Source organism: Bos grunniens, chromosome 10 (genome assembly GCF_055505025.1).
Source record: "Bos grunniens cultivar Pamir isolate PY7600 chromosome 10, Bosgru_T2T1.0, whole genome shotgun sequence".
In the NCBI taxonomy this organism is placed as follows: Eukaryota; Metazoa; Chordata; class Mammalia; order Artiodactyla; family Bovidae; genus Bos; species Bos grunniens.
This window is the reverse complement of record NC_141174.1, coordinates 75162425-75306603: the sequence shown is the minus strand read 5'-3', so window position 1 is coordinate 75306603 and position 144179 is coordinate 75162425. Positions and strand designations below refer to the sequence as shown.

Below are 144179 nucleotides of genomic sequence, written 5' to 3'. Positions count from 1 at the left end.
GGATAATATACATTTTATCTCTGAAAACTTTTCCCATCTGTGGAATGTAAAAAACTAGTGTTTAAGAGATGTTATACTGTGAGAGCCTGGAGAAGGAAATGGCAACCCACTCCAGTATTCTTGCCTGGAGAATCCCATGGACAGAGGAACCTGCCAGGCTACCGTCCATGGGGTCACAAACAGTCGAACACAACTGAGTGACTAACAACAACAACAACAACAAAACTACTGTGAGAGAATATTTGTCATCATATCCAGTTAAGTCCTTCTCTTTAATGCCCCTGGTAATGGAAATAATGAGGTCCACAATGAAGTCACATATAAGTAAATTATTATAAATTAATACAAGAAATGAGTTATTTGGAAAGGAAACTGAATTAATCAGATTTATAATTGTTATCATTTTTTATCTCAAAAGTATTAAAAACATCAAATTATAAAATAATACATTCAAAATTATATAATTTTGTGACTTCAAAAACACTCAGTAATTATTAAAATATTAAATATATACAAGAAATATTTTTATGTATGTATATATATTTATATTAGAAGCGTAAAAGCTTGAAGAAAAAGCCTATCAACAACTTCAGAATAATGTTTTTTCTGGGGATGGAAAAATAGGAATTTTACAGGATGAGTGAATTCAATTTTATTTGTAATAATTCACTATCAAAAAAGTCTGATAGTGAAATAACAAATGTCCCTTGTTAATTCTGCATTGAATAATGCCAAACATACAGTTTTTAGCACTTATTAAATGAGCGAAATATGTCACAATTTCCTTCTTAATTGAATGCATCTGACATAAATCTGTGCCTTTCTCTTCCCTCTGCCCCTACCTTTCATCAGTTCTCACTAGTACTGTGAAACCTCATCAGGATCCTCTCCTTCAACTGTTTTTGCAATTCCAACAGAAATCCAGCAACTTTCAAAACAGACTGAATCATAGTGTTAATGGTTTAATGAGTCCTTTTTTGCTTCCAGATGAACCCCAAACTCCTAACAGATCAAGCAAAGCCTGCTTGAATCTGGTACTTTTCAACCCTATTTCATATCTCACTTTTCTTACATCCTTTCTTGAACCTCATGATCCAACATCACTTGTTTATCTGACAAGGACACATACTATCCTATTTCCATCTCCTCTTCACAGTCTAAGCCGATTCATGCCTTTTTTGTTCCTATTCATAGCACTTTATCCATGCCCCAAAGTATCACTTACCATGTTATTAATACATTATATTAATACTTATAAACATACGTGGATTAGGGGAGAAATTGTGCTTATCCTTTTTTGTAATCTTAACTGTTAACACATGCTTAGAATAGAAAGGAAGTTGGAAGACACTAAAAACATTGCCTCCATGAAATACAGGCTAAAGGTTTCAGTGAGGTAGAAATTATGATCTAAATATAACAAAGGTAACCTTCAACATGGGAAAATCAGATTGCAATTCATATAGTAATAGATTCAGCAAATTATATATTTATAATTTAACAATTCAACAAAGATATAAAAGGATCTAACTGAGTGATTGAAAAACAAGAAAATATGGATGATAATATAACTAAGAAGATGGATTAAAAAAAATAAAAGACTGAGAAAAGTTCTAAAGAGACCAAAAAAAAAAAAAAAAGCCCATTAAATAGATATTATAAAAATGAAAAATAATTAAGGGAAAACAAGTAAATTGTGTCAAAATGAAAACTAATAAGGAAGAGGAGATAAGGAAAGTATGTGTATAATGAAAAAGAGAAGAAAAACAAGGCCTACTTTAAATTAAGTGAGAGGTAATTTATGGGATGTGATTTTCATTACTTTCTGGATCCACTCTTTAGAAATTTTATAATCACAAACAACTTATAAATAATACTACGTCTTCAGGTATCTTTTAACCACTCAGTCTCTTGGAAGACTTTCTCCATAATCTATATTAGGTGTACGGGCTTCCCTCATGGCTCAGTTGGTAAAGAATCTGCCTGCAATGTGGGAGACCTGGGTTTGACCGCTGGGTTGGGAAGATTCCCCTGGAATTCTCCAGGCCAGAATGCTGGAGTGGGTGGCCTTTCCCTTCTCCAGGGGAATCTTCCCAACCCAGCCTTGAGCTCAGGGATTCTAGATGGAGACACCAGGATATGATGTCTATTCACCTAGAAGTCATCAAATACCTACAATCAATCTCCTGATTGATTCTGAAACCACATTCTCTTACAAGTTGGTTTCATGCAAAAGAATAAGCTGTTAGGCTATTTTTGCTCAACACTTAATTATAATCATTTGTTAATTAAGTGTTCATGATATGAAAGAAGAGGTCTAGCTCTTTGCCTTTTATGGTAATTAATTCATTGTCTTGGCCCATATAGAACTGATCAATCTTCCAGAAACAGATTCCCAGACATTTAACTTTATAGATGAGAAAAATATTGGTATCTGGGGTTCCAAGCAATAGAATTATTCATCTGAATGAGGCCTATAGACATATCTTGGTTTTGAAAATCTAAACTGTCATCTCTATAAACTTCCTTCTCAATCTAAAAATATTGAGACATTGTAACTTCCATCAGCTAAAATGTCCAGAAATTTATCTTTCAAACTGCCATAAATTCTCCACATCCAAATAAAAATCTACCTTCCCTAATTTAAGACTTCTTTTACTTTTTATGACTACATGCCATATAAATAATTTTTGCATCCTTTTGAATTAACGTTCTCCATACATAAATCCAGCAAACTATATCACCACTTATATTTCTAAGACTCAAAAACTCAATCCCTTTTATATTTCCTCTTAGGATCACTTTACCCCTTATCTTTCACTTCCCCCAAAAAAATCACTCTAGTCAGCTTTCTCTAAAATTTTCTGCTTTCTATCTATAGTTTAGAGACAACACTAAAAAATTATAAAATATTAAAGCACATATGAGAGCAGGAGAACCAATTTGCTCTCTTGGTAGTTTTCATATCACTTGTATATTTTCCACACCATAACTTAAAGTGACATAGTTGGAAATAGTGTATTCAGCTTTGGGGCTTTGGGTTTCTCTTATATTCATGTATCAGTTATACTCTTTTCCAGCTTGAAAATTTTGCATGTACTAAATGAATTTGTTCCTCTTTTCACAGAAGAGAATCAGTTTATACTTTATCTCTTTTGAAAAATGAATGGAGATAATAAGAACCCTTGGTTTCTTAGTTTCATGTGTCACCAGTTTTCCTTACCTGTTTATCAAATTGCAGAGGTTGAGAATCAATCATGTAATTATCACTAACAACAGAATCCTGACCCCCAACATTATAAAGTCATTTCACTTTTCCTAATGTCTTTCACTGTACTCTAGCACTGTGTGATAATTCAAGGTCAGTTTACCTTATTCAATATGCCAATACCCTTTTCACAATTATGCTTCACTAATGGTCAATTAGGACTGATGCTAAAGCTGAAGCTCCAATACTTTGGCCACCTGATGCAAAGAACTGATTCACTGGAAAAGACCCTGATGCTGAGAAAGACTCAGAGAAGGCAATGGCACCCCACTCCAGTACTCTTGCCTAGAAAATCCCATGGATGGAGGAGCCTGGTAGGCTGCAGTCCACGGGGTCGCTAAGAGTCGGACATGACTGAAGCGACTTAGCCACAGCAGCTGGGAAAGATTGAAGGCAGAAGGAGAAGGGGATGACTGAGGATGAGATGGTTGGATGGCATCACCGACTTGATAGATAAGAGTTTGAGCCAGCTCCGGGGCTTGGTGATGGACAGGAAAGCCTGGCATGCTGCAGTTCATGGGGTCGCAGAGAATCGGACATGATGGAGCAACTCAACTGAACTGAATGGTCAATTTGTTACCCCCAGACACTAGCTATCCTGCTTTATGATACCACTCAGGAACCTAAAGATGTGGCTCATGTCCATAGCAGTTCCAAAACAATATCATGTATAACATTATAGCTACTTGCCTTAATGTTAAATTTATTCTCAGTCTTCTATTTTACCTGTACAAAGAAAAGAGAGTCCTCATAGAGTCTTAGATTTTCTTGTGCTAACAAAAAATTCCATACAATCTTGCCACATGTGGTAAACGAAGGCTATTAACAGCTCTAGGGGACAATAACCAAGTGATACTGCAAAGATCAGAATTTAGAAGGAGTTCATGGATCAAGGGACCTTACCCCTAAGGGACCTATTTGGTTGGACCAGAACAAAGGTCCTAAAGACTCATAATAAGACACTAGAGGAAATTCCCTGGTGGTCCAGGGAATTGGCATTCAGTTCAGTCACTCAGTCGTGTCGGCATTTTCATTGCTGTGGCCACAGGTTCAGTCCCTGGTCAGGGAACTAAGATCCCACAAGCCATGCAGTGCAGCCAAAAAAAGACACTAGAGACAAAGAGGAAACAACATATTTACGTTTATCAATGCTGAAGGATAGAACACACTGCACTCAAGATTGTGTTTCTTTGATTTGTAATCTTCAAATGTTACAATAAATAGCTTATGAGCTTTCATTTTTAGTGTTTCCCTAGTTCCCACAACTGTCAGAGGCAAGCCCTTTTCCATTTGCTGATTCAGCGATATGAAGAGCTCAAAGTTGTCAGAGGCCAGTCTTAGCTATGTTCCCTTTGGAATATTCTTCCCTGGGGCACTAGGACCTCTGAACCTACCAAACCAAAGTTCACAATAATAAAAAGCATCTTCATCTTCGGTTGCTCAGTTGTGTCTGACTCTTTGCGACCCCATGGACTTAGTCTACCAGGCTCCTCTGTCCATGGGATTTCCCAGGCAAGAATACTAGAGTGGGTTGCCATTTCCTTCTCCAATAAAAAACATAAATTCCCATAATAAATAGTTCGGTCCTATTGTTAAAGTGACTTTTTACCCCTGGGATTCATATACACTACCTATCAGGCAGAGGACAATATAGCAGCCACTGGTTTAAGTTATTTTCTGCATCAAATAGGCAGCCTTGTAAACTTTCAAGTTGTTCACCTCCCAGTTGACAAAAAAATCTGACCATCCATCATGCCATTTCTCCACTATATCCATGAGATGTTTCTTGGTTATTGAGTGCGAGTAAGTCTAATGAATTCTAGGGGCATAAGCCTGTTGTGACACTTCACTTTTTATAAAAACGTCTCCAGAGCCAAAGTTGCATAGGAATAGATAAGGCCAAAAATGCTCTGTTAGCCCATAATGGTAGTACTAGCAGAAGCACTATGGTTGGGGAAGAAAAATCAGTACCTAGAGCAAATTTATATCCCTATGTAGACAAGTCCTTAATCCTTCCAGAACAGGTGGATGGCGAGTATACTGAGAACATGGTGAGGTGTGGCACCATCCATTGTGCTCAGGCTTTACTTCTGCATTACAAACTTGCACAGTCAGTCATGATGGTAGCCAGATCACCCGTAGTAAGGGGAAACTCGTGTTGTTGTGTCTATGTAGAGACTTCAACTATGTTTCTATGGCCACACTTTTTTTTTTTTCTGAATAAATTCTTATTTTTTTTTTAATTTTATTTTATTTTTAAACTTTACGTAATTGTATTAGTTTTGCCAAACATCAAAATGAATCCATCACAGGTATACATGTGCTCCCCCTCCTGAACCCTCCTCCCTCCTCCCTCCCCATACCATCCCTCCGGGTCGTCCCAGTGCACCAGCCCCAAGCATCCAGTATCATGCATTGAACCTGGACTGGCATCTCGTTTCATACATGATATTTTACATGTTTCAATGCCATTCTCCCAAATCTTCCCACCCTCTCCCTCTCCCACAGAGTCCATAAGACTATTCCCAGTATAAGGCTCACACTCCAGCCTAATGGCCAAAGCCCCAAGACACACACTGTCAACTCAAAGTATCCTCCTACAAAAGGTCACTCTAAAGACCAGGCTTAGTGTTAGTGTTAGTCACTCAGTTGTGTCTGACTTTTTGCAACCCCATATACCATAGCCCACCAGGTCTCTCTGTCCATGGGATTCTCCAGGCAAGAATACCAGAGTGGGTTGCCTTTCCTTCTCCAGGGGATCTTCCCAACCCAGGAATCAAACCCGTGTCTCCTGCACTGCAGGCAAATTCTTTACTCTCTTAGCCACCAGGGAGAGGTAGCTATTTCACCTATCACAGAAGCAAGAATCATTGGTGAAACCAAATGAGAAGACCAGGGGGATATGTTCCAAACAAAAGAATGAAATGAAAGAATATAAAAACCCCTAATGAAATGGAGGTAAGTAACTCATCTGAAAAAAAAGAGTTTTTTAAAAATAGTTATAAACATGTTTATCAATCTCAAAAAAACCAAGGAAGAACTCAGTGAGAATGTCATCATTCTCATCAGTAGTTAGATGTCATCATTAGGATGTCATCATTAGAATTTCATCATTAGTTTTCATAAGAAAACTAATCACAACTGAGGAATTCAGTAACTGAAACAAAACGTAATGAGAGGGAATCAACAGGACACCAGATAGTACAGAACAGATAAGCAATCTGTGAGATGGAAGAGTGAAAGGCACCCAATCAGAACAATTTTTTAATAAGAGTTTAAAGGAACTCTGGGACAACATCAAGTGAGTACTATTCATAGTATAGGGATCTGAGAAGGAGAAGAGAGAGGAGACAGAGAATTTCTCTGAAAAGATAATGAATAAAAACTTTCCTACTCTGGGAAAAGAAATAGACATCAAGATGCGGGAAGCAGAGACGGTCCCAAACAAGACAAACCCAAAGAGAACCACATCATGACATATTATAATTAAAATGACAAAATTAAAAATAAAGAGAATTTTAAAGGGAGCAAGAGAGGAACAACTAATCACATAAAAGGAAGCCCCATAAGAATATAAGCTCAGCAGAAGCTTTACATGACCAGGAGTGGAGGGATATATTTAAAGTGCTGGAAAAAAGTGTGCAACACTATTTGCCATAAGTCATAGCAATACTGTCTTGAATCTGACCCCTAAGGAAAAGGAAATTAAAGCAAAAATAAAAAAATGGGACCTAATTAATCTTAAAAGCTTTAAAAAAAAAAAAGGAAACCATCAATAAAACAAGAAGACAACCTACTGTAGGGGAGAAAATATTTGCAAATGATATGACCAATAAGAGGTTAATACTATATATATATATATATATATATATATATATATATAATATCTCATTCAAGACATCAATAAAAACAAACAATCTGACTTAAAAATGGGTATAAAACCTGAACAGACATTTTTGCAAAGAAGACATACAGATGGCCAAAGAGCACATGAAAAGATGCTCAACATCTTTAATTGTCAGAGAAATGAAAGTTAAAACTACAATGAGATATCACCTAACAACACCTGTCAGAGTGGCTATCATCAAATGTTGATGAGCAAAACTAGTTCTCAAAGGAAATTTCATGGCCATACAAGCCTACCTCAAAAAATAAGTTTAATATTAGAGTAACAAACAAAATCCAAGTTAGTAGAAAGATAGAAATCATAAAGATCAGAAATAAATAGAAACTAAAAAAAAACTACTAGAAAGATCAATGAAACTAAAAGTTCATTCTTTGAAATGATAAACAAGTGATAAACTTTTAGCCAGATTTATCAAGAAAAAAAAAAGGAAAGGGCCAAAATCAGTAAAATCAGAAATGAACAAGAAGTTATAACTAACACCACCAAAATATGAAGGATCATAAGAGATTACTATTTGCCAATAAAATGGACAACCTAGAAGAAATAGACAAATTCTTAGAGTGGTACAATCTCTCAAGGCTGGATCAGGAAGAGAAAATAGGAAACTGAATCAGTATTTTTAAAAATCCGAACAAAAAAGTTCAGGACCAAAAGGGTTCACAGGTGAATTCTACCAAACATTTAGCAAAGAGTTAACACTTACTCTTTCCAAACTACTTCAAAATATTGCTAAGGAAGGAATGCTCACAAATCCATTCAATGAGGCCAAGGTCACCTTGACACCAAAACCAGACAAAAATAACACACACACAAAAAAAAAGAAAATTAAAGCCAATGTCACTGTTGAGTGTAGATGCAAAAAGTCCTCAACAAAATACTAGCAAACCCAATTCAATAGTACATTATAAGTATCACATGCCATAACCAGGTGAAATTTATCTGAGGGATGGAAGGATGGTTCAATATTTGAAAATCAGTGTGATATACCATATTAACAAATTAATGAATAAAAACCATACAATCATCTCAATAGATTCAGGAAAAAATTTTGATCAAAGTCAACATCTAAGATTAAAAAAAAAAAAAAAAAAAACCTCTCCAGAAAGTGTGCCTCAATACAATAAAGGCCGTATATTGACAAATCCACAGTTAACATCATAGTCAACAGTGGAAAACTGAAAGCATTCTTCCTAAGAACAGGAGCAAGTCAAGGATGCCCACTCTTGCCACTGTTATGCAACATAGTTTTGGAAGTCCTAGCCACAGCAATCGAAGAAAAAGAGATAAAAGGAATAAAAATCAGAAAAGAAGAAGTAAAATAGTCATTGTTTGCAGATGACATGATACCATACATAGAAAATCCCAAAGATATCACCAGAAAACTACAGGAGCTCATCAATGAATTTGATAAAGTTTCAAGATACAAAATTAATATACAGAAATCTGTTACATTTCTATGCACTAAAACTGAACTACCAGAAAACAAAATTAAGGAAACAATTCCACTTACTATCACATCAAAGGGAATAAAATACCTAGGATAAACCTACCCAAGAAGACAAAAGACCTGTTCTCCAGAAACTATAAACTGATGAAAGGGAGAAGGAAACGGCAACCCACTCCAGTGTTCTTGCCTGGAGAATCTCAGGGACTGGGGAGCCTGGTGGACTGCCGTCTATGGGGTCGCACCGAGTCGGACGTGATTGAAGCGACTTAGCAACAGCAGCAGCAACCTTCACTAGGGGCTTCCCCCATGGCTCAGCGGTAGAGAATCTGCCTGTCAATGCCAGAGACACAGGAGTCATGGGTTCGACCCCTGGGTTGGAAAGATCCCTTGGAGGAGGACATGGCAACCCACCCCAGGATTCTTGCCTGGAGAATCCCATGGACAGAGGAGTCTGGTGGGCTAGGGTCCATGGGGTTGCAAAGAGTTGGACAAGACTGAAGAGACTGATTAGGCATGCAGGCTTCACTGAGGAGACGAGGACTCTGAAGTTAAAAACAAAAACAAAAACAAGAAATGCAAATCGAAACCACTATGAGGTACCATTTCACACCAGTCAGAATGGCTGCGATCCAAAAGTCTACAAATAATAAATGCTGGAGAGGGTGTGGAGAAAAGGGAACCCTCCTACACTGTTGGTGGGAATGCAAACTAGTACAGCCACTATGGAGAACAGTGTGGAGATTCCTTAAAAAACTGGAAATAGAACTGCCTTATGATCCAGCAATCCCACTGCTGGGCATTCACACTAAGGAAACCAGAAGGGAAAGAGACACGTGTACCCCAATGTTCATCGCAGCACTGTTTATAATAGCCAGGACGTGGAAGCAACCTAGATGTCCATCAGCAGATGAATGGATAAGAAAGCAGTGGTGCATATACACAATGGAGTATTACTCAGCCATTAAAAAGAATACATTTGAATCAGTTCTAATGAGGTGGATGAAACTGGAGCCTATTATACAGAGTGAAGTAAGCCAGAAGGAAAAACATAAATACAGTTTACTAACGCATATATATGGAATTTAGAAAGATGGTAACAATAACCCAGTGTACGAGACAGCAAAAGAGACACTGATGTATAGAACAGTCTTATGGACTCTGTGGGAGAGGGAGAGGGTGGGAAGATTTGGGAGAATGACATTGAAACATGTAAAATATCATGTAAGATACGAGTTGCCAGTCCAGGTTCAATGCACGATACTGGATGCTTGGGGCTAGTGCACTGGGACGACCCAGAGGGATGGTATGGGGAGGGAGGAGGGAGGAGGGTTCAGGATGGGGAACACATGTATACCTGTGGCGGATTCATTTTGATATTTGGCAAAACTAATACAATTATGTAAAGTTTAAAAATAAAATAAAATTTAAAAAAAAAAAGGAAGAAACTGATGAAAGAAATCAAAGATGACACAAACAGATGGAAATATATACAGTGCTCTTACACTGGAATTGGCAGTGTTAAAATGACCATACTACCCAAGGCAATCTACAGAGTCAATGTAATCTTATCAAGTTACAAATGGCATTTTTCACAGAACTGGAAAAAAAAACATTTTAAATTTGTATAGAAACAAAAATGACCCTGAATAGCCAAGACAGTCTTGAGAAAGAAGTATGTAACTGGGGGTTGGGGGATAAATTAGACATCTACACTCAACAGTGACATTGGCTTTAATTTTCTTTTGTGTGTGTGTGTGTTATTTTTGTCTGGTTTTGGTGTCAGGGTGACCTTGGCCTCATTGAATGGATTTGTGAGCATTCCTTCCTTAGCAATATTTTGGACTAACAGATACACACTACTAAAAATAAAATAGATAACCAACAAGAACCTGCAGAGTAGAACTGTAACTATATTCGATATCCTATAATAGCCTATAGTGGAAAAGAATCTGAAAAAGAATAGATAGATAGATGATATGTAGATAGAACTGAACCACTTTGCCGTACACCAGAAACACTGTAAATTAACTATACTTCAGTGATTTTTTTAAAGAGTAATATTTTAAGAATAATGTCCTTTCTTTAACCCCTTGGTAAGCAAGTCCACATTCTATTACTTGCTTCAGTTCAGTTCATTTCAGTTCAGTCACTCAGTTGAGTCCGACTCTTTGTGACTCCATGAATCGCAGCATGCCAGTCCTCCCTGTCCATCACCAACTCCCGGAGTTCACCCAGACTCACATCCACCGAGTCAGTGATGCCATCCAGCCATCTCATCCTCTGTCATCCCCTTCTCCTCCCGCCCCCAATCCCTCCCAGCATCAGAGTCTTTTCCAATGAGTCAACTCTTCCCAGGAGGTGGCCAAAGTACTGGAGTTTCAGCTTCAGCATCATTCCCTCCAAAGAAAACCCAGGGCTGACCTCCTTCAGAATGGAGTGGTTGGATCTCCTTGCAGTCCAAGGGACTCTCAAGAGTCTTCTCCAACACCACAGTTCAAAAGCATCAATTCTTTGGCACTCAGCCTTCTTCACAGTCCAACTCTGACATCCATACATGACCACAAGAAAAACCATAGCCTTGACTAGACAGACCTTTGTTGGCAAAGTAATGTCTCTGCTTTTGAGTATGCTATCTAGGTTGGTCATAACTTTCCTTCCAAGGAGTAAGCGTCTTTTAATTTCATGGCTGCAGTCACCATCTGTAGTGATTTTGGAGCCCAGAAAAATAAAGTCTGACAAGGTTTCCACTGTTTCCCCATCTATTTCCCATGAAGTGATGGGATCGGATGCCATGATCTTCGTTTTCTGAATGTTGAGCTTTAAGCCAACTTTTTCACTCTCCACTTTCACTTTCATCAAGAGGCTTTTTCGTTCCTCTTCACTTTCTGCCATAAGGGTGGTGTCATCTGCATATCTGAGGTTATTGATATTTCTGCCAGCAATCTTGATTCCAGCTTGCGTTTCTTCCAGTCAAGCGTTTCTCATGATGTACTCTGCATATAAGTTAAACAAGCAGGGTAATAATATACAGCCTTGACATATTCCTTTTCCTATTTGGAACCAGTCTGTTGTTCCATGTCCAGTTCTAACTGTTGCTTCCTGACCTGCATACAGATTTCTCAAGAGGCAGGTCAGGTGGTCTGGTATTCCCATGTCTTTCAGAATTTTCCACAGTTTCTTGTGATCCACACAGTCAAAGGCTTTGGCATAGTTAATAAAGCAGAAATAGATGTTTTCCTGGAGCTCTCTTGCTTTTTCCATGATCCAGCAAATGTTGGCAATTTGATCTCTGGTTCCTCTGCCTTTTCTAAAACCAGCTTGAGCATCTGGAAGTTCACAGTTCACGTATTGCTGAAGCCTGGCTTGGAGAATTTTGAGCATTACTTTACTAGCGTGTGAGATGAGTGCAATTGTGTGGTAGTTTGAGCATTCTTTGGCATTGCCTTTCTTTGGGATTGGAATGAAAACTGACATTTTCCAGTCTTGTGGCCACTGCTGAGTTTTCCAAATTTGCTGGTATATTGAGTGCAGCACTTTCACAGCATCATCTTTCAGGATTTGGAATAGCTCAACTGGAATTCCATCACCTCCACTAGCTTTGTTCGTAGTGGTGCTTTCTAAGGCCCACTTGACTTCCCATTCCAGGATGTCTGGCTCTAGGTCAGTGATCACACCATCATGATTATCTGGGTCATGAAGATCTTTTTTGTACAATTCTTCTGTGTATTCTTGTCACCTCTTCTTAATATCTTCTGCTTCTGTTAGGTCCATACCATTTCTGTCCTTTATCAAGCCCATCTTTGCATGAAGTGTTCCCTTGGTATCTCTAATTTTCTTGAAGAGATCTCTAGTCTTTCCCATTCTGTTGTTTTCCTCTATTTCTTTACATTGATCACTGAGGAAGGCTTTCTTATCTCTTCTTGCTATTCTTTGGAACTCTGCATTCAGATGCTTATATCTTTCCTTTTCTCCTTTGCTTTTCGCTTCTCTTCTTTTCACAGCTATTTGTAAGGCCTCCCCAGACAGTCATTTTGCTTTTTTGCATTTCTTTTCCATGGGGATGGTCTTGATCCCTGTCTCCTGTACAATGTCACGAACCTCATTCCATAGTACATCAGGCACTCTATCTATCAGATCTAGGCCCTTAAGTCTATTTCTCACTTCCACTGTGTATAATCATAAGGGATTTGATTTAGGTCATACCTGAATGGTCTCGTGGTTTTCCATACTTTCTTCAATTTAAGTCTGAATATGGCAATAAGGAGTTCATGATCTGAGCCACGGTCAGCTCCTGGTCTTGTTTTTGTTGACTGTATAGAGCTTCTCTACCTTTGGCTGCAAAGAATATAATCAATCTGATTTCGGTGTTGACCATCTGGTGATGTCCATGTGTAGAGTCTTCTCTTGTGTTGTTGGAAGAGGGTGTTTGTTATGACCAGTGCATTTTCTTGGCAAAACTCTATTAGTCTTGGCCCTGCTTCATTCTGTATTCCAAGGCCAAATTTGCCTGTTACTCCAGGTGTTTCTTGACTTCCTACTTTTGCATTCCATCCCCCTATCATGAAAAGGACATCTTTTTTGGGTGTTAGTTCTAAAAGGTCTTGTAGGTCTTCATAGAACCATTCAACTCCAGCTTCTTCAGCATTACTGGTTGGGACATAGACTTGGGTTACTGTGATATTGAAGGGTTTGCCTTGGAAACGAACAGAGATCATTCTGTCGTTTTTGAGATTGCATCCAAGTACTGCATTTCGGACTCTTTTGTTGACCATGATGGCTACTGCATTTCTTCTGAGGGATTCCTGCCTGCAGTAGTAGATATAATGGTCATCTGGGCTAAATTCACCCATTCCAGTCCATTTCAGTTCACTGGTTCCTAGAATGTCGACATTCACTCTTGCCATCTCTTGTTTGACCACTTCCAATTTGCCTTGATTCATGGACCTGACATTACTTGCTTAGTCAGTAGTATTTTGGGGCCATGTTAAATTCTAGTAGAGTCACAGTCACCCATATTAACCAACATAACTAGTTTCTATTCCACTGAGTGTTGCTGAAGGTGAATAACTGATAGCAGTCTATCATATTGAGTCATTTTAGTAAACCAGAAAAGTTTATATTTAATATATAACCCTAAACAGCCACACACATTCTACTCACACTTTTTACCGGCAGTAAATGTTATTCTTAAAGTAGCAAAAATGAACATATTTGCTATTTGATTAAAAAAAAGATATAGATGCTCTATAAATAAATAAGTCACATACCCAAACATACACACATACGTACACACACAATGACCAATGTTTTGATATTCAAAATTATTTTTATTTATTTTTTAAATTTAAATGTATTTATTTTAATTAGAGACTAATTACTTTACAATATTGTATTGGTTTTGCCATACAGACTATCCACTAATTACTATATTTGACAGTAAGATAAGGTCTTAAAATTCCTAAGGACATTAAATGTTAAGTTTAAGTGGACACACTGTAGTCTTAGAAGTATAACTCAAATTGATTGAACACATAATTTTATCCTTTTTCTAATTTTAAATGCTTGTGTTTGCTCTCTACCAGTAAGATCAAGGAGAACATCAATTTTTACTTTAAAAAAAGTATTAAATAAGTCTGAATTATTCAAGAATTTGTTTTGATTATATGAATTTGGATAATGTAAAAAGCTTTTGAGCTAATAATTTGTATGAGAACTTTTTTTCTGTAAAAGCTAGCACATTTAAAGCAGTAGAAGTCAGTTAAAAGACTTTGGAACATGAGTTTCATTAGATTACATAAGCACTTAGTAATCTCTATAAACCAACTCTTATAGAGCCTTTTTACTTTTAAAAAATGTACAAAAGTTGTCAATATCTCATTGATGTAGGAAAATACTTCACATTCACACAGTGAGAGTAAAGAATGTCTTAAATAGAGAAACATGGCTACACATAAAGCTCTTAGATTCAGTTTTACAACCTCACCTATAGGTCAAAAGTATAATTAGATTTACCAAGATATCAAAACACCCATTGATGTGATTGGGGCATTTAATTCCCCTACTATTATTATGTTGCTATCTAACTGAAGTATCTGCATAGACTTAACAACATTAATTTCCTCTCACAATGGGTAACCTGGCTATCATTATGGCCAACTGCCCAAGTTGCCAATGCAAAAGTAAAGCCTCTGTACACTCCATGGTGCCACAGCTCACTAAACTGTCAGTAGACTCAGTGTCTATATTTTCTGGAAGGATTTAAGACTTGTCTTCATAATGATATAATTTTTTTCTGGGTACTTATTTTCCCAACCATAGTGCTTCTGTTAGCACACTACGCTTTATGGATTTATACAGTGTTTTTTCTACCTTATCTATTCCTATGGTGTCCCATGCAATTTTGGATCTGGACACATGTTTATAGAAAATGAAGTGTGACAACAGTCTCACACCTGTAGAATTTACTACACTTACTATGTTTCATATTCCAGAAAAAAAAAAATCACTCATAGAGTGATGGAATGGCCTGGTGAATGCTCAATTTTATATCAGCTGGGGAATGAACACCTTGCAAGTTTAGAAAGCTGTCTATCTGATGCAGTATATATCTTAAAGCCAATGGCCACCATATATTACCATCTGTCCTTTAGCCAGAATGTATGTACCCAAGGGAGAAAAAGCCTCTTTAACAATGAAAGTGAAAGTGAACTCGCTCAGTTGTGTCCGACTCTTTGCGACCCCATGGACTGTGGCCTACCAGGCTCCTCCGTCCATGGGATTCTCCAGGCAAGAATACTGAAGTGGGTGGTTTACCATTTCCTTCTCCAGGGGATCTTCCCTACCCAGGGATTGAACCCGGGTCTCCCGCATTGGAGGCAGACACTTTAACCTCTGAGCCACCATGAACCAAACAATTTACTATCAATATTTATGCTTTCTATTCTTGTGAACTTTGGTTTAATAGATTCAGAGGTCCTGGTGCCCCCAGAAAAGAATGTTCCAAAGGGAACACAACTACAACTAGCCTCTGACCGTTTGAAGCACTTTACGTCACCAAACCAGCCAATAGAAAATTTCTTTCCTCTGACAATTGTGGAAACAAGATCAAGTGTGAAAATGGAAGTCCATTAACCATGTACTGAAATATTTAAAAGTTATACATCAAGGTAACAAATCATGAGTACAATGTGTGCTATCCTTCTACGTTCACAAATATATTGTTTCTTCTTGTCTCGTATCTTATTATGAGTATTATGAGTCTTTTGGACCTTTGTTCTGGTCAAACCAAATAGGTCCCTAGAGGTAAAGTCCCTTGATTCATGAAGTCCTTCTAAACTCCTATCTAGGCAATCACTTGATCACTATCCTCTGCTGCTGCTAAGTCGCTTCATTTGTGTTCGACTCTGTGCGACCCCATAGAAGGCAGCCCACCAGGCTCCGCCGTCCCTGGGATTCTCCAGGCAAGAACACTGGAGTGGGTTGCCACTTCCTTCTCCAATGCATGAAAGTGAAAAGTGAAAGTGAAGTCACTCAGTCGTGTCCAACTCCTAGCGACCCCAAGGACTGTAGCCCACCAGGCTCCTCCGTCCATGGGATTTTCCAGGCAAGAGTACTGGAGTGGGGTGCCATTGCCTTCTCCATGATCACTGTCCTCTAGAGCTGTTAATTACCTTTATTTCCACAATGGCAAGATTTATGGCACTTTTTGTTAGAAAACACAGGAAAATCTAAGACTTAATGAAAATGTTTTTCTCTTATACAGGTGAAATAGAAGAATATGGATAAATTTAATGATAAGCAGAGTAACTCTAGTGTCAGACATGATTCTATTGTTGAAACTGCTATGGAGATGACTGAATGAGTGTTATCCTAAAGCAAGGTAACATCTGGAGTAACAAACCAACTAGTAGTGAAGAATAACTGTGAAAAGTTTATTGGCATTTGGAAAAGGTAAATAGACCTTTAGTTTAACCAGATTCACACAGTGTTAGAGTAATGTGAAAGATATTAGGAAAAGTCAACTGGCTTTATAATTTTGGGAGTCAGCATTCTGTTGCCAGTGATGATTATATGAAAGATCCTCATCTTCTGCAATTTGATAAACAGGTAAGAAAAACTGATGACACATAAATCTGAGAAAACATGGGTTCTTATAATCTCATTAGCTTCTGAAAAGAGATAAAGTATAAACTGATTCTCAGTGGTAATGGAAGGAAATTTACTAGATACTTGTAAAATTTTCAAGAAGGAAATCTTACAGATGCTCGAAAAGAAGACACACCTGAAAACCCAAATCCGAGTAAATTGTTTCCAGTGTAAATTCTAACTTAAAATATGATGTGCAAAACTTACCCCAAAAAATGAAAACTACCAGATCAATTGATTCTCCTGAATTCTTATAGGCTGTACAATTTTACAGTGTTTTTTATTAATTTTACCTATAAACAATAACTAGAATGCAGAAGAGTTTAGATAAAGTTGACAAATGTGATATTTTTTTCCAGAAGTGAAAGATATATTTCCTCCTAAAAGGAATATAAAAGGGGTTTAGTTTTTGAATCTTGAAAACAGAAAGCTAAAGGGTGACTTAGGTTGTTGAGTTTATGTACATAAAAAGTTAATAAAACAGACACTGAAAATTATTTATATTGCATACAGTTATAAAAAGTAAAAAAGGGGAGGTCTTAAAATAGGGGAAGCAAACTTTTACTTACATGTGAAGAAGGATTTTATGACAATTTAAAGGACAAAATGCAGTCCAGTTTAGCTGAGGCAGGTTCTAGCCTCTCAATATTTTGAGATTGAGGATGGTTTAGAGTTTCAAAACTATGAGATGTATGTAGGTCCCTTTCATTTTGATAATTCTATTATTTGGAATCCTAAATACCAATATTTCCTTTGTCTATAGAAGATAAAATGTTTAGGAATCTGTTTCTGGAAGATAATCAATTCTATATGGGTGAAGAAAAAGGATTAATCACAATAAAAGGAAAACATCTGGACCTTTTATTTGATAACATGTATATTTAATTAGATAATTATAATTAATGTGTCTGAGAAAAACAATTTTAAAACCTCTTTTCTGAGCACAACAATGGTGGTTTCAGAACCTAATCAACCAGAAGTTTGATTATAGACATTCAATGACTTTCAGGTAAATAAACATCATACCCTGGTATCTCCATCTAGAATCCTATCTATGACTACCTCTTGGGGCATAAATAGAATCCTGACTATGCCTCAGGCGGATTTAAAACTTTGATATGTGAATTTCACACATCAGACTGTGGGTTTCTATATTTTCTAATATTTGGTTTTATATTTCTTTTCTTGTTAGTATATCTAGGGAAAATTTATTTTTGACATCTCTAACTTTCTTTTTCCAGTACTCACTTCAGTGTAACTAAGAGCAATCAGTATTATTCTATTAGGTTTCATATTGTAGCTCCTCCCCTTTGAGCTCATTCTTTCAAATTCTTCATTCTCAGGTAGCTGAAGGATGTTGGAGAGCAAAAAAGCAAATAAATTCACATCTAGGAGTGTATAACTGATAAAAGCTTATGGAAAAAATCTTTCAAGACACAGTGCTTTAGAACATACTCAAAGTTGTTTATGATTATAGAGTTTCTGAAGAGTGTACCCAGAATGTAATGAAAATAAGTATCCATAAACAACCTCTTACTTAAAGTGAACCTTCTTTCTGTTCTTTATCATTTTACACATACTTTTCTTAGTTTCTCTTCATTTTTGATGTAGTTTATTTCTTTTTCCTTAATTCTTCTTCACTTGTATAATCTCTATTTTCTGGGATAGGTTTTCAGGGCGGGGGGGGCGGGGTTTGAGGTTTTTTTTGCTTCTTCAGAGCTCCTCTCAAGTCTTTTTATTCATTTTCTTACATAATCATCCATACTTTCCTGTTTTTCAATCACCTGTTGGTCCCCCTTTTCTGTTTTTCAGTCACCCTGTTGATTCCCCTATTTGTTGAATTGTTATATCACAAATACATAATTTACTATATCTGTTACTATATTAGTTGCAATCTGATTTTCCCATGTTTCCTTCCTTATATTTAGGTATTAATTTCTATATTACTGAAACTTTTAGCTTATATTTGATGGGGCAATGTTTCTAGTGTCTTCTTCCTTTTTTATTCTAAGCATCTGTTAGAACTTGAGGTTACAAAAAAGGATAAACGCAACTCCTCCCCTCAATCCACTTATGTATATAACTACCTATAATGTAACATGGTAAATGATGCTTTCGGGCATGAATAAAGTGAATAGGAACATGGACAAGGAAGGTATAAATCTGCTCAGACTGTGAAGAGATGGTAGGAAAGGAAGTCTAAACGTTATAGCATGTGTTTATGCTGAGGTATGAATTATCCTTCTCTTCCAGAGAGAAGAGTAGTGGGTGGAGATGGTGGAATGGTGAAAGGGGCACTGGGGAAGAAGAACCAGTATATTTAAAGGCATGTAGTCTGTAGCATTGTCAGATAATAAACAGGTGATGTCAGATCGTGAGGTGCAAGAAAGGAAGTAAGAAAAAGAAATAGAAAATGAGATTATAAAAACAAGATTCCAAAAGGTTTGAATGCTCTAGTGGAACTTTGAAAGTCATCTGGAAACAAACAAAAAGAGACATATTAAACTATTGAACTATGACTAGTTATGTTTTGAGAATTGTTGGATTTTTGTTGAAATAGCAAAAACACTTGAAGGAAAGGGTCCTAATAAACTCTCTCAGTAGGTGTAGTATGAACTGATGAAAGTAGGGGCATTGAGAAGGGAAAGGAGCACATATGTGGCAGATGCTTTCAGTTAGAAAATAACTGTGACATAGTTTATCCATTTAAAAGGTACTCAAAACTGTATGAACAGTACTGTATATTTAACGTCAATATTTAATAATGAACATTTGTCATGTTTATCAGACTTTTTGGTAATAAATCCATTACAAATAAAATTGAAACCATTCACCTATCAGATTCCTATCTTTCCTTCCCCAAATTGAATAACAATTCTGAAGTGTTTGGATAGTCTTTGTGCAAACCTAAATATTTTTTGCTACTTATTTAAATATTTATATTTAATATTATTTAAATCACCAAGTGTTTTTGACATTTATAAATATTGTTACTTTATATACATTCTTTTATAATTTGATGTTTCTCAGTCAACATATATTTTTGAGATTTTTTTCATGACAAAAAATCTAGTTCATTCTGTTTCCTTCCTAAATAATTTATTACATTGTATTAATACATAGTAAGTTACTTGTATTTGACTTCCAGCACCCCACTCCAGTACTCTTGCCTGGAAAGTCCCATGGGCAGAGGAGCCTGGTGGGCTGCAGTCCATGGGGTCGCTAAGAGTCAGACACGACTGAGCGACTTAGCTTTCACTTTTCACTTTCATGCATTGGAGAAGGCAATGGCAACCCACTCCAGTGTTCTTGCCTGGAGAATCCCAGGGGCGGGGGAGCCTGGTGGGCTGCCGTTTATGGGGTCGCACAGAGTTGGACACGACTGAAGCGACTTAGCAGCAGCAGCAGCAGGAACATTAAAGAGGAAGAATTAACTGGATTGGGTGACAAATATTATCTCTTACTCTCAGTTCAGTAAAATATTCATTTTCTCCATTTTACAGATGTGAAAAGGGCCCAGAGGTAAAAGGTATGTTACCATGCTGCTGCTGCTAAGTCGCTTCAGTCGTGTCCGACTCTGTGCGACCCCATAGACGGCAGCCCATCAGGCTCCCCCGTCCCTGGGATTCTCCAGGCAAGAACACTGGAGTGGGTTGCCATTGCCTTCTCCGATGTTACCATATTCAACAGATAATTAAGTGACAGAATGTGAAATGTGGTTTTTCAGATACTGAAGCCTATATTCATTTCATTATCCTATGAAGCTTTTAACAGTAATAGGAATAACTGCTGTAAGATTTTGTAAAAGCTTAAGTAGAGACAGATTTGAATGATGTAGTCATACACACAGCCTATTTTTAATAAGTCCTAGAAGGAATCTAGATTCCCTGCATCGACGCTGAGGTTGGTGATTGACCTCAATGTACTTTGACTTGAATCGGGCACTCAAGCTTTTTACTGATGACCTGTTACATTCTCTAGCACTCTTCCAAGCTTATAAAGAAATATGAAAGGTAAAATTGTCTTATACTCCATTCAGAGAGGTTAAATGAAAGACTGGAATCAGAAAACTACTCAGGTTGAGAGTCCCTTGGACTGCAAGGAGATCCAACCAGTCCATTCTGAAGGAGATCAGCCCTGGGATTTCTTTGGAAGGACTGATGTTGAAGCTGAAACTCCAGTACTTTGGCCACCTCATGCGAAGAGTTGACTCATTGGAAAAGACTCTGATTCTGGGAGGGGTTGGGGCAGGAGGAGAAGGGGACGGCAGAGGATGAGATGGCTGGATGGCATCACTGACTTGATGGACGTGAGTCTGGGTGAACTCCGGGGGTTGGTGATGGACAGGGAGGCCTGGCGTGCTGCGATTCATGGGGTCGCAAAGAGTCGGACACGACTGAGCGACTGAACTGAACTGAACTGGAGGAATCAAGAGTGATTTCATAAAGGAGGTAGAACTGGGATACAGGCAACTTTATGGAGTCTTTTAAGTAGTCAGCTCATCTTGGACCCCGTTCAGGGGTTTTACAAACCTACGAAGAAAGAAAGATTGAGTAGAACTGATTAAACTGGAATTTTATATTGTCAGTCCATCCAAAAAGACTTCTGTTCCAAATAAAGCATTTGCTTGAACAAATACAGTACAAACAAATGTTTCAGCAAGCTGCCACGTTTTCCAAGACACTGAGGTACATAAATTAGATAACAGTTCATTGTCATGGATGAATAATCATGATCACCAAGGTAGCGGCTACCAGTATGTTAGTAAATGGCAGTCATCAGCCATGAGAGGGGCTTATTTTCCCCAACAGTTTCTACCATTACCCTATCACATGTTTTTATTCAGATAGTCATGAGCAATGAAAAGAAAATAGGGAATTGGACACAGACAAGATCTTGGAGTCAGTTGATTGGGGTTTTAATATAAACTCTAAGTAAATTTATGGTTTGGGTCAGGTTATTTAACATATTTGGATATGTATTTATTAATTTATAATGACTTCAAAATTTCTAAATTATGGATATTGATTTTATCTGTAGGTCCCAAAGCTGACCTCATTGATTTCAGTACTTCTGACTATACTGAAGATTCCTTTTAGTCCTATTCCTACTTTTGGTTTTCTTTAAAATTTTTCAGTTTTTTGAATTCCACACACTCTTGACCTTTCCTTTTTCCTTCACATGGTCAGTCTCTAATGCAAGCAAATACATTTTATTCACTCTTTCAGCACATATTTATTTGTGATCTAAATTTTTGCTACATTGGATTGAAGAAGACAGATGTGATCCTTAACTCTACGGAGCTTGCAGCCTCGTTGGTAAGGAGAAATTGAACAAATGACAAATTATACTTGTGGATGGTAAAGAATCTGCCTGCAATGCAAGAGACCTGGATTTTGATCCCTGGGTCAGGAAGATCTCCTGAAGAAGGAAATAGCAACCCGCTCCAGTATTCTTGTCTGGGAAATCCCATAGATAGAGGATCCTGATGGGCTATAGTTCATGGGGTCACAAAGAGTCAGACACCACTGAGCAACTAACACTTTCACTTTCTTGCACTTTGAGAGCAAATCAATTAAGTGTATACAAGATAGTTTAAATCTACCACTGAGAAAATGTGATATTGTATTCATCACAGTTCTTTACTGAAATATATTTTCTGATATGAAAGTCTGATACTCCCTGCTGGTCAACAGTATTTTATTTCCTTATTTATTTATTATTTCTCACATGTTGAGAGCTTTAAGGGCAACTGAAATAGAGAATTAGACTGATGGGCAAGTGAAATATAGAGAAGGAAACATGATGTTTACTGAATACTTAATATAGCCATATGATTAAGATGTATCAGTTATTTTACCATTTACAATTTCATAGATAAACTGAGGCTCAAAGAGTTTAAGCAACTTGTCTAACATCAAGTTGTCAGTGGTTGGACATTAGTATAAATCTTGTAATTTAAATCCAACACTCACATTCCTCTTGCTAAGACATGCATGCCTGCATGCTAAGTCACTTCAGTCATGTCTGACTCTTTGTGACTCCATGGACTGCAGCCTGCCAGGCTCCTCTCTCCAAGGGATTCGCCAGGCAAGAACACTGGAGTGGGTTGCCATGTCTTCCTCTAGGGGATCTTCTGACCCAGGGATCGAACCCACATCTCTTTACGTCTCCTGCATTGGCAGGCGGGTTCTTTAGAACCACCTGGGAGGCCTTAAATCAGAGTAAATAATTACAGGATAATATGATTAGTCCTTATATGCAGATTTGTATACAATCATTTCCACTGCATTATGCATTTCATAGTTTTGAGATTTTCAGATCATGCGCTAAGTAACCTAAAGCAGTGTTTCTCAAAGTATCTGTGTTTTAGGATAAGATTTTTCCTTTAATTTCTAGTCTTTCATGGGCTATTACTTTTGTGAAAAACAAAATCAGCAACTTGGGATCACTGTACATCAAACTGCTAGAAAAGTTTTTAAGTACTCACTCACAAACTCTGTACCTAATATACAAACCGGTAACAGACAGTTCATGGATCTACACTTCTCTGTGTGGATTGCTTTTTATTTGCTTCAGGGAGTCCAAATAGGAATGAGTCAAATCTCTGCCTTCAAAAATCTTAGAGTCTACTTGATGATTTAGAATAGCAATCAACCCATTATAATAAAACTATAATAAAATAAATGCTAGTAATAATAAAGCAAAACATTGTAGATGTGGTAAACATTTAATACTGAAGATGAATATATTCCCACAGGTGTGGCCAGAGGAAAGTTCATAGGCTTGGAAGGGATCACAATACTGATCAGTTCTATGTGACTGGAGCCAGAACTCCAGTTATATGTGACTAGATCATATTGGTTTTAAACTCAAAAGGTTTGGGCTTGAATTCCTGTTACTCTTGCTAACCATTTTGTACCTCATGCATAATATAATGCCATCCACCCTGAATGGAAGTAGAGGATGTTAAATGCAGAGAAAACTTGATGATAGAAAAACAACAGCACATGAGAGCCACCAATTTTTGTGTGTGATCACATTGCAAAGGCTGGAAGGTCATTTTAATGCTAAAGTAGAAATAGCCATTCATAACTTTAACCTCTCTTCTAATTTATTAAAATAATTATTATATTTTAAATTTTCATCTCTTAACTTCCTTCAGGTAGCAAAGTGTACAAAGCAAATGTATGGAGCAAATCACTCTGTGGTGTTAGAGTTTGTGTTCCTGGGAATCACCAACTCCTGGGAAATACAGCTTCTTCTCTTTGTGTTCTCCTCCATATTTTTCATGGCAAGCATAATGGGAAATTCCCTCATTATCCTCACTGTGACTTCTGACCCTCACTTACACTCCCCCATGTACTTTCTATTGGCCAACCTCTCCTTCATTGACATGGGAGTTTCTTCCGTCAGTTCCCCCAAGATGATTTATGATCTTTTCAGAAAACATAAAGTCATCTCCTTTAGTGGCTGCATTGCTCAAATCTTCTTCATCCATGTCATCGGTGGTGTGGAGATGGTGCTGCTCATTGCCATGGCTTTTGACAGATACATTGCCATATGTAAGCCTCTCCACTATCTGACTATCATGAGCCCAAGAATGTGTGTTTTCTTTTTAGTGTCTGCCTGGATGATTGGCCTTATGCACTCCATGGTTCAACTGGCTTTTGTTGTAAACTTACCCTTCTGTGGCCCTAATGTGTTGGACAGCTTTTACTGTGATCTTCCACGGTTCATCAAACTTGCCTGCATAGACACATACCAGCTAGAATTCATGGTCACAGCCAACAGTGGATTCATCTCTGTTGGCTCCTTCTTCATTCTGATCATTTCCTATATTGTCATCATTCTCACTGTTCAGAAACACTCTTCAGGTGGTTCATCCAAGGCTCTGTCCACACTTTCAGCTCACATCACTGTAGTAGTCTTGTTCTTTGGTCCTTTGATATTTTTCTATGTATGGCCATTTCCCTCCACACATCTGGATAAGTTTCTGGCATTCTTTGATGCAGTTCTTACTCCTTTCCTGAATCCTGTTATTTACACATTCAGAAATCAAGAAATGAAGATGGCAATGAGGAGAGTATGCCAACAGCTAGTAAATAACAAGAGATCTCTTGAGTGATGAATGTATTATAAGAGCCCTTAGTGATTACTGATGATCACTGTTGATGGTCAAACTCAGAGAAAAGCCATTGTTTGTCCTACCTTGACTTGATTATATACTTATATTGAATTCACTTTGTCTTTTGATTCAGTTCAGTTCAGTTCAGTCACTCAGTCATGTCCGACTCTTTGCAACCCCATGAAGCACAGCATGCCAGGCCTCCCTGTCCATCACCAACTCCTGGAGTTCACTCAGTCTCGTGCCCATCAAGTCAGTGATGTCATCCAGCCATATCTCATCCTCTGTCATCAACTTATTTTGATTAGGAGGGAGAAAAAATCACTTTTGATAGCTACAGATAAGGTATTTGTAAGCCAAAGATTATAATAATCTTGAGTCTAAATTCCTAAGGAACAAGAATATGAAGTAATTCTTAGAAATACCTACCAGGGAAGGTTTCTTTAAGGCCTTCAGAACAGGGAGAAGTTTTTCCCAGTCCCCCTAGTTTAAGATGACTGAACTTGAACTTCACTACATCTAAAATACCTATTTCCAAGTATGATCACATCCACAGATATTGAGGCTTAAGATTTCAAGATGTCTGGTGGACAAAAGTCAATCTACATCAGTAGTGCAGGTAGTGTAGGTATCTGAAAACAAGAATGACTGTAGGTTACCTCTTAATAAGTGTGAAACCAGATTTAAAATAAATAAAAGAAGGAACTTTAGCTCTTTCATAGGCAATTAACTATATTTTTAAGTAATGGAACATATAGAGTCAGCATAAGCCACAAAAAGTTATTCATATGAGCTAAAGCATCTATGCTAACTAGGAATATTACGCCTACATAAAGGACAACATTTACTGCTTTTAGTCAAGAACAACACAAATACACAAAAATAAATTTGTTATGTCATCCTAACAGGGAAAACCAAATTTTTGTCTTCCTTCAATATAGTATGTGGTGGCAAAGCATTACTAAATTTTAAAATATAAACCCATAAAATCTGAGCTATATAAACTTTGCCAAAATATTTACTATATCATTTATATGTATTTATATTCACATATTTGTATTTATTCATAGTTGGCTTAAATCTCAACATTCAGAAAACTAAGATCATGGCATCTGGTCCAATCACTTCATAGCAAATAGATGGGGAAACAGTGACAGACTTTTATTTTTTTTTTTTTTGGACTCCAAAATGACTGCAGATGGTGACTGCAGCCATGAAATTAAAAGACACTTGCTCCTTGGAAGAAAAGTTATGAGCAACCTGACAGCATATTAAAAAGCAGAGACATTACTTTGCCAACAAAGGTCCATCTAGTCAAAGCTATGGTTTTTCCAGTAGTCATGTATGGATGTGAGAGCTGGACTATAAAGAAAGCTGAGCGCCAAAGAATTGATGCTTTTGAACTGTGGTGTTGGAGAAGATGCTTGAGAATCCCTTGGGCTGAAAGGAGATCCAACCAGTCCATCCTAAAGGATTTCAGTCCTGAATATTCTTTGGAAGGACTGACGCTGAAGCTGAATTCCAATCCTTTGGCCACCTGATGTGAAGAGCTGACTCATTTGACAAGACCCTGATGCTGGGAAAGATTGAAGGCAGGAGGAGGAGGGGACGACAGAGGATGAGATGGTTGGATGGCATCACTAACTCAATGGACATGAGTTTGAAAAAACTCCGGGAATTGGTGATGGACAGGGGAGGCCTGGGGTGCTGCAGTCCATGGGATCTCAAAGAATCAAACACAACTAAGCAACTGAACTGAACTGACATATAAATTTATTCATATTCATATATATATTTTAAAAATCAAGGCAAAAAGAATTGATTTCTCGAACTTTTTACAACTTTCAATCTCCATTCTGTTTTGTCTTTTCAGACAAATCTGTCCTCTTTCTGATTTTGGAATAAGTATACATTTTATCATAGGACAAATTTATTCTTTTTTCCCACTGACAAATAAAAACAAATATATATCTTATTACCTTGCGCTGCTAATTTTTTTTTGGCTATAACACTTCTAATACAGTTTCAATCACCCATTTAATGACCAAAATAACTAAATTTATTTCAAAAATAGAACTCTTTTTAGGAAAGAAAAAAACAAAGCCAGACAGTAGTTTAAGGGACAAAATATTATTTTAGTTGGGAACTATTGCTTATGGGGAAAGTGATGGATTTAATTAAATTTATGTGATAACCATTTTGCAATATATACATATGTCAAATGATGTTGTATCAGTTCAGTTCAGTTCAGTCGCTCAGTTGTGTCCAACTCTTTGCGACCCCATGCAGCATGCCAGGCTTTCCTGTCCATCACCAACTCCTGAAGCTTGCTCAGACTCATGTCTATTGAGTCTGTGATACAATCCAACCATCTCATCCCTTGTTATCCCCTTCTCCTCCTGCCTGCAATCTTTCCCAGCATCAGGGGCTTTTCCAGTGAGTCAGTTCTTCGCATCACATGGCCAAAGGATTGGAGGTCAGCTTCAACATCAGTCCTCCCAATGAATATTCAGGACTGATTTCCTTTAGGATGGACTGGTTGGATCTCCTTGGAGTCCAAGGGACTCTCAAGAGTCTTCTCCAACACCACAGCTCAAAATCAATTCTTTGGCGCTCAGCTTTCTTTACAGTTCAACTCTCACATCCATACATGACTACTGGAAAAACCATAGCTTTGACTAGATGAATCTTTGATGGCAAAGTAATGTCTCTGCTTTTTAATATGCTGTCTAGGTTGGTCATAGCTTTTCTTCCAAGGAGCAAATGTCTTTGAATGTCATGGCTGCAGTCACCATCTGCAGTGATTCTGGAGCCCAAGAAAATAAAGTCTGACACTGTTTCCATTGTTTCCCCATCTATTTGCCATGGTGTATACCTTAAACAAATGTGATATGTATATACATTAAAAATATATACAATGTTATATGTCAATTGCATCTCAATAAAACAGGTAAACAGATGTTTTGCCATGCATCTAGCCATTTATCAATACATTTTTAATACATTTCAAAGTGAATTATGAAAATTGTTTCCTGTATTTTAATAAATATCATCACTAATTCATATCAACATTTATGCTGAACATTGTTTCATATGTACTGGAAGATTCCCTTTTGAAAAGAGCATTTTCAAAGGAATCATTCCTTTTTTAGGTAAATCTTTCATTGATTTTATTTTTATGCACACTTTCTTACTAAGTTCTTTTGAATGAAGATCCTAAAGGTGCCAGAAAGACATGGAATAATCAATACATTGCTGGGAATCAATCCTGGTAGGACTGTGGAACTGGAGAACTTTGAGCAGGTTTTGAAGAATAGAAGAGACACAGCTCTTGCCTGAATCTAGGACTTGTCTGCTGTTTCTTCTGTTAAGAAATACTGTCAATGCATCAGCGTCTCCCTTGCTGACTCTTCCCCATCCTTTAGGCCCCAAGTCCTTTGACCACCCAATATGAACCTATTATTCTTTCTGATGCCATTTTTTAATGTGAAGGAGGTTGGAGTATTTTCTCTTGCTTATTCAGCATTGTGGATGCTTAGATTGATTGAAATTTATGGTGAAATCCAGATGATTTTGATTAAATGTCTTCACACTCCATAGATTTTGATTAAATGTCTTCACACTCCACTCATTTCTACCTCCTTTTAAACTACCAGTGAGTGAGTAAGAATTGACAGATAAAATTCCCAGAGATGATGCTCTAAAAATATCCAGTCCAGATAACAAGAAGAAAAAATTGAACTTGATCTATTAAATTCAGTTTCAGAAAAATAGTCTTAGTGACAGAATCTTCATTTGCAGATATCAAATAATTTTTTGGTTGTGGTTAAATAGTCTATAATGTAGGAAAGAAGGAACAAATCGTATTAGAGAATAAATAAGGGGCTATAGATTATGGACAAAGGCAAATAACTGACTTTGACTTTTATCTGGTCATGGACATGTCTTGGGCTTCCAGAGTAAAATCAAAGCCATAATAGAAAGTCAGGGTCAGCACAACACAGTGTCTTTAGCAGAGGCAAGGCACTTGGGGGTTCAAGTGATAAATTAGAACAGAGTTTAGTTACTTTTTATCTCATTAATCTTTCTGATAGGAGTAAAATGGAAATTAATAACCCACAGAAGTTAGAAGTTAAGACCACTTATGTTGTTCAATTTCTGTATTTACAGGGAAGTTAAAAAAGGAATAAATCTGGAGTTGAGCTGTAGGAGTTGCTTGTATATTTATGATCCAGCAATCCCACTGCTGGGCATACACACTAAGGAAACCAGAAGGGAAAGCGACACGTGTACCCCAATGTTCATCGCAGCACTGTTTATAATAGCCAGGACATGGAAGCAACCTAGATGTCCATCAGCAGATGAATGGATAAGAAAGCTGTGGTACATATACACAATGGAGTATTACTCAGCCATTAAAAAGAATACATTTGAATCAGTTCTAATGAGGTGGATGAAACTGGAGCCTATTATACAGAGTGAAGTAAGCCAGAAGGAAAAACATAAATACAGTATACTAACACATATATATGGAATTTAGAAAGATGGTAACAATAACCCGGTGTACGAGACAGCAAAAGAGACACTGATGTATAGAGCAGTCTTATGGACTCTGTGGGAGAGGGAGAGGGTGGGAAGATTTGGGAGAATGGCATTGAAACATGTAAAATATCATGTAAGATACGAGTTGCCAGTCCAGGTTCGATGCACGATACTGGATGCTTGGGACTGGTGCACTGGGACGACCCAGAGGAATGGTATGGGGAGGGAGGAGGGAGGAGGGTTCAGGATGGGGAACACATGTATACCTGTGGCGGATTCATTTTGATATTTGGCAGAACTAATACAATTATGTAAAGTTTAAAAATAAAATAAAATTAGAAAAAAAAAATTCAAAGCAAACCAAAAAAAAAAAAAAGGAATAAATCCTCTAGAAAGTGGTTCTCTATGGTATTTCTTAGGACTAAAACCAAATGGTGCACACAGAATTTGGAGAAGGACAGACTGGTAAATTCTCTTCCTGAGAACAAACCTGGCCCTATCTGCATGTCTCATTACTAATCTATCGTTGTTTTCAACTGTGATTATAGAAAAACTGCTCTAATGGTATTAAAGGGAAATTAATCCTTTTGCTATGTTCTATGCATGTTGGGAATTTACTTGTTTCTTTCTCCCTAATTTTGGTCATCGGTTTGTCAAATAGATGTAGATAAGGTTGAGAGAAAAATAACATATTTAGGAACCCAGGGATATGAAAATTGATCTTAAGGGGAAAGTAGAAAGGAAGGGACAAGTTAATTTTGTTGCTTACTTCAAGGACAGTAAGGATACATATAGAACAGTCCTTGACAACATCTGTATCTTACTTTCACAGAGTAACAGACAAGTGGACCTAAGCTGAAAATAAAGAACTAGAAAGTTCCTTTGGAAGCAGAGAAGTCAAATTGATAAAGCATGGGCATAGACAAACTAGGGAGATGTTGAATTCTCAAAAGTATGTCTTTGATTATTTGAATATTCACTGATGTATCATGTGGGCTGGACCAGAAATTCACTTTATATAGTTACTGGTTTATTTCTATGGGTTTATTAGTAGGACATTCATCCTATTTTCTTCAACTACAACCTTCAAATGCATGAAAATCTCTTCTAGAAGACCAAATCTATGTAAATCTTTGAAACAAATGATTTCAAAGAGAGAGCAAATGTTAAAAAGTCACTGAAACTTTAATGATATTATTTATTTACTTTTGGCTATGCAGGTCTTTATTACTGCATGACATTTGCACTAATTTGCTTGTGTATCCAATGTACAGATCCCTTATTGTTATATTTCCTTTGATTACATTATCTAGTTTGTTGACACTCCAGTGTGCTTTCTCTTATATTTTAGATATATTCTTTCAGCTTTTGGAGAGTATTGATGAAATGTCATGGTTCTTCATGTGTCTTTAATTCGAACATCCATGGAATCATCCAAATACTGTTTTAAGTGCTTTCACCTTCTCACTCAGTCCTATGAAACTCTGAGTATGTATAGGAATTCTTTATCTGTTGGTCATGGGTGGAACTGGGAATCATTTGCAATTTCTTTTTGGTGAAGTTTCTGATAATTTATAGATTTCAGTGGCAGCAGAGTTGCTTGGGAATAGTGTTGACAATTATACAGAATTAACTGTACTTTCAGAGCTACTTATTTCTGACTGTTTAATTCACCCTGGCTATATACCTATAAAGAGAGGCTAGGGAGCAGTAACTTTACATTTCTTAAACAGAAGTACTACTGATACTTGACTGTAATATTACACTGTTCACCTCTGGGGTCTTCAGTTAAGTACACGTTTCTACTATAGCTCTAGATGTCTTGGCAGAATAAATGCATATAACTCCAAAAAAGCATGATTTCCTTACACTATTTGCCATTTATTGTAGTATAAGTGGCCAGTATATGCCTTATGATATATATCATATGTCAAACAAATTACTACTGGGTATTTATAACATTTTCAGCATGTATCCCTATTTGTGATATTGAGTTCTGTAGCTTTAAGGATTATGTCTTTTCCTCCCTCAGATTCCCTCCTTGAAGTTTCCAGTGCCTCTTTATTCAAGAGTCCTTATTAAATTTGGTGACTAAATGTATCTCTATCACCAATTTTCATAATTTTGGAGATTGAGTCTTTTGTTTACTTTTATATAAAAATTTCACTATTTCACAATCTCCAAATAGACAGGGTTATTAGCAGTGCTGGACACTTCACTATGCATCCTGTCAGTATATCCAGACTATAAGCAGCTCTCACTACCTCTATGTTTATAAGCTTGATCTAAGTCACCATCATCTTTTGTCTGGCTTACTGTAATAGCTTCTAATCATCTTCCTAATTCCATCCTTGAAACTCTGAAGTGTTTTTACAGCAGCAGCCAGAGTAATCCTGTAATGATGTTAAGTCTGAAGACCAGGAGAGTGAAGTATGCAAATGGATACAGGCCTGAAGGGCCACAGCATAAGTCCCACTGTCCACCAGAGCCAAGCAATCTAGAGGTGTCAGTTGCAAAAACGGGGGTTCCAGATGGGTGTATAACCTCCAGAAAGACACCCTGTATTTGCCTAGGTTTCCGGAAGGCAAGTCCATCACAGCCGCCCCCGGGAACCAAACCTGAAGCTTCCCCTAAGGCTGAAACTCCAGGACAAGATCATCACAGAAAGACTAGGGTTTGTCAATCCTCTGTCTGTCCAGTTCCCTGAAGGTGGTAGCCAGCCAGTCAAGAACTGTCTCTCCAGTTGTTAAAGGTCCTGCGAAACCCAGGAACACAAGGCTCTCGGCCCTTAGACCCAGGTGATCTCTTGGTGACCCTTGGGCAGCAGCCACAGAGACCAGGACAGCAGCATCAGGTGAAAGCTCCCAGGGAAATCGCGGCTTCTGGAGCGCAGCCAGAGATGAAGATGACGCCGCCAGTCTTGCTCCAGGAGGACGCCCCACAGGCCTGCACACCCCTGTCAGACCAGCTGCCTGACCCTCAGGCCTCCCTTCAGGACAAGCACAACGCGAATGAGCTTCTATTGCACCTTCTGGGTGGCCCTGGATCTGCTGCTTCTGAGCTGAGACCTGGGCAGGTGAGTTCATGCTGGTGCTCTTTAAGGGTCGATTCTCAGGTGTTCTGTGGAAATGGCTCTGTGGTTTGCAAAACTAGACATGTTGGAAGTGTGCCATTCAGGTGCTGCAGAGCTTAAAATATAGTGGTGCCTGGTGTGAGGTTCAAACCCTTTGCTCCTTAGACATAAGTTCTGGGTTTTGAGTTCCCTCCTGACAGTGTGCGTCGCTGTGCCGGTGGTAGGGGAGGGGATTTATGGCCAGATTGTGCCCCAGCCTCTCCTACCTGCTGTCTGGTGGCTTTTCTCCCCTTGGCCTGACACATAGGAGTTCCTCAGCCAGTTTTTAGGCTGTTTTCGGAGGAAGTTGTTCCACATGTAGCTGTAGACAGAATATGTCCACGGAAGGAGGGGAGTCCAAAACCCGCAAGCCACCATCTTGAACCAAAACAGGGACCATCGTAATACTGAGGACAAAAATAATCAGTGAACAGTCTGTGACAGGAATAGAATCTATTTTAATTGTCCTAAATGAAGATTATAGCCCAGAAGATACACTTGAATTCAAAAACATTTTCCAAAAAAACCAATTCAAAAAACACTTGAGTTGTGTTCCATGAATTACAAATAGGGGAGGCTTATAAAGCCTTTTAAAAACTGCAAAATAAACTAAATTTTTGTCATAATTTAGGGTTGTAACTGGCAAGAAGTAAGATGCTTGCTAAGCAAGGGTTGATTGGGGTCCAAAATGGTTGCAGAGTTACAAGGAGACAATTTGAGACTATGAGGCTGCAGTTGGTAGCTGCAATGGCACCCCACTCCAGTACTCTTGCCTGGAAAATCCCATGGATGGAGGAGCCTGGTAGGCTGCAGTCCATGGGGTGGCTAGGAGTCAGACACGACTGAGCGACTTCATTTTCACTTTTCACTTTCATGCATTGGAGAAGGAAATGGCAACCCACTCCAGTGTTCTTGCCTGGAGAATCCCAGGGACGGGGGAGCCTGGTGGGCTGCCATCTATGGGGTTGCACAGAGTCAGACGCAACTAAAGTGACTTAGCATTAGCATAGAAGATATTGTATGGAAAATAGCTGCTGATATCCTTGAGTTTGATACAATTCACAAAATTCAAGTTGTTAGTATTACAGGAATGTGCCTGAAACTATATCCACAATGATCACCCATGTGCATTTTGAATGCCTGATCCATAGTTACTCCGTTTTGATTTTCTCTTTAATGGTTCAAGCAAATGTACCATGCATGTTTCACAGGCTTCAAACAGGCTGTTTTGGTTTGCCTAAAGTTCCACTTAAATCATGCATAAGCCAGAGTGATTTCCTGCACCTCAACATGTGAAAATTTCTTCCCATCATTATTATACATCACTGAGTGTTCACACTCAGTGTGAACGGACCTTCCCACACAGATGGTGGGTCTATTTTGTTCTCACTGACACACTTCTCTGAAAAGAAAGAGGAACTTTTATATTAAATATTAAAGTTATGTAAATCAAAGATTATATCAGCCCTTACTTTTCCATTCCCAAATAAGAGCACAAATCAGACATTTTGTATAATGATATGATTGTTTTCTCACGATGAGTATACAACAGTTTTCAAGCTATTCTGCCCTGTATAATCAGTACATTTGTTCACATCATGCTTCTTTATCTGTTTGTATCCCAGATCTACCTTTTCACTTGTTCTGCTTTGGTATTTCAGTTTTTCAGCAATGAGTAAAAAGCAGCAATTAGCTTTCAGATCTGTGGTTACTTACACATTCTAATTCACAAATATTGTTTTCATGCTTTGTTCCATATGTTGAAGGGTGCTCTTGACTTTATGTTTAGCCAACTAGAGCAGGTGTTGGCAAACTTTTTCTACAAAGGGCCAGATTATAAATAGTTTTGGATTTGTGGATTATAAGATCTCTGTTGCAACCAATCAGTTCTGCTGTTGTAGCAATCAAATATCTATACGATCAGTTCAGTTCAGTCTCTTAGCCGTGTCTGACCCCATGCAGTGCAACCCCATGGGCTGCAGCACACCAGGCTTTCCTGTCCATCACCAACTCCCAGAGTCTGCTCAAACTCATGTCCATCGAGTCAGCGATGCCATCCAACCATCTCATCCTCTGTTGTCCCCTTCTCCTCCTGCCTTCAGTCTTTCCCACTGTTGGGGTCTTTTCTACTCAGTCAGTTCTTCATATCAGGTAACCAAAGTATTAGAGTTTCAACTTCAGCATCAGTTTTTCTAATGAATATTCACGACTGACTTCCTTTAGAGTTGACTGGCTGGATCTCCTTTCAGTCCAAGGGACTCTCAAGAGTCATCTCCAACACCACAGTTCAAAAGCATCAATTCTTTGGCACTAAGCTTTCTTTATCATCCAATTCTCACATCTATAGAAAACCACAGCTTTGACTGGATGGACCTTTGTCAGCAAAGTAATGTCTCTGCTTTTTTTTTTTTTTTTAATTTCTACTCAAGTGCTCTTATTTTCTGATTCCTCGTCCTTTTCTTTTATTTTTTTTAAATTTTTTTATTGAAGGATAATTTCTTTACAAAATGTTGTTGTTGTTTGTAAAACCTCAACATGAATCAGCCATAAGTATACATATATCCCCTCCTTTTTGAACCTGCCTCCCATCTCCTGCCCCATCCCACCACTCTAGATTGATATGGAGCCCCTATTTGAGTTTCCTAAACCATACAGTAAATTCCCATTGACTATCTATTTTACATATGGTAATGTAAGTTTCCATGTTACTGTTTCCACACATCTCACCCTCTCCTCCCCTCTCCCCCTCTCCTCCCCTCTCCCCATGTCCGTAAGTCAATTCTCTATGTCTGTTTCTCCATTGCTGCCCTGTAAATAAATTATTCAGTACCATTTTTCTAGATTCCATATAAATGTGTTAGAATACAACATTTATCTTTCTCTTTCTGACTTACTTCACTCTGTATAATAGGTTCTAGGTTCATCCACCTCATCAGAACTTCCTCAAATGTGTTCTTTTTATGGCTGAGTAATATTCCATTGTGTATATGTACCACTACTTCTTTATCCATTCATCTGTCAATGGACATCTAGGTTGCTTCCATGTTCTAGCTACTGTAAATAGTGCTGCCAAGAACAATGGGATACATGCGTCTTTTTCAACCCTGGCTTCCTCAGGGTATATGCCTAAGACTGGGATGCTGGGTTATATGGTGGTTTATTACTAGTTTTTTAAGGAATCTCCATGCCATCTTCCATAGTGGCTGTATCAATTTACATTCCCATCAACAATGCAAGAGTGTTCCCTTTTCTGCACACCCTCTCTCCAGTAGTTATTGTTTGTAGACGCTTTACTGATGGCCCTTCTGACTGGTGCGAGGTGATATCTCACTGTAGTTTTGATTTGCATTTCTCTAATAATGAGCGATGCTGAGCATCTTTTCATGTGTTTGTTAGCCATCTGTATGTCTTCTTTGGAGAGCTGTCTTTTCCCCACCTTTTGATTGGGTTGTTTGTTTTTCTGGCATTGAGTTGTATGAGCTGCTTGTATATTTTGGAAATAAATCCTTTGTCAGTCGTTTCATTTGCTATTATTTTCTCCCATTCTGAGGGTTGTCTTTTCACCTTGCTTATAGTTTCCTTGGCTGTGCAAAAGCTTTTAAGTTTAATCAGGTCCCACTTGTTTACTTTTGTTTTTCTTTCCATTACTCTAGGAGGTGGGTCATAGAGAATTTTTCTTTGATCTGTGTCATCGAGTGTTCTGCCTATGTTTTCCTCTAATTGTTTTATAGTTTCTGGTCTTACATTTAGGTCTTTAATCCATTTTGAGTTTATCTTTGTGTATAGTGTTAGCAAGTGTTCTAATTTCATTCTTTTACATGTAGCTGTCCAGTTTTCCAGCACCATTTATTGAAGAAGTTATCTTTGCCCCATTGTATATTCTTGTCTCCTTTGTCAAAAATAAGGTACCCATGGGTGCATGGGTTTATTTTTGGGCTTTCTCTCTTGTTCCATGGGTCTATATTTCTGTTTTTGTGCCAGTCCCATACTGTCTTGATGACTGTAACTTTGTAGTATTATCTAAAGTCAGGAAGGTTGATTCCTCCACTCCATTTTTGTTTCTCAAGAGTTCTTTGGCTATTTGGGGTCTTTTGAGTTTCCATATGAAATGGGAAATTTTTTGTTCTAGTTCTGTGAAAAATGCCATTGGTAATTTGATAGGGATCACATTGAACCTGTAGATTGCATTTGGTAGTATAGTCATTTTCACAATATTGATTCTTCCTACCCAGGAACATGGAATATCTCCATCTGTTTATCTCATCTTTGATGTCATTAGTGTCTTATAATTTTCTGTGTAAGTTATTTTGTTTCCTTAGGTAAGTTTATTCCTAGATATTTAATTATTTTTGTTGCAACAGTGAATGGGTTTGATTCCTTAATTTCTCTTCCTGATTTTTCATTGTTAGCATATAGAAATTTAAATGATTTCTTTGTATTGATTTTGTATCCTGCAACTTTGCTAAATTCACTGATTAGTTCTAGTAATTTTCTGATACTATCTTTAGGGTTTTCTATGTACAGTATCATGTCATCTGCAAACAGTGCTTTACTACTTCATTTCTGATCTGATTCCTTTTATTTCTTTTTCTTCTCTGATTGCTGTAGCTAGGACTGCCAGAACTATGTTGAATAATAGTGGCAAAAATGGACACGCTTGTCTTGTTCCTGATCTTAAGGGGAATGCTTTCACTTTTTCACCATTGAGAATAATGTTTTCTATAGGCTTATCATATATGGCCTTTACTATGTTGAGGTAGGTTCCTTCTATGCCCATTTTTTGAAGTTTTAATCATAAATGGGTGCTGAATTTTGTCAAAGGATTTTTCTGAATCTATTGAGATTATCATATGGTTTTTATTTTTCAATTTTTAACATGATATATCACATTGATTGATTTGCATATATTGAAGAATTTTTGCACTCCTGGAATAAACCTAATTTGATCTTGGTGTAGGAGCATTTTGATGTGTTGCTGAATTCTGTTTGCTAAAATTTTGTTGAGGATTTTTGCGTCTATGTTCATCAGTGCTACTGGCCTGTAGTTTTCTTTTCTTGCATTGTCTTTGGTTTTGGTATCAGGGTGATGGTGGCCTCATAGAATGAGTTTGGAAGTGTTCCTTCCTCTGCAATTTTCTGAAAGACTTTTAGAAGCATAGGCTTCTCTAAATGTTTGATAGAATTCTCCTGGGAAGCCATCTGGTCCTGGGCTTTTGTTTTGGGCTAGATTTTTGATCACAGCTTCAATTTCAGTGCTTGTAATTAGGTTGTTCATAATTTCTGTTTCTTCCTGTTTCAGTCTTGGAAGATTAAACTTTTCTAAGAATCTGTCCATTTCTTCCAGGTTATCCATTTTATTGCCATATAGTTGTTCATAATAGTCTCTAATAATCCTTTGTATTTCTGCATTGTCTGTTGTAACCTCTCCTTTTTGATCTAATTTTGTTTATTTGATTCTTATCTCTTTTTTTCTTGATGAGTCTGGCTAAAGGTTTGTCAATTTTGTTTATCTCCTCAAAGAACCAGCTTTTAGTTTTATTAATCTTTACTATTGTTTCTTTCATTTCTTTTTCATTTATTTCTGCTTGGATCTTTATGATTTCTCTCCTTCTACTAATTTTGGGGGTTTTTGTTCTTTTTCCAGTTGTTTTAGGTATAAACTTAGGTTATCTATTTGATGTTTTTCTTGTTTCTTGAAGTAGGATTGTATTGCTCTAAACTTCCCTCGTAGAACTGCTCTTGCTGCATCCCATAGGTTTTGAGTTGTCACGTTTTCATTGTCATTTGTTTCTAGAAATTTTCTTATTTCCCTTTTGATTTCTTCAGTAGCCTGTTGGTTATTTAGGAATGTGTTGTTTAATCTCCATGTGTTTATTTCTTTTTTTAATTTATATATATACATTTTTTACTTTACAATATTTCTTACAGTTTTTTTTTTTTCTTGTAGTTGATATCTAGTCTCATAGCATTGTGGTAGGAGAAGATACTTGATACAATTTCATTTTCTTAAATTTACTGGAGTTTGATTTGTGACCCAAGATATGGTCTATCCTGAAGAATGTTCCATGTGCACTTGAGAAGGTATATTCTTCTGCATTTCGATGGAATGTCCTGAAGATATTAATGAGATCCATCTCATCTAATGTATCATTTAAGATGTATGTTTCCTTTTTAATTTTCTATTTTGATGATCTGTCCATTGGTGTGAGTGGGGTGTTAAAGTCTCCTACTATTATTGTGTTACTGTCAGTTTCTCATTTTATGTCTGTTAGTGTTGGTCTAATGTATTGAGGGGCTCCTATGTTGGGTGCATAGATATTTACAATTGTTATGTCTTCCTCTTGGATTGAGCCCTTGATCATTATGTAGTGTCCTTCCTTATCTCTTGTAAATTCTTTATTTTAAGATCTATTTTGTCTGATATGAGGATTACTACTGCAGCTTTCTTTTGCTTCCCATTTGCATGGAGTATGTTTTTCCATCCTCTCACTTTCAGTCTATATGTGTCTTTTGGTCTAAAGTGGGTTTCTTGTAGACAGCATATATATGAGTCTTGGTTTTGTATCCATTCCGCCAGTCTCTGTCTTTCGGTTGGAGCACTCAATCCACTTACATTTAAAGTAATTATTGATATATATGTTCCTATTGCCATTTTCTTAATTGTTTGGGGTTGATTTTATAGGTCTTTTTTCTTCTCTTGTATTTCTTGACTATATAAGTCCCTTTAACATTTGTTGTAAAGTTGGTTTGGTGGTACTGAATTCTCTTAACTTTTGCTTGTCTGAAAAACTTTTTATTTCTCCATCAATTTTGAATGAGATCCTTGCCAGGTACTGTAATCTTGGCTGTATATTTTTTCCCTTTCAGTACTTTAAATATATCCTGCCATTCCCCTCTAGCCTGCAAAGTTTCTGCTGGAAGATCAGCTGTTAAGCATATGGGATTTCCCTTGTGTGGTACTTGTTGCTTCTCCCTTGATGCTATTAATATTCTTTCTTTGTGTTTAGTCTTTGTTAGTTTCATAGTATGTGTCTTGGCATGTTTCTCCTTGGGTTTATCCTGTATGGGACTCTTTGTGCCTGTTGGACTTGAAATCATTTCCTTTTCCATGTTGTGGAAATTTTCAACCATAGTCTCTTCAAAAATTTTCTCATACCCTGTATTTTTCTCTTCTTCTTCTGGGACCTGTATAATTCAAATGTTGGTGTGTTTGATATAGTCCCAGAGGTCTCTGAGACTATCCTCAGTTCTTTTCATTCTTTTTACTTTATTCTGCTCTTCAGAAGTTATTTCCACTATTTTATCTTCCAGCTCACGGATTTGTTCTTCTGCTTCAGATATTCTGCTATTGATTCCTTCCAGAGTATTTTTAATTTCAGTAATTGCATTTTTTGTCTCTGTATGTTTATTCTTTAATTCTAGGTCTTTGTTAATTGATTCTTGCATTTTCTCCATTTCGTTTTCAAGGATTTTGAACCTCTTTACTATCATTATTCTGAATTCTTTTTCAGGTAGTTTGCCTATTTCCTCTTCATTTACTTAGACTTCTGTGTTTCTAGTTTGTTCCTTCATTTGTATAGTATTTCTCTGCCTTTTCATTATGCTTTTTTAGCTTATTGTGTTTGAGGTCTCCTTTTCCCAGGCTTCAAGGTTGAATTCTTTCTTCCTTTTGGTTTCTGCCCTCCTAATGTTGGTGCAGTGGTTTGTGTAAGCTTTGTATAGAGTGAGATTTGTGCTGAGTTTTTGTTTGTCTCTGCTTTTTAATATGCTGTCTAAGTTGGTCATAGCTTTTCTTCCAAGGAGCAAGCGTCTTTTAATTTCATTGCCACAGTCACCATCTCCAGTGATTTGGGAGCCCAAGAAAATAAAATCTGTCACTATTTCCATGGTTTCCCCATCTATTTGCCAGGAAGTCATGGGACCAGATGCCACGATCTTCATTTTTTGAATGAGTTTCAAGCCAGCTTTTTCACTCTCCACTTCACTTTCATCAAGAGGCTCTTCAGTTCCTCTTCGCTTTCTGCCTTAAGGGTGGTGTCATCTGCATACGTGAGGTTATTGATATTTCTCTCAGCACACTTGATCCCAGCTTCTGCTTCATCCAGCCCAGCATTTCACATGATGTACTCTGCATATAAGCTAAATAAACAGAGTGACAATATACAGCCTTGACATATTCCTTTTCCAGTTTTAGAACCAGGCTGTTGTTCGTGTCCACTTCTAACTGTTGCTTCTTGACCTGCATACAGGTTTCTCAGGAGGCAGATAAGGTGGTCTGGTATTCCCACCTCTTTAAGAATTTTCCACAGTTTGTTGTGATCCACACAGTCAAAGGCTTTAGCATAATCAATGAAGCAGAAGTAGATGTTTTCTGGAAATCTCTTGCTTTTTCTATGATCCATTAGATGTTGGCAATTTGATCCATAGACAACATACAAATGAATAAGCATTGCTGAGTTCTGATAAAATGTTATTTACAAAAGCAGAAGGCAGGCCAGTTTTGGGGTGCCCATCATATAGATTTGGCTATTCCCCCAACTATCAATCTTTATCTTAGAAGAAGAGTCTAAAATGAAAGACCATATAGTATCACACAAAATTTGGGGCTGGTGCAATGGGACGACCCAGAGGGATGGTATGGGGAGGGAGGAGGGAGGAGGGTTCAGGATGGGGAACACAGGTATACCTGTGGCGGGTTCCTTTCGATATTTGGCAAAACTAATACAATATTGTAAAGTTTAAAAATAAAATAAAATTTTAAAAAATTTGAAAGCCACCAGGGAAGCCCAATTAATATGTATATAAAATCTCAAAAAACTTTTTATATAAAAAAAAATTCAGAGATTTTTGATCCCAGCAGCACCAACACATTTGCTGTATTATCATTCAAAGCCACTTAACCTCTTGAATTTTTTTCTTCAAAGACTACAACGGGATTCACATGTTTATGGCTATGACTAAGTGAGATGATATCTGAAAAGACTTTATCAATTTAAAAATTAACCTGAATTCATTTCTGGGATTATAAGTATTTGCTAGGAGTCTATCAGCTTAAAATTTACTTTATTTTGTAATGTACATTAAACTTACCTTCTACTTTGTATTTCCTTTTCTTTCTCTCTCTCTCACACACACACATCTTGTGATTATATCTCCATTATCTTGTCTTTTTATAGGACTGTGTTATATACTTCGTGACATTGTACTGGAGACAGGGATCAAGACGATCCCCAAGAAAAAGAAATGCAAAAAGCAAACTGGCTGTCTGAGGAGGACTTACAAATAACTGTGAAAAGAAGAGAAGTGAAAAGCAAAGGAAAAAAGGAAAGATATACGTATTTGAATGCAGAGTTCCAAAGAATAGCAAGAAGAGATAAGAAAGCCTTCCTCAGTGATAAATGCAGAGAAACAAAGGAAAACAATAGAATTGGAAAAACTAGAGATCTCTTCAAGAAAATTAGAGATACCAAGAGAACATTTCATACAAAGATGAGCTCAATAAAGGACAAAAATTGTATGGACCTAACAGAAGCAGAATATATTAAGAAGAGGTGGCAAGAATACACAGAAGAACTGTACAAAAAAGATCTTCATGACCCAGATGATCACAATGGTGTGATCACTCACCTAGAGCCAGACATCCTGGAATGTGAAGTCAAGTGGGCCTTAGAAAACATCACTACGAACAAAGCTAGTGGAGGTGATGGAATTACAGTTGAGCTATTCCAAATCCTGAAAGATGATGCTGTGAAAGTGCTGCACTCAATATGCCAGCAAATTTGGAAAACTCAGCAGTGGCCACAGGACTGGAAAATGTCAGTTTTCATTCCAATCCCAAAGAAAGGCAATGCCAAAGAATGCTCAAACTACCACACAATTGCACTCATCTCACCCACTAGTAAAGCAATGCTCAAAATTTTTCAAGCCAGGCTTCAGCAATATATGAACCATGAACTTCCAGATGTTCAAGCTGGTTTTAGAAAAGGCAGAGGAACCAGAGATCAAATTGCCAACATCCACTGGATCATTGAAAAAGCAAGAGAGTTCCAGAAAAACATCCATTTCTGCTTTATTGACTATGCCAAAGCCTTTGACTGTGTGGATCACAATAGACTGTGGAAAATTCTGAAGAGATTGGAATACCAGACCACCTGATCTGCCTCTTGAGAAATCTGTATGCAGGTCAGGAAGCAACAGTTAGAACTGGACATGGAACAACAGATGGTTCCAAATAGGAAAAGGAGTACATCAAGGCTCTATATTGTCACCCTGCTTATTTAACTTATATGCAGAGTACATCATGAGAAACACTGGGCTGGATGAAGCACAGGCTGGAATCAATATTGCCAGGAGAAATATCAATAATCTCAGATATGCAGATGACACCACCCTTACGACAGAAAGTGAAGAGGAACTAAAAAGCCTCTTGATGAAAGAGGAGAGTGAAAAGGTTGGTTTAAAGCTCAACATTCAGAAAACTAAGATCATGGCATCCGGTCCCATCACTTCATGGGAAATAGATGGGGAAACAGTGGAAACAGTGGCTGACTTTATTTTGGGGGGCTCCAAAATCACTGCAGATGGTGACTGCAGCCATGAAATTAGAAGACGCTTACTCCTTGGAAGAAAAGTTATGACCAACCTAGATAGCATATTTAAAAGCAGAGACATTACTTTGTCAACAAAGGTTCACCTAGTCAAGGCTCTGGTTTTTCCAGTGGTCATGTATGGATGTGAGAGTTGGACTGTAAAGAAAGCTGAGTGTCAAAGAATTGATGCTTTTGAACTGTGGTGTTGGAGAAAACTCTTGAGAGTCCCTTGGACTGCAAGGAGATCCAAGCAGTCCATCCTAAAGGAGATCAGTCCTGGGTGTTCATTGGAAGGACTGATGTTGAAGCTGAAACTCAAATACTTTGGCCACCTGATGCAAAGAGCTGACTCGTTTGAAAAGACCCTGATGCTGGGAAAGATTGAGGGCAGGGGGAGAAGGGGATGACAGAGGATGAGATGGTTGGATGACATCACCAACTCAATGAACATGAATTTGGGTAAACTCTGGGAGTTGGTAATGGACAGGGAGGCCTGGAGTGCTGCAATTCATGGGTCGTTCATGAGTGAGTGACTGAACTGAACTGTTATACTTAACATTCCTTTTTGTCCCCTGCAAAATTAAATATTTAATACTTCACTTTATTTTTCAGTTTATTGGAAAAATAATATTGGGAAATATTTACAGAGCACATACTATGTGTCAGGCACTGCTCTTAGCTTTAACTATATTGACTTATTTAATCCTCACAGTAATCCTTGAGGTAGATACTTTTAATATCCCCATTTTATGGATTAGGACAAGAAGGCACAGAGAGGTTAAATAACATCTAATGTTGATAAATAGTAGATGTGAGTTTAAAGGCAGGCAGTGTACTTCCTGAGACTGGATTTTCTAATCATTATGATTTTTTTTATTATTTAATAGGTTTAATATTGATCCCTGAGAATCCTAGCTAACTTTTCTTCATTTAGGGCCAATTTGCCTACATTATTTTCCCCTATATTTATACCAGTTCCTTGTTGATGGTAAAACAACTCTAAATTAAATAAATTATAACAGTGGAATTCTGGTATATACAGATGCCGGGAGCCACCACGGGAGATCCCACCCATGACAAAGGTCATTTGGAAGAGATCTGATGAGCAAGGCGGGTCAGAACTCAAGGGACCCCCTGAATCTGCTCGAGCATCTACCCCCAAACCAGAATCTGTCTGTCTTACTATTTTGTGCCTTTCACCAACTCTTCTGACATTAACAGGGGGCTATCCCCGACCACCTTTCTCTGGAAAAAGTCAGCTTAGGGCTTTAGTTAATAAGTCTCCTGGGCATGAAAGGAATATTTCTATTTTAACCCCTCTGTTGGCATTCTAGCTTGCCCAACAGGTTTATCCATACTCTTGCAATTAACACACATGACTGTTCACAACTCCCCAACCTTGAAAGGCACGGGAAGCCAAAACATTCTAAAAGTCCTAATGAGCATAGAGTCCTTTAAGGGATGAAAAATTATTAGAATAGATAGTTCTGGTAAAGGGCTTCATTATTGGGCCAATGCTTGCTGCCAAGTGCCCATATCCCTTATCCATTGTGCACCTGGGAGTGCATTAGTTAACATGGTTGGAATGTAGGAAAAACAAGCAGCAGCCTCGGAATTAACCACATCAGACCTTTGAGCTAATTGGGTCTTTCTTTGTTGTGACCCGCTGCACCTTTGCTCCGTGAGAATGTAACTCTGTTTAGCACTTTCTGAGGCTGACATAGATTAGAAATATAAAGAAAAAACACTTCAAGGGAAAATAAGTTTTCTGGCTGATCAGCCTTTATCAAAAAATGGTCATAAAATGTCCACAGGCCTCCAAGGCCAGAAGATATTGTACACAACATTGTTTATGGGAAAGGTATGCAGAAAAAATCCTGGTTTTGGTAAAGACAAAACAGATGTAATGTTTGGGCTGACTCTGTATGACTTTGCATCTTTCATTTCCCTCTGTGTACAAGTCAAAGTATAAAAGTTCCTTTTGAAAATAAAGTTATGGGCCTTGCTCACCAAAGCTTGGTCTCCCCATGTCGTTCTTTTTTTTCCTTTTCTCTCCTTTTCTCTCTCTGTTCTTCTTTCAGGATGACTCCTTGGAACACAGGAGCTTTATTGGCTTTCTGTGTAAACCAAGGAAGATCAAGCCTCTTTCTCTTCCCTTTTTACTTTCCTTATTGCCTATGCCGTCATCCTGAGGGTACCCCTGGATCCTGCTGAGGCTGGACCCCAGCATATATACAGTTCAACTATCAAGTAATGAATATTTAATAACATGAAAAGTTGCTCAAGATATATTCATGAGGGGAAAAAGCAGTAACAAATGAAGATTTAAAGCTTGATCTATTTTCAAAATAGTGTGCGTATATAAGTTAACGTGTTAATAGTGATATAAGATATAATAGTGATATTAAGACATAGGTGGTCTTTGTTATTTTTTTATAATTTTAATATCTTTATAACACATTATAATAATGAAATAAACTACTAAAATCATCAAATACAGAAATAGGCTTTTAAACTATGATCTTTTTCACAGATTTTTTATTTTGAACCTTGACAAAGACATTTTGCTAGCCTATGTAAATAATAATCACCAGTGTCTATTTATTTGCCCTTCAAAATTGCCCTGTAAAAGAATTCTAATAATCATAATTTTTGTCTTGAAAATTCATTGTCTTTCTCCAAGTATGAGATTTTTCTTGTTTCTCAAGGTAAATTTATATTGCTATAAACTTCCCTCTTAGAATTGCTTTTGCTGTGTCCCATAGAGTTTGGAACATTGTGTTTTCTTTTGTGTCTCCAATATTTTAGGATATTTTTCTTTGATCTCTTCACTGTTCCATTGGCTGTTTGGTAGTATATTAAATTGTCTCTGCATGTTTGTGTTTTATGCACTTTTTTATTCTTGTTGTTAGTTTCTAGCCTCATAACGTTGTGGTCAGAAAAGATGCTTGATATGATTTCAGTTTTATTTAAATATATTGAGACTAGTTTTGTGGCCTAACATAATCTATTCTGGAGAATGTTCTGTGCACTTAAAAGGAATGCTTATTCTGCTGCTTTTCAATGGAATGTTTTAGATACAGAGAGCGAGACAGACAAACATATACATCCACTTGATATGATGTGTCATTTAAGGCCAGGGTTTCCTTATTGATTCTTTGTCTCTGTGATCTGTCCATATATATCATTAGATTTTAAAGTTCTCTATTATTATTTTGTTACTGTCAATTTCTTCCTTGATGTTTGTTAGTACTTGCTTTATATAATAAAGTGCTCCTATGTTGCGTGTCTACATATTTACCATCGTTATATGTTCTTGTTTGACTGATCCCTTGATTATCACATAATGTCCTTTCTTTGTCTCTCTTTTTACAATCTTTGTTTAATCTTTTTTTTTCTGATATAGATATTGTACCCAGCTTTCTTGTCATCTGTATTTGCATAAAATACCTTTTTCCATCATTTTACTTTCAGTCCGTGTATGTCTTTTTTTTTTTTTTCCTCTTCAACATCCTGCTTTCATTTTATTTGGATTTATACCTGAGTAGAACGGCTAGATCATATAGTAACTTTATTTATTTATTTTTTTTTTACTTTACAATATTGTATTGGTTTTGCCATACATCAACATGCATCCGCGGCAGATGCATGTATGTCTTTTATCTGTAGTATGCCTCCTGTAGATAGGTTCTGTATTTTATTCATTCAGCTACTCTATGTCTTTTAATTGGAGCCTTTGGTCCATTTACATTTTCAAAACTTTTCATTAGAGGATAATTGCTTTGCAATATTGTGCTGGTTTCTGCCATACATCAACATGAATCAGTCACAGGTATACTATGTCCCCTCCCTCTTGAACCTCCCTCCCATCTCCCACCCCATCCCGCCCCTCTACGTTGTCACAAAGCACTAGGTTGAGCTCTCTGTGTCGCATAGCAATTCCCATTGGCTATCTGTTTTACATATGGTAACGTATATGTTTCCATGCTACTCTCTCAATTCTTTCCACCCTGTCCTTCCCACGCTGTGTCCACAAGTCTGTCTATGTCTCAATTGCTGTCCTGCAAATTGGTTCATCAGTACCATCTTTCTAGATTCCATACACATGTGTTAATATGCAATATTTGTCTTTCTCTTTCTGACCTACTTCACTCTGTACAATAAGCTCTAAGTTCATCCACCTCATTAGGACTAATTCAAATGTGTTCTTTTTTATGGCTGAGCAAGGTCAATTTACATTTAAAATAATTATTGCAAAACACTCTCCGACATACATCACAGCAGGATCCTCTATGACCCACCTCCCAGAATATTGGAAATAAAAGCAAAAATAAACAAATGGGATCTAATTAAAATTAAAAGCTTCTGCACAACAAAAGAAACTATAAGCAAGGTGAAAAGACAGCCTTCAGAATGGGAGAAAATAATAGCAAATGAAGCAACTGACAAACAACTAATCTCAAAAATATACAAGCAACTCCTGCAACTCAATTCCAGAAAAATAAACGACCCAATCAAAAAATGGGCCAAAGAACTAAACAGACATTTCTCCAAAGAAGACATACAGATGGCTAACAAACATATGAAAAGATGCTCAACATCACTCATTATCAGAGAAATGCAAATCAAAACCACAATGAGGTACCATTTCATGCCAGTCAGAATGGCTGCGATCCAAAAGTCTACAAGCAATAAATGCTGGAGAGGATGTGGAGAAAAGGGAACCCTCTTACACTGTTGGTGGGAATGCAAACTAGTACAGCCAGTATGGAGAACAGTGTGGAGATTCCTTAAAAAACTGGAAATAGAACTGCCATACGATCCAGCAATCCCACTGCTGGGCATACACACCGAGGAAACCAGAATGGAAAGAGACACGTGCACCCCACTGTTCATCACAGCACTGTTTATAATAGCCAGGACATGGAAGCAACCTAGATGTCCATCAGCAGATGAATGGATAAGAAAGCTGTGGTATATATACACAATGGAGTATTACTCAGCCATTAAAAAGAATACATTTGAATCAGTTCTAATGAGGTGGATGAAACTGGAGCCTATTATACAGAGTGAAGTAAGCCAGAAAGAAAAACACCAATTTAGTATACTAACACATATATATGGAATTTAGAAAGATGGTAATGACAACCCTGTATGTGAGACAGCGAAAGAGACACAGATGTATAGAACAGTCTTTGGACTCTGTGGGAGAGGGAGGCGGAGGATGATTTGGGAGAATAGCATTAAAACATGTATAATATCATATAAGAAACGAATCGCCAGTCCAGGTTCAATGCAGGATACAGGAAGCTTGGGGCTGGTGCACTGGGATGACCCAGAGGGATAGTATGGGGGGTGGGAGGGGCGTTCAGGATGGGGAACACGTGTGCAGATGCATGTTGATGTATGGCAAAACCAATACAATATTGTAAAGTAAAAAAATATTAATAATAAAATAATTTTAAAAAATAATAATTATTATTGCTAGATATATACTGTTGCCATTTTGTTGTTTTTAGGTTGTGTTTGCAGTTATTTTTTTTTCCTTTCTTCTTCTTTTGCTTAGTTCATTTGTCATTTGATGACTGTTAATTTTTGAATATTTTTGGCTGTTAGGTCTTAGTTGTGGCAGGCAGGATCTTTTCCATTGAGATGTGTGGGTTAATTATTCTATATTTTTTTAAATGCTGTCCTCAATTCTTTTGGTTGGTTTTCTATTGTTTCTCCAAGAAATAAAGGGTATATGCACACATCTCTCCATCACCATCTCTGCTTCCACCTTGTCTCTTTTCTACTCTGTTTCTATTCCAGGCATTCTCATACTTTTTCATTAGTCTTTAGTATTTACTCATGCTTGCTACTCCTAAGTATTGTTGGATCTTCGAACACACAGAAAGATTTAGTTTACTAAATGTGTCAAGAGATCTAAGTTCTGTTTTTCAGGAAACTATTGGACTTTTTTTCCATTTAAAAATTAGAAAATAACATATCCCTTTCATTAAGGATCCCCTGAGTCATATAATAAAATGAAGATTAAAAATGTATAAAACCAAAATGATAAATATTTTCCATTTAAGAAAATTATGCACTCCATTACCCCTCCCTCACAATCCTATGGGACAATTCTTTTGGCTTGATGAGCTCAGTCTGGGCATCCCAGAACTCTAATGCATCACTTGGTCACCACCTTCTCCTAAAGCTAATTAGTTACATCTCTTAAAATAGCGTCTCTTCTTATCCTGGGGTGGGTGGGTGGAAGGATGTGGGTAATGCTCATGCACAAGAGAAAATTTAGTCTGTGGAACTTCTCCAACTCCCTGACCATGATGCCATCTGAGAACTTTTGATAGACTAGGTAGGTGGGATAGAGGGGTTGGTGGACTGTAGTCCACCACAAGAAGAATCTCCTTCTCAGGTTCCCAGGCTTCCAGAGAGGAAGGCTGTAACAGAATGAGCAGGAGCAGAAATTGTACAGGAAGGAAGAGCCAGTGAAATTGTATAGAGAAAGACACAGGAATGAAAATGAGGTTGTTTTCTTTTTCTTAGTTTTATTGAGAAATAATTGACATATACCACTATACAAGTTTAAGATGTGCAGCATGATGGTTTGATTTACGTATATTGTGAAATGATTATCACAATAGGTTTTATTTAGCATCCATCATTTCATGTAGATACAATAAAAGGAAAAGAGAAAAAAATATATTTTTGATGAGAACTCTTAGAATCTATTCCCTTAACAGCTTTCCTAGATATCATGTAGGAATGTTAACTATAATCATCACATTGTAGTGTTGTTAATTTTTTTATTAGTTTATTTTTTAATTGAAGTATAGTTGATGTACAGTAATATTATATGTTACAGGTGTACAATAAAGTGATTCACAATTTTTAAAGGTTATACTCCAAATGGCTGCCCACTCCAGTATTCTTGCCTGGAGAATTCCATGGACAGAGGAACCTGGCAGGCTACAGTCCATGGAATCGCAGAGTTAGACACGACTATAGTGTGGTTAATTTTTAATGAGAATTTAGACTTGAGAATCAAGATAGGAGAGAAAGAGAAGTTACCATAAGCTTACAATTGCTGCCCCTGCTTTTAAATTCTCTGATTCTGTTTTCTCTGTATATCGAGTCATCTTTGGCATCACTTGCTGTATTGTTCAGAATGTAATTTGGTCAGATAATTTCAACCTGACCTCTAGCTCCCAAAGATCTCTGTCTTTTTTGATACTCCATTCTGCGTATTATGCTCAACAAATGTGCTACTCAAAAATGCTAAGTATTGAGTTCCTGAGTGTTTCTGAATGGTGTTACAAAAATATTTTTGTAATATTTTTTGTCCAAGTTCATGATTCCCATCTTCAACAAGATTGTCACAGCTGCTTGGAAATTTATTTATCTTTAACTGTTTATAGATTTCTGCCTTCTACAAATTTTGTGCACATAGCATATTGCCTGATTTTCCACATTTCCAAGAAAACCTTTTGTCCTATATTATCAAAACTAGTCATCATTTTTGATTTTGCTTTCTCTACTTTGTCACCATTTGTTACCTCCCTACAATCTAAATTCTCTCTTTCCTGTTTGATTTCATCTGATCTCTTTTATGGCACCAAAGAAATCTCAGCCCTAAATCCATGCTTGCTTAGTCTTTTTGATCTCTTTGTAACATGGGAACATGACAACCATTACTTAGCTCTTTGACACTCCTTTCTCCCTTGATTTTTGTTGTTGGGCACAGAAACAGGGTGTTTTAAAGGCAGATACTGGGACTTCCCTGGTGGTCCTGTGGCTTAGATTCTTGATCCCTAGTTGAAGAACTAAGATCCTATATATGCCACACAGTACAAAAATAAAATAAATAATAAAGGCAGATACTATATAAAAATAGTGGTGATAGTATTATAATAAAGATCACGACAGATACAAAGTATATGTTCATTTGAGGCCATGTATATTTTTCCATTAATTTTCTTTTATCTCTTTATATGTTATCTTTCAAACAAATCCTTTTTCTCTTGATTTCATATTTTAGATAATTTCCACATTTTTGTCTCTAGCTGAGATCTTTCTGGCCTGTCAGTTATTATGGTTTTTTATTAATAGATTTCCCCCTGACTTTGATGAATCTTTTACTGGGACCAAAACCTTAGTGTAGTTTGCTATTTTCCCAGTCAAATCAGCAGCCACCTTTCTCCATTCCCCTTAAGTTATAGCAATAATGTGTGAATTTAACTCTCATTTCTGCCACTAGTAGTTGTGAAATCTTGGGAGTTAAGTATGTATGTGTTAAATGTTTACATATGTAGGATGGAATATTCTTCTGAGTTAAACTGAATTCTTCTTCTCCAGCTTAATGGAGATTTAATTGACATATAGCATTGTGTAAGGTATACATTTTACATTTTTTAATTCTTGTTTAAAATTCATAATAAAATAACTCTTTTAGATCCTGAACAGACATATTTGCATAATATACTCAAAGAGTAATGGACTTGAAATCAGATGACTTTATTTTTGGTTTTAAACTCAGTAAATCTATGTTTTGGGACAACTTCTAACTTCTCTGAACTTGAATTCCCTTGTCTACAAATGAAAATAATTCTATTATGGAAACAGCCACCCAAAAGGTAATCAAAAGCCTCAAATATGTGAAAATACTTAGTAAATATGTGCCACACAGATAATGTATGCTTTTCTAGCTCTAAAATTCCAGCATTAACTATTTCAGAAACTTTAAAATATGGATTTAATTTATCTCTATTTTATTCTATGACTTTAAGAATAGCATTGAGGATGACTACTAATTGTATCATAAAACCTAGATAGACACTGTATATGTTCCCTGCTGTACTGGCTGCTGTTAGAACTATTGCTTCTCTTTCAATCCCTCTCTTTCCCTCCATCTCCTGCCTCTCTCTTTTCTGTTTACTTGCTTCTTACTGATTTCTGAAACTTCAGAAGTTTAGCCATGAACCACTGTAAGCCTGAGATAAAGCTTCCCTACTAGACAGTTGGAAATTTTTAGCAAGAATATCAGGCATTCTCTTGGGAGTGGTTGGGAAATGTGTTAATTCTCAGTTTTAATTTTGGAAACTTCCTTTATACCTGCTGGAGTTAATGAGTAAAGATATTGGACTAGGAAAATAGGAAATATGGAACATTATAGACCTGAAAAAATGGCCTTACTTCAGAGAAGTGTTATTGACTAAATAATCAAATAAATATTTGCTACTTATTACATTTGTTATTTTAAAAAATAAAAGAGCCAGAAGAAATTATCTTTATCCTCCTCAAACTTACAATATATTTGGGGAGAGAGACTCTACAGATTAAAAATTAAAACCACTGAAAAACTAAGATAAATAGCCAAGGATTTGCTCTAAATAAGGAATGTTATTATCTTTTCTCAGAATACATTCCCCTCTCCTCCCAGCTTATTAAACTCCTACTGATTCTTTAAAACTCCCAAGTTCTTTCTCTTTTGTAAAGCTCTTTCTGAATTTTGCAATGGACTCTTCTGTGTCCTTCCAGGCTACCAACAAACACCTAGAAGCTTCTACTATGATGCCATATACTGGTTTATTTTTTATGTAGGGAACTATTCAATTCAGTTCAGTTCAGTAGCTCAGTCGTGTCTGACTCTTTGGAACCCAAAGACTGCAGCACTCCAGGCCTCCCTGTCCTTCACTAACATCACTAACACCCAGAGCTTGCTCAAACCGATGTCCATCGAGTCGGTGATGCCATCCAACCATCTCACCTCTGTTGTCCCCTTCTCCTTCTGCTGTCAATCTTTCCCAGCATCAGGGTCGTTTCCAGTGTCAGTTCTTCACATCAGGTGGCCAAAGTATTGGAGCTTCAGCATCAGTCCTTCCAATGAATATTCAGGACTGATTTCCTTTATTTATTTATTTATTTATTTATTTTGTCATATCCTAAGGTCACTTCTCGTTTCATGGTCTCTTGATACTTGTCTTTTTTTTTTTTTTTTTTACTTTACAATATTGTATTGGTTTTGCCATACATCAACATGCATCCACCATGGGTGTACACATGTTCCCCGTCCTGAACCCCCCTCCCACATCCCTCTCCATACCATCCCTCTGGATCATCCCAGTGCACCAGCCCCAAGCTTGGGGCTGATTTCCTTTAGAATTGACTGGTTGGATCTCCTTGCAGTCGAAGGGACTCTCAAGAGTTTTCTCCAACACCACAGTTCAAAAGCATCAATTCTTCAGTTCTCAGCTTTCTTTACGGTCCAACTCTCATGTCCATACATGACTAATGGAAAAACCAAGCTTCAACTAGGGTTTTGCCAGATCTTTGGATTTTCCAGACCTTTGTCAATAATGTCTCTGTTTTTTAATATGCTGTCTAGGTTGGTCGTACCTTTTCTTCCAAGGAGCAAGCTTCTTTTAATTTCATGGCTGCAGTCACCATCTCCAGTGATTTGGGGGCCCAAGAAAATAAAATCTGTCACTATTTCAATTGTTGCCCATCTATTTGCCAGGAAGTGATGGGACCAGATGCCATGATCTTCGTTTTTTCAATGCTGAGTTTTGAGACAGCTTTCTCACTCTCCTCTTTCACTTTCATCAAGAAGCTCTTTAGTTCCTCTTCACTTTCTGCCATAAGGGTGGTGTCATCTGCGTACCTGAGATTATTGATGTTTCTCCTGGAACTCTTGATTCCAGCTTGTGCTTCTTCCAGCCCAGCATTTCACATGATGTACTCTGCATATAAGTTAAATAAGCAGGGTGACAATATACAGCTTTGATGTACTCCTTTTCCAATTTGGAACCAGTCTGTTGTTCCATGTCTGGTTCTAACTGTTGCTTCTTGACCTGCATACAGGTTTCTCAGGAAGCAGGTAAGGTGGTCTGGTATTCCCATCTTATTAAGAATTTTCCACAGTTTATTGTGATCCACACAGTCAAAGGCTTTGCCATAATCAATGAAGCAGATGTTTTTCTGAAATTCTCTTGCTTTTTCCATGATCCAGTGGACGTTGGCAATTTGATCTCTGGTTCCTCTGCCTTTTCTCAATACAGCTTGAACATCTGGAAGTTCACAGTTCATGTACTATTGAACCTTAGCTTGGAAAATTGTGAGCATTGCTTTCCTAGCGTGTGAGATGAGTGCAATCATGCAGTAGTTTGAACATTCTTTGGCATTACCTTTCTTTGGGATTGGAATGAAAATTGACCTTTTCCAGTCCTGTGGCCACTGATGAGTTTTCCAAATTTGCTGGCCTATTGAGTACAGCACTTTCACAGCATCACCATTTGTTTGAAATACCTCAACTGGAATTCCATCACCTCCGCTAGCTTTGGCTGTAGTGATGCTTCTTCCTAAGGCCCACTTGGCTTTGGACTCCAAGATGTCTGGCTCTAGGTGAGTGATCACACCCTCGTGGTTATCCAGGTCACTAAGATCTTTTTTTTGTATAGTTCTTCTGTGCATTCTCGCCACCTCTTCTTAATCTTCCCTGCTTCTCTGAGGTCCATACCATTTCTGTCCTTTATTGTGTCCATCTTTGCATGAAATATTCACTTGATATCTCTTATTTCCTTGAATGGATATCTGGGCTTTCCCATTCTGTTGTTTTCCTCTATATCTTTGCATTGTTCACTTAGGAAGGCGTTCTTGTCTTTCCTTGCTATTCCTTGAAACTCTGTATTCCTATGGATACCTCTTTCCTTTTCTCCTTTGCCTTTAGCTTCTCTTCTATTCTCAGCTATTTTTAAGGCCTCCTCAGACAACCATTTTGTCTTTTTACATTTCTTCTTCTTGGGGATGGCTTTGATCACCACCTCCTGCACAGTGTCATGAACCTCCGTCCATAGTTCTTCAGGCACTTTGTCTATCAGATCTAATCCCTTGAATCTACTTGCCATTTCCAATGTATAATCGTAAGGGATTTGACTTAGTTCATACCTGAATGGTTTAGTGGTTTTCCTTACTTTCTTAAACTTAAGTCTGAATTTTTCAATAAGGAGTTCATGATCTGAGCCACAGTCAGCTCCCAGTCTTGTTTTTGCTAACTGTATAGAACTTTTCCATCTTTGCCTACAAAGAATATACTCAGTTTGATTTCGATTTGACCATCTGGTGATGTCCACATGTAGAGTCATCTCTTGTGTTGTTGGAAAAGGGTGTTTGCTATGACCAGTACAATCTCTTGGCAAAACTCTGTTAGCCTTTGCCTTGCTTCGTTTTGTACTCCAAGGCCAAACTTGCCTGTTACTCCAAGTGTCTCTTTATTTCCTACTTCTGCATTCCAGTCACCTATGATGAAAAGGACATATTTTTTGGTTTTAGTTCTAGAAGATCTTGTGGGTCCTAATAGAACCATTCAACTTCAGCTTCTTCAGCATTACTGGTCGGCACATAGACTTGGATTACTGTGGTACTGAGTGATATTGTAAACGATTCAGTTCAGTTAAGTTCAGTTCAGTTGCTTAGTTGTATCCGACTCTTTGCAACCCCATGAATCGCATCATGCCAGGCCTCCCTGTCCATCACCAACTCCCGGAGTTCACCCAGACTCATGTGCATCAAGTCGATGATGCCATCCAGCCATCTCATCCTCTGTTGTCCCCTTCTCCTTCTGCCCCCAATCCCTCCCAGCATCAGGATCTTTTCCAATGAGTCAACTCTTTGCATGAGATGGCCAAAGTATTGGAGTCAGCTTCAGCATCAGTCCTTCCAATGAACACCCAGGACTGATCTCCTTTAGGATGGACTGGTTGGACCTCCTTGCAGTCCAAGGGACTCTCAAGAGTCTTCTCCAACACCAATACTTTGGGCTTAAAAAATCATTACTGATGCTTTGGGATAATAGTTTTATGACCAGTTTCACTAATTATGAATACTGAGGTGTGTGTATATATAAATGCGCACATTAAAAGCAAAACATTGAGATCCATTTTTTATATTGTTGGATTTCCATTGCCCCTTCTGTTCCAGGTCTGAGACTTTTTGTGTATTCATGCACCTTTATTTTATAAGTCTTTTACAATTTATGCTCCTGTCTCCCCTCTTTTCCACTTACTCCAGATTTTAGCTGCATGTGTACATATTATGGGAACAGGAGGGCTTGACACAGAGATGCACAGTCAAGAAGAATATGTGTTCCATGTGGTAACAGTGTATTCCCTGCAAAAATGGTTAAGACCTGGAGAGGTTATGTGCTGTGCTTAGTTGCTCACTCTGACTCTTTGCGACTCCAGGGACTGTAGTCCACCAGTCTCCTCTATCCATAGGGATTCTCAGGCAAGAATACCGGAGTGGGTTGCTATATCCTTCTCCAGGGGATCTTCCCAACCCAGGGGTTGAACCCAGGTCTCCCGCATTGCAGGCAGATTCTTTACTGTCTGAGCCACCAGGAAAGCCAGACAATACTACATAACCCCATATTATTGTCAGGAAAGAGTTGGCCATAGCACCAGATCACAGACATAGGAGGTTTGAAGCAAAGAGATAAGAACTATAAAAGGGGCTACGGGAGAGGGAGGGACAGGAGAGGGTTAGTTATTCTAGGACAACTATGCCATGAGTGTGCATTCTTCATCCCCAGCAAATTCTAAAAGTAGGATTCCAATAGCTATAACCAAGCTATATCATGAGCCTCAGAAATTGAGAACAGTCTGGAGCAGTAAATCAAATTGACTTCCTTAAGTTCCTTGACTTCCCTTATCAAAACCTGCCCCCCACACCAATCCCACCTTGCACATCTTGGCCATGTTCTGGCTGCTAACCACACTACTTTGTATTTCACCTATTTTTCTAAGTGCCCATGCGGATACCCTGTGCTGTTACCCATTCTACCCTTTCCTTGGATCTATCATACTCTAGAGTCAGCCCTATGCCCCATGCCTGGTTCTCTCATGCTCACGTCCACTCCATGGGCTTTGTGTGAATTGCAAATATGATTGTAGATAGTAATATAAAATGATTCAGGACACATACTATGCGCCTAAGATGAAGTGAGGTCAAGAAATGACACAACTTGAAAGGCTGAAGAATTGTTTTATGAACAATAAAAATAGAACCAGTGTGTTCTGGCAAATCCATCTCCCCCTCCTTTCTTTTTCTCTTTGTTGCACACTATACCACCTTCCCTTTCCCTCTCAATCTTTGCCATGTACATCTACTATGTTACCATGTTTGTTTCATTCTCTTATTTGTAGGTGAGTAGTCCTGGGGGCTGTGGTAAAAGGGATATTGCATGTGGAAGTGACTCAACTGCTTTAGGTGGCCACAGGTAAAATACTTATTTAATGATAATATGGCCCTGAGAGGAAAATGAGAAGATCTAAAGTCTTAACAGTTTGACTATCCTTCAATAATTAATCATTATAATATGGAGAATTATTAATATTCTTATGTTAGTTTCCTTTTGCTTTATCCGGAAACATTATAGCTGGTAAATCAACTGACAGAATGAATCACTCTGTGGTGTCAAAGTTTGTGTTCCTGGGACTCACCAACTCCTGGGAGATCCAACTTCTCCTCTTTGTGTTCTCTTCTGTTTTTTATATGGCAAGTATGTTGGGAAACTCCCTCATTTTGCTCACTGTTACAATGAACCCTCATTTACACTCCCCTATGTACTTTCTATTGGCCAACCTCTCCTTCATTGACCTGGGAGTTTCTTCTGTCATCTCTCCGAAGATGATTTATGACCTTTTCAGAAAACATAAAGTCATCTCCTTTGGAGGCTGCATCACTCAAATCTTCTTCATCCATATCATTGGTGGTGTGGAGATGGTGCTGCTTATAGCCATGGCCTTTGACAGATATATTGCCATATGTAAGCCTCTCCACTATTTCACTATTATGAGTCGAAAAAAGTGTATTTTGCTCATGGTTGCTGCATGGATAATTGGCTTGATTCACTCTATTGTTCAACTGGTTTTTGTTGCAAAATTGCCGTTCTGTGGTCCTAATATAATAGACAGCTTTTACTGTGATTTTCCTCGATTTATCAAACTTGCCTGCACAGATACCTACAGGCTGGAGTTCATGGTCACAGCCAACAGTGGATTCATATCCCTGGGATCATTCTTCATATTGATTGTCTCCTACATTTTTATCGTCATCACTGTTTGGAAACACTCTTCAGGTAGCTCATCTAAGGCCCTCTCCACTTTGTCAACTCATGTCATGGTGGTGATTTTGTTCTTCGGTCCTTGCATCTTTGTTTACATCTGGCCTCACCCCACATCACACCTAGACAAATTCCTTGCTGTTTTTGATGCAGTTCTCACTCCTTTTTTCAATTCAATCATTTATACATTCAGAAACAAAGAAATGAAAATGGCAATGAGGAAACTATGCAGTCACTTTATTATTTATAGAAGAATTTCTTAAATGCCAAAAGTATTATGAAGTATCTTTACTGACTTGAAGTAAAATTTAATTTCTATCATTTTAATATCAGATGTTTCCAAGTTTTTTATTTACATTTAAGTGTCTCAGATTAAAATGGCATTATTCTTTTAAAAATGTTAACTGAGAAATTGTGTTGCTGCCTCTGGTTGGAGGAAGCATGTGGTATGGTAGTGTCTCCTGGAGAAGGCCAAATGCTTGTCTCTGAGGAGACATTACCTTGATGAATTTACCATGGTTTAGACTTCAAAATTGAGTCTCTTCAGTATCAGAGTGGGTTACATAAGGGAATGCTGATTGACACTAAGTAAATCGATAATAGATGAAACTGTATACCTCTAAAGGCCCATTTATTAGTTTGCCACACACACACACAAAAATCAGTCAAGTGGCCTGAATTTCCACTTAGGTGTAACTCATTTTTACACTGTAGGAAAATTTTGGGGAAGTCGAATGATGATAGGAACATTAATAAACAGGCAATCAGAGTAAGAACTGTTGACTGATTATTTTGATACTTAATGCCTATATCTCCATGCTACAATATGCCTATCATCACATTTGGAAAAATATAATCCTTACACCAGGCTTTTTTTCTGGATGCTGGCTAGTCATCACAAGACTTATTTTTGACTCTTGTTCATACACTGTTTCAGGCTGTGTAGCCTCTATATATTTACAGATGCAGTATTCTTTCCACATGTAATTATCCAGGCTCTTCCTTTCCTTTCTGTTGGCATGAGTATTCTGTTGCATTTGAATGACTTGAGTCATTCTTTGCAAGCTAAATTTTAGTTTGGGAAGTGTTTTATATATGACTATATTTTCTTCTATAGAAATGAAGGATTTCCATCAAAGACTTATAATTTTCTATTCATACACATTTTTACAAAGAACAAAAACTAATTTTTTTTAAAAAAAGTATTGGAAATAACTCTGACTTTTATACATTCTTATACTTACTCAATACATCTTTACCAATTTATCAGTACTTCTTTGATCTTACATGTGGTCCTGATTTGTATGTATTTGCTCACTCAGTTGTATCCGACCCTTTCCAACCCATGAACACCAGGCTCCTCTGTTCATGGAATTTTCCAGGCAAAAATACGATAGTGGGTTACCATTTCCTACTCCAGGGTATCTTTCTATCCCAGAGATTGAAGCCACATCTCTTACATCTCCTGCACTGGCAGGCAGATTCTGTACCACTGTGCCACCTGGGAAGCCCAATCCTTATTTAATTCATAACTTACTCTAGTTGATAATTTGTTTGCCTTTTCTTTTTATATCCATTGCCTTTATATCATTTATTCATTTTTTAGTCCATTTTTAGACCCTTGGGAAACCAATACCTATTATCAGTTTACTAGCCAGCACTAATTTAAGTCTCCCTATAATGTTTTGAATTGGTACTTTAGAAATGGAAGTTTTACTAAGTTTTATCTTCCATTGATTAAATAATGTTCAGTAGATCCAGCAAGGACTCCCATATTCCTCACTGTTTACGTGTGTTGTATACAAAAATGCCTGCTTCTGCCAATCCTGTCTCTTTAGGCCTTGTGTCAGGTGTGTATCTATGACAAGATAGATTCCCCACCTACATAATGAATAGTTTCTGTATCATCTAAAGTAAAACTTTGTTAATATCATTATTTTTTATACACCATTTTTGTGTTTCCTGTCTAGAAAATAGCCTTTAGTATTTGTTGGAGAGCTGGTTAGGTGGTGCAGAATTCTCTCAGCTTTTGCTTGTCTGAAAAGCTTTTGATTTCTCCTTCATACTTGAATGAGATCCTTGCTGGGTACAATAATCTGGGCTGTAGGTTATTTTCTTTCATCATTTTAAGTATGTCTTTCCATTCCCTCCTGGCTTGAAGAATTTCTATTGAAAGATCAGCTGTTATCCTTATGGGAATTCCCTTGTGTGTTATTTGTTGTTTTTCCCTTGCTGCTTTTAATATTTGTTCTTTGTGTTTGATCTTTGTTAATTTGATTAATATGTGTCTTGGGGTGTTTCGCCTTGGGTTTATCCTATTTGGGACTCTCTGGGTTTCTTGGACTTGGGTGATTATTTCCTTCCCCATTTTAGGGAAGTTTTCAACTATTACCTCCTCAAGTATTTTCTCATGGTCTTTCTTTTTGTCTTCTTCTTCTGGGACCCCTATGATTCGAATGTTGTAGCGTTTGATATTTCCTGGAGGTCTCTGAGATTGTCCTCATTTCTTTTAATTCGTTTTTCTTTTATCCTCTCTGATTCATTTATTTCTACCATTCTATCTTCTAATTCACTAATCCTATCTTCTGCCTCTGTTATTCTACTATTTGTTGCCTCCAGAGTGTTTTTAATTTCATTTATTGTATTATTCATTATATATTGACTCTTTTTTATTTCTTCTAGGTCCTTGTTAAACCTTTCTTGCATCTTCTCAATCCTTGTCTCCAGGCTATTTATCTGTGACTCCATTTTGATTTCAAGATTTTGGATCAATTTCACTATCATTATTCGGAATTCTTTATCAGGTAGATTCCCTATCTCTTCCTCTTTTGTTTGGTTTGGTGGGCATTTATCCTGTTCCTTTATCTGCTGGGTATTTCTCTGTCTCTTCATCTTGTTTAAATTGCTGAGTTTGGGGTGTCCTTTCTGTATTCTGGCAGTTTGTGGAGTTCTCTTTATTGTGGCGTTTCCTTGCTGTGTGTGGGTTTGTACAGGTGGCTTGTCAAGGTTTCCTGGTTAGGAAGGCTTAAAGATCTCAACGTAAGACCAGAAACTATAAAACTCCTAGAGGAGAACATAGGCAAAACACTTTCTGACATACATCACAGCAGGATTCTCTATGACCCACCTCCCAGAATATTGGAAATAAAAGCAAAAATAAACAAATGGGACCTAATTAACCTTAAAAGCTTCTGCACATCAAAGGAAACTATTAGCAAGGTGAAAAGGCAGCCTTCAGAATGGGAGAAAATAATAGCAAATGAAGCAACTGACAAACAACTAATCTCAAAAATATACAAGCAACACCTACAGCTCAACTCCAGAAAAATAAATGACCCAATCAAAAAATGGGCCAAAGAACTAAACAGACATTTCTCCAAAGAAGACATACAGATGGCTAACAAACACATGAAAAGATGCTCAACATCACTCATTATCAGAGAAGTGCAAATCAAAACCACTATGAAGTACCATTTCACGCCAGTCAGAATGGCTGCGATCCAAAAGTCTACAAGCAGTAAATGCTGGAGAGGGCGTGGAGAAAAGGGAACCCTCTTACACTGTTGGTGGGAATGCAAACTAGTACAGCCACTATGGAGAACAGTGTGGAGATTCCTTAAAAAACTGGAAATAGAACTGCCTTATGATCCAGCAATCCCACTGCTGGGCATACACACTGAGGAAACCAGAAGGGAAAGAGACACGTGTACCCCAATGTTCATCGCAGCACTGTTTATAATAGCCAGGACATGGAAGCAACCTAGATGCCCATCAGCAGATGAATGGATAAGAAAGCTGTGGTACATATACACAATGGAGTATTACTCAGCCATTAAAACGAATACATTTGAATCAGTTCTAATGAGGTGGATGAGACTGGAACTTATTATACAGAGTGAAGTAAGCCAGAAAGAAAAACACCAATACAGTATACTAACGCATATATATGGAATTTAGAAAGATGGTAACAATAATCCTGTATATGAGACAGCAAAAGAGACACTGATGTATAGAACAGTCTTATGGACTCTGTTGGAGAGGGAGAGGGTGGGAAGATTTGGGAGAATGACATTGAAACATGTATAATATCATGTATGAAACGAGTTGCCAGTCCAGGTTCAATGCACGATACTGGATGCTTGGGGCTAGTGCACTGGGACGACCCAGAGGGATGGTATGGGGAGGGAGGAGGGAGGAGGGTTCAGGATGGGGAACACATGTATACCTGTGGCGGATTCATTTTGATATTTGGCAAAACTAATACAATTATGTAAAGTTTAAAAATAAAATAAAATTTAAAAAATATATATATCATTATTTTGTATTCTAAAGAAAGTATGTCTTTTCAGTTCAGTTCAGTTCAGTCACTCAGTCATATCCGACTCTTTGCGACCCCATGAATTGCAGCATGCCAGGCCTCCTTGTCCATCACCAACTCCCGGAGTTCACTCAAACTCATGTCCATCGAGTCAGTGATGCCATCCAGCCATCTCATCCTCTGTCGTCCCCTTCTCCTCTTGCCCCCAATCCCTCCCAGCATCAGAGCCTTTTCCAATGAGTCAACTCTTCGCATCAGGTGGCCAAAGTATTGGAGTTTCAGCTTCAGCATCAGTCCTTCCAAAGTACACCCAGGACTGATCTCCTTCAGAATGGACTGGTTGGATCTCCTTGCAGTCCAAGGGACTCTCAAGAGTCTTCTCCAACACCACAGTTCAAAAACATCAATTCTTCGGCGTTCAGCCTTCTTCACAGTCCAACTCTCACATTCATACATGACCACAGGAAAGACCATAGCCTTGACTAGATGAACCTTTTTTGGCAAAGTAATGTCTCTACTTTTGAATATGCTATCTAGGTTGGTCATAACTTTCCTTCCAAGGAGTAAGCCTGTTTTTATTTCATGGCTGAAGTCACCATCTGCAGTGATTTTGGAGCCCAGAAAAATAAAGTCTGACACTGTTTCCACTGTTTCCCCATCTATTTCCCATGAAGTGATGGGACCAGATGCCATGATCTTCGTTTTCTGAATGTTGAGCTTTAAGCCAACTTTTTCACTCTCCTCTTTCACTTTCATGTCTTTTAGTGGATGTCTACTCTGCTGTTTTCCCAGATCAGCAACCTCCTTCTTTTGGTAAATGTATCTTTCTCTTGGAGTAACCACGTGATATGATTAGAAGATGACATGTAGATCCCACCTCTCTGACCACTACTGTCTGGTCAAAGGTTGAGCTTTCTGACCTAAGTCATAATGACATATCTCCAGTTCACAGTTGAATGGTGCAAGTATGGGTCTCTGACCATGATGGGCCAAATCTGAGATTTTCCTTGAGATGTTAGACGAGAATAGAGAGAAAGCAAGCCCCAGTACCTTTTGGAGTATGTTGTGCATAAACTGCTGTCAATCATATTTCCTGCTGTCAGAAATTGAATCTGGGATACTTTTTTAAAGATACCTGAGAGAAGAAGATGTGAGATTTAAAGACAGGAGTTTACAAGTATTCAATTCTTGGTTTCATGTGCCTAAGGAAGGCATTTAGCTTCATTCTCAGCCTGCATTCATCTTGGTCACTAGCTGAGCCAATGAATGCCCAATATATCTGTCCCCTCCCCTATATTTGTTTAATTTGTGGTTCTATCATCTAAAAAGGATATTGACAGGGACGGCCCTGGTGGTCCAGTGGTTAAGAATCCACCTTCCAATGCAGGGATTGATCTCTGGTCTGATAAGATCGCACATGCCACAGAGTAACTAAGCTTGTGAGCCACACCTGCTGAAGCCCACATCCTCTAGAGCCAATGTTCCTCAACAAGTGAAGCCACTGCAATGAGAAGCCTGTGCACCACAATTAGAGAGTAGTTCCCACTCACTGCAAGTAGAGAAACCCTATGCATTGCAATGAAGACCCCACAGAGTCAAAATGTTTTTATTTTTTAAAAAGGGATATTGACAATCACAGCTCTGATTCTAAGAACCCTGAATATTCAGTTAATTCTAATGTGAAATCCTTCATTGTTTTATTTCTTTAAGAAAATATTGTTTTTCTTCTTATAAAAAAGAAAATACATTTATCATGTAAGATTTATTTGGAAATTAGAGATTAAAAATTAAAAATCACCATATGGAGATAATTAAGAGTAATATCTTGGTATATCTCTTTCTAATGTTCTTTTCCAGTGAGTCTGCTCTTCATATCAAGTGGCAAAAATATTAGAGCTTTGGCCTAAGCATCAGTCCTTCCAATGAATACTCAGGGTTGATTTCCTTTAGGGTTGACTGGTTTGATCTCCTTGCTGTCCAAGGGACTCAAGAGTCTTCTCCAGCACCACAATTCAAAAACACCAATTCTTGGGCATTCAGCCTTCTTTATGGTCCAACTCTTATATCTATACATGACTACTGGCAAAACCACAGATCTGAATATATGGACCTTTGTCATCAAAGTGATGTCTCTGCTTTTTGATACACTGTCTAGGTTTGTCATAGTTTTTCTTCCAAGTAGCATACATCTTTTAATTTCATGGCAGCAGTCACCATCCACAGAGATTTTGTAGCCCAGGAAAATAAATTCTGTCACTGTTTCCACTTTTACCCTTCTATTTGCCATGAAGTGATGGGACCAGATACCATGATCTTCATTTTTTGAATGTTGGGTTTTAAACCAGCTTTTTCACTCTCTTATTTATTGTAGTATTCTCCCTGCTTCCTCATAGGTGGAATATTATTTTTTTATTAATTTATCAGTCCCACATATATGTTAAAGATATTAACTATTATATTTATGTTCAAAATGTCCCTCTCAAATTCTTGTTTCCTTTTTAATTTTACTTATCATATTCTACAACATTAAAGTACTTTTTGTAGACCAACTCCACAGAGCTATTGAATTGCACCTTAATAGTTTTACTCTCTAGTTCTTTTCCTTTCCAGCTGGTACCTAATCAATGTTCATAAATATGTATTTTTATTGAAATATAGTTAATAGAGTTACATATAGTTAATTTAATGTGTTAGTGTCAAGTATACAGCAAAGTGATTCAGTTTTATATATATATATATATAATTTTTACAAGATATTAAGTAAGTTCCCTGTGCTATATAGTAAGTTTTTGTTATCTATTTTGTATATAGTAGTATGTCTTTGTTAATCCCAAACTCCTAATTTATCTCTCCTCCCCACCCCCTGCTACCTGCTTTGGTAACTCTGTTTGTTTTCTATGTCTGTGAGTCTGTTTCTGTCTTGTAAATAAGTTCATTTGTATCATTATTTTAGATTCCACATATAAGTTATATCATATGATATTTCTCTTTCTGTGATTTATTTCACTTAATGTAATTTCTAGGTTCATCCATGTTGCTGCAAATGGCATTATTTCACTCTTTTTTGTAAGTGAGTAATATTCCATTGTATATGTATACCACATCTTCTTTATCCATTCATCTACTGATGGACCTTTAGGTTGCTTCCATGTCCTAGCTACTGTTAATATTGCCGCAGTGAACATTGGGTGTACATGTGTCTTTTTTGAATTATGGTTTTCTCAGGGTATATGCCCAATAGTGGGATTGCTAGGTCATATAGTAGTTCTATTTTTAGTTTTATAAGGACCCTCCATCTCAGATGGTAAAGCATCTGTCTGCAATTCAGGAGGCCCGTGTTCGATCCCTGGGTTGGGAAGATCCCCTGGAGAAGGAAATGGCAGCCCAATCCGGTATTCTTGCCTGGAAAATCCCATGGACCTGGAGCCTGGTAGGCTATTGTCCATGGGGTCGCAAAGAGTTGGACACGACTGAGCGACTTCACTTATACTGTTCTCCATAGTGGTTGTATCAATTTATATTCCCACCAACAGTGCATGAAGGTCCCCTTTTCTCCACACCCTCACCAGCACTTACTGTTTGTAGATTTTTTTAATAATGGCCATTCTAACTGGTCTGAGGTGATATCTCATTATGGTTTTGACATGCATTTCTCCAATTATGAGAGATGTCAAGCATCTTTTCTTGTTTGTTGACTTTCTGTATGTCTTCTTTGAAGAAATGTCTGTTTAGGCCTTCTGCCTATTTTTGATCAGATGGGTTTTGTTTTTTTTTTTTTTTATTGAGCTGCTTGTATATTTTGGAGATTAATCCTTTGTCAGTTGCTTCATTTGCAAATATTTTCTACCATTATAAAAGTTGTCTTTTTGTTTTACTTAGGGTTTCCTTTGCTGTGTAAAAGCTCTTAAGTTTTAATTAGGTCTCATTTGTTTGCTTTTGTTTTTATTTTCATCATTCTAAGATGTAGGTCAAAAGGATATTTTGTGATTTATGTCAGAGTGTTAATTAATACAGACCCACCCATCGGTAGACAGGCTGTTTAAAGTCTTATGAATTAATGATTTTAAAGTCAAAAACAAAATAAGAAGAAAAATGAATGTAAAAGAGTAAAACAACTTCCTAAAAGAACTACTGACACCTATCAGTAGTTTAAGAAAAGGAATTCATTAAAAAATTCTACCCAAAATTGCTAACCTACATTTTTTAAGAATCTTTAAAATAAGTAGCCATTAGAATGATTTTATCATAATCATTACTTTCTATATCAATAGCTTAGTTTATTTGTATAGATTAGAAAGATTTTTGTCTCTGGCCTATATTATCTTTGGGTCTCAAAAGCTTGAAATTGCCATGGCTGTCTAGTTATGAAAACCATGATCCACTAATAGAAACAGATCAAGGAATGCTGTAATATTCATATATGAAATTCTTGAAGCTCATTTAAAATAACTGTGAAATCTTGGTAACAATAAGAAAAGTTATGGTGAATACCCTTTAAAGTATTGACTAAAGGAAAAAATCAACATAGAATAATACTATTTTATAGTATGTTTCTAATAAGTGACATAAATAAAAGCCATGTGAGTGATAACATTATCACCCAGTTATAAAATACCCAGGACCCTGTTGAAGAAATTTCTTTTTGAGCTGCAGAAAAAGAACTTCAAAACAGCAAATAATCATGTGAAATTGATACCAATGAAAAGAGTAATGATCTTACAGTGTCAGTTCTGCTATCACTGGGGTCAGCGATAGAAAGCCAGTGAATACTCTGTTAGTTAGAATACAAACTAAAAAGTTGGCCTGGATTTTTTTTCCAATTTTTTAATCTAAAGTGAGAAGAAAGGAATTAACTGTGTCAGGTGATGGATGTATTAATTATCTTGATATTGGCAATCACTCCACAATGTACATGTATATCAAATCATCACATTGTACACTTTAAACATATACAATTATATTTGTCAATTTTCCCCCAGAAAATTGGGGCAGGGATGGAGAGCTGAGATCTGATTGTTATCCTAGATTTCTCACTTCACATATCTCTGCCTGAGCATTACCATTGATAAAATAAAGGGGTTAGAACACACGATCTTTCAAAGTTCAGTTATAATAGTCAAAAAGCCTATTATAAAGTCAACAGTTATCTAGGTTATCTATTGGAAAAAACAGTTATCTATAGGAAAAACAGTTATCTATCGGGAAAAAACCAATCACATATTACGGCAGTTTGGTAGGTAGTTTGAGAAATGAACATTAACCAATTCCAAACAGGGAAAGAATAACAACGAAAAGGAATAATATTCTAATTTCCAACACTGAATTATTGAACACCTTCTCTGTTTGGCACCTTTTGAGAGATAAGACAATTGGATATGGTGGATTAAGATGATAATCAGCTTTCATTTGAAGTATTTAACATAGTAATTATACAAAGAATGAGCTAAGAATTTCTTAATTATTAAAAAGACAAGATGAAATACTCACCACCCAGAGTTATCATGAATAGTAAATAAAATAATTCATATAAAACATCCAGCAAAAGCTGGAAACATAGAAAACTACAATGTAAGCTCTCTTTATCCTTATTAAGTGTATGGCAACATGAATATCCCTAAATGTAACCTAGTACATAAAATTAGTAGAGGCCTGAAATGACATTTTTTTCTGTTGTCATTAAGGGTAGAGTTAACTATCTTTTATCTTTAGAGTATTTAGGACATCTTGCTGTAACTCACAAGCTGATGGCAGAGTTTCTTCATTGCTGCTTTCATCTCCTTGTTCCTGAATGTGTAGATGACTGGATTCAGAAAAGGAGTGAGCACTGCATCAAAGATAGCAAGGAACTTGTCCAAGTGTGATGAAGGGAAGGGCCAGGTGTAGAAGAAGATTAATGGCCCAAAGAATAAGACCACCACAGTGACGTGAGCTGACAAGGTGGAGAGGGCCTTGGATACACTACCTGAGGAGTGTTTCCAAACAGTGACCAGAATGAAGATGTAGGAAATAATCAATATGAAGAAGGAACCCACGGAGATGAGTCCACTGTTGGCAGTGACCATGAACTCTAGTCTATAGGTCTCTGCGCAAGCAAGTTTAATGAGTTGGGGGAGATCACAATAAAAGCTGTCCAGTACATTAGGACCACAGAAGGGCAAGTCTACAACAAAAGCCAATTGGGCCACTGAGTGAATGAGGCCAAGGACCCAGGCAGCAGCCAAAATCAAAACGCACATTCGTGGGTTCATGATGGTCAGATAGTGGAGAGGCTTGCATATGGCTACATATCTGTCAAAGGCCATGGCAATGAGCAGCACCATTTCTGTGCCCCCAATGGCATGAATAAAGAAGATCTGAGTGAGACAACCCCCAAAAGAGATGGCTTTGTGTTTTCTGAAAAGGTCATAAATCATTTTGGGAGCAGCAATAGAGCAAACCCCCACATCAAGAAAGGAGAGGTTGGCTAGCAGGAAATACATGGGGGAGTGCAAGCTAGCGTCAGCACTCACAGAGAACACAATGAGGAGGTTTCCCATCAGGCTTGCCATGTAGAACACAGAGAAAAAAAGGAAAAGAAGAAGCTGGATCTCCCAGGAACTGGAGAGCCCCAGGAACACAAACTCAGATACCATGGAGTGGTTGGCTGCACCCATTTCCTCTGCAAACAGAGGTGACTCAATTTTACCTAAAAAAGAGAATAAAAATGAAATCAACCTTGTGAAGAGTTACTGACCACATAAAAATACTGCCATAATTCACGCAGCCAAAACACATATAATATAACCTTACAACTGAACTGAAATGAACTGAATATTGTAAAGCAATTATCCTTCAATTAAAAATAGTTTTTTTAAAAAATGCAGTTTCAGAAGATATGCAGTAACTATTTGCCAAAAAGCACTGCTTCTGACTCCCTAGTCTCTCTAGAATTCTCTAAGTTTTGATAAAAGAAATAAATATTCTGCTGAATCAAAAGGGTTGTGCAAAGCAGATAGGAGTGCCCTGGAATACCATGAGGGAGGAAAAGTGGAAATAGAAATGAACTTATTGATTTTTCTCACTGTTTGTTACTCCCATGCATGGATTTCCCCAAACTTCAGACAATTCTGATGACCTTCATTTTCTTTACCCTCTGACTACCTCTGAAAGTGCTGCACTCAATATGCCAGCAAATTTGGAAAACTCAGCAGTGGCTACAGGACTGAAGGTCAGTTTCCATTCCAATCTCAAAGAAAGGCAATGCCAAAGAATGCTCAAACTACCACACAATTGCACTCATCTCACACACTAGTAAAGTAATGCTCAAAATTCTCCAAGGCAGACTTCAGCAATATGTGAACCGTGAACTTCCAGATGTTCAAGCTGGTTTTAGAAAAGGCAGAGGAACCAGAGATAAAATTGTCAACATTCCCTGGATCATGGAAAAAGGAAGAGAGTTCCAGAAAAACATCTATTTCTGCTTTATTGACTATGCCAAAGCCTTTGCCTGTGTGGATCACAATAAACTGTGGAAAATTCTGAAAGAGATGGGAATACCAGACCACCTTACCTGCCTCTTGAGAAATCAGTATGCAGGTCAGAAAGCAACAGTTAGAACTGGACATGGAACAGACTGGTTCCAAATACGAAAAGGAGTATGTCGAGGCTGTATATTGTCACCTTGCTTATTTAACTTATATGCAGAGTACATCATGAGAAACGCTGGACTGAAAGAAGCATAAGCTGGAATCAAGATTGCCGGGAGAAATATCAATAACCTCAGATATGCAGATGACACCACCCTTATGGCAGAAAGTGAAGAGGAACTCAAAAGCCTCTTGATGAAAGTGAAAGTGGAGAGTGGAAAAGTTGGCTTAAAGCTCAACATTCAGAAAACAAAGATCATGGCGTCTGATCCCATCACTTCATGGGAAATAGATGGGGAAACAGTGGAAACAGTGTCAGACTTTATTTTTCTGGGCTCCAAAGTCACTGCAGATGGTGAGTGCAGCCATGAAATTAAAAGACGCTTACTCCTTAGAAGAAAGTTATGACCAACCTAGATAGCATATTGAAAAGCAGAGACATCACTTTGCCAACAAAGGTCCATCTAGTCAAGGATATGGTCTTTCCTGTGGTCATGTATGGATGTGAGAGTTGGACTGTGAAGAAGGCTGAACGCCGAAGAATTGATGCTTTTGAACTGTGGTGTTGGAGAAGACTCTTGAGAGTCCCTTGGACTGCAAGGAGATCCAACCAGTCCCTTCTGAAGGAGATCGGCCCTGGGATTTCTTTGGAAGGAATGATGCTAAAGCTGAAACTCCAGTACTTTGGCCACCTGATGCAAAGAGTTGACTCATTGGAAAAGACTCTGATGCTGGGAGGGATTGGGGGCAGGAGGAGAAGGGGACGACAGAGGATGAGATGGCTGGATGTCATCACCGACTCGATGGACGTGAATTTGAGAGAACTCTGGGAGTTGGTGATGGACAGGAAGGCCTGGCGTGCTGCAATTCATGGGGTCGCAAAGAGTCAGACACGACTGAGCAACTGAACTCAACTGACTGACCTCCGATATGAAATGCTATCAGTTTCATTGATACTCTCTTATGTTTAAAGCTAAACACATTGTGGTTTTATCAAATCATAGTCATCTTTTCCCCACAAAGAGAGAAGATAATGTAGAAACCTTAAAAATGTATCCAACTTCTGTAGCTCAGCTCAAGGAAAGCTTGAGCTGTGAGAGCATATGACAGAGTTAGGACAAGCCAGAAAAGAAATCTGTGCTGCAGACTCTAAACATGGATGAGCCAATCCAATGTAGCAAACAAAATTCTGTTATATTAGGAAATCATTGTCCATGCCATGTTCACTTTTCATGGTTCATGGAATGTTGGAAAGATTGAAAAGAACACTGCACTTGTAATTGGGAAAGTTGTGATCAAGCACAAGCCCTAAGTTCATGGGAAGTTAGAATAAGTTCTTTCTCTCATCCCTTCCACACTCAACTCACTTCTTGAACTCAGTTGCATCATCTGGAAAATGAAGGGGACTGAGTAGGTGATCCTAAGTAGTCCTTTCAAGTCTTACATTTCTATGACTTTATAACACAATGCCAGCCCAGTAGGTAATGAACCTCACTGTAATGATGGTATTCCCTGCATTGGAGTGCTACCATATTCACTACCTTTTCCCTCATCTGCAGTTGATTATAAGTCCTGTATCCCATAAAAACCCTATCCCTGTATTAGTCTCCCTCTTCTCTAATTGTTTTTGTTCCACTTACATTGATTAGCACATTATTGTAAATTTTCTATATCATTCATTTTTCCCTTTATCATAACAGTCTGTAATCAATCAGCAAACATTTTCTAGATATCTACTAAGCCCAATGCATTGTTCCAGGACTCTATGGACTTCCTGAAGTATTAAAATATTCACTGCCATTAAGCCATTTACATTTTAGCACATACTAAAATATAAACAATAAAAAATTCTTGCATAGAGAATGTCAAATAAGTAGTATGAGCATAGAATTTGTGAAGCAGAAAAGATACACATGAGCCAGAGTGATCAGGGCTGTCTTCAGAAAGAAATCAAGACCTATGATGCAGTTTAAGATATGGATATAGGTTATTTGGATATACAGCTTCATATCTGACTCTGAAAGAGTTGTTGAAACATAATGAGGGAAGAGCTCCCAGTCTGAAGCAGTGTTTGATAAGCTATCAATGAAAACAATGAGAACAAGCCAAAGTAAAACAAAAACAGTGACCACCATGGGCAAGACACTACGATAACACCTTTACCGACACTATCTTGTTTGATACTTACAAAAACCATAAAAATTATCAGCTCCTTTTCACAGTGGAGGAAATCGAGACCATGAGAGGGAAAACCATAGATTAGAACAGTAAGTGGTAGAACTGATATTGATTCCCCGATCTGCCTCTTAACCAGTATATAGAGAAGACTTTTCTCATGACTTTCTGATTATTTAACATAACACAGCCATGATTCTTCCTGGCTATTGAAGTAAGGGCAAATCTGTGTAATACCTGCATCTCAGAGCTCCTGGTTGGGTTCCCAGACTGCCATTGCTTTAACTCCCATGAAGGCCTTTAGATTCCCATAGAAGAGGCTCTGCTCCTAGTGCTGTCTCATTAACAGAGGAAGCGAAAGTGCTCGGTCTCCACATCAAGGAATAAAATTAAGCCCAGCACTACACTAATTCGAATTCTGTTCCCACTTACAAAACTGTCTCCTGCCTTTTGTAATTCTCTTTCTTGGATTTCAATCTTAGAGAACAATGGATAAATGGGGGGGAAATTAATAATAAAATCAGTTTCTGACTGTATGTGCTCTTTCTCATTTGTGTTAATTCTTACTCATTAAGCTCAGCTGAAGCTGCTTCTATTGTACAAGGTAACAATTAACTGATTTCTTTACAAAATGACCCTGTCACCAGAAACATCTATTGAGTCTTGGTCTTTAGGGACTTCAACATGGTACACCAATATCCTCAAGCTATTTCTGAATTTGTCACCAACCTACTCATATAAAGACCTGACATGTGACTGTTACCAAAGAGTTAACCATATTCAACTTTTATTGGTTAAAAGTAGCATTGCTTCATATACAAATAGCTGTAAAAATGCTATTCTTGGGAAAGATCTGGCTAATTGGCACACAGGAGAGTACTGACCAAATGATACTGCAGAGACTTAGGATTGCCAATATGATTTCATTTATCCAAGGGAATTGTCACCCAGAATGCTGTCACACCAACAGAGGAAGTCATGGATTAGCCACAAGCAGGAAGAAAAAGAGATCAGAAAACATTTTAAACACCACTTTGTTTACTTAGTTTGAAATATTTATTTCCTGAGTAAGGTTAAAGAATCTCCAAGAAACACATAAATATACTTTTGTTATATTCATATCAAATCAACTTCACCCAAGAAACTTACCAGAAAATAGGGAACTTCATAGAAATCCCTAGTGTGTGTGTTTGTGTGAATTATCTATAAGGCTATTATTCTGTTTTACATTCAAAAACTGGCATATTTATAATCTACATGGAACACTGTTTAACTATTAATTCAATTATATGGCCTATAATTTCACATCAAAAAGAATACTTTTAACTCAGAAATAACTACTATGTTGGACTTCATTGTAGATTGTGAATCAGAAAACTTAAATTCTATTCATGTTTGGTCAGTAACGCACTCTGCAACTTCAGATGTTTCACTTCATATCTCTATAGTAATATTTCCCCATCTGTAAAATGAGGTTATAGAAAATAATTTCTACAGTATCTTACAGTTCCTAAGCTTCCTATGTTATGAACAATTACATATTCTCATTGATTCATGGGGAGAGGAAAGGAATAAAATGTAAGACCAATTATTGAATATATGGCTTAGCAAACATAGAAATATAAAACTCAGCAGATAAATGAAATTCAATCTTGACAATTTTTTTTACTAATTATCACAGTAGTAAATATAAATTGTAAGTAATAGTATATATGTTTAGTGTGAAGAGTAGAGCGGAAAGAAAACCTTTCTGCAATATGTACAGCCCTATAGTGGCCTGACCAACTCTGATGGCTCACAAAGTAAAGGGGGAAAAAGTTTACAAAGAAAGAAATTAGCTGATTAAAAAAAAAAAATCTGCTAAGCTAGAACACAACTTCATTCATTCATTGACATGAAGTTGCTACAAAGAGTTGGTGCAGGAAAAGATATACCACATTTTTTAAAGAGCCAGCAGCTATAAGAATAGATTTTTAAAGTACTCATCACAAAAGAAAGAAAGAGAGGAAACAGAGAAAGAAAAATAAAGGAAGTGGATAAGAAAGGAAGAAGGGAGGGAGAAAGAAAGGAAGAGAGGAGGGAGGGAGGAGAAGGGAGGGAAGCAGAGGGGAGAAGAGGAACGGAGAGAGGAGGGGAGGAGACAGAAACACTATATGCCCATGGAGGCTAGGAACATGAGGGAAAGAGCTTGGAGAGAGGGTCAGTCTGTAGGGGCCAGGGCAATATTCCTTTGTGTATGGAACATCATTCTGTCTTCTCTTTACCTATCTCCACCCCAGGCTCAGAGACAGAACTTTCAACCACAAACAATGATGGACCCAAAATAAAGAGTAAACCCCAAGCTAGGGAAACAAGAAAAATGACTCATTTGGAACTCTCATACTAAATTTTTATCCTGAAGAAATGCCTAAGAAAGAGAAAAGAGAAAGGAGGGATTAGGAGAGAGAGAGAGGGTAAAAGGATACATAAAACAAGATACTGGAGCAAAATATAATTTTGTAAAAGGAAAGAGTGTAAGATTACCACAAGCAACTATGCTTTCTAAACTGTAAAATGCTAAATAAATGTGAAGAAATTTGAAAAAGAAAAAAGTTTTGATTTAAATTCAGAACCTTATAGATAAAAACAGCAAACACAAAATCTACACAATTAGAAAGAACAAAATAAACATGGAAACAAATGGCAGGAAAAAGAGTACAGAAAAAATATTTCCACAGAGCAGATGAAAATTGGGACCAAATATTTCACCATGAATTTTTTAAATTTACAGGATTTATCTTTACACACACACACACAAAGGACATAGAGATTTAAAAGCTCAAAATGATATGACATGGTTGTTGCATCTATGTTCATCAGTGATCAGATCAGATCAGATCAGTCGCTCAGTCGTGTCTGACTCTGTGACCCCATGAATCACAGCACGCCAGTCCTCCCTGTCCATCACCAACTCCCGGAGTTCACTCAGACTCATGTCCATCGAGTCAGTGATGCCATCCAGCCATCTCATCCTCTGTCGTCCCCTTCTCCTCCTGCCCCCAATCCCTCCCAGCATCAGAGCCTTTTCCAATGAGTCAACTCTTCGCATCAGGTGGCCAAAGTACTGGAGTTTCAGCTTTAGCATCATTCCTTCCAAAGAAATCCCAGGGCTGATCTCCTTCAGAATGGACTGACTGGATCTCCTTGCAGTCCAAGGGACTCTCAAGAGTCTTCTCCAACACCACAGTTCAAAAGCATCAATTCTTTGGCACTCAGCCTTCTTCACAGTCCAACTCTCACATCCATACATGACCACAGGAAAAACCATAGCCTTGACTAGACGAAACTTTGTTGGCAAGGTAATGTCTCTGCTTTTGAATATGCTATCTAGGTTGGTCATAACTTTCCTTCCAAGGAGAAAGCGTCTTTTAATTTCATGGCTGCAGTCACTATCTGCAGTGATTTTGGAGCCCCCAAAAATAAAGTCAGCCACTGTTTCCCCATCTATTTCCCATGAAGTGATGGGACCGGATGGCATGATCATTTTCTGAACGTTGAGCTTTAAGCCAACTTTTTCACTCTCCACTTTCACTTTCATCAAGAGGCTTTTTCGTTCCTCTTCACTTTCTGCCATAAGGGTGGTGTCATCTGCATATCTGAGGTTATTGATATTTCTCCCAGCAATCTTGATTCCAGCTTGTGTTTCTTCCAGTCCAGCGTTTCTCATGATGTACTCTGCATAGAAGTTAAATAAACAGGGTAACAGTATACAGCCTTGATGAACTCCTTTTCCTATTTGGAACCAGTCTGTTGTTCCATGTCCAGTTCTAACTGTTGCTTCCTGACCTGCATACAAATTTCTCAAGAGGCAGATCAGGGGGTCTCTGGCCAGTAATTTTCTTTCTTTGTGTTATCTTTGTCTGGCTTCGGTATCAGGGTAATGGTGGTCTCATAAAATGAGCTTAGGAGTGCCCCTTCCTCAACAATGTTTTGGAAGACTTTCAGAAGCATACATGTTAACTCTTCTCTAAATTTTTGATAGAATTTGCCTGTGAAGCAGTCTGGTCCTGGACTTTTGATTGTTGGAAGATTTTTAATCACAGTTTCAATTTCCATACTTGTGATTGGTCTGTTCATCTTTTCTATTTCTTCCTGGTTGATCCACAAATCAATCAGAGTGATACACCACAACAACACATTGAAAATATAAATGCTTGATTATCTCAAGAGAAGCAGAAAAAGCTTTTGACAATATTTAACACTGATTTATGATTTAAAAACACTCTCCAGAAAGTAGGCATAGAGGGGACCACTTCAACATAATAAGGCCACATATAACAAACCCACAGCAAACATCATTGTCAATGGTGAAAAACTGAAAGTATTTCTTCTAAGACAAGAAACAAGAAAAAGATGTCACTCTTGCCATTATTATTCAACTTAGTTTTGAAAGTCCTAGCCCAGCAATCACAGAAAAAAAAAAGGAAATAAAAGGAATCCAAACTGGAAAAGTAAAACTGTCACGGTTTGCAAATGACATGATACTATACATAGAAAATCCTGAAGATACTACCAGAAAACTGCTAAAACTCATAAATGAATTTGGTAAAGTTATAGGACACAAAATTAATACACAAAAATCCTTTCCATTCCTATGCACTGAAAAAAAAGATCAGAAAAAGAAATCAAGGAAATAATCCCATTTACTGTTGCATCAAAAAGAATAAAATACTTGGGAATAAGCCCACCTAAGGAGGCAAAAACCTATACTCAGAAACTGTAAGATGATGATAAAAGAAATCAAAGATGGCACAAACAGAGGGAGAAATATACCATGTTCTTGGATTGGAAGAATCAATATTGTGAAAATGACTATACTATCCAAAGCAATGTACAGATTCAATACAATCTCTATCAAATTACTAATGGCATTGTTCACAGAATTAGAACAAAAAAAATTGTGCGATTTGTATGGAAACACAAAAAACCATTTAGGGCTGAAGCAATTTTGAGAAAGAAAAATAGAGCTGAAAGAATCAGGCTCCCTGACTTCAGACTATACTATAAAGTTATAGTAATCAAAACAGTATAGTACTGGCATAGAAACAGAAATATAGATCAATGGGATATAATAGAAAACCTAGAGATAAACCCATGCACCTATGGTCATCTAATCTATGACAACAAAGGTGAGAATACAGAATGGAGAAAAAACAGTCTCTTCAATAAGTGGTGCTGGGAAAACTGTACAGCTACATGTAAATAAATGAAATTAAAACACTCCCTAACACCCTACACAAAAATAAACTCAAAATGGATTAAAGACCTAAGTATAAGGACAAATAGTATAAAACTCTTAGAGGAAAACATAGGCAGAACACTCTTTGACATAAATCACAGCAAGATGTTTTTTGATCCATCTCCTTGGGTAATGAAAATAAAAGCAAAAATAAGCAAACAGGACCTAATTAAACTAAAAAGCTTTTATACAGCAAAGGAAACAAAGACAACCAAATGAAAGAAGACAACCTTCAGAATGGGAGAAAATATTTGCAAAAGAAGCAGCAAGGGATTAACCTCTGAAATATACAAACAACTCATGCAGCTCAGTATCAAAAAGCAAACAACCCAATCAAATAATGGGCAGAAGATCTAAATAGACTTTTCTCCAAAGAAGACATGCAGGTGTCTAAAAAGCATATGAAAAGATACTCTATGTCAATGATTATTAGAAAATTGCAAATCAAAACTATGATGAGGTATCATCTCACACCAGTCAGAGTGGCTCACATCAAAATACCTACAAACAATAAATGCTAGAGAGGGTGTGGAGAAAAGGGAAAACTTCTACACTGTTGGTGGGAATGTAAATTGCTATAGCCACAAGAAGAGTCTGTAGGATCCTTAAAAAACTAAAAATGGAACTACTGGATGATCCAGCAATTCCACTCCTGAATATATATCCAGAAAAAATGAAAACTCTTAATTCAAAAAGATACATGCATCCCATGAAGTGAAGTGAAGTGAAGTGAAGTGAAGTGAAGTGAAAGTCGTTCAGTCATGTCCGGCTCTGTGACCCCAAATTCTCCAGACCAGAATACCAGAGTGGGTAGCCTTTCCCTTCTCCAGCGGATCTTCGCAACCCAGGGATCAAACCCAGGTCTCCCACACTGCAGGCAGATTCTTTACCAGCTGAGCCACAAGGGAAGCAAAATTGTTAACTAAAGTATAGATTTTACTTAAATTTAACAAAATTTTATACTAGTGTTCAACATTTGTTTTCACACTTTATTCAAGACTCCACATTGTACTTAATTGCACTGCGCAGCTTCAGGTGCTTGCAACAAATTCTGATAAATTCTCTTTTCATTTTTATTCTATTACAAATATTTTCTAATTTTCCTTGTTATGGCTTTCTTAGATACACCCATCATTTAAAGAGGACATTTAATTTCCAAATACATGAGATTTGTTAAAGCACCTTTGATAATAATTTCTCATTTCAATATTAATTTCTCATTTAAATGCTTTCCTCTCTGAAAACACTCTCTGTGTTTTTTCAGTCTTCTAACTTTACTGAGGCTAAGTCACACTGCACTTGAAAATATATGAGTTATTTTCAAATATCTTTTGATATTTCTCACATAATTCCACAGTGATAAGAGAACAGACTCTGTATGATTTCAATACCTTTAGACTATGAAATTTTTGCACTTTGTTTTATGTCCCTGTATATGTTTCAGAGTCCCCTAGTTATAGCCTACGGGAATTTGAATAGAATTTGTATCCTACTGTTGTGTGAAAATTGTATAAATCTTAATCACTCGGATTGGTTCATGATGCTATTCAGGTCTACTATATCCTTCTACTTCTCTCTATATTCATTCTATTAATTTTTGAGAGTTTGTTATTGGAACTGCAACTAAAATCTTAATCAATCTACTTAAAAAATAATTATATATGGAACTGTTTTTTAAAAAAAAGATACACATATCCCAATGTTCATAGCAGCCTTATTTACAAAAGGCAATCATGAAAGCAGCCCACAGTGCCCAAGAACAGATGATTGACTAAGGAAAATGTGATATATTTATATGCTGTGGAATATTACTCAGCCATAAAAAAGAATGAAATCTTGCCATTTGAAGCAACATGGATAGACTTAGAGAATATATGCTTTTGAAATGTCAGAGAAAGATAAATACAACATGATATCACTTACATGTGATATAAAAATAATACAAATGAATCTGTAAACAGAAATAGACTCATAAATGTAGAAAACAAATTTATGGTTACCAAGGGGGAGGGGAAGACCAAATTAAGATTATGGTATTAAGAGATACAAAAACTACTATACACAAAATAGATAAGCAATAAGGATTTACTGTGTAGCACAGGGAATTATACCCAATGTCTTATAATAATTTATAATGGAATATAACCTGAAAAAAATAACTATGCTATACACCTTAAACTAATACAACATCATAAATCAACTACACTCCAATTAAATAAATAAATAATAAAAACTATAAAGAAAGCTGAGCCTGAAGAATTGATGCTTTTGAACTGTGGTGTTGGAGAAGACTCTTGAGAGTCCCTTGGACTGCAAGGAGATCCAACCAGTCCATCCTAAAGGAAATCAGTCCTGAATATTCATTGGGAGGACTGATGCTGAAGCTGAAACTCCAATAGTTTGGCCACCTGATGTGAAGAACTGACTCATTTGAAAAGAACCTGATGCTGGGAAAGATTGAAGGTGGGAGGAGAAGGGGACAACAGAGGATGAGATGGTTGGATGGCATCACTTGACGGACATGAGTTTGAGTAAATTCCAGGAGTTGGTGATGGACAGGGAAGCCTGGTGTGCTGCGATCCATGGGGTCACAAAGAGTTGAACGTGACTGAGTGACTGAACTGAACTGAACTGACACTTTGTTTTATTTTTTTTTCTGTGTTAAAAGAAAATTTATTATATTATTCAATAACTGAACAAAAAATAGAAACCAAATCAGTAGTAAGACATTCACAAGAGTCAAGCTAATGACACTGAGAGACTGAAGCAAAAAGGATATAAAGATCTACCAGGGATGGCAAAGGCTCTTGATTACCTACCCAGCAGGCATTCTAGATGCCCTTCTTAGCCCTTTATTCTTAATGGCAGAGTGCTTATCTCACTCTAGAGGATGAAACTACAAGATTTCCAGGCAACTAGTTTCATTGGAAACCAGCATAGCCCTGTGCAAATCTCCTGGTTTTTGTATATTTAACTCCTGACTAGATCATTTGGGACCCTCATCCATTCTCACATTCTGAGACCTCCCTCCACTCCACCCACCCCCATTTTAAAAGATGGAGGTCTGTGTTAATTATATAATTTTATTATAGAAATTTAGCATCCATTTTTAAACTGTACCACTTGTTTCAGTTCATTATTGTCTTCATTAATATTCTGGTTGCATATACTTTCTATTAGATAAAACTTCCAGGAAAGCTATTGTTTTCCTGATGTAAAGGCACAGATTGATCAGGGAAAACTACTTCCTGTTTGGAACACAAATGCCTGTAAGGTGGCGAGGGGGTCACTATTTTGCAGTTATGTGGATTAAAACCAAATGCTAAGGACAGTTTTATTTAGTTATTACCTTGGTTCTCATAATATATAAATATTTTGCATTTTCATTCAGTATTATCTCTTTTATCTACAAAATATTCAACCCATTTAAAATCATTTAGTTTCACATCATTATCTTTGCCATATAAAAATAGTGACTAAGTTTACGAAATAACAGGAAACAGGCATACACACTGAGGCATATAGGAATTTATAACACCTGGTCTCAAAACATTTGATTAATTAAAAATATTAATATAAAAAAATTAATATCTTCTGAGTTGTCACTCTTTGAGTTAGCCAAATATCACCTTCCAATCCTGCTGCTACTGCTGCTGCTGCTAAGTTGCTTCAGTCATGTCTGACTCTGTGTAACCCCATAGACAGCAGCCCACCAAAATGCCCCATCCTTGGGATTCTCCAGGCAAGAACACTGGAGTGGGTTGCCATTTCCTTCTCCAATGCATGAAAGTGAAAAGTGAAAGTGAAGTCGCTCAGTTGTGTCCAACTCTTCATGAACCCATGGACTGCAGCCTACCAGGCTCCTCCATCCATGGGATTTTCCAGACGAGAGTACTGGAGTGGGGTGCCATCGCCTTCTCCACCTTCCAATCCTAACTAAATTTAAAAACCTTGTAACTAATTAAATCTTGAGTATGGATGGCTAAATTCAGACATTAGAAGCCCCAAAATCTCAAAGCTATCTAGACAATAGTCTTTGTTTCATTTTTTTTCCTTCAGGTGTATAGACACTGAGAAACACAAAGGGCTTGAATATTGGTACATACGTGTATTAGAAGAGATACATCTTTGAGAATTTCTATCAAAGAGAAGAGTATCCAACATTTTGTTTTAACAGGAAACATCCCCAGTATGTGAGATTTCAGCCTTTACCAACACCTGTAAGTTTTTAATAACATTATATTCCAGTGCTAAATTCACTCCTGTCTAGTATTTTTAGTTTCCTTAGAGCAAGGGTCCCTATGGAAAAAATGACCAGCTAGGAACAGAATTCTTGAGGAGAGATTTCACAGTGAATATTGAAAATCATTAAGTACACTGAAAATATATATGAAAAAGGTAGTTAAAGAGGTTAATTTCCAAGAAGAGTCAAGATCAATCTGAATTTCTTGGATTGTGCATGAGAACATTTCCTGAAACTTAAAACCTTACCAAACAGTCTCCTCATTGTCATCTTCATCTCCTTATTTCTAAGTATGTAGATAATAGGATTCATAAAAGGAGTAATAAGAGCATCAAAGATGGCTAAAAATTTATCTATGGGTAAGGTAGGGAATGGCCACACATAGACAATAATGCAAGGGCCAAAGAAAAAAACTACCACAGTGATGTGAGCTGAGAGGGTAGAAAGGGCCTTGGATGAACCACCTGAAGAGTGTTTGCGAACCGTGACCAGGATGAAGATGTAAGACACAATCAGGATAAAGAAGGTGCCCATGGAGATGAAACCACTGTTGGCAGTGACCAGAAACTCCAATCTATACGTGTCTGTACATGCAAGCTTGATGAACCGAGGAAAATCACAGTAAAAGCTATCCATTTCATTGGGGCCACAAAAGGGTAAGTTGACAACAAAAGCCAGCTGGGCCACAGAGTGGATGAGTCCAATGGTCCAAGCAACAGCCAGAAGAGAAGTGCACATTCTTAGGCTCATGATGGTCGGGTAGTGGAGCGGCTTACAGATGGCAACGTACCGGTCATAGGCCATGACTGTGAGCAGCACCATCTCTGCACCCCCAACAGTGTGAATAAAGAACATCTGAGTGATGCAGCCTCTGAAGGAGATGACTTTGTGTCTTCTGAAAAGGTCAGAAATCATCTTTAGGGTTGCAATGCTGGAAACACCTGTGTCAATGAAGGAGAGATTTGCCAACAAAAAGTACATGGGGGAATGTAAATGGTGGTCTGAGAAAATTGTGAGCACAATGAGAAGGTTTCCCAACATACTCGCTATATAAAATAATGTGAACAATAGAAAAAGAAAAATCTGGACCTCCCAAGAACTGGTGAGTCCCTGCAGCAAAAATTCAGACACCACTGAGCGATTTCCTCCATCCATCAACTTCATGCACAAGGCTGACCCTGAGGTTAACTGAAGAGCATAAGAGGGAGACAGGCATAATTAGTAAGTTGGAAAGAAAGTCCTTGCAAAAATTTCAAAAACTAAAGATCATCTTGCCATTGTACAGAGTTACTTAGAGTTTACACAGTACAAGTAGAACAAAGAACCAGAATCAGAAGTGTTCCCTGCATGAATCTTTGGTATCATTTAATCATGTACCTCAAATTTAGTTTGGGCTTTAGTGTCTAATCAAGAAGGGGAAATGTAGACAAAAGCACCTAAGAATTTAAAAAGAAGTGAATCATGGGACTTCTCTGGTGGTCCAGCGGTTAAGACATTGTGCTTCTACTGCAGAGAGTATGGGTTCAATCCTTAGTCAGGAAACAAAGATCCTGCAAGCTGCATGGTGCAGCTAAAATAATAATAATAATTTTTAGATAAAGAAAGTTGACTCAGAAAATCTAGATTTGTACTTCCAAGTTTCTCTACTGAAATATGCCAGAGAATGAAAACATGTACATAAAGGTACAGAAAATTGTTCTTTTTAATGCTGCCTGATTCAGTGTGGATAGACCACAATTTATTTACTAATTTCCCTATTAATAAGCATTTACCCAGTTTGCAATTCTGGGGGCCCAACAAACAATGCTGCAAATATCTTTGTTTGCATCCTTTATGTCTTTGCATCCTCTGTATCTTTACGTATCATCCTTTTGTACTGTTTTCCTTTCATGGTATGAATTCTCAGGATGTGATTACTGACACAAAGTACTTATATTTTTAATTTGTGTACGTTTGCCTGATTGCCTTCCCAAAAGGCTGTCATATCAGATCAGATCAGATCAGTCGCTCAGTCGTGTCTGACTCTTTGCGACCCCATGAATCGCAGCAGCCAGGCCTCCCTGTCCATCACCAACTCCCGGAGTTCACTGAGACTCACGTCCATCGAGTCGGTGATGCCATCCAGCCATCTCATCCTCTGTCGTCCCCTTCTCCTCCCGCCCCCAATCCCTCCCAGCATCAGAGACTTTTCCAATGAGTCATGAGGTGGCCAAAGTACTGGAGTTTCAGCTTTAGCATCATTCCTTCCAAAGAAATCCCAGGGCTGATCTCCTTCAGAATGGACTGGTTGGATCTCCTTGCAGTCCAAGGGACTTTCGAGAGTCTTCTCCAATACCACAGTTCAAAAGCATCAATTCTTTGGTGCTCAGCCTTCTTCACAGTCCAACTCTCACATCCATACATGACCACAGGAAAAACCATAGCCTTGACCAGATGGTCTTTTGTTGGAAAAGTGATGTCTCTGCTTTTGAATATGCTATCTAGGTTGGTCATAACTTTCCTTCCAAGGAGTAAGCATCTTTCAATTTCATGGCTGCAGTCACCATCTGCAGTGATTTTGGAGCCCAAAAAAATAAAGTCTGACACTGTTTCCACTGTTTCCCCATCTATTTCCCATGAAGTGGTGGGACCGGATGCCATGATCTTAGTTTTCTGAATGTTGAGCTTTAAGCCAACTTTTTCACTCTCCACTTTCACTTTCATCAAGAGGCTTTTTAGTTCCTCTTCACTTTCTGCCATAAGGGTGGTGTCATCTGCATTTCTGAGGTTATTGATATTTCTCCCGGCAATCTTGATTCCAGCTTGTGTTTCTTCCAGTCCAGTGTTTCTCATGATGTACTCTGCATAGAAGTTAAATAAACAGGGTGACAATATACAGCCTCGACATACTCCTTTTCCTATTTGGAACCAGTCTGTTGTTCCATGTCCAGTTCTAACTGTTGCTTCCTGACCTGCATACAAATTTCTCAAGAGGCAGATCAGGTGGTCTGGTATTCCCATCTCTTTCAGAATTTTCCACAGTTTATTGTGATCCACACAGTCAAAGACTTTGGCATAGTCAATAAAGCAGAAATAGATGCTTTTCTGGAACTCTCTTGCTTTTTCCATGATCCAGCGGATGTTGGCAATTTGATCTCTGGTTCCTCTGCCTTTTCTAAAATCAGCTTGAACATCAGGAAGTTCACGGTTCACATATTGCTCAAGCCTGGCTTGGAGAATTTTGAGCATTACTTTACTAGCATGTGAGATGAGTGCAATTGTGTGGTAGTTTGAGCATTCTTTGGCATTGCCTTTCTTTGGGATTGGAATGAAAACTGACCTTTTCCAGTCCTGTGGCCACTGCTGCGTTGTCCAAATTTGCTGCCATATTGAGTGCAGCACTTTCACACCATCATCTTTCAGGATTTGGAATAGCTCAACTGGAATTCCATCACCTCCACTAGCTTTGTTCATAGTGATGCTTTCTAAGGCCCACTTGACTTCACGTTCCAGGATGTCTGGCTCTAGGTCAGTGATCACACCATCGTGATTATCTGGGTCGTGAAGATCTCCAGAAAAATAAATGTTAACGCTTTTTAAATTGTTGCCAGTATACTGGGTATAAAATGATAGTTTTTGTTACTTTAATTTTCATTCCCTGACAACCAATAAATTGGAACATGTTTTCTTGCAATTTAGATTTGGTCTTTTGTGAATTAACTTTCCATGTATTTTCCTATTTCTTATTGTGCTTTTTCTTGTCATTTATAAGAGCTCTTTTTATATTGTAGGTGTTAAGTTTTTGTCACTTATTATATTTTTAAGTCAATTATCTATTATTCTGTTTATAATTTCCTTGGCTATTCCCAAGTTTTTAGTTGTTATATGATTAAATACAGCTGTTACTTGACTTATAGCTACTGAATTTAGTCTTGTTAAGATCTCCCTCCCTCCTGGATCATACAACTACACCCTTAGATTTTCTTTCAACATTTCATTGTTTTTTGTTTTCCATTTAGTACTCTGCTCTATTACTTTTATATATGCTTTAAAATATAAGTCCACTTTTAATTTCTTCCAGGTATAATAGAATTGTAGTGGCACTATGCATAAAGTGGCCTATTCTTTCCCCAATGAATTTAATTACGATTTTTGCATTTTGCTAAATTTTCAGGTAATTTGGAATCTGTTTCTAAATTATTTGTTCTGTTTCCACTGATATATTTACCTACATCTGTAGAAATATCAGAGTATTTCAAAACCGTGGCTTTATCTTACGTCACTTGATAAAGCAAGTCCCTCCTTTGCTGTAATTATTTTTCATGCTTAGTTGACTATTCTTTTTTTAAATTAACTAATTATTTTTGGCTCTGCTGGGTTTGCGTTGCTGCGCCCAAGCCTCCTCTAGTCGCAGTGCGTGGGCTTCTCGCTGTGGCAGCTTCTTTTGTTGTGGAACCAGCTCTAAGCACGTAGGCCCAGTAGTAGCAGCACATGGGCTTAAGAGTTTGGGATCTCGGGCTCAGTAGTGGTGGCACAGGGGCCTAGTTGCCCTGTGACATATGGGGTCTTCCAGAGCCAGGGATCAAATTTGTGTCTCCTGCACTGGCAGGCTGGAGAAGGCAATGGCACCCCACTCCAGTACTCTTGCCTGGAAAATCCCATGGGCGGAGGAGCCTGGTAGGCTGCAGTCCATGGGGTGGCTAAGAGTTGGACACGACTGAGTGACTTCATTTTCACTTTTCACTTTCATGCATTGGGGAAGGAAATGGCAACCCACTCCAGTGTTCTTGCCTGGAGAATCCCAGGGATGGGGGAGCCTGGTGGGCTATCATCTCTGGGGTCACACAGAGTCGGACATGACTGAAGCGACTTAGCAGCAGCACTGGCAGGCAGATTCTTAACCACTGGACTTCCAGAGAAGTACAGTTATTCTTCAGTATATACATTATTATATATAAACTTTAAGATCATTTTATCCAACCCCTCAAAAAAATTCCATTGCACTTCTTGATTTTAACTGTATTAAATTTATATATTAACTTGGAATGAAGGAGCGTTGTTATTATGACGGTATCTTTCCATTTAAAAACATGCATCTACCCATCTGTTCAAACCTTGTTTCATGTCCTTTAATAAGATTTTGTCTTTTTCTCCATACATATTCTATACCTTCTTTGTAAGACTTATTCCCGTATTTTTTAACTTTTTTCTTGGCATTATGAACAGAACATTTTTTCTCATTTCCATTTCTAGCTTCCTCTTGCTAAATGAATAAAATTTCATTCTATGTAGCTACCTTACCATGTTCTGTGTAATAGTGTTTTACTGCAGTGTCTTGAATTTTCTTGTTTTACAGTAATGTCTTCAGCAAATAGAGAACTTTTTCATATTTAATTTGTGTTGATTTGGTTAAGATAGTATATTCATTTTATCACTCTTATTAATATAGAAGCCCTATATACTTGTCTATTCTTTTCATGTTTATTGTCTCTTCCAGCAATACATTTCTGCACTCTTGTTTTAAAACAATATGCCAATTATTTTTAATTAATTAATTTCCCACTAATAGGAAATTTATTTTCCTATTAATTTTTAAATAAATTAATTTTTAAAAATTAATTTATTTTCCTATTAGTATATTTTAATTCCTTCCACTTTTTCCCAACACCAAACAAGCTGAGACCTTTTAAATACTTTTCACGCCCATCTTCTTATTCCTCTCCCCATTTAAATTATATCAGTTCCTTTTTATCCTCTGGAACTTCTATTTGTTTTACATATTATGCCTCCTAAATCCATCCTCCCTGTTTCATTTCCCATCATCATTTCCATTTCATTATCTTTATCTTATGCACTTTAAAATATCCACTCCTGGGCTTTCTTGGTTGCTCAGTGGTAAAGAATCAGCCTGCCAATGCAGGAGACACAGGTTAGGTACCTGATCCAGGAAGATTCCACATTGCCAGGGGCAACTAAGCCTGTGAGCCACAACTACTGAGCCTGTGCTCTAGAGCCTGGAAGCCCACATGCCCTAGAGCCGTGTTCGGCAACAAGAGAAGGCACAGCAATAAGTTCGTGCACCGCAACTGGAGAGTAGCTCCCAGTCGCTGCCGAGTAGACAACAGTCCGTGCAGCAAAGAAAACCCAGCACAGCCAAAAATAAATAAATATATAAACATTTTCTTTAAGATATCCAATCCTTTATAAACTTCCAGCTTAAAATCTGGATTTCAAGAATAATCACCCTCTAAGTCCATCTGAATTGGTCAACTCCAAAGGGTCTTATTTATATTACTTATGAATCCTTTTACCTGATGTTATTATTTTTTATTGAAATTAACATCTGATTCTTCCAGAAGCTCTATACTCAACACAGCCTAACATCACATGTATTTAATATGGGCTTTATACACATAGATTATAATATTTGAATTGAACCTTCAGAAATCATCTATACCTTTCATTTCCAAGATTCAGTGTCTTCCAGTCAATCAGAAATATAAATGTCACCTAATGCACAGGTAACGTCCTTGTTAAGTGTTTTTGGAATAATAACTTGACAATAGAAAAGTGCTTAAAAGTCTATGAAATAGATAAATAACATGGTATTGAAATTTGAAATAAACTATAACTCTCAATAGCTATATTCTTATTTATTGCTTTGTGATTTATTGCTTTGAGAGTTTGACTTTTTAGTACTCCAAACTTAGAATTAATCTCATCTCAAACATTTTCTTTCACAATGAAAATTGATTTTAAAGATAAGTGAAATTTTCTATAGAAAATAGCAATGAACTAAAATTTAAAAGATAATCCAAAAAAAAAAAAAGATAATCCAACCCTGTTAATCTTTCCAAATATACAAATTTGAGTATTATGTAGTTTATTTAGTTATTTATTTTCCTTCTTATTTTTAATATTCTGGAGAGAGAGATGTAAAATATTTGTTAAAAATGAAAAATCACACACTAGACTGCTGGGTTTAAACTTGACTTGACCACCTGCTGTACCACTTACACTGACCTTGGACAAATGATTTAATCTTACTATGTCTACATTTATTCATCATTAAATTGGAAAGAAAATAGTCTGGCCTCAAAAATCACTATAGGAGAAGAATTTAGAACAGTATTTGACTCATACCAAGAACCCAATAATTGTTAGCCATTTGATACTATTTTAAATATCTTTAGTGGCACTAAACTCTCCTGGTAGGCCTATTTCTCAAAATCCTTATTTTGTCTTTCTCTGGTTTTTCATCACTTATTTGCTATTTAAATAATAGCATTTTTTAAGATTTTGTTGTTTTTCTCTTCACCTAATGGTCTTTCATGTATTCTAATTATATTAATACCTTCCCCAAAAGCCTGACCACTGTGTGAAAGACAATATATATGAAAAGGCTTAGTATTTCCCCAGCATGTAAATGCTAGTTGAATCCTAGGAGTTAGTCACTCATCTCCTAATTCTATTCTAAACTGCATAGTCATATTTTCCATAGTCCACCAAACACTATCACCTACACATTTATATACTAGTGAAATTTCACATGACTACACAGCCATGTCTAACTCAATGAAACTAAGCCATGCCATGTGGGGCCACCCAAGATGGGCAGGTCATGGTGGAGAGTTCTGACAAAATGTGGTCCATTGGAGAAGGGAATGGCAAACCACTTCAGTATTCTTGCCTTGAGAACCCCATGAACAGTATGAAAAGGCAAAATGATAGGATACTGAGAGAGGAACTCCCCAGGTCGGTAGATGCCCAATATGCTACTGGAGATCAGTGGAGAAATAACTCCAGAAAGAATGAAGGGATGGAGCCAAAGCAAAAACAATACCCAGTTGTGGGTGTGACTGGTGATAGAAGCAAGGTCCGATGCTGTAAAGAGCAATATTGCATAGGAACCTGGAATGTTAGATCCATGAATCAAGGCAAATTGGAAGTAGTCAAACAGGAGATGGCAAGAGTGAACATCGACATTCTAGGAATCAGCGAACTAAAATGGACTGGAATGGGTGAATTTAACTCAGATGACCTTTATATCTACTACTGTGGGCAGGAATCCCTTAAAAGAAATGGAGTAGCCATCATGGTCAACAAAAGAGTCTGAAATGCAGTAGTTGGATGCAATCTCAAAAATGACAGAATGATCTCTGGCTGGGAGGGATTAGGGGCAGGAGGAAAAGGGGACGACAGAGGATGAGATGGCTGGATGGCATCACCGACTTGATGGACATGAGTTTGGGTGAACTCTGAGAGCTGGTGATGGACAGGGAGGCCTGGCGTGCTGCAATTCATGGGGTTGCAAAGAGTCAGACACGACTGAGTGACTGAACTGAACTGAGCTGAACAAAAAATAATAATAATTTTGTTAATTTTATTAATAAATTAATAATTAATAATCATCTCTCTACTTCCCAATGCAGTTTTTCTTCCAGATCTATTACAATACTGCAGGCATGTCATCCATCCTGCTCTTCTCAAATCTTCATTGCCTTTCACTAATTATTACTGAAATTCTACAATACAGGGCAATAAGTGTCTGCACATCTAACTTGTATATGGCCATCAGCTTACTCTTCCTAAGCAGCACTTTGATGATATAACTACTACCACTAGAAAGTGTCCAGTGATTCTCATTGCCTTTAGAAGTACAAACTCCTAACATAGAATGTGCTCCTATAATTTGGCTCCATGCCATCTTTCCAGGATGATCTCCCTCTCTGCTCTTACTTTCAAGAAATATTTATTCCTCTTTAATACTTCTCATTCTAAAGTAAAGATAGTTGCTCAGTCATGTCTGAATCTTTGCAACCCCATGCACTGTAGCCCGCCAGGAGCCTCCATCCATGGAATTTTCCAGGCAAGAATACTGGAGTGGGTTGCAATTTCCTTCTCCAGGGGATCTTCCTGACCCAAGGATTAAACCCAGGTCTCCAGCATTGCAGGCAGACTCTTTACCATCTGAGCCACCAGGGAAGCCCATCGATTACCTTCTCCTTAACTCTTTGCAGTCTGACAGCTGTCCCCACCACCTTCTTTAAACTGGTCTCATGAAGGTCACCAAATATCTCAGAATAGCTGAATCTTCTGATATCTAAGCATCATCCTATCCTGTTCACCATTTCCTACTTTCTGAAAAATATTGTCACTAGTGGATTGTGCAAAGACTTTGTCATCTCTCTCCCTGTTGATAATGTCTATTCTACAGGCTGGACCTGAAGGCTAAAGCTTCTTAAATGAGAATTCTAACTAGAGTCATTAACATAGGCAAGGAATTAATCCTTACAGATTTAGGTTCCGTTGTGTTGTGAACCTGAAACTAATATAATATCATATTTCAATTGTACTTCAGTTTTTTTAAGTTAAAAATATAGACAAAGTAGGAATATTTGGAGGAAGAACAAACAACTGAAGGTAATAAAGAAGGAGTAGTACAGACATTATTGGAGGTTTGAATTCTTACTCCATGAGGGGAGAAATAAACTAATTTTTTTGTCTGCCTGGTCTATATTTGAAGAAAAGCATTAAAGGTTATTCCCATAAAATGAGCCAGAGACATTTCTGTTCATGGGACATACAAAAATATTTATAAATGAAAAGTAAGTGATCTAAAGGCTTAGATATTAGATGCTAGTATAACTTTATTCTGATCCTCTTCCAGGTATTAGCTTAGCAATGCCATCTTATCTAATTTCCCCATTCCCTATGCATTCTTATGTGGGCATACCTGAAAAAATTACAACTAGAGTTATTAACGTCAGGGAGGACTTAAATCACTGTAACCTAGAGGCCAAAGGGAAGATCAAGGCTACATACACAATGCATAACAGAACTGTAATTATACGCAAATGTGTAGATTCTAAAACCTGTTTGGGGCATCCTTTTGAGGGCTTCATGAATGGCTTTCTCAATCCTCTCCAAACCTTCAGACATAATTTACTTTGGATGATTATTCAAGATTGTTCACTTCTGCTGACTTCTCAGGAGAAATAAAAATTATTATGACTGACAAGCTAATGATCTATGTGCAAAATGCTAAAGGAGTCATCAACTAAATCTTTGGTCAGTGACTCGACTACATAATTTCTTTAACTTCTCCTTAATCTTATGACTCTCCTTAGTCATATGATATCCAGAATAAACACTTTTTATTACAAATGACATCTCCTTTCTTAACTCTTTTCAACATGTTAATAGTTGTCTGGTCTTCTTAACTATCTACACATCATTTCTATTTCCTTAACATGCTAATGAATCTTGGTTTAAAATGTTAATAAGATTGTATCTAATCATAAATATAATACAATTATTTCCTGAAACTTGCATGACATACTTCTATTTATTCTGACCTCATATTGACTTTAGAAAACATTAATATTGTGTATATTATATTTTATAGCTGTGCTATACACTCTAAAAATAAAATACAATTGTAAGAATATCATTATTCCTCATGGTTAACCATATAAGTTATAAACTCTTCTGAATTAAGAATGTTCCTACTATCACATAATTTCAACTAGGATAATTTATTCAAGTTGTAACCTACCATAAATGTTTTTTAATCATGTTTTATTAATAATTTCCTACAGGAGGCAAATACCAAAATTTATGACATTAATTTCCTCTTTCTAAAAGTTTTCAACCTCTAAAAAATCTTTCATATCCTTTGTTGCACAATAGCAGGATAGAGCATAGAAAGGAGGAATATGATCCATGTTTTGTAAGGACTGAAAGAGATTAAATTGCCTAATTTTGCACAGCTAAGTGTCCAATTCAAACCCAATTCTTGCCATTGTTTTAAAAATGCAGGTGGATTAAAAAGTACTTGAAGAAATGTCAAAATTTTCACAGTTGTTTTCTAGGAGGGGACTATGAGTGATAAATTTTCTATTTTGCACATGTTTTTCTCTTTAAAGAAAAATTATTAATTTAAAAAACAAAGTTGACTCCACAGCCCAAGGTTTTTCACTATACTATTCCATAAGTCACTGACAACCTAAAGACAAAGTAACTTCGAGGGTGTGAGGAAGTAGCTTTTACTTCCAAGGTACTTGACAGGCAAATGGGCTGCCTGCAAAGACTTGACAGGCAGAGGGTCTTTGGTGTCTGCCACCTCATCTCCAGCTCCTCTACCATCTCTTGTCATACTGCCTTCTGCTCCTGCTCATTATCTACTTCTCTCAGACAGTCCCTGGCTGTCCAAGACCTCCACTACGACAACCTTACCAAGATCTAGTCTCTCCCAAGTTCCTGGCCTCCAAAGCATCCCTTCCAGAGCTTTTTCAATTAAACCGTTCACATGAAAAGCTAGAGGAAATCAATGTAGTCACCTAGTTTTATATAAAACTCTACTCTCGTAAAATTTTTACTTCAGTTAGGCACATCCCTAATTGTGACATGCTTCCTGGGTATTCCAAGCCGCTACAATTCTACCACTTTTGGGGGGCAGGGGACTACACAGTATGTGGGATCTTAGCTCCTTGACCAGGGATTGAACCCAAGTCACTTGCACTGGAAGCACAGAGTCTTAAACACTGGCCCATAGGAGAAGTCCCACAACTCTCCCACTTTTAACTTGCCCTGCTTGCACAGCAGAAAGAGACATTAACTTGACACCCAACTTATGCTATATTATCTATACCTAATCTTAGTTTCCCGTGGTGAGGTTTTCACATGAGATTTTTAGTTTAAGACATCAAGAAAAACATGAATGAATTTTCTCTGAACTCTGGAAATTACTCATATCTGATGATGAAAATATTACTAATCCTATTTGCAAAGAACCAGAACTCTCTCTTACCTGAGTTAGACCAAAGAACCTATTTTCCTCAAATGGTAGATCAAGTCCCTCCAAATTGTATGAGAAGATATAGAAACTTCCATTATATATTAGCCATAATTTCTAAGAGAGAAAAATAAGAGTTAGTGTGATGGATTCTGGGTACCAAATAACAGAAATTGAAACTTTATAAAACACAGAAACTGAAAACATCACTTAGGAATTTATCTACCATGAAAAAGTAAAAGGAAATACAGAATTGGGGAATAAAAAGGAATAAGACATAGAAAAGATGAAAAATCACACTTTTCCTCCTCCCAAGAACAACCTCTTCTAGTCAAAATCCCACCCTTCATTCACCACCCAGTTTAGTGTCATCTTCCCCAAGCCTTTAGCAAAAGTCAAAGAGTTATGCATTTTGAAACTCCTTTCCATGCCTTGCCCCAAAGTCTTCCCCAAAACCCTAAACAAGAGTCATACTTTTATTCATCTTGATGCTCCTTTTCATGTATTGCCCAGAATATATATGTAACAAATACATCAAATAACAATAAAACCATAGATTAAGTTAAAAGAAGTAAGGGGGATTACAGAGAAATCAATGGAGAGAGACTCAAAGATAAGTCAGATTAATTTTGGACTTGCTAAATAGTAAAACAATTGTTTTACATATACTTTGCATGATAGTGCTTGAAATAGTAGCATTTTTCTAGATTCAGGAAAGGACAGTTTCACTCTGACTGAGATTGTAAACCTTTCTAAAACAAAAAGCTTAATATTGTTTTTCTCAAGTGAAAAAATAATTCTAATTAGCCTGTGGTGGCCAAGTGTTGGTGGGAATCTTGGGAATAGCTAGCCCTTCATTAATTGGATTTTCCTGGGAATTATGCCTCAGAGTCCACCCTGATTTTCACCTGGGGAATAAAAAGAACAAAAGAACAGAGAAAAGAAAGTAGATTCTTAGTACCCAATTTAATTATGGCTTAGATAGATGTGCAGAAATAGTTTTGCTTTAAAAGGAGACAACACAATAAATATAAGGTTCATGACGTTGTACAGGAGACAGGGATCTAGACCATCCCCATGGAAAAGAAATGCAAAAAAGCAAAATGGCTGTCTGGGGAGGCCTTACAAATAGCTGTGAAAAGAAGAGAAGTGAAAAGCAAAGGAGAAAAGGAAAGAGATAAACATCTGAATGCAAAGTTCCGAAGAATAGCAAGAAGAGATAAGAAAGCCTTCTTCAGCGATCAATGCAAAGAAATACAGGAAAACAACAGAATGGGAAAGACTAGGGATCTCTTGAAGAAAATCAGAGATACCAAAAGAACATTTCATGCAAAGATGGGCTTGATAAAGGACAGAAATTGTGTGGACCTAACAGAAGCAGAAGATATTAAAAAGAGATGGCAAGAATACACAGAAGAACTGTACAAAAAAGATCTTCACAACCCAGATAATCATGATGGTGTGATCACTGACCTAGAGCCAGACATCCTGGAACGTGAAGTCAAGTGGGCCTTAGAAAGCATCACTATGAACAAAGCTAGTGGAGGTGATAGAATTCCAGTTGAGCTATTCCAAATCCTAAAGATGATGCTGTGAAAGTGCTGCACTCAATATGCCAGCAAATTTGGACAACTCAGCAGTGGCCACAGGACTGGAAAAGGTCAGTTTTCATTCCAATCCCAAAGAAAGGCAATGCCAAAGAATGCTCAAACTACCGCACAATTGCACTCATCTCACACACTAGTAAAGTAATGCTCAAAATTCTCCAAGCCAGGCTTGAGCAATATGTGAACCGTGAACTTCCTGATGTTCAAGCTGGTTTTAGAAAAGGCAGAGGAACCAGAGATAAAATTGCCAACATCCGCTGGATCATGGAAAAAGCAAGAGAGTTCTAGAAAAACATCTATTTCTGCTTTATTGACGATGCCAAAGCCTTTGACTGTGTGGATCACAATAAACTGTGGAAAATTCTGAAAGAAATTGGAATACCAGACCACCTGATCTGACTCTTGAGAAATTTGTATGCAGGTCAGGAAGCAACAGTTAGAACTGGACATGGAACAACAGACTGGTTCCAAAGAGGAAAAGGAGTACGTCAAGGCTGTATATTGTCACCCGGCTTATTTAACTTCTATGCAGAGTACATCATGAGAAACACTGGACTGGAAGAAACACAAGCTGGAATCAAGATTGACGGGAGAAATATCAATAACCTCAGATATGCAGATGACACCACCCTTATGGCAGAAAGTGAAGAGGAACTAAAAAGCCTCTTGATGAAAGTGAAAGTGGAGAGTGGAAAAGTTGGCTTAAAGCTCAACATTCAGAAAATGAAGATCATGGCATCCGGTCCCATCACTTCATGGGAAATAGATGGGGAAACAGTGGAAACAGTGGCAGACTTTATTTTTCTGGGCTCCAAAATCACTACAGATGGTGACTGCAGCCATGAAATTAAAAGACGCTTACTCCTTGGAAGGAAAGTTATGACCAACCTAGATAGCATATTCAAAAGCAGAGACATTACTTTGCCAACAAAGGTCTGTCTAGTCAAGGCTATGGTTTTTCCTGTGGTCATGTATGGATGTGAGAGTTGGACTGTGAAGAAGGCTGAGCACCGAAGAATTGATGCTTTTGAACTGTAGTGTTGGAGAAGACTCTTGAGAGTCCTTTGGACTGCAAGGAGATCCAACCAGTCCCTTCTGAAGGAGATCAGCCCTGGGATTTCTTCCAAAGAAATGATGCTAAAGCTGAAACTCCAGTATTTTGGCCACCTTCCAAAGAAATGATGCTAAAGCTGAAACTCCAGTACTTTGGCCACCTCACGCAAAGAGTTGACTCATTGGAAAAGACTCTGATGCTGGGAGGGATTGGGGGCAGGAGGAGAAGGGGACGACAGAGGATGAGATGGCTGGATGGCATCACTGACTCGATGGACGTGAGTCTGAGTGAACTCCGGGAGTTGGTGATGGACAGGGAGGCCTGGCGTGCTGCGATTCATGGGGTTGCAAAGAGTTGGACATGACTCAGCGACTGATATGATCTGATAAAGAAACCCAACACTTTAGAATGCTTGAGATTCAGCAGGAAATGGAAAGACTATTACTCTACTCTACTAACTAGATGTTTTATGGCAAAAGCACTCTTCAGTGAAAACTAGGAAGTAACAGCAAATGAGACATCACAAAACATAACTTTACTTCAGCAATTTTGGCTCTCTACATGCCTTTCAGTCCCATGAGACTAAAAATCTAGGATCCTAGGCTACAGACATTTTTCCATGAGAGTGTTGTCAAGTTCTAAACTGCTAATTACTAAAGTATTAGAGAAATTGTCATGCAGAAAGTTTTGAAAATAGATACACCCTTTCCAAATAGGTAGCCTTCCTTGACCACATCTTATAAAAGAGGTTCTTATATAGTTTTATCTTATTATTCTATAATATTTACCTTTGCTTCAATTCCCACCATCCTTCTTCAGGTAATATTGTGTATGCTAAGTCTCTTCAGTCATGTCCGACTCTTTGCGACCCCGTGGACTATAATCCTTTGCCCATAGGATTCGCCAGGCAGGAATACTGGAGTGGGTTGCCATGCCCTCCTCCAGGGGATCTTCCCAATCCAGGGCTCAAATCTGCATCTCTTAAATCTACCTGCACTGGCAGGTGGGTTCTTCACCACTAGCACCACCTGGGAAGCCCTCAGGTAGTATGCTTCATATTAACTCTCAGAAAGAATTATAATCGATTACTACCATACTTCCCCCATACCCATCATCTGATCAGTAAATGCTGGCAAGCAGCGGTATGCAATGCAAAACATATAGTCAATATTTAATAAATATTCACTTTAAAAATATGCTCAACTAGTTTTTTCTGATGTACCTTAAAATAATTTTTATAAATAATCAATATATCCAAGTGGTTCATGCCTCATAAACATACCTGTTATTAGGACCAGCTGTTTTAAGAATTCAGTGAACTAAAGATATTGTCAGCTTTATGTATTTGTAGAGAATATCAAAACATATCTTTAAAATGCCTCTATGTGATATTTATAAGACACATACCTAAAAACATGCAGATAGAGACATTTAATAGGAAATAATTAAATATCAAAAAACCTACTAGCACGGTTATATCTATATCAGACAATATATGTTAATTCAAAGGCATTATTAGGAGCAGAAAGTGCTACTGCATAAAAAAAGCTTCAATTCACCAAGAATATTCTAAAATTGTATAAAACTAATATCATAGTCTCAAAATATATAAAGCAAAAATTGATTAAATACAACATTCTTTCAAACATAATAGAAAATATCAATACATATCTTACACACCAACTATAAATCAAATCAACAAAAAAAATAGCAATGCTATGGATTTGAACAATTATGCTGTGTCCATCAACAAATGAATGGATAAAGAAAAGGTAATTTGTGTACATATATATATATGTGTATAAAGAAAAGGTGAGATATATATATATATAACAGAATATTACTCAGCCATAGAGAAAGAATGAAATAATGCCATTTTCAGCAACTTGGATGGACCTAGAGATTATTATTGGCTTCCCCAGTGGCTCAGCTGTAAAGAATCCACCCGCAATGCAGGAACTGCAGGGAACTCGAGTTCAATCCCTGGGTCAGGAGATCCCCTGGAGGAGGGCATGGCAGCCCACTCCAGTGTTCTTGCCTGGAAAATCCCATGGACAGAGGAGCCTGATAGGCTACAGTCCATAGGGTGGCAGACTCAGACATGACTGAAACAACTGAGCATGAGCATGAGGGATTATGGTAAAGTGAAATAAGCCACACAGAGAAAGACAAATATTATATGATATCACTTACATGTGGAATTTAGAAAAATAGTAAAAATGAATTTATTTCCAAAAAAGATTCAGACATAGAAAACAAACTTACTTAGCAAAGAGGAAAGGGGAGAGATAAAGTAGGAGTAGGGAATTAGCAGGTACACACTACCACATTGAAATAGATATGCAACAAGTATTTATAGTAAAGCTCAGAGAAATAGATTCAATATCTTATAATAAACTATAGTGGAATATAATTTTTTTTAATATAAATATATGTTGTTGTTCAGTCACTCAGTCATGTCCAACTCTTTGCAACCCCATGGACTGCAGCATCTGTCCAACACCAATTCCTGGAGCTTACTCAAACTTATGTGTATAGAGTCGGTGATGCCATCCAACCATCTCATCCTCTGTCAGCCCCTTCTCCTCCTGCCTTCAATCCTTCCCAGCATCAGGGTCTTTTCAAATGAGTCACTTCTTAGCATCAGGTGGCCAAAGGATTGGAGCTTCAGTTTCAGCATCAGTCTTTCCAATGAATATTCAGGACTGACTTCCTTTAGGATTGACTGGTTGGATCTCCTTGCAGTTCAAGGGATTCTCAAGAGTCCTCTTCAACACCACAGTTCAAAAGCATAAGTTCATTGGTGCTTAGCCTTCTTCATAGTCCAACTCTCACATCCATACATGACTATTGGAAAAACCATAGCTTTGACTAGACAGACCTTTGTCGGCAAAGGAATGTCTCTGCTTTTTAATATGCTGTCTAGGTTGGTCATAACTTTTCTTCCAAGGAGGAAGTGTCTTTTAATTTCATGGATGCAGTCATCATCTGTAGTGATTTTGGAGCCCCCAAAAAATAAAGTCTGTCATTGTTTCCATTGTTTTCCCATCTATTTGCCATGAAGTGATGGGACCAGATGCCATGATCTTCATTTTTTGAATGTTGAGTTAATTTATTTTTTTTAATTAATTTTATTTTATTTTTAAACTTTACATAATTGTATTAGTTTTGCCAAATATCAAAATGAATTTAAGCCAAAGTTTTCACTCTTCTCTTTCACCTTCCTCAAGAGTCTCTTTAGTTCCTCTTCACTTCCTGCCTTAAGGATGGTGTCACCTGCATATCTGAAGTTATTGGTATTTCTCCCAGCAATCTTTACAGCTTGTGCTTCATCTAATCCAGAATTTCACATGATGTACTCTGTATATAAGTTACATAAGCAGGGTGACAATATACAGCCTTGACGTATTCCTTTACCAATTTGGAACCAGTCTGTTTTTCCATTCGGTTCTAACTGTTGCTTCTTGACCTGCATACAGGTTTCACAGGACGCAGGTAAGGTGGTCTGCTATTCCCATCTCTTTAAGAATTTTCCACAGTTTGTTGTGTTCCACACAGTCAAAGGCTTTAATATAGTCAATGAAGCAGAAGTAAATATTTTTCTGGAATTATGCATATATGTGTGTGCTGAATCACTTTGCTATACACCTGAAATTAACATGGAATAGTTTTGTTTAAGTCAACTATACTTCAATTTTTTAAAAATGCATGATCTATTTGAAGTATATGGGACTTTTTACTCAGCAATTAAAGAACACAGATTTTTTTTCAAACACATATGGAACAGTTACAAAAATTGACCAAGTAAGAGAATATAAGTAAGTTTAACATATTTCATAGAATTAATGTCAAGTAGGCCTGAATCTACCAACAAATACTATCAAGTTATAAGTTTATAAAAGAAAGATTTTCTAATTCTAATACATTATCAAATTTTAAAACTTCTAAATAATTTACTTCAATGAAAAATTTTTAGAAATTTTTAGATACTTAACTGAACTTGTAGGATATAAAATCCTACCTCTATTTCAATAGAAATGCGTACATGAGAAAAGAATAAAGCAAAAACATTAAATATCTAAGTTTCTAACATTGGAATTTAGAAAACAAATAAAATATATTAAGAGAAAGTAAAATAGATAAGAGCAAAAATCAAAAATTCTGAAAATAAATATAAAATAGAGAAGACCAACAAAGCCAGAAGCTAGTTCTTTGGAAAGACTAATATCTAGACAATCCGCTTCTTAACTGCAGGGAGCAGAACAAAATTATGTATTTGCATGTCTTCTTTATAAAAATGCCTGTTTAATCCTTTGCCAATTTTTTAATTGGATTATTTGGTTTTTTACTATTGTGTGTTTGAATTCCTTATGTATTTTGGAAATTAACCTCTTATCAGATACATAGTTTGTGAATATTTTCTCCCATTTTATAAGCTGCCTTTTCGCTCTGTTGATTGTTTCCTTTGCTGTGTAGAAACCTTTTAGTTTTAGGTTTATTTTTTCTTTTGTTACTGTGTTTTTGGTGTTACATCCAAGAAATCATTCCCAAAACCAAGTGTTTCCCCTAAGTTTTCTCCTAGAAGTTTAATAATTTAGGTTTACATTTAAGTCTATCCATTGGTTTGAACTTTGTGTGTGGTGTAAGTTAGAGATCCAGTTTCTTTCCCTTCCATTTTTTTGCCATGTGGATATTAAGTTTTTCATTTGTTAAAGAGACTATGCTTTCCCCATAGCGCATTCTTGACACTCTTGTCAAAGATCAGTTGACCATATACACATGGGTTACTTTCTGGGCTCTCTATTTTGTTCCATTTGTCTATATGTTTGTCTTTATGCCAGTACTATACTGTTTTCATTACTGAAGATTTGTAATATAATATGAAGTCAGGAGTGTGATGTCTCCAACTTTGTTCTTATTTCTGAAGATCATACAAATGGCTAAAAAGTGTGTGAAGAGATGCTCAACATTATTAGTTATCAAAGGAATGCAAGGCAAAACTGCAATGAGATATCATTTCATGCACTTTAGCATAGACAGCGTGCCTGAAGAACTATGGACGGAGGTTCATGACGTTGTACAGGAGGCAAGGATCAAGACCATCACCAAGAAAAAGAAACACAAAAAGGCAAAATGGTTGTCTAAGGGAGCCTTACAAATAGCTATGAAAAGAAGAGAAGTGAAAGGCAAAGGAGAAAAGGAAAGATAAACCCATCTGAATGCAGAGTTCCAAAGAATAGCAAGAAGAGATAAGAAAGCCTTCCTCAGTGATCAATACAAAGAAATAGAGGAAAACAACAGAATGGGAAAGACTAGAGATCTCTTGAAGAAAATTAGATATACCAGGGGAACATTCCATTCAAAGATGGGCTCGATAGAGGACCGAAAGGGTATGGACCTAATAGAAGCAGAAGATATTAAGAAGAGGTGGCAAGAATACACAGAAGAACTATACAAAAAAAATCTTCACGACCCAAATAATCGTGATGGTGTGATCACTCACCTAGAGCCAGACATCCTGGAATGCAAAGTCAAGGGGCCTTAGGAAGCATCACTATAAACAAAGCTAGTGGAGGTGATGGAATTCCAGTTGAGCTATTCCAAATCCTGAAAGATGATGCTGTGAAAGTTCTGCACTCAATGTGCCAGCAAATTTGGAAAACTCAGCAGTGGCCACAGGACTGGAAAAGGTCAGTTTTCATTCCAGTCCCAAAGAAAGGCAATGCCAAAGAATGTTCAAACTACCACACAATTGCACTCATCTCAAATGTTAGCAAAGTAATGCTCAAAATTCTCCAAGACAGGCTTCAATGGTACATGAACCATGAACTTCCAGGTGTTCAAACTGGATTTAGAAAAGGCAGAGGAACCAGAGATCAAATTGTCAACATCTGTTGGATCATTGAAAAAGCAAAAGAGTTCCAGAAAAACATCTATTTCTGTTTTATTGACTATGCCAAAGCCTTTGACTCTGTGGATTACAACAAACTGTGGAAAGTTCTTAAAGAGATGGAAATACCAGACCACCTTACCCGCCTCTTGGGAAATCTGTATGCAGGTCAGGAAGCAACAGTTAGAACTGGACATGGAACAACAGACTGGTTCCAAAAAGGAAAAGGAATACATCAAGGCTGTATATTGTCACACTTCTTATTTAACTTATATGCAGAGTGCATCATGAGAAACGCTGGGCTGGAAGAAGCACAAGCTGGAATCAAGATTGCCAGGAGAAATATCAATAACCTTAGATATGCAGATGACACCACCCTTATGGCAGAAAGCGAAGAAGAGCTAAAGAGCCTCTTGATGAAAGTGAAAGAGGAGAGTGAAAAAGTTGGCTTAAAGCTCAACATTCAGAAAACTAAGATCTTGGCATCTGGTCCCATCACCTCATGGCAAATAGATGGGGAAAGAGTGGAAACAGTGACAGACTTTTTTGGTGGGGGGCTCCAAAATCACTGCAGATGGTGACTGCAGCCATTAAATTGAAAGACATTTGCTCCTTGGAGGAAAAGCTATGAGAAACCTAGACAGCATATTGAAAAGCAGAGACATTCCTTTGCCGACAATGGTCCATAGTCAAGACTATGGTTTTTCCAGTAAGCATGTGTGGATGTGAGAGTTGGACAATAAAGAAAGATGAGTGCTGAAGAATTGATGCTTTTGAACTGTGGTGTTGGAGAAGACTCTTGAGAGTCCCTTGGACTGCAGGGAGATTCAACCAGTCCATCCTAAAGGAAATCAGTCCTGAATATTCATTGGAAGGACTGACGCTGAAGCTGAAAGTCCAATCATTTGACCATCTGATGAGAGGAACTGACTCATCTGAAAAGACCCTAATGCTGGGCCAGATTGAAGGTGGGAGGTGAAGGAGAAGACAGAGGATGAGATGGTTGGATGGCATCACCGATTCAGTGAACATGAGGTTGAATAAACTCCAGGAGTTGGTGATGGGCAGGGAGGCCTGGCGTGCTGCACTCTGTGGGGTCGCAAAGAGTCGGACACGACTGAGTGACTTAAATGAATTGAAGGGTGGCCATTATCAAAATGATAATAAGTGTTGGTGAGGATGTGGAGAAACTGGAACTCTTGGACACTGGTGGAAAGATAAATTGGTACACCCATTATGGAAAACAGTATGCTACTATGTCAGCATCTCAAAGAGATACCTGTTGTCCCGTGTTTCTTACAGCATTTTTAACAATAGCCAAGGTATGGAAACAATCCACGTGTCCACTGACAGGTGAATGGAAAAGAAAGTGTAATATTTTCGTTCAATGGAATATTATTCAGCCTTGAAAAGAAATCCTGCCTTTTCCAACAATAAGAATTAAACTGGAAGACATGGTACTAAGTAAAATAGCCATTCACAGAAGGACAGATACCGCATGATTCCATTTATATGACAAATGCTATCAAGTTATGTTTATAAAAGAAATTTTTTTCTAGTTCTAATACTTTTCAGTTATGTTTGATGAATTAGTTCTAGAGATCTGCTATGCAACATGGCTGTTACTTTGATTGTGGTGATTGTATCATGGATGTTTGCACATATCCAAGGATATTAAGTATGTTCAGTTTTTCACATATCAACTATACTTCAATAAAGCTGGCACATATCAGCCTTATTATTTATATATATATATATATCAGATATATATGTAAATATCTGATACATATATCCACACAATAGAGGTGGAGATGGAAACAAAGAGACTCAGAAAGGTGTACATCTATATTATATAAAAATATTATTTAAAAATAATAAAACTACTATATAATTCTTTGTACCATTAAATTTTTTACTTCAAAATCTTTATTTCTTTATTTTTAATTAGATGGCTTTTTTAATTGTTAACATTTTATAATAGATTCAGGTATACACCATAGTTATTCAATATGTTTATAGATTATATACCACACAAAGTTATATTCTTGACTCTATTCCTTGTGCTGTACCTTACACTCCTGTGACTTATTTGTTTTATAACTGGAAGTTTGCACCTCTAAATCCTCTTCATGTGTTTCACCCAAGCCCTCATTCCCTTCCCTTCTGGTAACCAAGTTTGTTCTCTGTATCTGTGAGTCCATTTCTGTTTTGTAATATTTGCTTGTTTTGTTTCTTAGAGTCCATGTATAAGTGAAAACATAAAGTATTTGTCTTTCTGTGACTTATTTCACATAGCATAATACTCTGCAGGTTTATCCATGTTGTTGCAAAGTTTAAGGCTAAGTTATATATACCACATCCTCTTTACACATTCACCTGTGGATAGACACAGGTTATTTCCATACTTTCAATATTGTAAATAATGCTGCAGTAAACATTGATGTACATATATGTTTTCAAGATGAGTGATTTCATTTTCTTCCAACAAACACCCAAGAGTGGAATTGCTGAATCATGTGTTATTTTTATTTTTAATTTTTGGAAAACTCCCATACTGTTTTCCATAGCGGCTACACCAATTTACATTCCCACCAACAGTGTACTAGGATTCCCTTTTCTCCACAACCTCACCAATACTTGTTATTTCTTGTGTCTTTTCTGATAGCCATTCTGACTGGTATGAGGTTCTACATAGTTACGGTTTTGATTTGCATTTTCCTGATGTGATATTGAGCACTTTTCCATGTGTCTATTGGCCATATGTATGTCTTTTTTGGGGGGGAAAAATGCCTGTGTGAGTTATTTATATAGTTTGGATATTAACCTTTTATCAGATATAATTTCCAAACATCTTGTCCACTTAGTAGATTGCTTTTGCTTTTCTATTTTATTGGTGGTTTCCTTCTTTGTGCAAAAGCTTTTTGGTTTTTCCTTTTTTTAGTTTGATGTAATCCCATTGTTTACTTTTGTTTTTGTTGCCCTTGCTTGAGGAGACGGATCCAAAAAAAATATTACTAAGACTGAATTAAAGAGCAACTAAATATGAAGACAGCCGGTCATGTTTTCTCCTAGATGTTTCATGGTTTCGGGGCTGATCTTTAAGTTTTTAATTCATTTTGAGTTTATTTTTATATTGGGTGTAACAAAATGATATAGTTTCATTTCTTTACACGTAGCTGTCCCGTTTGCCCAACATTGTCTATTCCCCACTGTATATTCTTTTCTCCTTTGGCCATAGGCTAGTTGACTGCATTTGCATGTCTGGGCTTTCTATTCTGTTCCACTGATCTATGTGTCTGTTTTTGTGCCAGTATCATGCTGTTTTGATTACTATGGCTGTGTGTACATGCTCAGTCTTGTCCAACTCTTTGTGACCCCATGGACTGTAGCCCGCCAAGTGCCTCTGTCCATGAGATTCTCCAGGTAAGAATACTGGAGTGGGCTGCCACACCCTCCTCCAGGGGATCTTCCCAACCCAGGGATTGAACTCACGTCTCCTGCAGCTCCTACATTGGCAGGCAGATGCATTACCACTAAGCCACCTGGGAAGCTGTAGCATTGTAGTATAGTTTGAGGTCAGAGAGTATGAATACCTCTATTTTATTATTATTATCATTATTATTATTTGGGCTATGCTGGGTCCTCATTGCCGTGCATGGGCTTTCTTCAGTTGCAGCGAGCAGGACTGCTCTCTAGTTGCAGTGCATGGACTTCTCATTGTGATGGCTTTTCCTGTTGTGGAGTATGGGCTGTAGGCACACTGGCTTTAGTAAGTGCAGCGTGGAAGCTCAGTAGTTGTGACCCATGGGCTTAGTTGCCCCATGAAATATGGAATCTTCCTAGACCCTAACCCTAGACCAGGGATGGAACCTGTGTCCCCTGCATTGGCAGGTGGATTTTTTACCACTAGACTACCAGGGAAGTCCTCCAATACCTCTAGCTTTGTGTGTATTTCTCAAAATTATTTTGGCTGTTCAGGATATTTCATGGTTCCATACAAATTTAGGGCTTCCCCAGTGGCTCAGATGGTAAATAATCTGCCTGAAATGAGGGAGACCTGGGTTCGATCTCTGGGTCAGGAAGATCCCTTGGAGAAGGCAATAGGTACCCATTCCAGTACTCTTGCCTGGAGAATTCCATGGACAGAGGAGCCTGGCAGGCTTCAGTCCATGGGATCACAGAGGCAGACATGACTGAACAGCTATCATACAAATTTAATGATTATTTATTCTAGTTCTGTGAAAAATGCCATGGATATTTAGACTGAGAGTGCCCTGAATCTATAGATTTCCTTGGGTGGTATGAACATTTTAATGATATTAATTCTTTCAATCCATGAACACATAATTTCTTTTCATTTATTTGGGTCATCTTCAGTTTCTTTCATGAATACCTTCTAGTTTTCAGATTATAGGTCTTTCACCTCCTTGGTTAAATTTATTCATAGGTATTTTATTCTTTTTTATGCAAATGTAAATAGAATTGCTTTCTTGTTTTCTTTGGATTAGTGTATAATAATGCAACAAATTTCTGTATATTGTTTTTGTATCCTTCAACTTTACTGAATTCATTTATTAGTTCTAATAGTTTTTTTGTGGAGTCTTTAGGTTTTTCTACATTTAGTATCATATCATATGCAAATAGTGACATTTTTATTTATTACCTTTTAATTTGAATGCCTTTTCTTTTTCTTGTCTGATCACTGTGGCTAAGACTTCTAACACTATGTTGAATAAAAGTACCAAAAGCAGGCATCCTCATCTGGTTCCTGATCTTAGAGGAAAAGCTTTCAGCTTTTCAACACTGAGTATGCAAATAAATTGTAAAACTGTAAAGATGAAAAAGAGAAATTCCTTAAAAATATATATTCATAGTTTTTCTTGAGTAAGTTCTAATACATTATGCATATTTTAAGTATACATATAAACTTTACAAATGAGCCAAATTAAACTTCATAATGTTTGTAAATACATACTTATTTATTAAAATTATTTTTCAAAAAGGCAAAAGAAGCATAAACCAAAACACCCAGGATATTGATTACATCTGAGTGGGAAGCAGAGTAAAGGAATAGAAGTTAGGAGGATAGGTGCAATGATATAGGTGGGATCAGATCAAATCAGTCACTCAGTTGTGTCCGACTCTTTGCAACCCCATGAATTGCAGCACGCCAGGCCTCCCTGTCCATCACCAACTCCCGGAGTTCACTCAGACTCACGTCCATCGAGTCAGTGATGCCATCCAGCCATCTCATCCTCTGTCGTCCCCTTCTCCTCTTGCCCCCAATCCCTCCCAGCATCAGAGTCTTCTCCAATGAGTCAACTCTTCACATGAGGTGGCCAAAGTACTGGAGTTTCAGCTTTAGCATCATTCCCTCCAAAGAAATCCCGGGGCTGATCTCCTTCAGAATGGACTGGTTGGATCTCCTTGCAGTCCAAGGGACTCTCAAGAGTCTTCTCCAACACCACAGTTTAAAAGCATCAATTCTTCGGCGCTCAGCCTTCTTCACAGTCCAACTCTTGCATCCATACATGACCACAGGAAAAACCATAGCCTTGACTAGACGAACCTTTGTTGGCAAAGTAATGTCTCTGCTTTTCAATATGCTGTCTAGGTTGGTCATAACTTTCTTTCCAAGGAGTAAGCATCTTTTAATTTCATGGCTGCAGTCACCATCTGTAGTGATTTTGGAGCCCAGAAAAATAAAGTCTGACACTGTTTCCACTGTTTCCCTATCTATTTTCCATGAAGTGGTGGGACCAGATGTCATGATCTTCGTTTTCTGAATGTTGAGCTTTAAGCCAACTTTTTCACTCTCCACTTTCACTTTCATCAAGAGGCTTTTTAGTTCCTCTTCACTTTCTGCCATAAGGGTGGTGTCATCTGCATATCTGAGGTTATTGATATTTCTCCCGGCAATCTTGATTCCAGCTTGTGTTTCTTCCAGTCCAGCGTTTCTCATGATGTACTTTGCATATAAGTTAAATAAACAGGGTGACAATATACAGCCTTTATGTACACCTTTTCCTATTTGAAACCAGTTTGTTGTTCCATGTCCAGTTCTAACTGTTGCTTCCTGACCTGCATACAAATTTCTCAAGAGTCAGATCAGGTGGTCTGGTATTCCCATCTCTTTCAGAATGTTCCACAGTTTATTGTGATCCACACAGTCAACAGCTTTGGCATAGTCAATAAAGCAGAAATAGATGTTTTTCTGGAACTCTCTTGCTTTTTCCGATCACAGGTATTGTACTTTCTAAATTAAATATGTGCTACATGTTTTATAAATATGTAATATTTTATAACAAAAATTAAGAAAATTTTAACTGGATCAGTAAATAACAATTTTGTTTTTAGGTTTATAAAGATTCAACTTAATTATACATCCACCTTTTGCAAAGGTGGGAGCAACTAGTCCTCTAATTCACTGCTGGTGAAGAAATTTTAAATTGACCCAACCATTTTAGAGGACAATTTTGCAATATATAATGAAACCTTACAAATATATTTTAGCAAAGTTATTTCATTTCTATTAAGTTGTCATGAGGAAGGAATCAAAGCTGTATATATAGAATGAGATATATCAAGGTCTTTCATAGTAGTACTGCTGGTAACTGATAAGTGGAAATAAATGTCAGCAATAAAGTTTTGACTAAAGCAAAATAACTCTGCCCATTCAATTACCACATAGCCACTAAGAACGATATGCTAGAAGTATATACATCAGCATGAAAAGATTTACATATTGTATTGTTAAGTGAGTTGTGGAATAGTGTGATATTATTTTGTATAATTTGTAAATGCATGCTAAGTCACTTTAGTCATGTCAGACTCTTTGTGACCCTATGGACTGTAGCCAGCCATGTTCCTCTATGGGATTCTCCACTCAATAATACTGGAGTGGGCTGCCATGCCCTCCTCCAGGGGATCTTCCTGACCCAGGGATCAAACCCATGACTGCTGTATTGGCAGATGGATTCTTTACCACTAGCACCATGTGGGAAGCCCAAGTACATAAATAAATATCTCAAAAGAAACATAACAGAATTTTAACTGTTATGTTTGAGTGGGATTATTTTTGGTGACTTTTTTCCTTTTCTTCTTTGTGATTCTCTATATTTAAGCTGTAAATGTACTTTAGACTCCACTAGTTTGTTATCCTAAAAAAGTTAACACAAAAGTGTTTGTGGTAAATCTGCCAGATTTTCCCATTCTTTTCCATGCCTTGTGATTCAGAAGGAAAGAGATGGTTTTTTCTCTTTCTCAGCTTTTATTTACCATTGCTCTTTGCACAAATAATTGTTGACTTTCTACTCTAAGTCAGGCAAATATTACTGACTTCCTGCTATAAAATGGGTATCCCTCTAGGTACAAAGGGCTTCCCAGTTGGTGCTAGTGGTAAACAACCCTCCTGCCAATGCATGAGACTTAAAAGACATAGATTCGATCCCTGGATCAGAAAGATCCCATGGAGGAGGGCAGGACAACCCACTCCAGTATTCTTGCCTGGAGAATCCCATGGACAGGAGACCCTGGTGGGCTAAAGTTCACAGGGTCACACAGAGTTGGACATGACTGAAGCGACTTAGCATGCATGCACGCTAGGTACAAATAACAAAAATTCTTACTTCCGGATTTATGGACCTTTCTTTCCAATGGGAGAAAAAAAACTAACAAAGCAATCTCTCAAATAGATTAAAGAAAAAGTCATGAAGATATTAAACAAAGCATATGGTAGAGAATAACTAGAGTAGTAAGGCAAAAGAGAACTTCCTTAGATAAGAAGTGTTTTTCTGGTGTTGGCCTTCAAGCTGATATCTGAATGATGAGAAGGAACCGGCCCTACATTTACCTAGGCAAAACTCTCCGCAGGTGAAGTGAAGGGCCAGTGTACAGGTTTCAGACCATGAGCTTGGTATACTCAAGCAACAAAGTCCAAAATGGCTAAGAAGAAGGAAAAGGCTCAATGAAGTTGGCAGGGTCAAATCTTTTCAGGCTTCATGGACCCTGGTTAGGCAACAAGGGTCCTCTGTCATGCTGTGGCATCAGTCTACCCCTAGCCTTCAGAGCTCTCCAGGAGCTTCTCTCCTTCCCAAGGCATGCACTTCCCTCAGAAGATGAGTCAGCATGACTTCTAACTCCATTCCATAATGTTCACAAGTTCATGAATCCCCTCTACTCAAACCTTTTTGTTCAGTCTGCTCACCCTACCACACTCCTTACTTACTTGCAATGATTTTTGCCTCAGAGATCCTTTGTCCCTTCCTAAAATCAAGTTGTATACTTCTAACACAGTTTTCTACAGCTCCTGACACAGGATTTAGATACAGGAAATATTTGGTATATTTTCTGATTAATTGAATTTCTATTTATGTAATTTTTTGCATAGGCTAGTCTGCTTGATTATTTCTTCCAGAACATTAAAAAGCACCATAGAAAAATAAAGAGGAAGGATATATATATATACACAATGACATACAACTCAACCACAAAAAAGAGTGAAATACTGCCATTTGCAGCAACATAAATGGACTTAAAGAATATGCTTACTGAAATGTCAGAGAGAGACAAATACAACATGATATCACTCATATGTGGTCTAAAAATTATACAAGTGAATCTGTATACAAAGCAGAAATAGACTCACAGACATAGAAAATAAATTTATGGTTACCAAGGAGGAGAGGAGGAATTAATTAGAATTATGGGATTAAGAGATACAAAAAATACTACACAAGAATAAATAAGCAATGAGGATTTACTGTATAGCACAGGGAATTATACTCAGTCTTATAATAACCTATAATGGAATATAATCAGAAAAAATCACTATGCTATACATCTGAAACTAACATAATATTGTAAATCAACTATACTCCAGTTAAATAATAAAAACAAGCTTTCCTTTTAAAAAAAAGAACAGTGAGATACTCTTTGAATACTTACTTATACTATTTCTGAATAGTATATTTATTTTTTAATAATTACATGCAACATTTTAACACATGAAAAGTTTAATATGTTTCTTCATTATACAGTTTAGTAATAGATTTTCTTTTTATTTCTTCATTTATACAGTTTTGTAATAAATTTTCTTTTGTAATTTCTATACTTTGTTTTATTTAGTTATTAGCCTCATTCTCATAATATGGACATCTTTTCCTTTTTAATTCAGTATTCCTTTTTATCTACAAAATATTCAATCCATTTATAATCATTTAGTCTCACATAGTTACCATTGTCATATAAAAATAGTGACTCTTGTTTAGGAAAAATCATAAACACTGAGGAGTAGAAATTTACATGACCAGGTCTCAAAACACTTGATTAATTAATAATATTAATGCCTCCTGAGTTGTCACTCTATGAGTTATCCGAAATTTAATATTCCAATCCTAACTACATTAAAAAACCTTATTATTAATTAAATCTGAGTGTGGATGGCAAAATTCAGATGTTAGAAGCCTCAAATTCTCAAAGCTACGTAGGCAGTTTATTTTTGGTTTTGTTTTTTCTTCTGGGTATATAGACACTGAGAAACACAAAGGGCTCAAAGAGCGGTACATATGTATACCGGAAGAGCCACATCTTTGAGAATTGCTACCTAAGAGAAGAGTATCCAACATTTTGTTTTAATAGAAAATGTGCCCATTATATGAGACATGAGCCTTTACCAACATCTATAATAAAAACTAATAAGGATGTTATATTACACTGCTGAATTTACTGTGCATGTGTGTTCAGTCACTTTAGTCGTGTCCGACTCTTTGCAACCCTATGGACTGTAGCCCACCAGGCACCTCTGTCCGTGGGTTTCCATGCCCTCCTCCTAGTGGATATTCCCAACTCAGGGATTGAACCTGCATCTCCTTCATTGCAGGCAGATTCTTTACTGCTGAGCTACTGGAGAAGCCTGCTGAATTTACTATTCCCTAATGTTTTCAGATTCCTTACAGTAAGTGTCCCTATGAAAAACTGACCAGCTCAGAACACAATCCCTGAGGAGAGATTTCACAGTGGATACTGAAAATCTTAAATACACTGAAATATTTATGAAACGTCTTCCCAACCCAGGGATCAAACCCGTATCTCCTGCTTACAGCCAGATTCTTTACCACTGAGCCACCAGGTAAGCCCAAACATCATTAAATACATTGAAAATATATATGAAAAGTGTAATTAAAAGAGGACAATTTCCAAGAATAGTCAAGCTCAATCTGAATTTCTTGAATTGTGCATGAAAAAACTCTTCTTAAAACTTAAAACCTTACCAAACAGTCTCCTCATTGCCATCTTCATCTCCTTATTTCTAAGTGTGTAGATAATAGGATTCATAAAAGGAGTAATAAGAGCATCAAAGATGGCTAAAAATTTATCTATGGGTAAGGTAGGGAATGGCCACACATAGACAATAATGCAAGGGCCAAAGAAAAAAACTACCACAGTGATGTGAGCTGAGAGGGTAGAAAGGGCCTTGGATGAACCACCTGAAGAGTGTTTGCGAACCATGACCAGGATGAAGATGTAAGACACAATCAGGATAAAGAAGGTGCCCATGGAGATGAAACCACTGTTGGCAGTGACCAGAAACTCCAATCTATACGTGTCTGTACATGCAAGCTTGATGAACCGAGGAAAATCACAGTAAAAGCTATCCATTTCATTGGGGCCACAAAAGGGTAAGTTGACAACAAAAGCCAGCTGGGCCACAGAGTGGATGAGTCCAATGGTCCAAGCAACAGCCAGAAGAGAAGTGCACATTCTTAGGCTCATGATGGTCGGGTAGTGGAGCGGCTTACAGATGGCAACGTACCGGTCATAGGCCATGACTGTGAGCAGCACCATCTCTGCACCCCCAACAGTGTGAATAAAGAACATCTGAGTGATGCAGCCTCTGAAGGAGATGACTTTGTGTCTTCTGAAAAGGTCAGAAATCATCTTTGGGGTTGCAATGCTGGAAACACCTGTGTCAATGAAGGAGAGATTTGCCAACAAAAAGTACATGGGGGAATGTAAATGGTGGTCTGAGAAAATTGTGAGCACAATGAGAAGGTTTCCCAACATACTCGCTATATAAAATAATGTGAACAATAGAAAAAGAAGAATCTGGACCTCCCAAGAACTGGTGAGTCCCTGCAGCAAAAATTTAGACACCACTGAGCGATTTCCTCCATCCATCAACCATGCACAAGGCTGACCCTGAGGTTAACTAAAGAACATAAGAGGGAGACAGACATAATCAGTAAGTTGGAAAGAAAGTCCTTGCAAAAATGTCAGAAAGATCATCTTGCCATTGTACAGAGTTACTTAGAGTTTACACAGTACAAGTAGAACAAAGAGCCAGAATCAGAAATGTCCCCTGCATAAATCTTTGATATCATTTAATCATGTACCTCAAATTTAGTTTGGGCTTTAGTGTCTAAACAAGAAAGGAAAATATAGACAAAAGCACCTTTGGATTTAGAGAGAGGTAACTCAGGAAATAGAGAGATTTGTACTTCCAAATTTCTCTCCTGAAATACGCCACAGAATGAAAACATGTACAAAAAGGTACAGAAAGCTGTCTGGAGAGGTGCTCTAATTTATTCTTTGTAATAGCTGCCTGATTCACAGTGTGGATAGACCATAATTTATTTATTAATTTCCCTGTTAATAAGCATTTACCTAGTTTCTAGTTTGGGGAGCCCTACAAACAATGCTACAAATATCTTTACACACACATCTTTTGTATTAATTTTTTCTTTCATGGCATCAACGCTTAAAATGAGATTACTGGGTCAAAATATATATATTCTTAATTTGGGTAGTTTTGCTTGATTGCGTTCCCAAAAGGCTATAATAGACATATATTTCCACAAGAATAAATGTTGACACTTTTTAAATTGTTGCCAGTGTAGTGAGTGAAAAGTTATAGTTCATTGTTACTCTAATTTTCATTGTCTGACAATCAAAAAATTTGAACATATTTTCTTGCAGTTTGGATTTGCTCTTCTGTGAATTACCTTTCCGTGTATTTTCCTATTTCTTATTGTGCTTTTTCTTGTCATTTGTAAGAGCTCTTTTTATATTGTAAATGTTAAGTTTTTGTCATTTATTATATTTTTAAATTAATTATCTGTTGTTTTGTTTTATGATTTCTTTGGCTATACCCAAGTTGTATGATTTAAATATTATATGATTAAATACAGCTCTTACTTGCCTTACAGCTACTGAATTTAGTCTCAGTTACCATCTCGTTTGTTCCTGGATCATACATACCCTTAGATTTTCTTTCAATATTTTATTGTATTTCGTTTTCTGTTTAGAACTGTGCTCTATTATATTTGTATATGTTTTAAAATATCAGTCCACTTTTAATTTCTTCCAGGTATAATAGAATTGTAATGGCACCATGTAATGGCTGCTGCTGCTGCTGCTGCTGCTGCTAAGTCGCTTCAGTCGTGTCTGACTCTGTGCGGCCCCATAGATGGCAGCCCACCAGGCTCCCCTGTCCTTGGGATTCTCCAGGCAAGAACACTGGAGTGGGTTGCCATTTCCTTCTCCAATGCATGAAAGTGAAAAGTGAAAGTAAAGTTGCTCAGCCGTGTCTGACTCTTAGCAACCCCATGGACTGCAGCCTACCAGGCTCCTCCATCCATGGGATTTTCCAGGCAAGAGTATTGGAGCAGGGTGCCATTGCCGTCTCCGCAAGTAATGGCATCATGTGTTAAATAGCCCATTCTTTTACCACTGAATTTAATTACCATTTTCATTTTGCTAAATTTTCAGATATTTGGGATCTGCTTCCAAATTCTTTCTTCTATTTCCACTGATATATTTATCTACATCTGTAGAAATATCAGAGTATTTCATAATAGTGGCTTTATGCTTTGTCTCATGATAAAGCAAGTCCCTCCTTTCCTGCTATTATTTTTCATGCTTTCTTGGCTATTCTTGTGTATGTATTATTCCATATAAACTTTAAGATCATTTTATCCAGTCCCCTAGAAAATTTCATAATTGCATGAAATTTATATATTAATTTGGAATGAAGTAGCATTGTTATGATGATATCTTCCCATTTAAGAATATCATGTTTGGGACTTCCCTGGTGGTTCAGGTGCTGAGACTTCGAGTTCTCATGCAAGGGTACAAGGTTGGATTCATGGTCAGAGAAATAGATCACATGTGCTGCTACTAAGAGTTCTCATGCTACAACTAAGACCTAACACAGCCAATAAATAAATAAGAATATAGTGCATCTATTCATCTGTTCTGATGCTGTGAAAGTGCTGCACTCAATATGCCAGCAAATTTGGAACAGTGGAAACAGTGTCAGACTTTATTTTTCTGGGCTCCAAAATCACTACAGATGGTGACTGCAGCCACGAAATTAAAAGACGCTTACTCCTTGGAAAGAAAGTTATGACCAACCTAGATAGCATATTCAAAAGCAGAGACATTACTTTGCCAACAAAGGTTAGTCTAGTCAAGGCTATGGTTTTTCCTGTGGTCATATATGGATGCGAGAGTTGGACTGTGAAGAAGGCTGAGCACTGAAGAATTGATGCTTTTGAACTGTGGTGTTGGAGAAGACTCTTGAGAGTCCCTTGGACTGCAAGGAGATCCAACCAGTCCATTCTGAAGGAGATCAGCCCTGGGATTTCTTTGGAAGGAATGATGCTAAAGCTGAAACTCCAGTACTTTGGCCACCTCACGCGAAGAGTTGACTCATTGGAAAAGACTCTGATGCTGGGAGGGATTGGGGGCAGGAGGAGAAGGGGACGACAGAAGATGAGATGGCTGGATGGCATCACTGACTCGATGGACGTGAGTCTGGGTGAACTCTGGGAGTTGGTGATGGACAGGGAGGCCTGGCGTGCTGCGATTCATGGGGTCGCAAAGAGTCAGACACGACTGAGCGACTGATCTGATCTGATCTGATTCATCTGTTCAAATTTTGTTTCATGTCATTTAATAAGATTGTGTCTTTTATTACACATATTCTATACCTTCTTTGTAAAAATTGTTCCTATGTATTTTTTAGCTTTTTTTCTTAGCATTATGAACAGAATCTCTTTTCTCATTTCCATGTCTAGATTCGTCTTGCAAGAATGAAGAAAAGTTCATTCTGTCCTAACATGCAGATACCTTACCACATTCTGTGTAGTAATTTTTTATAGTAATGTCCTGGATTTTCTTGGCTTACAATAATGTCATCAGCAAAAAGAGAACTTTTCCACATTTAATTTGTGTTGGTTTGGTAAAGATAGTATTCATTTTATCACTGCCTTATTAACACGAAAGTCCTATATATTTGTCTATTCTTTGCATGTTTATTGTCTCTTCCAGAGTTACATTTCTGCATTCATATTTTAAAATAAGATGCCAATTATTTTCCTATTAATATATTTTATTTCCTTCTACTTTTCCCCACCACCAGTTAAGCTGAGTTCTTTAAAATATTTTTCACACCCCTATTCTCATTCCTCTTCCCATTTAAATTAAATCAGTTCCTTTTTATCCTCTAAAACTTCTATTTGTTTTACATATTATGCCTCCTGAATCTATCCCCCCTGTTTTGCTTACTATCATGATTTCCATCTCACTATCTTTATCTTAGGTACATTAAAATATGCATTCCATTAACCTTCCAGCCTCAAATTTGAATTTCAAGAATAATCATCCTCTGCTTAAATTTATCTGAATTGGTCTACTCCCAAAGTTCTTACTATGTTACTCATGAATCATTCTACATGCTGTTATTAATTTTTTATTGAAATTAGCATCTGATTCTTGCAGCAGCCCTGTATTCAACATGCCCTAATATCACATATACTTAATATATGCTTTATACATGTAGATTATAATATTTGAACTGAACTTTCAGAAATCATCTCCCATTCATTTGCAAGAGTCATTCAATGTATCCAGTCAATCTGATATTTTTCAGCCTCTGATCTCTCCAAGGATGTAAATATCATTTAATACACAGTATTAAACTCCTTGTAAATGTTATTGGAATAACTACTTGACAATAGAAAAGTGCTTAAAAATCTGTGAAATAAATAACATGGTGCTGATGTTTGAAGTAACTGTAACTCTCAATAACAATATTTTTATTTGTTGTTTTGTAATGAGATGATTAAAGAAAAGATTACGTGTGTCTCAAATGGTAAAAAAATCTGCCTGCAATGCAGGAGACCTGGGCTCAATCCCTGGGTTGGGAAGATCCCCTTGAAAAAGAAATGGCAACCCACTCCAGTATGCTTTCTTGGAGAATTCCATGGACAGAAGAGTATGGTGGGCTACAGTCCACAGGGTCACAGAGTTGGACACGACTGAGCAACTAACTCACTTATTACATTTTTCAACCTGAGAATTTGATTTTTTAGGGCTCCAAAGTCAGAATTAATCTCAGATCAAACATTTTCTACCAAAATGAAGGTTGACCTTAAAAATAAATGAAATTTTCTCTAGAAAGTAGCAGACAGCAAAAGAGACACAGATGTATAGAACAGTCTTTTGGACTCTATGGGAGAGGGAGGGGGGGGATGATTTGGGAGAATGGCATTAAAACGTGTATAATATCATATAAGAAATGAATTACCAGTCCAGGTTCAATGCAGGATACAGGAAGCTTGGGGCTGGTGCACTGGGATGACCCAGAGGGATGGTATGGGGAGGGAGGTGGGAAGGGGGTTCAGGATGGGGAACACGTGTACACCCATGGCGGATGCATGTTGATGTATGGCAAAACCAATACAATATTGTAAAGTAAAATAATAATAATAATAATAAAATTTTTTAATAGAATTCAAAATAAAATCCAAACCTGTTCATCTTTCCAAATGTACAAGTTAGAGTATTATGTAGTTTATTTAAATTAGTTTATTCATTTTCCTTCAAATATTTAATGTTCTGGAGAGAAAGATGTAAAAGGTTGGTTAAAAGTGAAAAATTACAAACCAGATTGCTATGTTTAAACTCAACTACCTGCCCTACCATTTACCCCGACCTTGGAAAAATGATTTAATCTTATGGTGTTTAAGTTTATTCACTGTTAAATTGGAGTGAAAATAGTCTGGCCTCAAAAATATCTAAAGGAAACTAACTTAGACCCATATTTGACTCATACCAAGAACTCAATAACTGTTCATCATAATGATGTTATTATAAATATCTTTAGTGGCACTAAACTCTCCTGGTAGTCCTATTTCTCAAACCCCTCCTTTTGTCTTTCCCTGGTTTTTCAACACTTATTCACTGTATAAATAATAACATTATTTAAGATCTTGTTTTTCTCTTCACCTAATGGTCTTTCATGTATTCTAATTATATTAATACCTTCCCCAAAAGCCTGACCACTGTATGAAAAACAATATATATGCAAAGGTCTAGTATTTCCCCAGCATGTAAATGCAAATTGAATCTATTCATCCCCTAATTCTATCCTAAACTTCATAGCTGTATTTCCCATAGCTCACTAAACACTATCCCCTAGATGCTTATATATTGGTGAAATTTCACATGACTACTACACAACTAATAATCTCTCTATTCCCCAGTGCAGCTTTTCTTCCAGATCTTTTATAGTACTTCAGGCATCTTATCCATCCTACTCTTCTCAAATCTTGATTGCCTTTCCTCATCATTACTGAAATCCTGCAATACCAAACAACTTATCTCTCCCCATCTAACCTATATTCTGGCCATCAGATTGTTCCACCTAGGTGCTGTGCTTAATTGTTCAGTCGTGTCTGACTCTTTGTGACCCTGTTCCTCTGTCCATAGGAATTCTCCAGGCAAGAAGACTGGAGTGGATTGCTATACCCTCCTCCAGGGGATCTTCCCAACCCAGGGGTTGAACCCAGGTCTCCCACATTGCAGGCAGATTCTTTATCATCTGAGCCACCTGGGAAGCCCAGATACCTAGGTAACACTTTGATTATATAACTACCACCAAAAAATGTCCAGTGGGTCTTACTGCTTTTAAAAGTACAAATTCCTTATTACTCAGCTATAAAAAGGAACACATTTGACTCGGTTCTAATGAGATAGATGAACCTAGAGCTTATTATACAGAGTGAAGTAAGTCAGAGAAAGACAAATATTGTATACTAATGCATACGTATGGAATCTAGAAAGATGTTAATGACGAACCTGCCTACAGAGTGGCAATGGAGACACAGACAGAGAACAGAATTGTGGACACAGCAAGGGGAAGAGAGCGTGGGACGAATTGAGAGAGTAGCATTGAAACATATACGTCACCATATGTAAAACAGCTAGCCAGTGAAAATTTGCTGTATGATGCAGAGAGCTCAAATCCAGTACTCTGCGACAACCTAGAGGAGTGGGATAGGGTGGGAGGCGAAGGGAAGTTCAAGAGGAAGGGGACATACACACACCTTTGGCTGATGCATGTTGATATATGGCTGAAACCAGCACAATATTGTAAAGTAATTATCTTCTAATAAATATTTTTTAAAGAAATATTTATACCCCTTTAATACTCTCTGCTCTATTGCCCATCAGTGACCTCCTCCTCAACTCTTTGGAGTCTAACAGCTGTCTCTACCTTCTTTAAACTGATCATATGAAGATTACCAAATACCTCAAAATAGCTAAATCTTTATCCTTCTGATATCTATGCATCACTTATACTGTTCACCATTTCCTACTTTCTGAATAATATTGTAGCTAATGGGATGTGCAAAGACTTTGTCATCTCTCTCTCTGTTGGTAACGCCTATTCTACAGACTGGACCTGAAGATTATAACTCCTCAAATAAGAATTCTAACTAGTCATTAACATAGGAAAGGACTTAAATCCTTACAGGCTTATGTTCCCGTTATGCTGTGCACCTGAAACTAATACACTGTTATATTTCAATTGTACTCAATTTTAAAAAAAATTAAAAAGATTAGACAAAGGAAGACTATTTAAAGGACAGACAACTGATAGTAGTGAAGGAGGGGCATTATGGACATTACAGAAAAGGCTTGAATTCTTACTCCATGGGGGAAGAATTAGGCTATATTTCTGTCTGGTCTATATTTGAAGAGAAATGGGCTTCCCTGGTGGCTCAGATGATAAAGAATCTGCCTCCAATACAGGAGATACAGGTTTGATCCCTGAGTCAGAAAGAGCCCCCGGATACGGGCATGGCAATCCACTCCAATATTCTTGCCTGGGAAATCCCATGGACAGAGGAGTCTGGCAGGCTTTAGTCCATAGAGTCACAAAGGGTCAGATATGACTGAGTGATTAACACTTTAACTATCTCTTTTCATCAAAGGTTATTCCCAATTCATGCTGCTGCTGCTGCTAAGTCACTTTAGTTGTGTCCAACTCTGTGTGACCCCATAGATGGCAGCCCACCAGGCTCCTCTCTCCCTGGGATTCTCCAGGCAAGAACACAAGTGGGTTGCCATTTGCTTCTCCAATGCATGCATGCTAAGTCACTTCAGTCATGTCCGACTCTGTGTGACCGTATGGACGGCAGCCCTCCAGGCTCCTCCATCCACAGGATTCTCCAGGCAAAAATACTGGAATGGGTTGCCGTTTCCTTCTCCATGATCCACAGATATTTCTGTTCATGGAACATGCAAAATATTCATAAATGAAAAGTAAGTGGTCCAAAGGCTTAGATATTAATCTCTGATGCTAGTATAGATTTATTCTGACTCACTTTCAGATAGCTTAGCAATACCATCTTATTTAATTACCCCACTTCTCTAAGCATTCTTATGTGGGCATAACTGAAAAGATTATAACTAGAATCATTAACATAGGGGAGGACCTAAATCATTGTAACCTAGAGGCCAAAGGGAGGATCAAGGCTACATACACAAGGCACAACTTTAAATATGTGCAACTGTGTAAATTCTAAAACCTGTTTTGGGCATCCTTTTGAGGACTTCATGAATGGCTGTCTCACTCCTCTCCAAACCCTCAGACATAATTTACTTCGGATGATTATTTACAACTGTTTACTTCTGCTTACTACTTAGGAGAGATAGAAATTATTATGATTCACCATATAATGATATTTTATACATATGAAGGCATCCTTGATAGCTCAGTTAGTAAAGAATCCACCTGCAATGCAGGAGACCCCGGGTCAATTAAGGGATAGGCTACCCACTCCAGTATTCCCTTGTGGGCTTCCCTTGTGGCCCAGCTGGTCAAGAATCCACCTGCAATGTGGGAGACCTGGGTTAGATCCCTGGGTTGGGAAGATCCCCTGGAGAAGGGACTGGCTATCCACTCCAGTATTCTAGCCTGGAGAATTCCATGGACTGTATAGTCCATGGGGTCACAAAGAGTCGGACACAACTGAGCGACTTTCACTTCACTATGCATGTGAAAAATGCCAAAGAAGTCATCAACTAAATCTTTGGTCAGTGACTAAATGACAATTTTTCAGTATTATACCTCTCCTTAATCTTACATGCAGGATAAATACTTTTTATTACTAATGACATCTCCTTTTTCTTTTTTTTTTTTTTTATTTTTTTTATTTTTTTTTTTTATTCTTCCAATTTTATTTTATTTTTAAACTTTACATAATTGTATTAGTTTTGCCAAATATCAAAATGAATCCGCCACAGGTATACATGTGTTCCCCATCCCGAACCCTCCTCCCTCCTCCCTCCCCATACCATCCCTCTGGGCCGTCCCAGTGCACCAGCCCCAAGCATCCAGCATCATGCATCGAACCTGGACTGGCAACTCGTTTCCTACATGATATTTTACATGTTTCATTGCCATTCTCTCAAATCTTCCCACCCTCTCCCTCTCCCACAGAGTCCATAAGACTGTTCTATACATCAGTGTCTCTTTTGCTGTCTCGTACACCGGGTAATTGTTACCATCTTTCTAAATTCCATATATGTGCGTTAGTATACTGTATTTATGTTTTTCCTTCTGGCTTACTTCACTCTGTATAATAGGCTCCAGTTTCATCCACCTCATTAGAACTGATTCAAATGTATTCTTTTTAATGGCTGAGTAATACTCCATTGTGTATATGTACCACAGCTTTCTTATCCATTCATCTGCTGATGGACATCTAGGTTGCTTCCATGTCTTGGCTATTATAAACAGTGCTGCAATGAACATTGGGGTACACGTGTCTCTTTCCCTTCTGGTTTCCTCAGTATGTATGCCCAGCAGTGGGGTTGCTGGATCATAAGGCAGTTCTATTTCCAGTTTTTTAAGGAATCTCCACACTGTTCTCCATAGTGGCTGTACTAGTTTGCATTCCCACCAACAGTGTAAGAGGGTTCCCTTTTCTCCACACCCTCTCCAGCATTTATTATTTGTAGACTTTTGGATCGCAGCCATTCTGACTGGTGTGAAATGGTACCTCATAGTGGTTTTGATTTGCATTTCTCTGATAATGAGTGATGTTGAGCATCTTTTCATGTGTTTGTTAGCCATCTGTATGTCTTTTTTGGAGAAATGTCTATTTAGTTCTTTGGCCCATTTTTTGATTGGGTCGTTTATTTTTCTGGAGTTGAGCTGTAGGAGTTGCTTGTATATTTTTGAGATTAGTTGTTTGTCGGTTGCTTCATTTGCTATTATTTTCTCCCATTCTGAAGGCTGTCTTTTCACCTTGCTAATAGTTTCCTTTGATGTGCAGAAGCTTTTAAGGTTAATTAGGTCCCATTTGTTTATTTTTGCTTTTATTTCCAATATTCTGGGAGGTGGGTCATAGAGGATCCTGCTGTGATGTATGTCAGAGAGTGTTTTGCCTATGTTCTCCTCTAGGAGTTTTATAGTTTCTGGTCTTACGTTTAGATCTTTAATCCATTTTGAGTTTATTTTTGTGTATGGTGTTAGAAAGTGGTCCAGTTTCATTCTTTTACAAGTGGTTGACCAGATTTCCCAGCACCACTTGTTAAAGAGATTGTCTTTAATCCATTGTATATTCTTGCCTCCTTTGTCGAAGATAAGGTGTCCATATGTGCGTGGATTTATCTCTGGGCTTTCTATTTTATTCCATTGATCAATATTTCTGTCTTTGTGCCAGTACCATACTGTCTTGATAACTGTGGCTTTGTAGTAGAGCCTGAAGTCAGGTAGGTTGATTCCTCCAGTTCCATTCTTCTTTCTCAAGATCGCTTTGGCTATTCGAGGTTTTTTGTATTTCCATACAAATTGTGAAATTATTTGTTCTAGCTCTGTGAAGAATACTGTTGGTAGCTTGATAGGGATTGCGTTGAATCTATAAATTGCTTTGGGTAGTATACTCATTTTCACTATATTGATTCTTCCAATCCATGAACATGGTATATTTCTCCATCTATTAGTGTCCTCTTTGATTTCTTTCACCAGTGTTTTATAGTTTTCTATATATAGGTCTTTAGTTTCTTTAGGTAGATATATTCCTAAGTATTTTATTCTTTCCGTTGCAATGGTGAATGGAATTGTTTCCTTAATTTCTCTTTCTGTTTTCTCATTATTAGTGTATAGGAATGCCAGGGATTTCTGTGTGTTGATTTTATATCCTGCAACTTTACTGTAGTCATTGATTATTTCTAGTAATTTTCTGGTGGACTCTTTAGGGTTTTCTATGTAGAGGATCATGACATCTCCTTTTTCAACTCTTTTAAACATATTAGTATATTTCTTGTCTTCTTTACTGTCTACACATATTTCTACTTCCTTAATGTGTTAATGAATCTTGGTTGTAGGATATTGAAAAGAGTCTATCTAATCATATATATAATACAATTATTTCCTGAAATTTGCATGACATACTTCTATTTATTCTGATCTCATATTGGCTTTAGAAAACATTAATATTATATATATATAATATATTATTTAATTTATACATTATAGCTGTGCTATGCCCTCTGAAAATAAAATACAGTATGTAGAAATATCATTATTCCTCACAGTTAGCCATATGAGTTATAAACTCGCCTGAATCAAGAATGCACCTACTCTCTCATATAATTTCAAATAAGACAATTTCTTCAAATTGTTTCCTACCAAAATGCTGTTACTTTTTAACCCTGTTTTATTAATAATTTCCTACAGAATACAAAATCAAAGTTTATAACATTAATTTCCTTTTTCTAAAAGTTTACAGCCTCTAAAAAGTCTTTCACCTCTTTTGTTTCACGGTAGCAAGGTAGAGCATAGGAAAAAGGAATATGATCCATATTTTGCAGATACAAAATAAGGACTCAAAGAGATTGAATTAATTGCCTAATTTTTCATAGCTAGGTATCCAATACAAATCCGATTCTTTCAATTGTTTTAAAGATGCAATGGATTAAAAAGTACTGGAAGAAAATGCCAAAATTTTAACAGTTGCTTTCTATGAAGAGGCCATGGATGATAAATTTTCTATTTTGAATGTGTTTTTCTCTTTAAAGAAAAAATATTAATTTACAAAGCGAGTTGACTCCAGAGTCCAGCGCTTTTCACTACACTATTCTATAAGTCACTGACAACCTAAAGACAAAGTAACTTCGAGGGTGTGAGGAAGTAGCTTTTACTTCCAAGGTACTTGACAGGTAAATGGGCTGCCTGCAAAGACTTGACAGGCAGAGGGTCTTTGGTGTCTGCCACCTCATCTCCAGCTCCTCTACCATCTCTTGTCATACTGCCTTCTGCTCCTGCTCATTTTCTACTTCTCTCAGACAGTCCCTGGCAGTCCAAGACCACCACTATGACATCCTCACCAAGATCTATTCTCTTCCAAGTTCCTGGCCTCCAAAGCATCCTTTCCAGACCCTTTTCAATTAAGCCATTTACATGTTGAGCCACTTCTACATGAAGGGCTAGAGGAAATCAATGCAGTCACCTAGGTTTATATAAAACCCAAATCTAACAACTGTCACAAGATTTTTATTTCAGTTATGTGAAAGTCGCTCAGTCATGCCAGACTCTTTGTGACCCCATGGGCTATACAGTCCATGGAATTCTCCAGGCCAGAATACTGGAGTGGGCAGCCTTTTCCTTCTCCAGGGTATCTTCCCAACCCAGGGGTCAAACCCAGGTCTCCTGCATTGCAGGCAGATTCTTTACCAGCTGAGCCACAAGGGAAGCCCTTTTAGTTGTATATGTCCCTAATTGTGCCATGAACTTCCCTGGCAGCTCAGTGATAAAGAATCCATCTGTCAAACAGGTGATGTGGATTCTATCCCTGGGTCATGAAGATCCCCTAGAAAAGAAAATGGCCACCCACTTCAGTGTTCTTGCCTGAGAAATCTCATGGACAGATGAACCTGGCGGGCTGCAGTCCATGGGATCACAAAAGAGTTGGACATGACTTAGCAACTAAACAACAACCTGTGCCATGTTTCTGGAGTATTTCAGGTTGCTATAACTCTCCCACCTTTTTATTTCCTTGACAGAGCAGTATGTGTGATCTTAGTTCCCCAACTAGGAATTGGACAGCTGAAGGCCCATGTGATGGAAGTACAGAGTTTTAACCCCTGGGGAAGCCCATACAGTTCTCCCACTTTTAACCCACCCTCCTTGCACATCAGAAAGAGACATCAACAACTTGACACCCAAATTATGCTATGCTGCCTATACCTGATCTTATGAGCTTTTCACATGAGAAATGTATTTTACTGCATTCCGCTGTCTGTTTCATCTGTGTTGCATCAAAAACAACACAAGTGAATCTTCTCAGAGCCCTAGAAATGACTCATTTCCAGTGATGAAAATGTTATTAACCCTATTTGCAAAGAAGAGCAGTAAGAAACAGGAATCTCTCTTACCTGAGTTAAGCTGTCTATTTTCCTCAGATGGTAGATCAATTCCTTCCAAATTGTGTGAGAAGATAGAAAACTTCCAATTATATGAGCTATAATTTCTAAAAGAAAAAAAATAAGAGTTTGGTGGATTCTGAGAACCAAATGACAGAAAGTGAGAGTTTATAAAACACAGAAATGGAAAACATCACTTAGGAATTTATCTACCATGAAAAATTAAAAGGACATAGAGCATAGGGGAATAGAAAGGAATAAGGCATAGAAAAGATAAAAATATCATGCTTTTCCTCCTCCCTCTTTTCCAGTCAAAATTCCACTCTTCATTCACCATGCAGTTCAGCATCATCTCCCCAGCACCCTTAGCAAGAGTCATAATGTTATACATCTTGCTACTCCTTTCCATGCATTGCCCAGAATACATATGTAACAAATACGTCAAATGACAGTAAAACTGTAGATTAAGTTAAAGGGAGAGGAAATTACTGAGCAATCACTGCAGAGAGACCCAAGGATAGGGTGGATTAATTTTGGATCTGCTAAACAGTAAAACATTTGTTTTACATATGTTTTGCATGATAGTGCTTGAAATAGAAACATTTTTCTAGGTTCAAGAAAGGACAGTTTCACTCTGATTGAGACTACAAACCTTTCTGAAACAAAGAGCTTAATATTGTTTTCCTAAAGTTAAAAAAAAAAATCTAATTATCATATGGTGGCCAAGCATTTGTGTGAGTCTTGGGAATAACCAGCCCTTCATTCATTGGATATTCCTGTGAATTATGCCTCAGAGTCCATCCTGATTTTCACCTGGGAAATAAAAAGAACAGAGAAAAGAAAGTAGCTTCTTGGTATCAAATTTAATGGTGTTTTAAACTGATGTACAGAAATATTTTTGCTTTAACATGAATCAGTACAGTAGATATAACCAAGAAACCCAACACCTTAGAATGCTTGAGAATCAGCAGGAAATAGAGTATTTTTCTACTCTAGTACTTTCTAGAGGTTTCATAGCAAAAAGACACTCTTCCATGAGAAAAGGAGGTAACAGCAAATGAGAAACCACGGACCATAAGGCTATCTCTTATATCAGCAATTTTGGCTCACTAAATCCCTTTCAGTCCCACAAGATTCAAAATCCAGGGCTCTGGACTACAGACATGTTTCATCAGAGTGTTGTCAAGTTATAAAATATTAATGTTAATTACTGCAATTTAAAAGGAATTGTTACCAGAATGTTCTGAAAATAGATACACCTTTTACAAATAGACAGCCTTCTTTGACCTATAAAAAGGTTTATTATTTGTTCAGTTGCTCAGTCAGGTCCAACTCTTTACAACCCCACGGACTGCAACACGTCAGGCTTCCCTGACCTTCACCATCTCCCTGAGCTTGCTTAAACTCACATCCATTGAGTGGAGATGCCATTCAACCATCATGTCCTCTGTCATCCCCTTCTCCTCCTGCCTTGGATCTTTCCCAGAATCAAGGTCTTTTCAAATGAGTTGGCTGTTCACATCAGATGGCCAAAGTATTGGAGCTTTAGCTTCAGCATCAGTCCTTCCAATGAATATTCAGGACTGATTTCCTTTAGGATGGACTGGTTGGATCTCCTTGCTGTCAAGAGTCTTCTCCAACACCACAGTTCAAAAGAATGAATTCTTGGGTGTTCAGCCTTCTTTATGGTCCAATTCTCATATTCATACATAACTACTGGAAAAACCATAGCTTTGACTATATGGGACTTTGTGGCCAAAGTAATGTCTCTGCTTTTTAATATGCTGCCTAGGTTTGTCATAGCTTTTCTTCCAAGGAGCAAATGTCTTTTAATTTATGGCTGCAGTCAACATCTGCAGTGATTTTGGAGCCCAGGAAAATAAAGTCTGTCATTGTTTCCATTGTTTCCTCATCTATTTGCCATGAAGTGATGGGACCACATGCCATAAACTTTGATTTTTGAATGTTAAGTTTTAAGCCAGCTTTTTCACTCTTCTCTTTCACTTTCATCAAGAGGCTCTTTAGTTCCTCTTTGCTTTCTGCCATAAGGGTGGTGTCATCTGCATATCTGAAGTTATTGATAGTTCTGCCAGCAATCTTGACTCCAGCTTGTGCATCATCCAACCCAACATTTCTCATGATGTACTCTGAATATAAGTTAAGTAAGCAGGGTGATAATATGCAGCTTTGATATACTCCTTTCCCAATTTGGAACCAGTCGATTATTCCATGTCTGGTTCTAATTGTTGCTTCTTGACCTGCATACAGATTTCTCAGGAGGCAGGTAAGGTGGTCTGATATTTCCATCTCTTTAAGAACTTTCCAGTTTGTTGGATTCACACAATCAAAGGCTTTAGCATATCAATGAAGCAGAAGTAGATGTTTTTCTGGAATTCTCTTGTTTTTTTCTATGATCCAATGCATGTTGGCAATTTGGTTTCTGGTTCCTCTGCGTTTTCTAAATCCAACTTGAACATCTGGAAGTTCTTGGTTCATGTACTATTGAAGCCTGGCTTGGAGAATTTTGAGCATTACTTTGCTAGAGTGTGAAATGAGTGCAATTGTGTAGTAGTTTGAACATTCTTTGGCATTGCCTTTCTTTGGGATTGGAATGAAAACTGACCTTTTCTAGTCCTGTAGCCACTGCTGAGTTTTCCATATTCACTGGCATATTGAGTGCAGCACTTTAACTACATGATCTTTTAGGATTCAAAATAGCTCAGCTGGAATTCCATCACCTAAAGAGACAAATCAAAAAAAAAATATTGCTAAGACTGAGTTTAAAAGGAAACTGCATATGAAGACCACATAGCTCATGTTTTCTCCTAATTTTATGGTTTCAGGGCTTACCTTTAAGTCTTTAATCCATTTTTCATTTTTTAATATGTAGTGTGAGAAAATGATCTACTTTCACTTTTTTTTTTTTTTACACGTAGTGGTCCAGCTTTCCCAGCACTGTCTTTTCCCCATTGTATATTCTTGTCTCCTTTTGCCATTTGCTGTTATTATTTAGTTGCTTTGACTGTATATGCATGGGTTGTTTCCAGGCTCTCTATTCTGTTTCATTGGTCTATGTTTCTGTTTTGCACCATTATCATGCTGTTTCGATTACTATAGCTTTGTAGTATAGTTTGAGGCCATGCAGTATGATACCTTTAGCTTTGTATATGTTTCTCAAGATTACATTGAATATTCAAGTTCTTTTATGGTTCCGTACAAATTTAAGAATTGTTTATTCTAGTTCTGTTAAAAATGCCATGGATATTTCAATTAAGATTGCACTGAATCTGTAGACTTCCTTGGGTAGTATGTACATTTTAACAATATTAATTCTCCAAACCCACGAACACGAATCACTTATTTGGGTCATCTTCAGTTTCTTTCAGAGAAGGCGATGGCACCCCACTCCAGTACTGTTGCCTGGAAAATCCTTCTAGTTTTCAGGTCTTTCACCTCCTTGGTCAAATTTATTCCTAGGTATTTTACTATTTCTGATGCAACTGTCAATAAGATTGTTTTCTTGATTTCTTTGGATTATTGTATATAAATGCAGCAAATTTATGTATATTAATTTTGTATCCTGCAACTTTACTGAATTCATTTATTCTACTGGGTTGGTGCAAAAGTGATATTAGTTTCAGACACTGGATTTTAAATCATCACTGCTAGGCTCAAACACATCTTTATTCATCAGAATAGGAACCATTACAATCAATACATTTTTGCCAATGAGAAATAAGTTTATTTCTATATTGTTTATTCCTGTAGCAAAAAAAAAATCCATGCCTCAGGATTCTTTGAACTCTTGGAAAGCATTTTGTGCATCATCCTGCTGGTTGTGGAAGCATTTTCCCTGCACAAAGTTGTCAAGATGCTTGAAGAAGTGGCAGTTGGCTGGTGAGAAGTCAACATAATATGACAGATAATGCAAAACTTCATAGCTCAATTCATTCAACTTTTGAGCAGTTGCTTGTGTGAAATGCGATCAGGCATTGTCATGGAGAAGAAACTGGCCCTTTCTGTTGACCAATGCTGGTTGTAGGCATTGAAGTTATCAGTGCATCTTATGGATTTGCTGAGCATACTTCTCAGATGTGATGTTTTCATGGGGATTCAGAAAGCTCTGATGTATCAGACAGGCAGCAGACCACCAAACAGTGGCCATGACCCTTTTTTGGTGCTAGTTTAGTTTTGGAGCTTCTTCTCAGTCTAGCCACTGAGCTAGTCATCACTGACTGTCATATAAAATTCACTTTTCATCCCACATCACAATCAGATCAAGAAATGGTTCATTGTTGTTGCATAGAATAACAGAAGATGACACTTTAAAATGATGATTTTTTTGTTTTGATTTTGCGGTTAGCTCATGAGGCATCCACTTATCAAGCTTTTTCACTTTTCCAATTTACTTCAAATGCCAAACAACCGTAGAATGATCAGCATTGAGTTCTTGGACAACTTCTTGCATAGTTGTAAGAGGAGCAGCTTTGAGGAAGCATAAACAAAAAAAATCCTGGATATTGATTACATCTGAAGGGGAAGCAGATAGAAGTTAGGAGAATAGGTGCAATGATGGATGGGTTAGTAGGTATCATGCTTTCTAACTAAATATGTGCTACATTTTTGTAAATATGTAATATTTGATAACAAAAGTAAGAAATTTTTAATTATATCAGCAGATAATATTTTTCAATTTTTCAGTTTGTAAAGATTCAAATTATAGGTCCACCTTTTCCAAAGGTGGGAACAACTAGTCCTCTAATTCACTGCTGATGAGGAATTTTAAATTGACACAACCATTTTAGAGGGCAATTTTACAATATGTAATGAAACCCTATGAATATATTTTAGCAACAATTTCATTTCTGTTAAGTTGTCATGAGGAAGTAATCAAAGCCATACATATATATTTTTTTTTCTTTTTTTTTTTTTAGTACATCATGAGAAGTGCTGGACTGGAAGAAACACAAGCTGGAATCCAGATTGCTGGGAGAAATATCAATAACCTCAGATATGCAGATGACACTACCCTTATGGCAGAAAGTGAAGAGGAACTAAAAAGCCTCTTCATGAAAGTGAAAGAGGAGAGTGAAAAAGTTAGCTTAAAGCTCAACACTCAGAAAAAGAAGATCATGGCATCCGGTCCCATCACTTCATGGGAAATAGATGGGGAAACAGTGGAAACTGTGTCAGACTTTATTTTGGGGAGCTCTAAAATCACTGCAGATAGTGACTGCAGCCATGAAATTAAAAGACACTTACTCCTTGGAAGGAAAGTTATGATCAACCTAGATAGCATATTGAAAAGCAGAGACATTACTTTGCCAACAAAGGTCCGTATGGTCAAGGCCATGGTTTTTCCTGTGGTCATGTATGGATGTGAGAGTTGGACTGTGACGAAGGCTGAGTGCCAAAGAACTGATGCTTTTGAACTGTGGTGTTGGAGAAGGCTCTTGAGAGTCCCTTGGACTGCAAGGAGATCCAACCAGTCTATTCTGAAGGAGATCAGCCCTGGGATTTCTTTGGAGGGAATGATGCTGAAGCTGAAACTCCAGTACTTTGGCCACCTCATGTGAAGAGTTGACTCACTGGAAAAGACTGACACTGGGAAGAATTGGGGGCGGGAGGAGAAGGGGACAACAGAGGATGAGATGGCTGGATGGCATCACTGACTCAATGGACGTGAGTCTGAGTGAACTCCAGGAGCTGGTGATGGACAGGGAGGCCTGGCATGCTGCGATTCATGGGGTCGCACAGAGTCAGACACGACTGAGCGACTGAACTTAACTGATACACACAAGGAAGTACATCAAGATCTTTCATAGAGGTATTGTTGGTAACTGGTTCAATCCCTGGGTTGAAAAGATCCCCTGGAGAAGGGAATGGCTATGCACTCCAGTATTCTAGCCTGAAGGATTCCATGGACAGAGGAGCATGACAGGCTATGGTCCATAGGGTCGCAAAGAGTCAGACATGACTGAGCAACTTTCACTTTCACTTTAAAAAATTGGAAACAAATGTTAACAATAAAGTATTCATTAAAGCAATATAGGTGGCTCAGACGGTAAAGAATCTGCCTGCAATGCAGGACTCCCAGGTTCAATCCCTGGATCAGGAATATCCCCTGCAGAAGGAAATGGCAACCCACTCCTGTGTTCTTGCCTGTGAAATCCCATGAACAGAGGAGCCTGGCAGGCTACAGTCCATGAGACTGCAAAGAGTCAGACATGACTTGGCAACTAAACAACAACAAAGCAATATAACTCTTATCTATTCACTATATTACCAAATAGCCATCAATTCTAGCCACATACTATAATACATCAACATGAAAAGATTTACATCATATCACATTGTTAAGTGAATTGTGGAACAGTGTGATATTACACTGTATAATTTTTAAGTGTATAAACAAATATCTTGAAAGAAACATAACAAAATTTTTACCATTATATTTGAATGGGATTATTTTTGGTGATTTTTTTTTTCTTTTCTTCTTTGTGTTTCTCTATAGGTAAGCTTCCTTTTTTTTTTTTTTTCCCCTAATTTTTGACTTAGCAGTATTTTTTTTAATTGGAGGATAATTGCTTTAAAATGTTGTGTTGGTTTCAGCCATGCAACAATGTGAATCAACCATAAGGGTACATATGTCATATGTCACCTTCCTCTTGAATCTTCCCCCAACCCACCACCCCATCCCACCCCTCTAGGTTGTCACAGAATACCAGGTTGAACTCCTTGTATTATGCAGCTGCTTCCCATCAGCTATATATTTTACGCATGGTATGTATGTCAGTGCTACTCTCTCAATTCTTTCCACCCTCTCCTTCCCCCACTCTGTCCACAAGTCTGTTCTCTATGCCTGCATCTCTATTCCTGCCCTGAAAATAGGTTCATCAGTACCAGTTTTCTAGATTCCATGTATATGCATTAATATATGATATTTGTTTTTCTCTTTCTGACTTATTTCCCTCTGTATAACAGGCTCTAGTTTCACCCACCTCACTAGAACTGACTCAAATTCATTCCATTTTATGGCTGAGTAATATTCCATCATATGTATGCACCACAGCTTTTTAATCCATTCATCTGTCGATGGCCATCTAGGTTGCTTCTTTGTCCGAGCTATTGTAAATAGTGTTGTAATGAACATTGGCATACATGTGTCTCTGAAAAAGTTTATTTTAATGGTTGTGCTAAATCTATTAGGTTTTCCCATCCTTTTCCATTCCTTGTGATTCAGAAAGAAAGAGTTGTTTCTTTCTCCCTCTCAGCTTTTATTTACCATTGCTCTATGCACAAACAATTATTGACTTCCTACTGTAGGTCAGGCAAATATTACTGACTTCCTACTATAAGTCAGGCATCCCTCTAGGTACAAAGAACAAAAAAATTTTACTTTCCACTTTATGAAACTTTTTTCCTATGGAATGAAACAAAAATAATGAACAAAGCAATATTTCAAATAGATTTTAAAAATATGAAGACATTTTAAAAAGCATATGGTCAAGAATAAGTAGAGTCTTAGAAAGGCAAGAGGGAACTTCCTTAGATAGTATGTCTCTTCCTGGCATTGCCACTCAAGCTGATATCTGAATTATGAGCAGGAATCAACCCTACGTTTACCTAGGTGAAATTCCAGGCAAGTGGAGGAAAGGGCCAGTGTATGGGTCTCAGACCACAAGCCTGGTGTATTCAAGCAAGAGAACGTCCAAAATGGCTAAGAAGAGTGAAAAAGGCTCAGCGAAGCTGACAGAGTCAAATCTTTTCAGTCTTCATGGACCCTGGTTAAGCAATGAGGTAGAGTAGATATCCATGCCCTGACATGCTGTGGCATTGATCTACTCTTAGCCTCCAGAGCTTTCCTGGAACTTCTCTCCTTCCAAGGAATGCACTTACCTCAGAAGAACAATTGCAATGGCCTCTAACTCCTTTCCAAAATGTTCACAAATTCATGGATCCCCTCTCCTCAAACCTTTTTTTTGAGTCTGCCCACCTTACCACACCCCTTACTTGCTCACGGTGATTTTTGCCTCAGAGATCCACTGTCCTTTCTTACAGTTGATTTTTATGCTTCTAACAGTTTTCTACAGATCCTGGCACAGGATTCAGAATATAGAATGGATTCATGTATATGTGTGGCTGAGTCCCTTGGCTGCTCACTTGAAACTATTACAACATTGTTAATCAGCTATACCCCAATACAAAATGAAGTTTGTTTTAAAAAGAATATAGTGAGCATTCAGTAACTTTTTTGGTTAATTAAATTTCTATTTATGTAATTTTCCTCATAACCAAATTTGCTTGTTAACTTCTAGCACATTAAAAAGCACCATAGAGGGCATAGAAGGAACCTACCTCAAAATAGTAAAGGCCATATATGATAAGCCTATAGCAAACGTTATTCTCAATGGTGAAAAACTGAAAGCATTCCCCCTAAGATCAGGAAAAAGACATGGGTGTCCACTGTCACTACTATTAGTAGTGACATAGTTCTGGAAGTCCTAGCTACAGCAATCAGAGAAGAAAAAGAAATAAAAGAAATCCAGATTTGAAAAGAAGTAAAGCTCTCCCTGTGTGCAGATGACATGATACTGTACATAGAAAACCCTAAAGACAGTATCAGGAAATTACTAGAGCTAATCAGTGAATTTAGCAAATTTGCAGGATACAAAATCAATACACAGAAATCACTTGCATTTCTATACTGTAACAATGAAAAATCATAAAAAGAAATTAAGGAATCAGTTCCATTTACCACTGAAACAAAAAGAATTAAATATCTAGGAATAAGCTTACCTAAGGAGACAAAAGAACTGTACACAGAAAATTATAAGACGCTAATGAAAGACATCAAAGATGACATAAATGGAGAGATATTACATGTTCCTGGGTAGGAAGAACCAATATTGTGATAATGTCTATACTACCAAATGCAATCTACAGATTCAATGCAATCCCTATGAAATTACGAATGACATTTTTCACCGAACTAGAACAAAAAATTTCACAATTCACATGGAAACACAAAAGACCCCGAATAGCCAAAGAACTCTTGAGAAAGAAGAATGGAGCTGGAGGAATAAACCTTCCTGACTTCAGATTATACTACGAAGCTACAGACATCAATACATTATGGTACTAGCACAAAAACTGAAGTATAGACCCATGGAACAAGATAGAAACACAGAAATAAACCCATGCACCTATGGTACCTTATTTTTGACAAAGGAGGCAAGAATACACAATGGGGCAAAGACAGCCTCTTCAATAAATGGTGCTGGGAAAACTGGACAGCTACACGTAAAAGAATGAAATTAGAACACTTCCTAACACCATACACAAGGATAAACTCAAAATGGATTAAAGACCTAAATGTAAGACCAGAAACTATAAAACTATTAGAGGAAAGCATAGGCAGAACACTTGATGATATAAATCAAAGCAAGATCCTCTATGACCCACCTCCTAGAGTAATGGGAAGAAAAACAAAAGTAAACAAGTGGGACCTGATTAAATTTAAAAGCTTTTGCACAGCCAAGGAAACTATAAGCAAGGTGAAAGGACAACCCTAAGAATGGGAGAAAATAATAGCAAATGAAACAACTGACAAAGGATTTATTTCCAAAATATACAAGCAGCTCATACAACACAATGCTAGAAGAAGAAAAAAAAAAAAACAATCAAAGGGTGGGTAAAAGACCTAAACAGACATCTCTCCAAAGAAGACATACAGATGGCTAACAAACACATGAAAAGATGCTCAACATCGCTCATTATTAGAGAAATGCAAATCAAAACTACAATGAGATATCACCTCACATGGGTCAGAAAGGCCCTCATCAAAAAGTCTATAAACAGTAAATGCTGGAGAGGGTGTGGAGAAATGGGGATGATCTTGCACTGTTGATGGGAATGTAAATTGATACAGCCACTATGGAAGACAGTATGGAGATTCCTTAAAAATCTAGGAATAAAACCACCATATGACCCAGCAATCCCACTCCTAGGCATATACCCTGAAGAAACCAAAATTGAAAGAGACACATGTGTCCCATTGTTCATGGCAGCACTATTTACAATAGCTAGAACATGGAAGCAACCTAGATGTCCATCAACAGATGAATGGATAAAGAAGTGGTGGTACATATACACAATGGAATATTACTCAACCATATAACGTAATGCATTTGAGTCAGTTCTAATAAGGTGGATGAACCTGGAACCTATTATACAGAGTGAAGTGAGTCAGAAAGAAAAAGGTAAATACCGTATTCTAACATATGTATACAGAATCTAGAAAAATGGTACTGAAGAATTTATTTACAGGGCAACAATGGAGAAACAGACATAGAGAATAGATTTATGGACATGGAGAGAGGGGAAGAGAAGGTGAGATGTACGGAAAGAGTAACATGGAAACTTACATACCATATGTAAAATAGATAGTCAATGAGAATTTGCTGTATGGCTCAGGAAACTCAAAAAGGGGCTCTGTCTGAACCTAGAGGGGTAGGATGGGGAGGGAGATGGGAGGGAGTTTCAAAAGGGAGGGGATATATGTATACCTATGGCTGATTTATGTTGAGGTGTGACAGAAACAAAATTCTGTAAAGCAATTATCTTTCAATAAAAAATAAATTAAGTTTTAAAAAAAGCACCATAGATAATAAAGAGGATGTTGTATATATATATACATTATATATATATATATATACACAGTGAAATATAACTCCACCATGAAAATTAATGAAATAATGCCATTTGCAACAACATGGATGGACTTTTAGGGCATTATGCTAAGTGAAATGTCATACGGAGAAAGACAAATACTGAATTATATCACTTATATGTGGAATCCAAAAATTATAACAAACTAATGCATATGACAAAAAAAAAAAAAGCAGACTCACAGATATAGAGAACAAACTAGTGGTTACCGGTAAAAAGAGGAAAGGGGAAGGAGCTGTATAGGAAAAGGGGATTAAGAGTTACAAACTATTGTGTATAAAATAAGCTGCAAGGATATATTGTACAACACAGGGAATATAGCCATTATTTTATAATAACTATAAATGAAACATAACCTTTAAAAATTGTGAATCAGGACCACCATGGTGGTCCAGGGGTTAAGATTTCACCTTCCAATGCAGGGGGTGCAAGTTTGATCCCTGGTCACAGAGCTAAGATCCCACATGCCTTGTGGGAAAAAAAAAAAAAAAAAAAAAAAACACCATAAATCAGAAACAATATTGCAACAAATTCAACAAAAGCTTTAAAAATGGTCCACATCAAAAAATCTTTTTAAAAAATTGTGAATTATATCCTTCAATAAAAAATAAGTAAATTTTTTAAATCGTCTCATTATATTATATAACATATAATATTGTAGTATATGTTGTACATCAACTATACTTCAATTTTAAAATTTTTTAGAATTTTAAATCTTAAAAAGAACCATAGATAACCAAGACAAGCTTCATAAAACTATTGAAGAGCATATAAGAATTCAATTGATGGCTTAAAAACTTAAACATAAGACATGATGCCATAAAACTCCTAGAAGAGAACATAGGCAAAATATTTTCTGACATATATCATACCAATGTTTTCTTAGGTCAGTCTCCCAAGGCAATAGAAATAAAAATGAAAATAAACAAAGAAGAGAGTGAAAAAGTTGGCTTAAAATTCAGCATTCAGAAAACTAAGATTGTGGCATCCGATCCCATCACTAGACAACAAGAAAAAAAATGAGCAACTCAAACCAAAAAAAAAAAAATGAACAGAAGACCTAAAGAGACATTTCTCCAAAACATATCCACAAATGCCCAGTAAGCAAATAGTTGGGGAAACAGTGACAGACTTAATTTTGGGGGGCTCCAAAATCACTGCAGATGGTGACTGCAGCCATGAAATTAAAAGAGGGGAAGAAAAGCTATGACCAACCTAGACAGCATATTAAAAAGCAGAGACATACTTTGCCAACAAAGACCCATCTAGTCAAAGCTATGGTTTCTCCAGTAGTCATGTATGGATGTGAGAGTTGGACTATAAAGAAAATTGAGCCCTGAAGAACTGATGCTTTTGAACTATGGTGTTGGAGAAGACTCTTAGAGTCCTTTGGAATGCAAGGAGATCAAACCAGTCTATCCTAAAGGAAATCAGTCCTGAATGATCATTGGAAGGACTGATGTTGAAGCTGAAGCTTCAATACTCTGGCCATCTGATGCGAAGAACTGACTTATTGGCAAAAGACCCTGATGCTGGGAAAGATCTAAGGCAGGAGGAGAAGGGGACGACAGAGAATGAGATGGTTGGATGGCATCACCGACTCAATGGACATGAGTTTGAGCAATCTTCAGGAGTGGGTGATAGACAGGGAAGCCTGGCGTGCTACAGTCCATGGGGTTGCAAAGAGTCGGACACAACTGAGCAATTGAACTGAATTGAACTGAAACAAAGGTGCCTAGTCAAATTTACAAGCCCCTGCACAGCAAAGGAAATCTTAAACAAATGAAAAGACAAACTACAGAAAGGGAGGAAATAATTGCAAACATGCAACCAACAAGGGCTTAATTTCCAAAATATACAAACAGCTCATACAATTAGAAAACAAGAAAAAAATGAACAACCCAAACAAAAAAATGAGCAGAAGACCTAGAGAGATATTTCTCCAAAGAATAAACACAAATGTCCAATAGGCACATGAAAAGATCCCAACATCACTAATTATTAGAGAAATGCAAGTCAAAACTACAATAAGGTACTACATCACATTGCTCAGAATGGCCATCATTCAAAAGTCTACAGTAACAAATGCTAGACAGAGTATGGAGAAAAGGGAACCCTCGTACACAGTTGGTGGGAATGTAAGTTGGTGCAGCCACTGTGGAAAATAGTAGAGTTTTCTTAGAAAACTGAAAATAGAATTATCTTATGATCTAGCAATCCCACTCCTGGGCATATATGCAGACAAAACTCTAATTCAAAAAGGTGCATGCACTTCTATGTTCATAACAGCACGAGATGGACATGAGTTTGAGCAAGCTCCAGGAGTTGCTGATGGACAGGGAAGCCTGGCATGCTGCAGTCCATGAAGTCACAAAGAGTCAGACACAACTGAATGACTGAACTGACTGATTCACAAGAGCCAAGATAGGTAAACAACCTAAATGTCCATAGACAGAGGCCTGGATTAAAAAAATGTGGTACATGTATACAATGGAATAAACTCAGTCATAAAAAAAAATAGCAAAGTACTGCCATTTGCAGCAACATGTATGCAACTAGAAATTATCACACTAAGTGAATTAAATCAGAAAGACAAAGAGAAATGCCATATGATATCACTTATATGTGAAGTCTAAAATGAACCTGTCTGTGAAACAGAAACAAAATCAGGGACATGGAGAATAGACTGGGGGTTGCCAAGGGGGAGGCGCGTGGGAGAGGGCAAGAATGGGAGTTTGGGGTTAGTAGATGTAAACTGGTATGCATAGAATGGATAAACAAGGTCTTACTGTATAGCACAGGGAACTATATTCAATACCTGTGAAAACTATAATGGAAAAGAATGTGAAAAAGAATGTATATGCATGTATAACTGAATCACTTTGCTGTACAGCAGTAATTAACACACTATAATTACACTATAGGCACAGTGTGCTCTGTCGTGGATGACTCTTTGTGGCCCCATGTACTTCTAGCTCACCAGGCTCCTCTGCCCATGGAATTTTCCAGGCAACAATACTGGAGTGCCGTTTCCTACTCCAGGGGATTTTCATGACCCAGGGGTCAAACCTGTGTCTCTCACGTCTCCTGCATTAGCAGGCATATTCTTTACCACTAGCGCCACTATACTTCAATTTTTTAAAAAATAAATTTAAAAAAGAATGCAATTTGAATACAAGAGAAAAAGTATAGAATGAAAATTGAATTGTGGCATTTTGAGGTCTCTTTATCCAAGGAATTCAATAATTTAAAATACTCCTTTTGGGAAAAGAACAATTTCTTGATCAATGACTGATGAAAACAGAGTTAGGAAAGAAATAATCTGCAGTAACATGGAAGAAGTTTGTCAAAACTGAGAAGTGGTTTTAATGTTTTATTTTATTTTATTGAACAGGTACGTATATAACACTATAGACCAAGAATTGCTTTAAGCACTTTGCAAGTATTAATTCAGTTAATCCTTACCACCTTATGATAAGTATGAAAGGTATGAAAGTACCTTTAGCCATAAGGAACTGCTATTTTTGTATGTCAATAACAGTCAAATAGAAATTCCAGATGATTCATTTTACAGATAACAGAATTTAGGGATAAAGAGGTTAAACAATTCATGCATTATTGAAAAAGCAAAGCTAAGTTTTGAATTCATACAGTCTGGCTCAGGAGTCTGCACTTGTAACCATGTCACTGAAAAGAAAAGAGTTACCCAATTCTGAGGAGGCCTACTCTGGTGGCTCAGTGATAAAGAATCTGCCTGCCAATTGGGTTTGATCCCTGGATCGGGAAGATCCCCTGGAGAAAGAAGTGGCAACTCACTTCAATATTCTTGCCTAGAAAATCCCATGGAGAGAGGTGCCTGGAAAGCTACAGTCCATGGGGTTGCAAAGAGTTGAACATGACTTATACAACTGAGCACAACAACTCTGAGGAATTATAGGTGACTTCAATATAATTAAAGCGAAGATTAGCACTAACTGGGTCATTGTCTTTGCCCATTACCTGGTTTCCATTGTTCAAATCTCCAGACGATACAGGAACAAAGATTTTGGGAAAATTGTAGTAGTTACAAGGCTTAATTCATACTTACTGTGTGCATTAGCTGAAATGCTTATACCCCAGTGATCTGATTTTAGGCTGATATTGTGATTTTTTTTTAAACTCAAAAATAATTCAAAATAACTTTAACTCTTTTATTTTATTGAAGGGCAATATTATATCGAAGGGAAGAGATAGCCAAAAATAGCTCTTTAAAATCCCCTTTTTACCTTTCATCTGTTTTTTCACACGTTACAGCTGAAACACAACACCATGGATGCTCTACTTACTAGTTTAATTACTACACACACGTCTCACTACTGAACTTCAAAAAAAAAAAAAAACTATCCTGAATAATTTCAAATTTTGTCATATTTCCAAAGCACTGCTCTTCAGATTCTGTATCACAAACCCCAAAACTCAATCTGACAAGTGAGGATCCTCCTCAGAATCCAGAGAGGGGAAAGAAATAAAAGAGACCAGTCCAAATTCATTTTTATGAAGGAGACACAAGAAAATGTGGAAATAGTCCTGCATTAATATATTTTATTCTGTCACATTGCACAAGAAAGAATACCATATTTTTCTTGGTTATGGGCAGAAATCACATTAAGAACATTCTTAGTTCAGTTCAGTTCAGTCGCTCAGTCGTGTCCGACTCTTTGCGACCCCATGAATCGCAGCACGCCAGGCCTCTCTGTCCATCACCAACTCCCGGAGTTCACTCAGACTCATGTCCATCGAGTCAGTGATGCCATCCAGCCATCTCATCCTCTGTCGTCCCCTTCTCCTCCCGCCCCCAACCCCTCCCAGCATCAGAGTCTTTTCCAATGAGTCAACTCTTCGCGTGAGGTGGCCAAAGTACTGGAGTTTCAGCTTTAGCATCATTCCTTCCAAAGAAATCCCAGGGCTGATCTCCTTCAGAATGGACTGGTTGGATCTCCTTGAAGTCCAAGGGACTCTCAAGAGTCTTCTCCAACACCGCAGTTCAAAAGCATCAATTCTTCGGTGCTCAGCCTTCTTCACAGTCCAACTCTCACATCCATACATGACCACAGGAAAAACCATAGCCTTGACTAGACGGACCTAATTCTGGACATTGGTAATTAAACTAGTAAGTAAAGCATCCATGTTACTATGTTTCACTGATTCACATCTGTGGCATGGGTGGGGAATAGTAGGGTTGTTCATCTTTTTTGATATCAAAATCACTTAAAACAGCTTCCTGAAACTCAACATCTGACTGAATATCCTCCTCATTGCCACCTTCATCTCTTTGTTCCTCAAACTGTAGATGGCAGGATTCAGAAATGGAGTAATAACTACATCAAAAATAGCAAGGAATTTATCCACTGGTACTGTGGGAAATGGCCATGAATATACAAAAATACATGGGCCAAAAAATAAGACCACCACCACAATGTGAGCTGATAGTGTAGAGAGGGCCTTGGACAAGTCACCTGAGGAACGTTGCCAAACAGTGGCCAAGATGAACATATAGGAGGTAATCAGAATGAAAAATGTTCCCAGGGAGATGAAACCACTATTGGCAGTAACCACAAGCTCCAGTCTGTAAGTGTCTGTGCAGGCAAGCCTAATAAATCGAGGAAGATCACAGTAAAAGCTGTCCACTTTATTGGGGCCACAGAATGGTAGGTTTACAACAAATAGAATCTGGATGAATGAGTGGATGATCCCAATGGTCCAGGCAGCAACCGAGAGTGAAATACAAGTTCTGAAGTTCATGATGATCAGGTAATGGAGAGGCCTACATATAGCGACATAACGGTCAAAGGCCATGGCAATGAGCAGCACCATCTCAGTTCCTCCAATAACATGAACGAAGAACATCTGAGCAATGCATCCTTGGAAAGAGATTACTTTTCTCTCTTTGAAAAGATCAGATATCATCTTGGGAGCTGTAATGGAGGAAACCCACATGTCAATAAAGGAGAGGTTGGCTAGCAGGAAGTACATAGGGGAGTGTAAATGGGAGTCAGAGGTCACTGTGAGAACAATGAGGAGGTTTCCTAAAATGCTTGTTACATAGAACACAGAGAAAATTAGAAAGAGGACAAGTTGCATCTCCAAAGAACTGGTGAGTCCCACCAACACAATCTCAGACACCACCGAACGATTTCCTCCCCCCATGGTCTCAGTCACTTTGGGCTCCAAATTTCCCTGAAAAAATAGGAAAAATAAGAAATTTGGATTACTGGCCATATTACTCAGGGTTCCAATGGAGAAGCAGAACCACCAGGAGATACTATACCAAGAGATCTGTGACAGTGACTTGATCTTACTGATCCTGCAGAAGCGGATTCAGCAGTCTCTACCAGTCTATCGTCTTTGCATCTAATGCTGTAGTTTGAAGTCCACAGGACAGGCAGTGAGGAAAGGAAGATGGATATAAAATGGGGAAGAGCAAAAATGAACCGGAACCCACAGTCAAGAACTAAAGACTGCACAAATAACAAATGCTGGAGGGAGTGTGGAGAAAAGGGAACTCCTACACTGTGCAGCCACTATGGCAAGCTTTGTGGAGGTTCCTTAGAAAACCAAACATAGAGTTGTCATATGATCCAGCAACCTCACTCCTAGGTGTATATCCATAGAAAACTAATTCAAAAAGATACATGCACCACAATGCTCATAGAAGTGTTGTTTATGATGGCCAAAATGTTGTGTATACACATACACACAATGGAATACTACTCAAATGAAAACCTGCTTCATGTGTCTTGAAACGTTCATTTATCACAGCCCAGTTTAAATGCCGCTCATAAAACCTCCCCAATTCTCCTAGCTAGAAAATAAATCTTCTTCCCCTCATTTCCCATAGCACTTTGTATTTATCACAGCACCTTTAGCCCTGTGGTGCAGTTACATGTGCATGACCTATTTCCTTTGTTTTCAAGCACTAAAAGGTGGAGCTTTCTGTATTTTCATCTCTGTCGTGAATAGTTCCTTGAACAGTTTCAGAGGGCAGAACAGTCAGTTCTAGAAAATCAGTATGTGTTTGTTGAATTAATTTTAATTAATTCCTTTGTAATTTCAATTTAATTGTTTAATGTAAGATCATTTAGAAGATGAAAATGAAGGAAACATACAAGGAGAAGAAATTGAAAGATGGTGAAGGATAGGAAGAAGAAAGCTTTAATGATAAATAAAGGAAACAAAAAATTAAGCAAAGGAGTAAGAAATAGAGAAAAACAGAATGATGAAAGAATCATGTAGAATAGAAAGAGGAAAGAAAAAAGAATGCTATAGAAATTTCCGTCAAATTCTGACTAGAAACTCACAGGCCTAAACGGAAAAACACAGAAAAGGAATTTAAAATTAGCTTACATCTTGAATGTTCCAAAGAGCCCTAGAATTTTCCTTCTCAGAAAATATTTGACAGAAAGCCCCATGGATGGATATAGCAGATCCTCAATTTGAAACTAAAGTTTTTCCTCATTCTTCTACTT

At 37.5% G+C, this 144179-nt stretch overlaps 6 protein-coding genes across 7 annotated transcripts; 2 read left to right on the top strand and 4 right to left on the bottom strand.

Annotated features, from left to right (window-relative positions):
• The first annotated feature begins 21070 nt into the window (after window positions 1-21070).
• Window positions 21071-24895, top strand: LOC147364852 (olfactory receptor 4F3/4F16/4F29-like). Of its 2 annotated transcripts, XM_086322097.1 has the most exons (2): window positions 21071-21080; window positions 23964-24895. In XM_086322097.1, exons 1-2 carry the CDS (start codon window positions 21071-21073, stop codon window positions 24893-24895), a joined length of 942 nt encoding a protein of 313 aa, XP_086178223.1. The 2 variants fall into 2 exon arrangements, with proteins under 2 accessions (XP_086178223.1, XP_086178222.1); XM_086322096.1 differs by lacking the exon at window positions 21071-21080 and having other exon boundaries at window positions 23954-24895.
• Window positions 24896-57589: 32694 nt separating this feature from the next.
• On the top strand, window positions 57590-58519 carry LOC147364851 (olfactory receptor 4F3/4F16/4F29-like). The gene has a single exon (XM_086318836.1). It carries the CDS (start codon window positions 57590-57592, stop codon window positions 58517-58519), a length of 930 nt encoding a protein of 309 aa, XP_086174962.1.
• An 8991-nt stretch (window positions 58520-67510) lies between these two features.
• On the bottom strand, window positions 67511-126051 carry LOC147364848 (olfactory receptor 4F15-like). The gene is made up of 3 exons (XM_086322095.1): window positions 125956-126051; window positions 93687-93788; window positions 67511-69259 (listed from the first exon to the last, which is right to left on the bottom strand). The coding sequence occupies exon 3, from the start codon at window positions 69225-69227 to the stop codon at window positions 68289-68291; it is 939 nt and encodes a 312-aa protein (XP_086178221.1). The 5' UTR covers window positions 69228-69259; window positions 93687-93788; window positions 125956-126051; the 3' UTR covers window positions 67511-68288.
• LOC147364850 (olfactory receptor 4F3/4F16/4F29-like) lies at window positions 82064-83074 on the bottom strand. The gene has a single exon (XM_086319046.1). The coding sequence runs from the start codon at window positions 83057-83059 to the stop codon at window positions 82064-82066; it is 996 nt and encodes a 331-aa protein (XP_086175172.1). The 5' UTR covers window positions 83060-83074.
• LOC147364849 (olfactory receptor 4F3/4F16/4F29-like) lies at window positions 112435-113415 on the bottom strand. Its single transcript, XM_086319045.1, has one exon. The coding sequence runs from the start codon at window positions 113398-113400 to the stop codon at window positions 112435-112437; it is 966 nt and encodes a 321-aa protein (XP_086175171.1). The 5' UTR covers window positions 113401-113415.
• Window positions 126052-141268: 15217 nt separating the features above from the next.
• Window positions 141269-142932, bottom strand: LOC147364847 (olfactory receptor 4F3/4F16/4F29-like). The gene has a single exon (XM_086322094.1). The coding sequence runs from the start codon at window positions 142930-142932 to the stop codon at window positions 141922-141924; it is 1011 nt and encodes a 336-aa protein (XP_086178220.1). The 3' UTR covers window positions 141269-141921.
• Between the last annotated feature and the right edge of the window lie 1247 nt (window positions 142933-144179).

Bases quoted from the DNA above. Each gene is read 5' to 3' on its own strand.
- LOC147364851 (XM_086318836.1), top strand. From the start codon at position 57,590: ATGAATCACTCTGTGGTGTCAAAGTTTGTGTTCCTGGGACTCACCAAC.
- LOC147364848 (XM_086322095.1), bottom strand. From the start codon at position 69,227: ATGGGTGCAGCCAACCACTCCATGGTATCTGAGTTTGTGTTCCTGGGG.
- LOC147364850 (XM_086319046.1), bottom strand. From the start codon at position 83,059: ATGAAGTTGATGGATGGAGGAAATCGCTCAGTGGTGTCTGAATTTTTG.
- LOC147364849 (XM_086319045.1), bottom strand. From the start codon at position 113,400: ATGGATGGAGGAAATCGCTCAGTGGTGTCTAAATTTTTGCTGCAGGGA.
- LOC147364847 (XM_086322094.1), bottom strand. From the start codon at position 142,932: ATGGCCAGTAATCCAAATTTCTTATTTTTCCTATTTTTTCAGGGAAAT.